The 139037-nt window shown below is 47.3% G+C and overlaps 1 protein-coding gene and 1 non-coding gene across 2 annotated transcripts; both read right to left on the bottom strand.

The window, feature by feature from the left end:
• Nucleotides 1-18779: 18779 nt before the first annotated feature.
• On the bottom strand, nucleotides 18780-77287 carry LOC119390535 (filaggrin-like). Its single transcript, XM_037658144.2, has 12 exons — nucleotides 77059-77287; nucleotides 76012-76152; nucleotides 71717-71869; nucleotides 41491-41693; nucleotides 39079-39273; nucleotides 36634-36682; nucleotides 30084-32244; nucleotides 27037-27153; nucleotides 22806-22983; nucleotides 20850-21053; nucleotides 19748-19980; nucleotides 18780-19033 (listed from the first exon to the last, which is right to left on the bottom strand). The coding sequence occupies exons 1-12, from the start codon at nucleotides 77131-77133 to the stop codon at nucleotides 18864-18866; spliced, it is 3879 nt and encodes a 1292-aa protein (XP_037514072.1). The 5' UTR covers nucleotides 77134-77287; the 3' UTR covers nucleotides 18780-18863.
• On the bottom strand, nucleotides 51666-51789 carry LOC119392061 (U5 spliceosomal RNA). Its single transcript, XR_005183653.1, has one exon. It is a non-coding gene; the product is annotated as a U5 spliceosomal RNA (small nuclear RNA).
• Nucleotides 77288-139037: the final 61750 nt, after the last annotated feature.

Raw genomic sequence — 139037 nt, 5'->3', positions numbered from 1 at the left:
GCCATTAGATCATTACTTGGAAAAGTGGTTCATGACCCCTTTAATGTACCGTCGGAATAAACCCTGTGATAAGCACTGAGGCCGCGCGTTTCAGCTTCGCTTTTTAACTATATGCATGTAGTGTGTATTGTATCCCTTCTTTTTCGTCCGTCTCTTCTTTCAGCCTTTGAAATTTGTTTACGTGCGTTATCAACAAGGCCAAACGCCTGCTTTTGGGCGAGTAGTGAAGATGATGAGGAACAATTTTTCATGACATATACCAACTAAGAGAGATAGGGCGGCATGCCGGGTATACATGAAAGGAGTATCAAGTTATCCGGGACAAGAATTAACCCGCTAATTTGGAGTGCAAGTCTTGAGTATATGAATGTATGCCTCTTTCAGAATGCTCTGTGTTTACGCATTCGTTCTCCGGTACACTGCATTTGTATAGTGGCATGTATTACATTATCAGTTTACAAGAATCACAATTTTCCATGCGTATGCTCGCATTAAGGTTCGCGCTTTCCCGGTTACCCTATACGTGTGCGATGAGAACGGAAATATATCTGCATGAATGCACAGTTGCACATATCGAGGGCAATTCCCATTAAAGATGGGCTATCATCATCATCACCAAGACAATCCCAGTGCTCTCGTTCTCTCGTGCACGAGCGAAGAAGAAGAGCAAAATCGAGAGGCAGGTTGATTTCTTAGCTGGACGTCTTCTATAGCAAACAACGCGATGTACTCCGCGCCTTTCGGCTATTGGCAACTTCCAGAAGGAGCTGAAACTTATCCTGATTCAACTCATGCAGCCATTCCTTCAACAGTTCCAGCACTGGAACAGCCGAGCCCCTGGACGAGTGTTCTTTCGGCTTGGAGTTCGATTGCGGGTCTCGCCGCTCGCTATCTGGGCAAGCCCACCGGAAGCGACGACGACCTGGCAACCGACATCTTCTTCGCCGAGCTGGCGTCGCGCGTCGGCGGTCTCGCCGGTTTCCTCGACCTCATGTATCAGCAGCACCCGAGACTTCGCGCCTTCCTCATCGGCCTGCTTCTGGGCGTCGTCGCTTTGCTGGGAGCTGCGGTTCCCCTCGCTCTCGTCGCCTGCGCCACGGGAGGCCGCGTACCGCTACCGTGGAGACCGACCGCCCCGCGCTGTTGCCTCGTCTGCTGCGTGCTGCTCGGTGTGATCGCCTTCTTCACGTTGGCCGACCTGACCACTATGATGATTTCGCAGGCAGCCCTGGCAGATGCGCTGCGACTGCTGCCGGCAGCGTTCCAAAGAGTGACGGATGAGTTGCGCCGATACGCGAATCAAACTGTCGGCGACTTGCTGACAGAACTCACTGATACCGACGCCGCTGTCTCGGAGAGCGTGAAGAACTTCCTTTACCAAGTACTACCGAACGAGACCATGGCCAGAATATCTAGCTTCAACTGCCTCACTGCCTCCTCCGCCGTCGATTCGATAGCGACCAAGCTTCGCCGCTGCAAGAACGTCCCCGCCAGAATGCTTTTGCCAGGAGCAGTAATCCCCGAAGTAGTCGACCTGATTCGCGACGACTTGCAACTGCAGCTCAATCGCACGCTGGCAAGCATCGATCGGTTGGAGGTCAGCATTGGAACGTTTGAGCAGCGCGCGAAGCTTTGGTCCAAGGCAACGATCGTCGATGTGGTCGCGACTCCAGTCGTCATGGTTTTGCTCTGCATCACTGTAGCCTTGCTCGGAATCGGCATTGCCTCAGGTATTCGCAGCTGCGTCACTCGGCGAGGAGAGCGTATAAGAGCGAGTAGACGCATCACCGTGATAATGTTGGCGAACGGTGTGCTGATCATGCACTTTCTGACTCTCGCCACGCCTGTCCTGATGGTCGTTTCTTCGACGGGCACCCTGGGGGAGTGCTACGTATGCGCGCCTTACAGGCAGTCGGCATTCTCGCGTCCCAACGCGCTGGCTAGAATGTCATGGCCCGATGCGGATCGCGGTGCCCTGTTTTCACCACTCACGCCAGAACTCATCCTGACAAAGTGCGCGGGTGATGGAGCTTCCATCGCGGAACTGCGCATTTCGGGAACTTCCGTTGCCTCGCAGCCAACGCTGTCGTTTGACCTTGGGCTAAAGATAACTTCGGCACCTAGTCTGAACAGGTGGAGCGCAGGGCGCCAGCCAACGGCCGGTAATTGCAGACCTCTTTTCGACGCCTTGACGAAAGCACTGAACAACTTCTGCGACGAATTCTTGCGAAATCACCTGGGCACTGCCCTGGCGCTGGCTGTGGCGATTACCCTTGTAGTGGCAGCTCTCCCTCTTGTTCTCTTGGTGTCACAGTTCTTTCACGCTGCACGGGAAAACGGCATCGGGATGGGCGAAGGCGGGAGGACGCGCCCCAGTGCTTCGAAACAGCTTGAGACATCTCGCGAAGAGCTCTTCGCCGAAGAGGGCAGCACCTGGTTCTCGTCCAGGCGACACGGTTCCTCGGCCGACATAGAGCCGAAGAATCGGGGTCACAGTTCACGGAGACCACGAAGCCGCTGCTTTCCCATAGTCGGCAAGCCCCGTAGACCTAGGCACGACAAGGGCGGTCGAGAGGAAAGCGTCGAATTCATCTGTGGTGGTAAAAGCTCAAGAGTGGACGACAGCTCTTCGTTGATTTCCACCGAGCAGGCGACCGCGACCGAAGTGTGCGGTTTGCCTCGCGCCAACACGTCGACGCCGAAGATCGTCCCCACGATCTCCCGGGAGTCGTTGGTTTCGTACGGATCGCCGACTCAGCTTGACGCCGCGGTGCTTCCGCGGAGATGCCCCAGTTCTGATCTGATCAACGAATACTACCCGAGATTCTCCCCTACCGGACACCAGATCAGAAGGTTCAGGAGTCGGTTCGCACTGATGGGCAAAGCCAGCCGCAAGACTTCGTTGGGAACGATACAAGAAGAACCGGAGCCGATATCGGAGAGCGAGCTCTCTATGCTTACGGCGCTTTCGGCGATCAGCGATGAGTGGTGCTTCACCAGGAACACGACGCCCAGCGACAGAGGCGGCGAGGATGAGCAGTTCGTCTCCGCGGACGCTTTTCAGCTCCCTTCACCGAACTAGTTGCTTAGTGTGCGGTGCAGGTGGCGTCATCGTTCAGTGGGGGCTACTGTATACAGGCACTCCTCGCAGAGGACCACTGTACTGTTGCCATAGCTCCAAACTATTTTAGAGGCCAATTAAAAGTATAATCGCAATGCGCGAATTTGATGAATATCCGCGTTCAATGTCTCACACATTAATGATTTCATCTAGAAAAGTCGTAACTAGATTGCAAACTAATCACATGCGCTGTAATTCCGGGCACTCGTCAGCTTCGCGATTGTCGGGAAGTACGCTTCTAGGAACTTATGAAATAAATAATTTGCGAGTAGTACGTGTGTGGACTCATATGCGCAACGTTGGCTGACCCTCGCATCGTGTATTGTGACGTGAGGTTAATTACATCGTGTGCGCACATGAGTAGTAAAAATGATGTTATCGCCATACCTTCAGTGCCCAATTGACGTTAGATTTTGTACATGGTTACAACAGATTCATAAGAAATGGCAGTTTCTCTCTAAATGTTAGTTCTCTGAACGCGAAGTGAGCGTTGAGAACACAGCAAGTTTAAAAGCCGCCTCCTCACGTCTGTCGAGGTGGCGTACCTTCACGCTCCTTACAAAAGACGGGCGGGGCGTTCCTTCTCTTCTTGAGGAGCAATCGACGGCAGGCTTCGCGCACGGCGTGATGCCCGCGTTGCGACGGAGATGGCCCGCTTGTTTTTCTCTGCTTCAGCCGCGTTCGACGCCAGCGCTCGCGAGCTTTTACTCGCGAGTAGAACATACGACGGGCGGGGTGACGTTATAAATTTAGACATTATGCATAAAATGACGGCGACGGCGACGCCAACGGCAAAAACCCGTCGAAAGTGTACAAATAATTTGTATCGCAATAAAAATTCGGCAGATCCCACGTGGCGTGGGAGTCGATGTTATGCGAAGCATGCGGCGGGAAGGTGACTGTGGCGTAATTTTTTTACTGAGTGAAACGTTACGAAATGACGCTAAAGATTTGTATTAATTTTATACGCACACATATATGTTGAAGAGCCGCATATGTACTACAAACCAGTTGGTTAGAGTTGGGTAACGCTGCCAACGGCAACGTGGGTATTGCCAACACCAGAAGCGGTAAGCTGATATGTAGTGCTTATACTTGTACGTTATGATGGAGAACGCACGCACGTTTCACGAACCCGCGTGCATGTGTGGAAGAGGTTCTTGACAGTTCTTGAACAAGGTCATCATCACCGCGATCAGTGAGCACCAGCAGCTGGTCATGACTTTTTATCGGATCCGGTCGTAATCGCGGTGACGAGGGGTCCATGTGTAGTGAAGTATGAATTATAGCACAGCTGTTACAAATCGTGGATGCCTCGGTCATTTCGTCGACAAATTGTCTGTCTATAGAGCTGGCGACATGTCGGAACTTGAAGTCACCCTTCGCGTTGGTGAGGCTTAGGACGTTAAGGCTGGTAGGCCTGGATAGTGCTACGTAGACCAACATCAGTGTATGGCGCTTGTCGCATTAGTAGACTACCAGGGCGTATGTGACCTACGTAGCCTAGTCTAGAAAGCGGCTGTCAATCAATCTGTCATCATCCTCGGTCAACATGAGGCCATCGCCCAGCCTCGTAAGAAATGAAGAGGACACTGCGTCGTTCTGGCGGACTAAGTGCACTTTACAGTGCGATGATGTGAATATCATGCGTCACATTGGTTAATGTAATCCTCCGGGATCAAGCAATGCTTCAATATAGCAGCTAGCTGAATCGTAGCTGGGAGTACAAATGTAATGTTTATTACACTACTATAAAAGTGGAGCCATCACTGGAACCATAGACGTTAATCTGATATAAGGCCTCTATCGTAGGAGTACATATGTAATGTTTGTTTCTTTCTTGTAAAATAAGATAGCCAGCGCCACAACCCCAATTGACGTTGCACCGACATTGCACCTGCATATGCAGTTTTTTTTCCAAACCTGTTTATAGCCCTGGCGTGGCTCTGTGGTAGAATACCTGATTGCTACGCAGAATCCCTGTGCTCGATTCCTGCTGGGATCTTAATTTTTATTCTTTCCATTCGTGGGGTCAACCCTGCCGATGTCGGTTTTTCTTAACGCTCTCGCATTTAAACTAGCAATGTCTGTTCTCGCCGTTCCTGGGTAGGTATGATCTGTCAATCACCTGTGGCGCATACCCGTACACCGCGGCCCGTGGTAAATGTGCCACACGTGTCTGGAGGAAAGGGTTTGACGACGTACGCGACAGGATTTTCACGTTATTCGTGTCGTCACCTGTCAGTCATATTTGTCAAATCCTCTGACCCGCCCATGCCAATTTCGGTCTGCACCAAGTTAAGGAGGCGATCATGAGAGCACCCATACGTAGGCGGATAGATAGATAGATAGATAGATAGATAGATAGATAGATAGATAGATAGATAGATAGATAGATAGATAGATAGATAGATAGATAGATAGATAGATAGATAGACAGATAGATAGATAGAAACGCTAAGCTGAAAGGAGCGACCCCTGTGTTTATCACATCACGAGGTTTATCACGGAGCCACTCTACTCCGTGAAGGTGGATAACCAGCGAAGTTGTGGCACAGAGGCACAGATGTGACACTGACTTTACGTGAAAGATAAAGAAAGTGCCTTTTGAATGTAGCGTACACTCTTTTAAACTTTTTCCATGTGAGCAGCATGCGTCTTTTTGCAGCGACATGCGTTGTGCTGTCTAACTTGCCGCATGCTCTTGGCGCTTCGTGCACGATCTTGAGGAGCCGTTTGAGCAGCATTCGTATTTTTTGACGCATTTTCCGTTTCGGGACACTTCAGAGGACCAGTGGTGAGTTGTGCGGTTTGCCTAATTTCTGTGGCACATGCGCTTTTACCCGCGGATACTTCATTTTTGGTGAAGCAGTCGTGGGTAGTGGTGCTTGTCTCTGGCGTAGCCAGGGGATGGCAGACGGGGTCCGTGCCCCTCCCGAAATTTCTTTCTGCCGTGGGACATATAACGCAAAATGACACTCGACCGCACATGCCTGCGCGGTATCTCATTGCCTGACGTAACGCCAGCACTCACGTTATAACACAGGCACAGCTTTTAGGGGCGTAGCTCCTCTTAGTCTAACCTTGTCACGTCTCCGTTGTCCGGCGTATCTCCCGGCAGCCGGCAGTGATCACTCTTACTGCGCATGCGCATACCCTCTCCACACACCTCCTCTCCACTCCCCCTCACCATTCCCCATGTCCTCTACCGCTTTCCCTCTCCCCTTCCCCTCTCCACTTCCCCTCCCCTCTCCCATAACCAGTCTTAAAAACGGAGGGGCCGTGCACACATGAAGGCTCCCTAAAGACAATGCGCTGCGACAGTACGTGATATGTATCGCCCTCTCCTCTCCTACGCGCCGACGCAGGCAGCGTCGCGAGGCTGCGTCTTGACTGAAAAAACCGACCGCTCGCGCTGCACAACCGTTCACTGACCACCCCGTATATATAGGCACTGGATTTTGACCTCCAAGGTAGTGCGTGTGTGCGATTTCTCCTGTGCGTGATTAAACAATGAAAATTCACAGCGTACACGTAAAATTAATGTGAGCTGCAAGTCGTCATAACTCTCATCGAACCTTTAGTATAAACGCGCCCGATCTCACGTCGGTGATGATGTACTGGGCAGAATTCACGGAAGATTCACGGTTTACCGATGAACCTCCGCAGCTTCGCCCACTCATCATCATTCACTCCGTGGATATGCTGTGATTTTTTAATGTCTTATCGAAACAAATAGCGCGTCCAATGGCGTATTACTACTGGGACGAGCAGCGCTAGACTGTAGCTTGTTGAGTCATAGGACTACATACGTAAGCGTTTGTGTACTACATTTCGCTAACTATAGCAAACGCAATGGCTTAGCCGGGGGGTGGAACACCGGGCACGTCCCACAGCGGGCAGTGGTCGCAGGATGCACGTGCCACGTGACTGCGTTCGAGACACTGACGAGTGCTTGAGAAAAAATGCAAGATTTCACGCCGATGCCGCCGGAAGATGGCGTTCCGGGGACAACCGCTACCTACATTAAAACGCAACGCTTACGCAACTCCCAACAGTGATTCTGAACGAATTTTTATTTTATCTTTCTCTCTGCCCTCTTTCCGTCCCCTATTTCCCCACCCATGCGCAGGGTAGCAAACCGGTTACTAGCGCCAGGCTGACCTCTTTGGGTTTTCATTTCGCCCCCCTCTCTCTCCCTCTTTCTCGGCGCAAAGACAGAACGCGGTCATTTTAACGTGATAGCGTTAAAGAGCTCGTTCCGCAGAAATTCCGGTGTCGCCGTCGGTGTCAGCGTCGTTGTTTGTGAGCGAAAAATCATCATCTTGTCCGTGACTTAAAAATCGAGAAAGATGCAAATAAAATAAATAATAATAAATCGTAGGTTCGAGTGAGAATCGAACCCAGGCCGTCTGCGTGGCGAGCAGGTGTTCTACTACAGAGCCACTCCATTGTTTTTCATAGTATTTATTGCACTGAGTATTAGAATGCACAATAAGAGCACAAATATAGCAAACAAAAGTACAATCACATAGCTACAATAAGCGCTCAAGCGTTACTAAGGACACACTCGATGGCTAACACAACGTGCAGTAGAACAGTGAGAGTTCTTCACATCGTGTTAAACAGGAAAGGTGGTGAGGCCGAGCACTTCAGCAAGAGGGGGTACCAGTCCGGTCTAAAGTCCATTTGCTTGGAACTGCACTGAAATAAACTTTAGTGCTTCACAAACATACGCATCCTGTGTATAGGAGTCACATTATGAGATGTAATATTGCAGTAAAACGGGGTACAAGCGTATACGTATTGCCATCGGGCGTCACACCATGTGTATTGCATAACGAGTTGGTGGTTTAAAGCCGGCCGCCCATTACAAAAGGCACACACACTACTGCGCGTATTCCGTACGAACACGTAGTGGGTGCATCACAACTTCGAAAAAGTATCACACGTGTAATTGCTGCTGGTTTAAAGCATGGTACCCGTCACAAAGGGTACATACACATTAGTGCGCGTATTCCCTTACGAACACGTAGTGGCTGCATATCACACGCCTAATTGCTGCTGGTTTAAAGCATGCCACCCATTACAAACGGCATACACATTAGTGCGCGCATTCTCTTACACACACGTAGTGGGTACACTGTTATAAAAGTGCTGTTGAAGAGGGTGGAAACCTTTACTATAGGTATGTCGTGTGTATGTTTGTGTATGTGACTGGGTGACTGAACACAATGACAAGCGAAAGCGCGATGAGGATGGGGCCGGATATCGCTATCGAGTTCAACTCTTAAAGGCGAAGCTTAAGCTTCCTCCAATTTTTTTATCTCATACCGTCCACTTCGTGGTACACGAAATTGTCTCCTGTTTAGTGTTGCACGGCCGGTACTACAGCGACGTGCTTTCGGACTCCTCTGTCACAGGTGGCAGGGCATCGGAGATCGAGACAGGCACGTCACAGTCCTGAACAGCTCCTTCCTCTGTTGAATCTCTTTTCGACGACAAGCGACCGTTGATTCAGAGTCCGATGTTGAGGATCAATGAGAGGACGAGCATTCCTGCCATCAACAGGAAGAGTCCGTCGTACGAGCCGACCTTGTCGCGGAAAGCACCTGAAAAAAAAACAAACAAAAAAAAAAACCACCGAGATCATGATATCACAAGGTAAAGGCACCGCTATGCAAGAAGTGACTAGTCAACTGTTCAGGTTAAGCCACGGCAGCCGTGTTTCGATGGAGGTGAAGTGGAAAAGCACCCGTTTATTTAGACTGGTGCAGCACGTAGAAATTCAGGTGGTCCGAATTATTCAAGGGTCCCGGCACGCCTCATAGTCATATTATGGTTATGATACGTAACAGCACATTTTTTTTGCATGTTTTGCAGATAGAATAACACGACTCCCGCATTCAATTTTTCTTTTTTTTTTTAGAATCGGTTGTTGTTTGGCGTCACCCAGTCGCTTAATTATGCTTCCTGGGGGCACCACCACTGACTGAGACGTATTAATTATCAGTCAATCAGCTGTGGATTTGTTTGAGGAGGGGTGGAATAGAGGTATGATTTTATTGAAACGAACTACTGGCAGTAGTGCACAGTGTAGCTCGCACCAAAAATACAGTTTTCTTGCAGATAACTCATAATTAAGTAGCCTTAAGTGCTATACATTGCATAAAAAGTGACAGAGGAGGTTAATTATTCTTGCAGCAGGGTTCATTTTCGCTATTGTAGGGAGCAAATTATGTCATCGTCTCACAGGGTATTTCGTGCTGCTTCGAGCTGAGCCATTGGGGCCCTGGACTAAGGGCGCCACCCTACGAGGAAGACCTCTTATTCTAGCACAAATAAAAGTTTTTCTCTCTATCTCTACGCTTTGCTATCTGTCACTTTTATGAAAGATGGAGGCGAAGATGCTTGAGACCCGTCCCCGTGTACTTAGATTTAGGTACACGTTAAAGAACCCCAGGAGGTCGAAATTTCCGGTCCCTCATAATCATGTCGTGGTTTTGGGACGTTAAACCCCAACAATTATTATTATTATTATTATTATTATTATTATTATTATTATTATTATTATTATTATTATTATTATTATTATTATTATTATTATTATTATTATTATTATTATTTTATGAAATCGCCGCCAATAGACCTTCGAAAACATAAAAATCTGATGGATTCGTGCACGATTTTCGCTTCCGTTTTTCTCTTTTCGTAAGGGAACTGGTTGAAACGGAGCGAAGATGCTGCGCTTATTGATACGAAGGTGGCCAGTAAGTAAGATTTATATCGATGCAAGGAGTGGTTCAGGGGTGGTATTAGCTTTCCATTTTGAGAAACGTAGGTAATCTGTAATTTTTGTTTTCAGGGCATTGTAAGCATGCAAAATCAATAAGCATATATGTAGTTAAGAATTACGCGTTGGGAATTATAAGAAATTATAGATAGGGTACGTTAATTAACGTCGGAGTATCTTCGCTAGCCTTCTGCGAGCAGTCGCATATCAAAAGGTGATTACGAACACGGACGCAGAGACATCACTTTTCATCAGGTTCAAAGCCGCCAGGCAGTATTTGTCTTATGGTTTGGTCATCTTACCATAAAATATTTGCACTTACCTATAACAGGCGGCCGAACAAAGCTTCCTACGGCCGTAACGAGTGCCAGAACTCCATGCTATTCTATAAACAATATCTATCAGAATTCCACAAATGACTATGAAATGGTGTCTGCTTAGAAAGTTGTCTTTATGTTGTATGCTATCGCCCTCCAAATGGTTGTATTGAAGTATTTTGATATGTTCGAGTCGTTGGTACATTTTGCTCAAGACCATCAGCTAAACATTATTTTTGGCGGGGATGTAAATATAAACATGCTTAATACTGATCTCACTGTAAAAAAGTTTGACTTCCTACTGAAAGCAAATGGATTGTGTAGCGTTATACAAAGACCAACACGTATTACTGCTGGTACATCGACACTGCTAGACATCTTCATAACAAATACTAACAGGAGCCTTAAAGCAGGAATTTTTCTTTCGTTTTCAGCGACCATCTACCAATTTTTCTTTGTTTAACGAAAATGCATAGTAAACGGAAAAGTTCGCTTCATATCGTGCAGTCGATAACTGAACAAAATATACTTGAATTCAAAAACGCACTTCAAAAAATCAATTGGAGTGAAGTACTTAATGAAAAGGACCCAAACAGAGCTTATGACTGCTTTTTGGAAGCATTTATTTCAATTTACAACACATACTTTCCTGCAAAACTAATAAAACATAAACGACGTGCTCGGAAACTATACATTACTCATGACCTCTTAATTAAAGTAAATGAGAAAAACAAGCGATATCATCACTTCATTAAAACAAAAGACCTAAATGACCTTAAGGTTTTAAAACGTTTCGAAACCGTTTGAACAAAGACCTTCAAAAAGCGAGACGGGATTACTATAACAAGCAGTTTGTTTTACTAAAGGACGTGCGGATATCATGTGGAAAAAGCTAAACCGTCTCATTGCACTTAAAAAATGTCCTGAGCTTAACTCTATAAAAATAGATGGTGTAGAATTATCGGATCAAGCTTTAGCTAATACATTTAATGAGCACTTTGTGAACCTTTCTAGCATTTTAAGTACGTGTAACGACCTTAGTGGTATCAGACCAGTAGAAGAGACCATTTTTCTTGATCCAGTAAATGATAATGAGGTTATGCATATCTTCAAACAACTCAATAAAACGAACTCGCGAGATATTGATGCTCTCCAAATGCGACCTATAAAATCCGTTTTCGACATTATTCTGCCCTGTTTAACGTACATTTTCAATTTGTGCATTGCTAAAGCTGTCTTCCCCTCTAGAATGCAAATTGTTCGAGTATCTGTGATTTTCAAGAAAGGCGATAAGAACGACCTTAAGAACTACAGGCCCATATCTGTACTTCCAGTTTTTTCTAAAATGTTTGAAAAGATTATTTATGCCCGGTTAAGTAAATTTGAGAGAAAACATCACATCTTGACAAGTGCTCAATACGGTTTCCGTAAACGTCTTTCAACAGAATCTGCGCTTTTAGGACAAAAAGAATATATTTTGAAAAAAAAAGCTTGAAGAAAATAAAATAAGAATTGGTATTTTCGTTGATTTTACAAAAGCATTCGACCTCCTTGATCACACTCTATTAATTAAAAAAACTCCCCTGTTATGGTTTCCGTGGGCACGCGGAAGATTTACTGAAATCCTACTTAAAGAATCGAAGGCAGGCAGTCAATATCATTGGCTTCACATCAAAGATGCAGAAAGTTAAATGCGGAGTCTCTCAAGGAAGTATATTGGGCCCTTTTCTTTTTTACATTTTTATTAATGATATAGTACAGACTTCATGTGCGAAATTCATAATACATGCCGACGATACGAGCATGTTCTCCGGCCATGATTTAGATGCGATAATGGACACCGCAAATCACGCATTAGAAAAACTACATGAATGGAGCGAAAGAAATGGATTACGTGTGAATGTTGCGAAAACAAAGGTTGTTATATTTAGAGCAAGGAATAAAAATGTTCAACCAAATAAACAAATTACCTTTACCTCCACCCCATTAGAAATTGTTCCAACGTTTAGAAGTTTGGGTGTCTTGTTTAACGAATCGATGTCCTGGAATGACCACGTCAGTCACGTCATCTCCAAGTTATCTCAAGTAATTGGTGTCCTTTTCCGAAATCAGTATGTTCTTCCCTCAAGCACCGTGAAGTTGTTATATCTTTCGCTTTTTCAGTCGCGAATTAATTACTGCCACCTTATTTGGGGTAAGACATCAAAACAAAACTTAAAAAAGTTATAGACTCTCCGAAAAAATTATTACGAATATTGCTAATAGTCTAGTACAGCATACTGAAGAGCTTCTTCACAAATATAAAATACTTCCGGTTGAAAAATTATATGAACATCGTTTATCTGTAGCCTTCAAACGCGAAATAAACCAAAACACATTGTTTTTGCGACAGGTTTCTAATTTGTCAAAACGCGTACGCACCCACAAAACTCGGCAAACTGATGAAGGGATTGTTCAAACGTATAAAAAACAGTATGGTTGGCAGTTACCAGAAAATGAATTGCCACGACTTCTAAATAATTTATGCAGAAGGAACATTATTCTAGAAAACATTACAAAAAAAGCAATTTTTGAACATTTCCTTTACGCAGATGCTTAGTATTCCTAAATAAATGCATTGTTTCTAGTTTGATTAAAATATTTACCTAATGTAGATACGTCACTTTTTTTATAACATGATGACTATGTATTCTGAATACATTGTGCCTGGTGTTTCATTTTGCTGCCTCTCATTTTTTATCCGCGACATAAATCAAGGAGTTGTATTATAATGTTCTTTTTGTTCTGTTTTTGGTGCTTATTGTTGCAGTTGCTTGTATTGTTTAAGATTATATTGTATTACGGCTTTGCACTGCGTGAAATGTTTTTTTTTTACTTTATGCCTTCTTTTCATGCTGCTGCGATACCGCCAGGGTGTTTGTTTGTTGTAGGTGTCCACGGCATTGTCAAACTATCGAAAGATAGTTTTTACCGCGGGCTCCTCGGCTATCACGTTTTGTTTTGATGGCGAAAATAAATTGAATTGAATTGAATATATGTGTATTTAAACCTAGGGGTACATATGTGCATTTAAACCCAACACTCCTAGGCTTAAGTGCAGATATATACCCCATAAAGTGCAGGGTTGGATGACCTCCACCGTAGCTCAGTGGTAGAGCATCGGACGCGTTATTCGAAGGTCGCAGGTTCGGTCCCCTGCCAGTGACAATTTATATTTTCGTCCACTTTACTTTCTTCACATTTATATCCTAATTACTACAAATAATATCCCCTATACTTTCCTTGGCATTATTGTGTGTTAGTTCTCATTAATATTGTGTCTGACAAAGAAAAACGAGCCCTTAAAAGTAATCTTCTTTCCTTCATTTATATGCGATTTTGAGGTGTACGTATCAGCTTTCATCACGCCGACACAGCCTTTCTTAATTGCTTTTCCATACGCAAAATGGCGTAAGGGACCAAGTCAGCCACCATCACTATTGATTGGGAGGTACAGGAAGTGGGGTAAGGGACCCCAATAGTGCCAAGCGCCAGCCTTCCGGGAATGCGCTCGTGGTTGTTGCGCATTGAGAAGTAGGAAATACGACGCGGGTTACGTCACCACACGGCTCACCTTGTTCCGCTTGACACAGCACAGGCAATCTTGCATGACCATGACACCAGCTCAATTTTAGAAAGGAGAGTTCGCAACAGCCACCTATAGTTGGCCTCACGTTTCAGTGCGCGGGAAAGTGCGCGTTATCGCTTCACTTTTTCCACTGATCACACCGTGCTTCCTCAGCATATCTTTAATATAACGTTCATTCTCCAATATTGCAATTGCCGCAGCTCAGCGGGATATCGTACACTAATTATGGTAAAAGAAGGTAGGCGTATGAACGCGGACAAAACAGATCGAGACGACACAAGAGATGAGACAACCGTGTTTGCACGCCTAACTTTTTTTTTAAAACTGCGGGGCTGTTTAAGCCGGGCGTAATGTGTGATCCATGGACTGGAAAAACCCCGCCGAGTGATAAAGTGACTGCGCATCGCGATGGCAACCCGTAACTACTCGTGTCGCCGCGCCAAAAGCGCGGGAAACGCATTGCTGTGCTCGCTTGAGCTTGGAAGCACGGGTAATACCGATCAAGAGCCAATCGATAGCCAACCAGTATTGTTCGATAACCAATCAATACCCAATAATTCATAAAAAATGCGGCGGCACGCATGGCTATGCCCGTTCGAGCTTGGATAAACGTGTAATACGGATCGATAATCAGTCGATAACTTAGCGATGCCGATTATGCCCTCCACGAAACCGGATGAGAATTACATGACCAATTTGGACTTCCTCGTGCCAATCCATACAGATCGATAACCATTCTATACCGATCGATAGGCTAAACTAATGGAACACGATACGGACATAGCATAGCCATATATAGTATAGTATAGCAAGGGGTGGGAAAGGGAAGTGAGGTTGAGAAGGAGGGAAACGCCACCAGCTGCGCTCTTTCCTCAATCTTCGCACCACAGTGGTGGCGTATGCAGAAATTGGTTTCTGGGGGGGGGGGGTGCACGCGCTTGATTCGACGTGGGGTCCGGGCAGGTAAGTGTGGTCGAGTGTCATTTTGTGCTCTCAATCCCATGGCAGAAACAAATTTCGGGGGGTGCATGAATCCGGTGTGTCACCCCCTGGCTACTTCCCTGTCGCATCACTAGTGCATTAGTAAAATAAAATGGGGCATAAATGCCCCATTTTGTTTTATCGTGAATCCGTACCAACTAGCTCAACCTAATGTTCTAATCGTACACAAAATTGCTTCAGTGACGCCCCTTCCTGCGTTCCACACAGCGCCTGAGAGGTTTTGTTGGTTTATTCCGGCAGCCCCACGGCCCACCACGAGTGGTAAGAAGTGCCCTATCAAACCAACTTTTTAGGAGATGACAAAAAACACCACGAGGATCAATTTCTGATTACGAAGATTGTGAAAGAAAAAGCTATGCACAGCAAACTTGGGCAGCCAAAGAAAAAAAAAAATCTCTTTTGCCGTTCCGATCGTTCCGCAGAGCGCGTGCTGATCGCCCACAGGGCGTCAGTACGTCGTAGATTTGTTAGATTTAAACATTTTCTTTTAACCTAAACGGACACCATTAATGTCGCCGCAGCACTTTCCTGGTAAATCTATTTTACCGTTCCTCTAAATCAGCAGTATGAGAGTTCCCCCGAGATATCGTAACAAACGTTTTCGAACAAATTCTATGGTGAAAATATAAAACAGCGCTTTCTTAAACACAAGTTTAAGAAAGCGCTATTTTACATATTTACCATGGAACCTCACCAACTCGCCCAATTTGCGTGTCTTCTCGAACAAATTGCCTCGCAGTTTCGAGCACAGTACTTTGACAGCACATTGGCCAGCGCACGCACGGCGAATGTGTCTGCTACGCTATATTTATTAATGGGTACATCAGAACATGTCAGCCTGCTCACTTAACTCGTATTAATTGCTGTTGTATTAGTGTGAGCAACATAGCCAGTGGGGTAGACGCGAGTACGAACATAGATGAGGTCCATAGAGCGTGAGTGAACGTATGAATTTCAGTGCGAGGTCCGGTTTGCGTGAATGGATGCAAGATGAACGTGCTTGGGCGCCTACACGACAGAACAGGCGTGAGCTTATGAACGTAAGTGGAAGCCACGGGCCTATCCAGAATCTTATTTTAACCGACCATCCTTTGTGTATGTTTGCGCGTGTTTGTACGTGCGTGCGTACATCTACACAAACGAAGTGGAAAATGAATTGCACTAGAGTGCTTATTTGGGCCGACTGGTACACGTCTATAGAAAACGAAAATATAGCGCGGGCCACAGGACAGAAACGGGCTAAGCGCTTAACGGCGCTTAGTCCGTCTCTGTCCTGTTGTCTGTTGATCGCGCTGTTTCTCATTTTCTATGGAAAGGGAAAATATTTCGGGACGTGTGTGTGTGGAGGGGAGGGGGGTAGTTCGAACCCCCTCTTGGCTACGGCACTGGTGAGAGCCGATGAGCGGTCGTCCGAAAACACGGCTGGGCTCCAATAAAGCTACAAGCCGCCTAAAGCACATTTCTCAACTCCCAAGACATTTCTCGGCCGAGCAAATGCGAGTAAGCAGCTCTCGCGACACTTTCAGCTGACTCGGTGCGTGTCACGTTTATTTATTCAGATACCTACAGCGCCCAATGGGCATTATTGTAGGGGGGAAAACAAAAAAGAATACATTACAGGTGGTATACAACAACACGTTCACGAAAACTCCTACGAGTTTTCGTCATATATATGTGACTGATCTGTTGCTAATGATTTATCGAATACATGAGGCAGCTCAACTCAATTCGTTATGTCATCCATCCCAAGGTGTGCTTTTTATTTTCAGATACCGGTCGATGCTGCTGGACGAACCAGGTGGCTTTTCTTCCGTTCGTGTCTATACGGCGAGCTGACGGCTGCACCCTCTTAGGGTTCTTACCTTTGCACATTGCCTCGCACGTACGCCGTCCAGGGTTTCCCAGTTTTCTTGCAAATAAATATACTGCCGTGGTGCAGAGACTATTCCTGTGGTGCAGCTTGTATCCCGGCCGTAAACTGTTCATTGCGTCACTCGGCTGTATATACCAGTGGAATGTTGCGTGTGCTACCAACTAAATTACCGGTGAATGCTTCGCGATCTAGGACGCTCACGTACGTCTTGGTGGTGACAGGTAAGACATGCTTACAATGTAAAAGCTGTTCAGCGGCTGCTTTCCGATACTCCCAAGCACAAGTCTTGCTGTGAACATCCAATGCATACTGCAAAGCAAATGCTCTCTGGATGGATGGATGGATCGATGGATGGATGGATGGATGGGTGGATGGATGGATGAAAAATTTAAGTGGTACTGTAGGGCACTGTAGGGTTTGGGAGCGGTCCGTTGGGCAGCCCATAACTGTTCGCTCTCTGGATGCCCGTATGGAACTAGACGCCGGTGTGATCAGGATTTTGGGACATGTGCACGCTGCGCCATCTGCCGGTGGTGGAAACTGCGCCCTGCCGTAAATGAATGCGAAATATGCGAAAAATAAAAATTCCGGTTGATTTCACGCATTTTGGGAATCGGTTTCGTGCGAAGCAGACAGCCAGTAGCATGCCTAAGTTGCATCTTTTGACCTTGAGCCAAACGTTAAGACGGACATCGACATGTTTGTGTAAATGTAGCAGTTGTGTGCATATTGCCACGTGCGTTGCTTTATTTTCATGCATTCGTGTTTCACCCTTAAAAACTGTTCGCAACGCTCGGCGCAGGCCGCGCCGCAATGTTTGGGAAGCTTCGCGATTGCTTGACATCGTTCTGTTAAGACTGCGCGTAGGACGCGAATAGCCAAGTTTATTAGAGAGCTTACGCGAGCACCAGCGATAACGCTGGAATATTCAATGACATGTATAAAAGTCGACGCGTTCCACCGATGATCAGATCACAGACAGCCGACGCTAAGATCGCCGCTATAAGCGTACAGCGTGTATTGCTTGTGATTTCACTTTTCGTTTCCTGGATACAAGTTCGCCATGGGCACAAGTTCGGCAGAGTTCGCCCAAAAAGAAACAGAGGCAGAAAGAAAAATAAAAATAAAAATAAAGAAAAACAAAGAAGGCCGCCCATCTCCGCACTTCGTTCAGGCTTGGCATCCCTAATAAGAAGCTGCCTTAATTTTTTAACGCGACAGGATTGTCACGTCATTCATGTCATGACCAGTCAGTTAATTCGTCATACACTGATCCTCCTATACAAATTTTGGTAATACCAAAGTTTGGCTGAAGAGGCACGCAGGAGAGCACCCACACGTAGGCAGCCAGATAGATAGATAGATAGATAGATAGATAGATAGATAGATAGATAGATAGATAGATAGATAGATAGATAGATAGATAGATAGATAGATAGATAGATAGATAGATAGATAGATAGATAGATAGATAGATAGATAGATAGATAGATAGATAGATAGATAGATAGAGTCAAAGTGCCTTGGTTCGCTAAGAAATGCTTCGCATGTATGTGAAAAAAAATGTTATCAGAATCGACCCCCGGTCCTCACAACCCGGACCCATTGGAACACTTGGAAGAAACGAACAAACCACTGCAAAGAACTAGAGATGGCGCCGTGTACATATGTCCCTAAATCCTGCGAATGCATTATTAACCTGTTTTTTTACACTTCTCACCGCCGAGGTTTTTTAAATCTCGTACGAGGAGGTTAGCAAAGTCTCCCTAAGTCACAGACGTTGCAACTGATTTTGGCGGTTTATGGAACTCTTCAAAACCATCTTTGTTGCGCTACATGACCTGAAAATGACACGGTCTTCGTAGGTATCGGCTCAGCATCTTGTCCAGTGACCAAGTGGTTAATTAAGTATCTATGCTGCATGGCCAAAGAGCCCATTGGTTTTTGTTACTGGAGTACCCAACTAGATTGCAGTTGAGTATTCTGTACTGCGGCGTCAGATTCAAAGCAGTCACACTGTAACAAAACGGAAACGGCGATCAGCTCTTACAGTATTCTTTTACTTGCGCGAATTTATGATATTTTGGGTGGGAAGCGATTACGCAACGCGTACGCTTTTTACGCTCGCGTCATTTGAACGCCTGTTTCCTAACGGTGATGGCACACGCCTGGCTCAGGCGCATCGGCAGCGGTGGCAGCGTCACCCAGTGGTCGGTCACTGGGTTGTAGCGGTAGGCGTTTTTCGTGGCCGCTCCGGCGTCGTCGGCCAGCTGACCGCCGAGAATGTAGATGTCCTCGCCTGCGCACGAAATACCATGGAAAGTTGCATGCTGCAAACTGCTCTTTCACACTCGGGTACCGTCATTTCTAACTCTCCTAGGGCGCGAACTGTAGCTAGAGTTCCGTAGTACCCACTACGCGTCTCCTAGCCAATACGCGCACCTAGGGAGCTGCACACTTTGTTGGTACTGTGCCTGATGGTGATGATGCTGCTAATGATGGTGAATTATAGCTCAGCCCTTCGTAATGGGCGGACAGCTTTCAACCACCCATGGTTTACGCACTTCACAAGGTGCGACGCCTGGTGCGATTCAACGCTTCTGCAACGCTATATTACATTTATTAAGACGACTCTTTGCCAGACATGAGACTCTGTGGGGTCTCTTTAAGAAGCATTTTCATGCACAGGCCCGGCTATGTGATAGAAAATTTGACTGGCACGCCGGATGCTTGGGTTAGATTCCGTCTCGGTCCCCGATTTTGATTCTTTGCATCCATCGGGATTTCTCGTCCATGGACAACGAAGCTTTTTCGTTCACAAACAACGCCGCCGACACCGCATTTCCTGCGACATGAGTTCCTTAATGCCGTCGCGTTAATACCAGACACCAAGGATGATGTACCAACTCGCTCAACAAGCAGCCCTTATGAACTTACCAAACCTTCAGCGCTTTCAAAATCGTTCCTCTTCACCGTTCTCCTGTATGTACAAAGTGTTACATATTGTGCTCACCAAGTGACGCGAGTCCCACGCTGTGTGCTTTTACTGGCATGATGCTTATGCGTGACCACGAGTCGTCGGCCGGTGAATACTCGAGCACATCAGCGATGGGCACCATGGGTTGTTGATTCGGCGACCCCTCGGTCAGCGCGCGCACCAAGCCACCCACGGCCAGGAGGCGCCCGCGGTGGGCTACCAGCGAACAGTTGCACACCGGCAGGGGGAGGCACGCCTTGTGGTGCCACCTAGTGCGCAATCAAGGCGTTAGGAAAATGCGCTTACATTCTCTAATGTAGTAAATATGCTGCAAGCTTACCGTTTGATCTACGTGAACCCTAACGCTGCGTTATCTCCCAGAGAGTTGTTTGGGGAGTGGAAGGCCACTAACGACACTAAAACGACATGATGTAGCATGATGTAAAAAAAAGGTCGCGTCATGCTCCCTTCATAAAATTCAAGCCTAGGCCTTGAAAGAACAATTAGGCAAGGATAATGGAACCTCAGTGCAGAAATAAATGAAACCGTGGCTAAAACTTAGGTAAGAATTTCACTATGTACAATGTCAAAATCTGATTAGATTAAAAGACGGTATAGCTGAAATGAGCCTAAAGAACAGACCCTGTAATCATTAAAGCATATTTTGCTAAAATTATTTTTAAATGTCAATTCAAGTGAATCGGCACGGTACGCATACTAGCGAAGGTGGCCAAAAACGCGCGTGTTGACCGGAATCCTATGTGATTGTTGCGCCAGGACTGCGATAGTCGTGACATATGTTCGAATGGGACCAATGTCATGAATGCATGGAATCGTATAGCCCTTATAAAGATCACAGCTACGGTTTGGAGCCCGCGGCCTCTTCGAAGAACGTGGCTTTGTCACTACTTTCCTAGCAAAGAAAACAGAATTTGCCTGGGATCTTATCACCCGCAGATATGAATGCCACCACTTTCACTTGTGCAATAAATGTCGAAGTTGGCACAGAACGGGCATGAAGTCTCACTGACGGGCGCGTTAAAAAAAGTTAAAGATGTGCGCATTAAAAACGAGCCGGGTATTTTACTGATTATGATTAATGAGGTCGCCAAAGACACTGACGGAGTACGGTACATACGTGTCGTCCATGGGGTTGAAGCACATGGTGTCAGGCACGATGCACACCTTTCGCTTGTGCCCGGCAACCATCATCAGGCCGCCGACGACGTACATCTGTCCGCGGAACTCGACAGCATTGGCCGCCATGCGGGCGCAACAGAGGGGCGTCACCTCCGACCATCGGTCCAGGTCTGGGTCGTACACTTCTACCGAATCCATGAACCTGCGGGACATGTGCTAGCATATGTCGCTTGCGGAATAGACCAGACAAGCGAGGGACACATACACACACTGGGAAGACTAGAAAAATCGGAGTAGCGTAACGACCACACAACGAGCAGTTTTCCTTCGCGGAAGAGCAGCGCCTTCTCATTAAAAGAGATGGAATGCAAACTGAAAGTATGTCAAGTGTAGAGTGAGAGACTTTCGCCGTCGTGTTCTAGAACATCTCTCCACTTAACGTTCACCCAGACTCGGAAATGTCGACGGCAGCGCCGCCCCTAGAAAGAAATGGTCACTCCATATGCGGCAGTATTCGATAATCGGCAGTAGTGCTTGGTAATCCCGACGTCGATTCTAGTGGGGCGGTGACTCTTATCAACTCGGCTGAAGGAAGAACTTTAAGTCGACATTTTTCCACGAAACTGACGGCACTGGTCGCCATGCGGGTGCAACACAGGGACGTCACCTCCGACCATCGACCCAGATCTGCGTCGTACACTTCCACTTAACCAATGTCGTTCACTGGGTAGAGCTACGGCTGGTCGTGAGGGCTTAGGGCGCAGCCTCAGGTTAAGGCCTCCTGGAATAAGGACGCCTCTCCGAAGCTGATATAGGCATTAGGGTAGGAAAGACTGCTATTTCTGGAACCCATAAAGGAGCATGACACCACCTCGTGGGAATGGTGAGTAGGAAGCGGGGTGAAAGATAGAAGAGTGCGGAAAGTGCAGGCCACTTTCTGGAGATGAATACCCACGCCACCGAGCGCCAGGTCAGGGTACTTCACTCCCGATTATGAAAACCGGATTTGGTGCCCTCCCGGCGGCAGTGGGAATCGATACCAGCATCCCTTACATTAGAGGCGAACGCCCTATCACTTCACTACAGCTGCGGCTCTCTCAAAATAAGTATTCTCTCTCTTCCCCACCGACATGAGAACACCTGGTAATCGCTGCACCACAAGAACATCAATGTAGCGCCGGGACCACTGTGTAGACTACGCAAGACTGCTGTCGTATGAGCTACGCGGGCGCACGAAATAACCCTACACTAACCGCAGTGAGGCAAAGAAAATGTAGAAAAAGGAATTAAAAAGTAAAACGTGAAGGGCCGTGGTTTATAAAATGCACGCGGTTTTCGCGAATTTGTGGACGTTTGAACACTGCTACGAACGTTGCGAAGTATTGCGACTGTTGCAGATGCTAAAAGCTCACAGGATCCCTTATACATCCGCCTCCGTCGATCCGAAGACGAAAGCCATCTTCTTCGTTTTCTTCCAAGTCGATGTATTGAACCTCCCGCGGCCCCCTCCGAAAGTTTCTGCAACTAACGTAGTTTTGCGATGCCTCCAGGATCCGAGGCGTTGTAAGCTTTCTGCACCTTACCATGCTTTGCACTGCCTCCGGGATCGGCCCACCTAGAACAAGCAATGATGTCATGGGATGGCATCACCAAGTGAATTCCCGTTATGTGACGTCATAGTCACGTCATGATGATGTCACGCAATTTGGCGATCTGTTACGTCATGACGACGCCCTATGGTGACGTCGTAAAGTGATGCTTTTTTGCACCACTCGTGTTGACGCCGCCGACGCGGGACGCCGGTCAATTTTTGCGTTTGATGAGGCATTTGATGAGGCATCTAAGGCTTCCGCCTTAACACGCCTTATAGCTATCGCTGCTTCTAGAATAACAGTATTGCATGTTTTCTTCTCTCCTGAGACTGGGCCAAAGCCTCTCCTGAACCCATACGCACCCATCGTTTACGGACTGTCCGCCAACAGCGTATACTTTTCCGAGAACCACAGCCACTCCGTGGTGGCAGCGTGCGCGTCGCAAGCTGCCCATGGTCTCCCAGCAGCTTCTGGACAGGTTGAATCTGTGGCACCCTGCTGTCGCAAGTTGACGGGCATCGTTGCCAACCTCGTAGCCGCCTGCGAAAACGCGGGAAATAGGTGACATAAAAGCTGCCTCGCCCATGAGCTATTCTGCTCCTGTGAGCCAGTCAATACGTATGGTGCAATGTCTCCAGGTGGTAGCAAAGAAATGTCGGCGCGGATCTGTTATGAAGCGTGCACGGTAGGCTGGTTATAGTTGAACGAGAAATGCAGGGATAATCTACCTGTCTGTATACTTTCATTTGACGCAATACTTAAGCATTCGGAACCTGAAGAATGGTTCAGCAGGTAAGCGGGGCTCCATTGAAATAGTATAACTGGCCACGGGAAACGATTAAAAACGCAGTTGGTGACTGCAGACTACAAGGTGGCGGGATTACGTTATGAAGGTTTCGAGCGCACTTCAACGAGTAGGCTGACGTGAGACAGTGGTATACGGAGACCATCGAGCGTAAGAGGGCTATGAAGTTGCAATAAATGGGATTATTTTACGATTGTCGCTTTAACTTGGGCTCAGGCGAGTTCTACGGCACTAATTTCAGAGGCCTTACATTCATTTCGCCACGCGATACCTGCGTACATCGCGCAGATAGGAGGTACTGGTCCATCAAAGGCATGGGATATCTAGAGCATTTGCAGTAACACCTTGTTGACCATATCTGCATGGGCAATGGCAAAGCATGGCAATGCATGGCGATGCATGGCAATGCATGGGCAATGGGAATGGCAATGAGTGGGAAACGGGTTGCAGGGGCACATCATCTGTAGTCCCGTGCAACCACTGGTCTTTTCCGATTAAACCTTCACTGCCTTGGCGGAAACGTGTGTCGCGGGCGAGTCGATTTATCGTTGCATAATGTGGTTATAACAGCGCATCAGGCAGTAACAAGAAAAAAAGTCGCAGTTTCGCCGCAAGGGCGAAGCAAAGAATGCGAGAGCAAGAAATTAATGCTATACGAAGTGAGGCTCGCCAATGGATACTCTCAGTTTGAACAGCGCTCCTGTTGCAAAGGCGACCGAAGCAGCGAAGGAAATTAGCGTGCTTCAAGTGTCGAGCTGTGACACTTGATAGTTCGCGCTCATCTTCTGTTTGTTCGTTTAGCGGCGTCCCTGAGCTCGAGTGACACTCGTACGCGCCGTAACATGAGCGCGGACATCACGGTGAAAGCTTGAAACATTCCTCTTCCCCTCACCACGAGAAAACCGCGCGAGCAGACAGCGGAAGGGCAAGGTTCTCCCATGCGCAAATATAAGAAGCGAGCGAGCTCGCCGACGACTTTTAAATGCGCCCGTCGGGCTCCTAGCGCCATCTCGCTGGTAATGAAGAAACGCTTATTATCGCCGGCCGTCTCTGAGTGCGTCCAGCGGTAAAGCGTGTGTATATAACGCTCGCCGTTAGCTACGTGGAGGATCTGCGTTTCGTAGCGTAGTGAATAGCGCCACTCGCTGCGGAGCAGGAGGTCCCTGGTTCGATTCCGCGCTTCGGAAGCATTTTTCTGAATAATTTTTCTTTGGGGCTTTTATATATACATACATACTTATACATATACGGTGCATGACGGCGGCGACGGCGACGGCAAAATCCAGCCGAGACTGTCCATATATTTGCTATCGCAATAAAATGTAAGTGACGAAGCACAGCATGGCATGATGAATGCACGGCATTTTGTGGCGTATGTCCTATTTAAAAATATTCTTCGTCGCCAATATCAGCGCACTGCTGACGAACCTTTCCGACACCACTCTCGACTCATCATTTTACTGTGAGCAGTCTGTTAAGTGATCATTGTTAACCTGTCTTCAGTTAAACCTCAATAAAATGAAGCCGATAAAATCGGCAATTTACTTCGTCACATTGAAACTTTCTTATATTGAAAACCAATCTTCTTAAGTAAAATGTAGTCGCAAAAGGCTTCTTTTTTTGCACTGGAAGGGCCGGGAGAATGTTTGAATAATACGGCAGTATAAACAAGCTAATTTCAATAACGTGAAAAAGAAAATGATTTCCTTTGAACTTGATATCTTGTGACCGCGGCTTGATGCTGGGACCTGTAGGACAAACGCACTGTGGTAATATAGAATAAACGAAGCTATCGCACTTATCTTTGGTCGCCGCGACCTATCATTAAAACGTCGCGTGTTACCCGGAGTGGTCGTCACGCTGATGCTACCATATTCATGGAGCCGAACCTCTTGCTTTCGACTCGCTTCGATAAACGCGGAACGTCGGTAACCGTCACACGCCACAGAGCTGCCGTCTAAAACCGCAAACAAGCAAGGTGGCAACCTTAATTACTCAAACATATTACCACTTGCCCCAGCTGAAGCTTTTATTTATCTCCTCGGTATTCTTCTGTGGCAGCAATGAAACTTCGTTACATTGAAATTACGGATAAACACGTTTCATTATATTGAGGCTATAAATACATGGTGTTGTATGAGCGTAAATTTTTGAAAAGTGAAATACATCGTTGTGTCCATATTTTAGTTATAGTGAAGTTCGTTATATCGAGGTTGAACTGTATTTCATTTTCTATGGCTGGCTTTTCAGAAGGTATGAATTGGACCCATCACATTGAACAAGTTGCGAAATCGTTATCATCTGCCGCTGGTGGGCTATCTCGCTGTCGGCATTTTTTTTTCCCTGAGAGGGTGAAATTGCAGATATATGATGACTTGTTTGAATCGCGTCTTAACTACTCTGCGCTTCTGTGGTCCACCACCACAAAAGGTAATACTCGAGCACTTCTTTAACTACAAAAACGCGCGTTTCGACAAATAGCAGACGTATCGTATTTTTTTTATTCCGCTGCGCAACTTTTTCAAAAACGTAATTTAATACGTGCAACGAGTCTACGAATAGCGACTTCTATATTCATTTTGTTCTGCTCCGGCAATTTTAAAACGTTCTTTAAAAATACGTCATGTCTTGAATGCAAGAAATGGGACTCGCGCACTCGCAGCAAATATAGGTGGTCAATACCCTGCAGACGCACAAAATCTCATGCAGTCGCTAAGACATAGCCTACCTTCGTTGTTAAATAAATTGGAGAGGAAAAGTATTGTCCCGTGTACTTTGACTCGCAAACAAATTATAGAGTACTTTCGTAAATCTCAATGAACACATTATATAAACGAAATCGTCCTTACATTTTGCATAGTTTTTTGTAATATTTATTTCGCGCTCAGTCTTTCATTACATAGTGTAGTATCATGCTGTGCATCATAGCGACTTTTATTGTTGTGCTTTTCTAGAGTGTCGTAAATACTGCCATTCTCATGTATGAAAATGTTCTTCGACATTTCCTTTAACAGAATGTAATAGATTTGTATTTTGCTTGTAAATACTATGTGTTTACGTGATAAATGTTTCTTTACATACTGCACTTTTTTAGTTGCATTGAAATAGTGAATTGTAATGGATATATGTTTAATATATGTATGTATGCTGATTGTAAATTTCATTCTGCCATGTGAGGGCCTACATGCACTTTCAAGCTGTGATGCACAGCTGTATAGCTGGAACACTTTTTTCATCGAGCGCGTGGCTTACTTTCAGTATGATCGTGCGAGAGCGCGCGGGCACGTTGCGGCATCTCGCGGCGGCAGCAGTAACTCAACAGCTCACGAAGGATGACGCAGCTGATGGCGCGCACATTTGGGTTTATGGCACCATTTGTCGAGAGAAGAGCGAGCAATTTCTAGCCGACTTGCAGAATAATTGTAAATTCGAGACTGCGTGCTGCGCGATAATGTTTGGCTCGCACGTTCTCAGGAGCTTCGACTACCGATCGGCAACGTTTTCTGACCGCTCTGAAAAAGCGTCGCAGGGCCCTTTTAAGTGGCTGACTGGGCTAGTTGGTTGTGCATACTTAAGGTTAACAGCGCGAAAACAACACACGGAGGACATGATTTAAGATTCCTGTCGGACAGGATTTAGGATTCCCTTTTAAGATTCCTGACGCGCCAATCACGTATGATCACAGATCAATATGTTAGGTAACTTCGAAACGTTCACATGTAGGTCACGGCGAATATTTTTGTCAAATTCTGATGTGCAGACTTTGTTTGTGCTGCTGTTTAACTCACCTACGACGTAAATATAATCCTGGTATATGACGGCTTGGTGACCGTAGCGGGGCCTTGGCATCCTGCCTACGCACTTCCACTTATCCTCTTCAGGCCCCAATGAGAAAATGGCAGCACCTGAGCCAAAAAGGAAAAAAAAAAGTAAAACGCGTGCGAATCGCACAGACTACACAACGTGTCTTAAGTCATGACATCATGAGCAGCCTTCTCTCTAACAAGATGGCTTAGTTTTGCCAATATAATAAATCCGCCTTATCGCAGATTTCTGCCGAACCAATCACTGCAGAGAGCCCGCTAGAACAAAAGTCTGTGACCAAGCATCGCAGAACAGGACGCCGAAGAGCAATAAAGCCATTTACATCATAGCTTCACCATTGAGCAGTAGACACAACCCGCTGCCTTCTGGTTTGACCTTCCATTCACGCTATTCGTTACCAGCTTGCAGACCGCAGAGCGAAATACATGAATTAATTACTAATTGTCACGGTGCCATACGATTTGATCCTTTGCTCAACAAAACAAAACGCTGCTTATATATGTGCGACTGCAACGGAAACCATACTTGGCGTTTTTTTTTTTCTAAAAGAGCCAAGTCTGCTTTAAGTGAAACTAAAAAAAAACACACAGGTTTTCGCTACCGGCAATGTGGTCGGGCCTGCTCAAAGAAAGTTTCGCCAGTGTTCTCATGTCACCGAAATTTATATTGCGGCTAAAATCTATATAGCCCACTTTCGTGGCTATTAAGGAGTGAACGTTGGATTTGGCTCTTATATAGATTGGAACATTTCACTTGGGCTTGAATGAGCTCCTAAAAAAGTCTAAATCGCAGCGAATCAACGATATAGCTATATTTTGGGTCAAATATAACTACATCCTTGTGTTTCCGTCGGTGCTGTCCTTTGTTGCGCGGACGTAATGACGATGACTAGACTTGTAGAGCGAGTGGTCCTTCCATGCAAAAGGCGCACCATGCTGGACTGTCAAAAGCGTTTTCTTGTTCTTTGGCATCTATTGAAGGCCTTCAAAAATGTTTCAGCTCTTCTTCTTCTACTTAGCTCGTTTTGTGTTACGCCGTTTCGGGTCACTACTTCTTCAAGGAATAGATCGGTGGCCAATATCTTCCTTTCAGTTGTGTTCTATTTAAAAAGTAACGTCTTGAAGCAAAAGATGGACATGATACTTTAGGGCAAAAATCGAAAAATAACACTAAGCGGCAGAACGAAGTAGGAAAGTCGGCCTCTTAATCTTTCTAATCGAGTTTTGCCCTACAAAGATATGTCCTTCAGTAAGTACTAACTTGCCCAAGAAAAAGTAATTGTGTAACGAAAGCACGATAGTGAAGCAGCTACGACACAAATGAAGCAGATTGGATGCGGGCATGTTGGTTTCTTTGGTCACGACTGTTGACGAAGTACTGGTTTAATGGTTCTGGCTCAGTTTGAGTCAAGCAGCTGCAGCATTTCGCTCATTTTTGATTGAAAACTGCCTTTTTGAGTTCGCGTCACAATCAGGAATTGGCACATTATAACTGCTTGAGAAATTCAAGATCCTTAGGCGCGCTTTACGCTGTCTTAAAATTTATCCCAGTCTCGGTTTCTGGACTTGGCTCTTCTGGAAAAAAGAAAGCCACATATATGTCAATGCGATTAGGAAACAAAAATCTTCGATTTGTTTGTTTGTTTGTTTGAAACTTCAATTTCAGACAAAACAAGAAATGTCACCGCAGAGGGGTACGTTAAAAAGTACAATCAATTGTTTACCGGCGTACCGAAAAGCTTACTAATGCCAATTTGTGAATTAATTTATCAGTGCACTTTTCGTTTTTTCAGAGAGACTGATGTTCGGTCTGAAATTTCTGCCTTCTCATCACTGAAAGTATCCCTGAACAACCATTTTTCGAGGTGACAAAAGCTATATGGCTCGGGTAATGTGCCTTCAAGAAGCATATTAAGTTTTTTTATAGAAGGACCTAGTGCAAGCGGAAGTATTACGAGCACTATGTACACTTCTCTACCCCCCGCCCTTCCACTTCGTTTATAACGGGCTCCGCACCAGAAAAGGGGTTGCGCTTCAATCCCATTATGAGGGACGTTTGTCACGTTCGGCTTGTCGAAATTGAGCGCTACTAATGCGTTCGGCTGGTTCTTTCAGAGCATCATGTTCCAACTTAGAGTGCTCTGAGGCGCTCTCACTTTGACCTCGGAGCATAGGCGTGCGCACAGGGGGGGGGGGGGGGGGGCAAGAGGTGCGGCCGCCCCCCCTAATCCCCTAAGAGGGGGGGGCGCAAATTCTGCCCTATACACTGACCCTTCTAGTCACATAAGAGGGGGGGGGGCGCAAAATCTGCCCCATACATTGACTTAGTTGGAGGGGGGGCGCTGCGACGAACCTTCGCCCCCCCCCCCTGATGGAGAACCCTGCGCACGCCTATGCCTTGGAGTGAGACCGACATCTTATCACGTGACTCCCGCGCCTCGCCTGTTTGCAACAGAAGACGCGGTTACGAGTTTCCTCTTCCGGCATCCGATTACTCTGGCGAATAGCTCCACGTTCGGATCGGACACGCGTCATCTGGGTCAGATCAACAGCAAGCTCCGCATTGTTGCAATTTGAGTGAGAGCGCGGTGGCGCCCAGCTGAATGTACCATCAATTTCTCTCGGAAATTAGCCGTTTTTATCAAAGTAGATTTTCTTATACTCTACAGCCTCCTTAGTTATCTGCGTCATATAATGTACGTACACACCACAGCACTAAGAAGGGGCGGAGTGAACTCTATCGGCCAATGAAAGCTATACATGCGAGTATTCTCGACAACGTCCAGAAGGAACCGTCGAAGGCTGGTTAATTAAAAGAGGGTGTTTCAAATTTGCACCTGTTCTTAAACTGAACGCGCCGCTCATGAAAACAACATTTTGAGATGTTCAGAGCGTCTTCGCTTCGCGGAATGCATTTTCTCATCAAGCCAGAAGTATGATGTATAGCTCTGTTTTACGTTAATGATGGAACGCATGAGAACAATGAGAGACCATGAGAACATGCTACGTACTTTCGAGATTAGCGCCTTTGGAATCGGCGGCCAAGCCACCTATCAAAGCAACCACCAGCTGCTGGTCACCGGTGGCGGCACAGTCGAGTCCCTTGTAACCAAGGTCGGAGGTGTGCCGCGTCTCGGAAAGCGCCCGATGAGGTACCCTAGACAGGCGCTGGCGGCGCTTATCGCGAACGTTACGGGACGTCGTCTTGCCCACGACGAACGACAGGTCTGAGCCACCCGAAGAGAGCCTGTTCGCGCTACGCGCCTTCCGGCGAACGGCGTGGCCTCCTCCGGAGCTGGACTTCTTGCCCGCCACTCCTAGGTCGGACTTCCCCCTGTCCTTGTCGGGTTTGCGCTTGGGAACGGTGGATGACCTCGAGCTCTTGCCTGAAGACTTAGCAGGACCACTCGACTCGGACGGAGATTTACGGGACGCGCGCTCCTTCGACTTTGACGCGCCATGCTTCAAGTCGCTCTTCCCGCCGCCTCCTCCAGGCCCTTCGGCCGAAGGCTTTTTCGCCTTCGACGCGTTCACGTGGGGCTCGCGCTTACGTCCACCTCCACCGCCACCCGATTCGGACTTAGATTCCCCAGGCTTTTTCTCCTTGCTGTGCTTCTTCTTGATTTTGTCCTTGCTGCCTCCCTTCTTGCTTTCCTTGCTGGTAGACTTGCTCAGCTTCTCTTTGCTACGCTTGGTATGCTTCTCCTTGCTTCCGTGCTTGTCTTTGCTTCCGTGCTTATCCTTGCTTCCATGCTTATCCTTGCTTCCATGCTTCTCTTTACTTGCGTGTTTGGTCTTGTGGTGCTTCTCCTTGCTTTGTAGCTTCTCTTTACTGTGTTTATGCTTGCTGTGTTTTTCCTTGGAGACCCGCTCCTTACTCGACTTCTCCTTGATCCCTTTGTCTGCCTTTTCTTTGCTTCCTTTGACAGCCTTCTCCTTACTAGTCTTTTCCTTGCCATGTGTCTCCTTGCTCTTGGATCTGGAGCTTCTCTCCTTGGAAGAAACCCTCTTGGCCTTCTTAGACTTGTGCTTGCTCGATTCCGTGGTCTTGGCCTCAGTGCGGGTGACCGCTTCCTTGGAGGCGGATTCTTTGGCCTTGCCACCATGTTTTCTTTTCCCTTTGGTGCTCTTGCTGCTCTTGCTGCTTTTACTGCTGAGCCAGGGACAGAAGCCCCTCTTTTTCTTCTTATCTTTACCACCTTTTCCTTTGCTTTTCTTGTCGCTGCTCCTACTCTTCTTGTCCTTGGACTTATGACCCTTGCTATCCTTCTTTTTCTCTTTGCTCTGCACGGAGCCGGCCGTGGATGGCGGGATAGTTGTGGCCGATGTCGGCTGACTCATGGTCGGAGGCACGGCGGTTGATGGCGTCACCGCGACGTCGGACGTCGCCGTCTTCGAAGCGGCGTCCCCTTCGTGCTTGCCTTCGTGGTGCTTGCCTTCGTGGTGCTTGCCTTCGTGCTTGCCTTCGTGCTTGCTTCCGTGCTTGCCTCCGTGTTTGCCATGGTGCTTTTCCTTTCCTTTGGTGTCGCCCTTGGCGTCCGCTTTCTCGAGCAAATCGATCTTTTTTTCGTGAGACCTACGTGGCTTGATATCCTTGGTCTTCGACAGTTCCTTGGAGAGAAGCGATGGTTCTAAGACCGGGGACACCTTTTGCTGTTCCTTGGAAGGGGAGTCCTTCTTTCCTTCCGCCGCCTTGGCGTCATCCTTGTGGGGTTTCTCATGCTTTTTCTCAGCCGCTGCGACCTTTTCCTTGGATTCTTCCTTCTTAATCGGCGCAGATTCGGTCTTCTTGACTTCTGGCTTAAGTTGAGGCTTCTCGTCCTGCGCTGCTGACAGCACTGCCGCCTGCTGTTCGAGGCTGAGCACTAGCGGCGCCGCCGCAGCAGGTATCGGTTGCTGCTGCTTCTGAGGTGGTTGCTGTTGTGGTGGCGGCGCAGAATGAACAGCAGTCGCACTTTGCTGTCTCGGTACAGGAGCTTCAGCGGGCGGCACGAGACGTGGGGCACTAGTTTCTTGGCTTGGTAGTGGTGCAATGCTTGGCTGTGGCGCAATGCTTGGCAGTGGCGCAATGCTTGGCAGCGGCGCAACTGAAGGCTTAGGCGGAGCCGCTGCTGCTGTTGTGCTTTGCCTTGGCGGCGCGGGCAAGGGCTCGGCGCCTTCTCCTGCTGCCACCTGCGCAGTAACGTACATGTTTTTAGTGTTGAAGTGGGTAAAGAAGGCAGCATTATTTTTTGACGATTATGCATCACAAAAACTGCTTTCTCAATATTGTCATTTTTTTGTAAGAGGGTGTTATTAGTTTTAAGGAAAGCATAATGGCGGATAAATAATTATTCTTGGCGTTTAGTGTAACAAATTAGAGCTAACGTAATGACATGCAGCATAGCTGAGGGATCTGAATTAAGATCATATGCTGAACATTGATGACCTAGGTAATATAGCATGTTTATCAATAATTGTGCTTATGTCCCTTCTTCGTTTGGTCCGAAGTGTTCAACTTGTAATAAAATGCGCAGTCTTTCTGGTTGGCACCGTCAGTGTCCGTATAAATGTGCTGGCATATGTTAGCTCATTGATTATTCATTGCTTAATTAAGCACATTCTTTTTTCATATCCGAAATCCTGAACGTGTAGCTTGACTTAATTGGCTCCTCCAACGCGCACTGATAAAGAAGTCGTGTGAGTGAGGTCCCCCATCACTGTAGAGGTGCCACGGCCAAGTAACGTCTCCAAAGCATGGTGAACATTGTATAATTGCCGTCCAATTAAATTTACGCAAGGGAAGTGAGCACAGTAGGAATTGAAATTGGTGATTGCGCCGCTGCCTCTACACTTTATAACACATCGAGTCAGCGCTATGTCGGAATCTGAATGAGGTGCCTTTTCTTTTCGTTTGTGAGAGAACGAAACTACGGTGCCTGTGCAAATACGAGCTTTAACACTGAGGGCAGCGTCCAGTTTTGGCAAAGTACTGACTTCAAGCCACTGTGACACCCTGCTTGGAAGGTGAAGGACATTTTGTTCACTCTGTGGCCAAAGATTCTTCAGTCAACAGTGCAGCAGCAGCGTTGAAAGCGACATACTCAGGGCTTCAACAAGCGTTGCTGTTGGTTGTATGCACCAAGACGTTGACGGGGATTGGCGATTGATGTGCTGTGGCGCGATATGGGGCGGAGCACAGTGAATCCTCGATATAACGAAGTCAGTAAAATAATTTAATCCCTTATCTCCAAACTTATTGTCGGATAGAACATAAGAAGTCCGCAGAGGTCCCGCCCCGATGAGCAAAGCGCGGCAGCCGATTGCATCCGCGACTAAAGAAATAGTCCCGCTCATGCACTCGGCAATGTTCTCAAGAAGGTGGGGTCACCGGCCGTACGGCTCATGACGTCACCCTGGAGGGCGCGCCCATTGGTCCAGGTGCTGTGTGCATGCGCCTTTGAGGAGGAGATGCCGCGGACTTCTAAAAGTTGTATCCGACTATAGTTAAATTGAAATTAACCTTCTAAAATATAGTCGCCAAAGGCTTTTTTTTTTTTTGCACGAGCAGTCATGGAAGAATACTCGAGTAATACGGCAGTACAAAAAAACTAACTTCATTAACGCGAGAAAAGTTTTGTTGAACCTGAGATCCGGCGAACGCTGCTGGATGCTTCGCCGGCGAAGAAGTAAAGTCGAGCGCGATTTGAAAATTACCGTGCGAGCGTAGACCGGCTCATTGACTGTTCCATGCTACGACAATCGCCCCTACGACGAACTCCACAACCTTTTTCTCTGTTTTGAGCTTTCAATTAGTTGCGATCAAGCGTATTCTTCGTTGGCTCTTATCTTCGCGGATGATAACGAAATTGGCAGGAAAGATCTGCAAAGCTGGTGCTTGGCACTGCTTCGTTTGAGCGGCTTGCTAAATTGAACAAAATATATCGCGTTGTCATGCCAAAAAAAGAAAAAAAACGATACGAAAACGCGCCTTCCGACGACGGGAGTAATCGCAGCTTAAGGAACAGCATGAAGAGTGAGTGAGGTTTGCCTGATACATAGTAATAAACAGCGCGAAAAACTAGAGACAAAAGGGAAAAACAACACGGGACGCTCGTCCCGTGTTGTTCTTCCCTTTTGTCTATAGCTTTTCGCGCTGTTTATTACTATGAATACATACCAACTAGCCCAGCTTACCACTCTTTTGCCTGACACCTCCCTCTTCTCGAATGAGTATTCTGGGACGTGTCGCTGTTGTAGTTCTTGGTCGACGCTCGCGCGATAACCTTCAAATCGCGCTCGACCGTACTCTTCACAGCGGCCGAACGCCACGCGTGAGCCGCCAAGAAATTCATGTCCAAGACACTGTGTTAATAGACCAACGTTCGCAAAACCCACGTGCGACTCAACCGCATGAACACTGGCCCCAGCAGTAGTTTCAATTTATAGACTCGATGTCTGTGTGTGGCAGACTGAAACTTGATCGTATCGAAATTACGGATAAACCAGATTCGTTATATTGAGGCTGAAAATACATGGTGTTTTAAGGATATGAAGTCGTGAAAAGTGAAATGCTTCGTTATATCGAGATAACTGTTACATTGAAGTTCGTTATATAGGGGTTTAACCGTAATACTATTAGTAAGAACATGCACAGAGTAGAGGAAATGAAAGCGCTTTCGTATTGTGTTCGCGCCTCCCCACGATCGCCCTGGGATACATGCGCGTAACTCTCTTTAGAGCCGGGCATGAGGCGGGGGAAAAGGATGACTGCTTCTTCGGTGTGCGGCGTGCCGCGGGCACGCTGGATCCTTGTTCAAAAAGCGCGCTCTCCACGCACGTGACGTCACGGCGCGCAAGCGTGGTGCGTCGCCAGTTTCTTATGATTTCGGGCGGGAATTTCGAAGTTACGCCCAAGACTGATCGTTATTAAGGATGCTAGCATCACTTACGTCCGCCGCGGTGGCGTGGCGGTAACGGTGCTCGGCTGCTGACCCGAAAGTCGCGGGTTTAATCCCGGCCGCGGCGGTCGCACCTCGATGTAGGCCAAATGCTAGAGGCCCGTGTACTGTGCGATATCAGTGCACGTGAAAGAACACCAGATGGTCGAAATTTCCGGAGCCCTCCACTACGGCGTGCCTCATAGTCATATCGTGGTTTTGGCACGCAAAACCCCTGGATGTTATTATTAATAGTAGAAGTAGTATTCGCTAGCATTACTTGCCCGTCAAGTTAGAGCATTTTACGATTAAATGCCGTGATTATCAAAGCAAACCCCTTGCTCATGAAGCCATAAAAGTCGTGAACAAAAAATTTCGCTGAGACCTTTAGTGGCCGACTGGTTTACAGCCAGAGTTAAACGAATGCGTGAAACGACGTTTCTTGCCGTTTCCTGCAGCTACAGGTGATTAGAAAAGGAGATGAGCGTGGAACCCAGGGCAACTGTCACTTAATCAAATGCTTTGTGTGGCACGTTGGTTCATTCGGAATAGATTTGAGCATAAACGGACGAGACACAGGAAGAGAAGGTGACTACACGAGCGCTCAACTAACATTGCGTAATGAAGTCAAGGAAAGTGTGCTTATTCAGGAACGCGAACTGTGAAAATATATATTAAGGGCAAACAGTTCCCGTTTTTGCAGCTTGTTTGTGCAAACTAAAGATTCATCCTCCATGTTGATGACGTCAGTAATATTCATTTATGCTCTCTGTCTGATGGATAAGACTATTTTTACTTTTTAGAACACCAGCCACATGACACGTGCGCAAATGAAGACAGAAAGCGGCTCAACTTGCAACAAACTTCAAAAAACACAGCCGTCGGTCGTAATGCGCGTTCGTTGCACCGCCAGAAAAATGACGTTCCTTAGGCTTGACGGACAAACGAGATGATTTCTTGTTATCTGTTAATTTTCTTTCGCTGTTGCAGAGAATAGTTCGTAGAAAATTTTAAGAGGGCACAGGTGCGGAAAGTGTGGCGCGACGCTTGCCGACACAGAAAGACATTGGTTGAAACAGTCGAGGGAATACTGCCGACCGCACCAAAACAATACAGCGCGTGTATGACACCTGTCGAGCAGTTATATATGAATCTCTAATGCATTGCTCGACAATTTACGCGAGGATTTTTTTAGCGATAACTATTTCCTTTCCTTTTAAGAAAACAACAAAGAAAAGAAACGGAAATGAAACTTGAGAATTTCATATCAGCGCTACAAATCCGATCTTGGACAACAAGGTATAAGCGGATTTTGCTCATATAGAAGTTGTGCAGATGGCTTTCGTCTTGCTCATGCCCACAGGCATGACACCAACTTTACACCCTAGATCACGAAACAGCTGGCAACACAGCCTCCTTGCAATATACCAAGCCTGACCATGCAACGAAGATTGGCACAGTTCGAATAAATATCACGAGGAACAGGTACACCGCTTCTTTGAGGTCCTCGTGCGTTGTGTGTTTTGTTCATTATTTAAAGTGTCGACTGTAGTGTGCTCCGCGCGCCTTCTTTGTAATTACTGTATGTCAATCTAAAATATTCCGTAGCGGTTAGTGATACGAACCTCTATGCAACCCTTACCTTGTTTACTTGGGCGTATTCCCTTCCTTTCTCCAGCTTCTTTTGTCCCCTGCAACAGACACGTGACGAAACTGCCATACATCTGTATGAAGCCTGTACGCTGTCGAAAGAGTTTTTGCGGAATGCGCGTGATATTTTGTTAGATCAGTGTCTGCAGCGACAAAAATGGGGGGTGCTGTAGCGACGCGTGCAGGACGATCCACTGGTCGCCTCTAAATCCAACAGCCACATATAACATAACGCATGTAACGCGCAAGGATGAACCTACGACGCCCACTGAGCCGTGCACCGGCTTCAGGATGAAGCGCGCATTGCAACCGGTCAGTCACGGACAGGGTTGCCACTCACTTTCGAGTAAATGTCGCCAAATGATGAGCAAAAAGTCGCCAAAAGTCGCCATTTTTTTTACAAACCTCGCCAAAGAAGTCGCCATTCTAGATATGTGCGTCATACCTAGTAATAAAAATTTCCTCTCACGTATAGCCCCATAGAATACAGTACCATCCAATGGACGTTTCTCAATGCCAGTCGTATCGCCCGCTTCACCATGGGAGTGCATGGTGCTGCTTCTCCGACTAGCCGCAAGATGTGCGTGGTGGCGCAAGGGTGAATGAATGAAACGCTCATGATATCCTTCCATCCCTGTCCGCTCGTTTCAAAGGTAAAAGTGTCGTAAACCTTGGGCGAAAACTTTGAAAGCGTTGTTTGTAGACAACTTTACGTACCCTTATATGAATTAAAAGGATTATAAAAGGTTTACTGAAGGTAACACGACAGAAGTCTTACAGGAACCGATCATTAGTGAGTCTTACACCTTTTCAGTGTAAACTAATATGATACCGGACGCTACCGACCCTTTCTTACAGTCACTTATATCTACACGCGTCAATCCGATGCGTTATTAATGAACAGGTAGGCAATGTAAAATGTTGTATAGCAATTGTTGTCATTGCACACGCTCACCGAGAACAGTGGAAAATGCCTCAATAAATATTTTTTTATTGCACAAATAGCCGCGTATCCTCCTCTCTTCGCTATTCCGAAACAGTCTTTACCAGCTGAATGGGGGGTACTGCAACAGTGAATAAGTCGCCAAGCTATTCAGAACAGTTGGAGCATTGGCGGTACAAATGGTCGGAACACGCGGCCAACCCGTCGCCTAGCCCCTTCAGAAGCTAAACTTTAGAGAAGCTTAAAGCGCCGAAAGCTATTAACTTACAGTCAAACACTGCCCCCTCGCGGTTTACATTTTGCTAGAATGTCTCTGGGAGACGTTCCCGTGCCTCCTGCTTCTAGATGAATTGAGGCCTGATAGGAGTGTAAATTATTCTAGCCTTTCTGAATGCGGGCGCCAAAAATTTCAACTAATCGATTATTCGACGTAAACACTATCATGAATAGGGATTCGCCCATAGGTATCCACAAATTCCGACTTGCGAGTGCCACTACCAAGCACCCAAGTAAAGGATTAGGGTCACCTCCAAGTTTTTGTCAGCACTCGTTTAGGTGCGAATAAGCCACAATGGAGGACACTCCGCTGACACTAAAACGAATTATCGAATTAGTTTAGCTTGACAAATTATTTCCTGGGAAGTATTTTGTAAGTATTCTCAACTTAATATCAATATTAATAGAGAGAACGAAAGTCCTAACTTTGTATATAGATATCGCGCCAGAAGCTCGAAAGCTCAATACCTGAGTGTGTTTTTGTGAGGTCACATAGTTCATGGCATACCGGACGACGTCGCATTTATTTTCCGTTTGGCTACCATGCCTCTATAACGTTTGCTGAAACTTGCCATGTTTATCTCCGGCATTATTAGAACGTAGTGCGGTTAATTTTTATCGAAAAATTACGTAGGCTCTAGCAGGCACTATCAAAATCTATGAAGCCATGGTGGGCTTCATAGATTTTTATAGGGGTCGACGTCAACAAGACGTCGACCCCTACAGGTTAATAATAATAATAATAATAATAATAATAATAATAATAATAATAATAATAATAATAATAATAATAATAATAATAATAATAATAATAATAATAATAACTAGCATCTATACATAAGGAAATGGACATAACTGCTTCTGGACTACAGGCCTACATCCCGGTTCGTCAAAAAATAAGGACACGTACGTTTCTGTACGTTTTATAGTTGAACAAGCGTCTTCTCGCGGCTAGAGCGGTCATTTTGAAACAGCGGAAGGAGAATTAATATAAGAGAAATAATTTCTTCTTTAGCGTTCGTTTAATTACAGAGCGTCTTTTTCAAGTTCAAGAACGTTCTAAAAAAAAAAGAGTCTGGAAAATCTGACGTAGGCTACAAAAATGTTTACGATTACCTGGCTTTCTCGCAGTTATTTGCACATCTTCCGAGCACTTACAACCAAAATGTAGCAGTAGAGGCAGTGTTACACGAAATATATCTAAAGTCGGACACTCACGGCTGAGGTATGCGCTGGCTGACGTCAAAGTGCTTCTGAACCTCGGGGCACACCTTGACCGCCTTGAAGGCTTCGACTTGGGCGGGTGTCATGTCCTGGAAACGGATGGCCTCCACAAGGCTGCTCACGTACTTGCTGCGTGCCTTGCAGTCGTAGTGGACCCAGTTGATGGCCGCTTTGTACAGCGCCACCTCACTACAAAAAGCGGTAACAGCGGAGGACATAACAATCGAGTACGAAAGCGCATAAATCTCGAAGCGTCTGGCCTTCTGTCGAGCACAGATTCTGCAACCGTTGCAGTGGCGTTCTCAATACGTTAATCTACATATGGTACACTCGGCGTAGGCTAGTATACTGCGGCGCCACCCAGATCTCAACGTTGTGAAACCTGCGGCAGATTTATTAAAAGAGCAGAGAACTGGGCTAGCTTGTTCAGAATAAACGTGAACTGACACTGCGTGATTGAAAGGAAGGCATGAACGAAGCCGTGCATGTCTTTCTAGTTCATTCTAGTGTTCCGTTAAATCCTACTACCTAAGGTCACGTCACTCCATGACCGAGCCAGAAAAATCTTGTTAAACACGAACCTTGTACCGCTCGCGACAACTGCTGAAGGCAGGAGCGGAAACCTGCCGGTTCTGCTTATGTTGTAAACAAGCATTCGCACTACAGTTACGCAATCTGTCGAACGTACCACATATCTTTAAACGTTTGTGCACATGCAACAAAACGATTATTCATGCTCTCTTTGAAATCAATCAGATGTCCCGAAAGCGTCCGCAGTTGAAGATAACAACAGCTAACAGGACACCGTCAGAAAGCTTCTTTAGCTATACTTTGTGCTATGTCAACTGAATATGTTTCTAATGTGGACAGGCTGTCAGAAGCGATCACAGTACAATCCGATAACAATGTGCCAGTACATTCGAATACCTGTTATATTGAAAACATTGCTACAGAGATAGCGCATTTTACTGCTCACAATACTACACCTGGCAACAACTTTCTGTGGCAGCACAGCCAAGGCTACGGAACCGAAGCACACACTTTTATACTACGCTGCTGCATGTAGTCCGGGAACGCAAACTTTTGTGGACTATGTAGCATAAAACAAAACATAAAAAGAGAAGAAATAGGTATTTTATTCAAGCCTTTCTGCATCGTAATTAAGAAAACTTATCCCGTGAAGGATTTACTTTTTTTTTGCTGTTTCGAGTTTTGCGGCTTTTTGGTGTCGACTTCATGTTTTCCTGCGCATGTAAACAATCTCCTGCAAAGGGACTACGTGGCGTGGTAACAGAGGTGCAGAAGCTCCGCCCACGTAGCCTTGGCTCTGCTGCCTAAGAAAGTTGTCGCCAGGTATAGAGCAGGCTAAGCGTTTTCAGCAAACGAGATCTTCTTGATAAAAGTGTAAGCATCGTAGAGTAATGACATATTTGCTCGGACTCCAACTGGACAGCTACAAGATAGCGAATTGCGCTTGTTGGTTAATGTTCATTTTGTCTTTCATTTGCAGAGCACGCCGGAGACACCGACTAGGAACGTAGACAGGACAGCGTTTACCCTGACATTCGATCCATTATGTCATTATGCCGCATTCGATCAGTGGAACAATATCAATGAGCGTGGAACTGAGAATCTCTCTTTCTGAGGTGGGCGTATAAATTTCTATTACATTTCATTCGTACTGTAAGTATGTAACATTGATAGTTATTTCAGCTTGACTACCACGCACCTAAAAACACATAGCTATCGAGTATTTTCAGAGAAATATTTTCATTTTCTGCAATAAGTAGCGCTTAATAAAAATGAAGAAAGAAAACGATACCAGAGGACGCGCTGCCTGGTTTCGTTGCTTGGTTCAACCTCTAGCGGTGCTTGAATACGAACAGTGAACCACTAGCTCGCAAAGTCTCGTTATTGCCTATCTGTATTTCACCATTAATTAGAATGTGAACTTTGGTTATATATATGTAAAATTTAGGGTACTTTTGCTTACAACAAAAAAAGAATCACTATCACATGCGCTCGCACTTGATAGAAAAATCCCGCCTGCCCTTTTGTCGGAACTGTTTTCTTGCTCTGCAACGAAGCAAAGTGCGTGTTATTCATTTATGAAATTTAACCCAGATCTGAAATTTTTAAGCATCATTAACGTCACGCAAAGCTCGTGGTAGACTTGCGGTGCGTGGTCCGAAGTGGGGATTCCTCGTATTTTGTGATTATTGCGATTGTTCTCACGTCTTCTCTGGCTTATGAAGACGTGGCTTATGACGCGGTTAGGCAAACCATAATTGAAACCCAAGTAATTTACTTAAAAACGACATGATTGACAAATTTCTCTTTCTGTGCACTTCGCGCAGTAGCAGGTTCGTAAATCAAAGGGCGCAATGTGTGCGCCGCCATACGCACTCGTCAGCCTTGATGACGTCGGCACGCAGTATCTCCTTCAGCTGCGTGGCGTCCAGCTCGTAGAAGCTTTCCGTCTTGGCGATTTCGTCGAAGTTGTGGGTGATGTAGCGGAACAGCAGCTTCTCTTCCTCCGGCATGTTGAGGCGCTTGGCAGCGATCCAGGCAGGCAAGCTTCGTTCCAAGGGCTCCTTCTCGAACACTTTCTGCGCATTACAAGACCCACTCTGATAGTAACAGCCACTTCTTACTATTCTTCGGAACCAAATATCTATCTTCAGTTCTTCAGTGCTTCAGTTCTTAGTAAAAAGAAAGGAGGCCCGGTCACGCCAAAATTATGACATTTCGGTTTTATTGAATGATCACAATAACGCAGTTCCATAACACTGTGCACAATGAGAATCAAGTGTAGTAATTAGCACTTAAAGTGCCTGGGCATTACGCGTACTGTGCTTTGCCTTATACTGTGATAACTTAACCTTACGCGTAAGTTGTACAGGCATGCGAATTGTAGCACAAAAGATAACTTAGCGATCTGCTCACCGATAACGGCAAATATAGTAGACATTGCGTGTTCGCGAAGGAAATCGGGCCGCAGGAATACTGATCCATGAAAATCCAGCGAGCATACTACTCCGAACCATTGCCCCGGTGTCTTATCTAGTACACATGGGTCGCCAGGCGCACATGTGTTACTATAGCATCCTTGCACAGCACACGGCTAGTGAGGAAAGCGTTCGGCATGAAATGTTAGCCGCATCCTTCCGTAAAACACCGCGCCCGTCGGGCACCGTACTCAACACATTCACCCACGATGGAACGCACCTTGTAATTCCGCGCACAGCAAAAATTGAATTATGACCACAATAATTCAGAGACCGCATACAAGTGCGAAAGACGAAAACACGTGATGGGGGGCGTGTCGCTGAAGACGAACTTTACGAGCGCGCCATTCTATACAACGAAAGCGCTGCACGGAATAATAATGGTGTGCGCCTTTCTTAAAAGGGCGATAAGAAAAATGTTTTTTTTTTTGTAATAATTAAGCACTGTCATGAATTCTTCGCCCATTGCACCTAAATAAATATGTTCGGAAAATAAATATGTCAATTGTAAGACATAAAGACTCTTTAGCTCTTGTATAAAACTTGGTTTTTAGTTGTTAATGTTTGTTGCCTCCACACCTGGTCGCGCTTATATCGCAGAGCTATAACTCTCCTTGGTGATGTCGCTGGTAATAGGTGCTGAACCGCGTTTCGCCTGAAGCTTCGCGACCTATTTCGATCGCCCTTCGCTTTCACTCGACCGTTAAAAAAAATTGGCCGCGTATCTGCGTGCTTCGCTGCAAATGTCGTCTAAGGACGATAGAAGAGGCGCTGCGTGAGATATGGACGCCATCTGGCAATACGTCAGGAAACATAGTGCTGTGTTGCGGGCTGGTAGTCCCGGCGCACCAGCAGGCGAAGACCGGCGGTGACCAACGCGACCGGCGGGGACGCCAGCCAGCCCGAACACGCGGTTTGGCACAAAGCGCTGAAGCAGAACAAACGTCCGCACTCAACGAGTACTCTCCACACACTCTTTTATAAAACAGGAATGCCAGAGCGGCGCCCCATGGCATTCGTACAGTGCAATACTGAACCGAAACCGAAACACAACAATGAGCTCGTGCAGAGGGCACGGAGGAAGGCAAGTTTCAGCGCAGTCGCATTTTCAGCGCAGCTTAAGAAACTAGGCTCTCTAGAATTAGGTATCTATGCATTTTCTATTAAAGGAACACACAACATAATAATTGCCTAGCGATATTAAGCCTCAGATATGCGCAATGTTTGCTTTTTGATCAACAATGTACACAAGTATGAACCTAGTCAGCCGTTCAAGATGGCTGGCCCTTGGGCAAGTGGTTCAACTTTGGCCGGGTGGCAGAATCGAGTGACGTGCTGACAAACAGAAAGACAGACAGACAGACAGACAGAAAGACAGACCAAAATTTCTGCGTTTAAGTTCCCCTGGAAAGACTATCGTCATTAAAATGCTGCTTTGTGTCAGCACGACGCAACTGGCCGTATCTTTCCTTTTTCCGTGTTTTTTTTTCTTCTCTCAAGCGGTAGTGCCTGAGGTAAGCATCCACGCTTGCTCGACACTTTAGACAAAGCACAAAGGAGATTTTGCGTAGGCGGTTTTTAGATGCGAAGTATCTACACTGCAAACGCAAACTAGCCGAATTGGGCGTTATAAGGGGTACAATCCTTCTTAATACTACCTTCATCTGGACAGTACTCCCTTAGGGTGTAATGAGGTGGGTGTAATAAAGTTCTGCGTCCTCAATTTCACTTCGTTAAGAAATTATGTGGAAGAAAGGAGGTAAATTCACTATATGACGCCATTCGTCGAATGGAGTTCCAAGAACAAAAAACTCCCATCTCATTTCCTCTGGCATGTTTTCTCTATTTTTTCCGAAGCTTTCCATAACGCCTTCAGTGCTGGCGGGCATGTATGCAGCTGTGCGGGGGAAAGAAGTAAAAGAAAGAGGCGGCATGCTTCAGCGCACTAAAAATCCCTTGCACAGATAGCCCAGAGAAAGAGATACCCGAGACCCCCCGAACGGCTGGAGAGGAAGCGAGGAAGCCCTTTGGCCTTGGCGGCTGCAGCCTACTGCGGCCCGCCCCCGCCAGGTTAAAAGAAAGCCAGACGAGGCGCTACCGAAGTGAAATGGGATAAAGCTTCGCGCCGCATGCACGCGCGAAGAAAAAAAAAACATAGAAAAAAAGAAAGAAAAGCGAGGAGGGAGTCGTTCCCGCGGCGGCGCGATCGTCGTAGCTAGGCCGGCTACGCCAGCTAGGCCTTGCGAACGCCACTTCTCAAGCGATCAGCTGTGTCGGTCGTGTGTGCGCGTTTTGTGCCTGCAGCCTCACTGTGTTCTCGCCGCTGGATGTGATATGCGTGGTTTGACGACAGTGCGACATGCTGCGCTGCGAGTGCGATAATCGCGACGGCCTGTCGACTCAAGCAAGCGTGCCGCTGTGCATTACCAAGCAGATGATGGGCACTCTGCGTGCTCGGCACAGTCAGGAACAAAAATGGTAAGTAATACTGATGTTCTCTCTCTTTGCGAGCCCTTATCGTCCCTTATGCACCTGTAGATGACCTTCTGCACATTGCGTCGCTTGAAAAGTGCAATGAAAAGCAAAAAAAGGAAAAGTAAAATCGGCATGTCAAGCTTGCGAAATGCCCGCCAGCGCACCATGAGCGTGGCATGTAACCCATGCCGTACATTACACGCTTGTCATTCATTGTTTCCATGTTACCAGCTGTCATTTATGTACGTCATACAGTCACGTCACGCTATACCAATCTTGGTATGATATCAAGTTAGAGAACCGGACGCGAGTGCACCAGGCTCCATGCCGTAAATGACATACATGTCGTTATTTTCATGTTACTATATGTCATTTATGTTCGTCGCACAATCACGTCACGCTATACCAATTTAGGTGTATGTCAAGCTAGCGAACCGGCCGCGAGCGCACCATGAGCGTGGCGTGTGTACATGACATGCATGTCATTATTTTCATGTCGCCAGCTGTCATTTATGTTGGACGTACAGTCACACTGCACAATACCAATTTTGGTGTATATGAAGCAGGCGAAACGGTCACTAGCGCCCCCGAGACCATGTTGTCAAAATAACGCCATACATGAGAAGCGTGTCATGATTTGCACGTTAGAAACTGTCGTTTATGTGCGTCATACACTCTTGTGACGCCATACCTATTTTGGTAAATATCAAGTTAACGAAACAGTCGCAAGAGAACCAAGGGAGTGACGTGTAAATCATGTGGTTAATGAAATGCATAGCATGATTTTCAAGTTAAGACCCATCATTCATGTTCTTCATGCAGTCGTGTCATGCCACACGAATTTTGGCATACATCCCATTAACGAAACACTCACACGAGCTATGAGTCGTAGGCGGCTAGATAGATAGGTAGATAGATCCGTTCAAAGTCGTAGGAGTGTTTAACAAATGCTTCGCATTTAAGTCGTTAAACTCAGATAGCAATGATGTGTGATGCATGTTTTGGAACTTCTGTGAATATCACTCATGCTTCATACGACCAGTCACTCGACCCAGGAGTGCGCCCTGATAAAGTTGTTTGCGCGATATAATTTTCTTGCCTGCGATAAAGCACGAATGAGGCATGATGCTTTCAGGGAATATACATTAGAGCAAAAGGCCAAGGTTATCACATTGTCACATGAAGGAATGTGCATAAAGGACAACTTTGTTTTCGATTTATTCTTTTCTCCAACTTCATTTGTTTGTTTTAATCCTTCATCATCGTGTCAATTTGCGCACATTGACATGTGACAAGACCGTGCGCTCTCATTTTGCAGCATCTACCTTGGATGCAGTCAACTACCCTGGACATCTTTCTCCCGCCATGCAACTGTGAGAACCCACCGAAGCACAGATTGTCAGGAAGTGAAAAGACTTTTCGGCAACAATTGTGCATTGCGCACTCTGCCCGTCTCCTGAAATAGCATATTAAGGTACGTAAGCACTGTACCTTCATACATATGCATCAAGGAACAGTGAAATAGCATATCAAGGTACATTAACATCATTAGCTTGGATTCATTTAGCTAGAACGAATAAATCATGTTAAATCTATACAATGACGGCCATATCATGTGACGGACATCTGCTAAGTGCAGTGTGTATTGTAAAGCACATGCGTTTTATGGTATTGAATGAATGGATAAATGTTTATTCCAGCAAAATACAGAAAAAGGGCCTCAAGTGAAAAGCGACAATGGTAGCTTGAGAAGTGCACAAGGCCCAGTGGAGCAAAAAGAGAGACAGAGCAGCAGAAACGTGTGCACGTTCAAAGGCAAAACATATACGCATACAAAAAGAAGCAGGAAAGACAAAGCAGAAGAAACGTGCACATTCAAAGGCAAACACCTACGCCATCTGCAAAGTGACAAAATCAAAAAGGGTGAACATTTACGCTAGTGAAAACAATGAAAATCAGAAAACAGTGAAAACAGAAAAGAAGGAAGGGCCATTCAATGGCATGGAAGGAATGCAACTTCATTGGTCACGTATCAACAGTGGAATTTGCCAAGGTTACATGTGCATATTCTTAGCCATTAGGAGATGTGCAAGGCTAATTTAATCGCATTGACATAAGTCAGCTGTTGAGTCTGTTGAACCAGATTGTTGAATCATTTTGTTTATTCCCTCTCGTTAATTTGCTGTTTTGCATTATGTTGCCATAGTTTTCAAGGTAAATACATAGTATCATGACTGTTGACACAATTTGACAAGGTGAAAGCGCTGTTATTGTGCCCAGGCCTTAGTTTATCCTCATTAGAAGTGCGCTGTTTATTTTTGCCATGGTTCAGTGCCAAGTTGCCCAATATTCACTCCTAAACAGAGTAGGTGCGGTTAATCAAGACCTTGCTAACATTCACAACCCTTTTAAAGTGTACTTATAATGATAACTTTACTGACATCAAAAACTACCCACATAATGGTAAACATGGCAAGAGTACACTTCTGGTGGTGTTTCGCATTTTTTTTTACATCCGTTTGTTTTTCGCCCTGTGCACACGAAGTGAAACGCTCACAGGAAATACTTAGCAGCATCTCAATTTTGTATTTATTTCGTGTTTTGACAAAATGTCTGCAATAAGGATAGTCAAGTGCGAATCTTCGGTAAGACATTCATTTTTATGTGTACAGAAATCTTAGTGGACTTCTTTTTTGTGTAATTTTCAGGAATACACTTCTGGCAAAGCAGCAAGTGTTGCTTGCCCACCAGTCTGTGTTCAATACAAGTGTATTGTGGGCATGAGTGTCGGCAGGATTTTGTCTTGGGGGTGCAAGGCGGCGTAACGTGTCGGCCTGGTGAGCAGGAGAGCATTGGTGTAGCTTGGGTGGGGTCAAGTTCTGGTGTGTCTTGATGGCGGCAGGTGCCCTTTGTGCAAACCCCTGTCGACACCCATGATTGTGGGAACACCCTGATGTGCCTCACTTTACACTATGTCGAACAGCTCGTACATCTTACCACATTTAGGCCAACACTGGTATTAATGCAAAGTGTTATGCGCAATACTGCGTGCAACCTTTCTGATATCGTGTGCATTTGAAAATTTCGCATTGTTTAAAAAGACGCTGAGTGGACCCAGTGTTATTCAGCAAACATAAGTCTTAACAGGGGCAGTTGGGCGAGTTGGTGTATATTCATAGTTAAAGAGGGTGCAAAAAAAAATCACAGCACAGAGAAATGAAGGGGACAGGATGACGTGCTACTAGCAATTGAAGTTTAATCGAAACCACAGAAAGATGTAAACACACAGTACGAAAAAATTACAAGACTAAACAATCACACATCCATAGAGGAATGAAGGGGGCAGACAGGACAATGCGCTACCAGTAACTGAAGTGTAATCAAAACCACAGAAAGATATACGCACATGACTAAAAAAGCCAAGCACATGTTCAACTTCACTTGTTAGTAGTGCGTCGTTCCGTCCCCTTTGTTGCTATGTGTTCTGATTTCGTTTTCACGTTTTCCTTACCTATGAACTGAACTCCTGACTGTTTCACAGTCTATATATGTGTGGTCAATTTTTATTCATCCTCATGGCATATCAAGTCCTAGGATCCAATGTGCAAAGCGACCAGTCACTATTTACAAAAATTTTTTAATTTAGTGCCTGTGATTGCCTAATTGCAAGTTGACGTTGCAGCCATGGTGCTTGGATTATTTTCAATGTGGTAATTATGCGTAAGCCATCAAGTGAGGAATTAAGGATGAACTTTTGAGTTACAGATGGCACTAGCTGGCATACAAACATTGAAGCATGGCTGTACTTGTTATGCATATGAGAAGTATTGGTACGTTGCAGTCATGTGATTACGCCGACAAGTTCTCAAGCACACTTCCAGAAATTTACGATGGCTTCAAGGTATCTGTGAGTAAATATGTACAGCAACATATGAAGGCAACCTTGTAATTTTGTGGGCATTGCTGAATGCTTTTATGCACCTTGGTAAGTGGACCTACAGTCAACACCACAGGTCTATTTCGGGCTTTTTTGTAGGAAACTCAAATCCAAAATCATGTGCGACATGTTTTGATGCCATAGGGCAAACTAATGCAATAAAAAACTGTACAACTGCCTGTCTACACGGTTTCATATTTCCCAAAAGTGATGCTAGCCTTATTGTACTAATTAGTTGCCTTCGTGTGTAGGCTGACACCAAGTTCCTTGGGTAGCTTATTTTTTTGGATTATACTTACATACTGGCATGGTGAAGTGCACACGTTAGTGCGCATCATGATGAGATTTTACACCCTACTTTCGTATTGCTTTACTGCTGTGAATTATGTATAGTGCTTAGGCTGTACTGTATATGTTGTTCCACGTGTTCAGTTTTGGGAGTAGGTTCTGTGCACGACGATGGAAATATATACCTATATCCTTACATTGACACGAGAACTGCTGCTGTTTTGATTCCAATAAAATGTTGCAACCACTGGTTCTTGTATCAATTGAAGTATGACTACTTGTCGTGCATGCAAATTGAAGAAATGAATTTGTGCTTGCAAAACAAATTGCTGAAACACTGCCTGCTCAATGTAACTGCTTGTGTTTTATTACCAAACACATTGAACAGATGATTCACAGATTATGACACATTGTAGAAGATAGGCAACAGAAAGACAGAAAGTCATCGCTATGTTCTAACGTAGATTGGGTGATCTTTTATCAATAGTAGTATAATTGAAGGTTGCTGTTGTATAAATAAAGTTTAACGTAGTGTGCAGGTGGACGAGGGAGTGCACATATGATAGTTTTTCCAGTTTTCTGCCTATTTGCTACAGTCCTCGTGTTTCTGTGTTACGATTGTGAAATTCTGAATTGCAAACAAGCCAACCTCTCTGCTGCTGTGGTGAAGTCATTCAACAGAACCATATTTTCTCAAGAACAGCTGTTCCATTGAGGAAGAGGGTATATGCTTTTTTTAATGGGTACTGCATCATCTGTCTGAGGGGAGTGCCAAGTACACATGGACGTTCACAAGAGAGAAGTGCAAGTACATTAACTTTTTTGTTTTGTGGGAGACCCGTCACTGGTAAACTGGGGAGGTTGTCCTTGACATTGGGGCACGCGTTAGGCATTCGCTTTAACGCGGTGGCGTGATGCTTAACAATAAAAGCTAATTAGTAAGAAATGTAGGTAGTGTCCGAGTATGAAAGCAAATAAATACTGAATATGCGTTATAGAGAATCACTGAATGCCGTGCTAAAGCGTACTGCGAATAAGCGCTAATTGCGGAAATAGATAAGCGTTCAGCTGCTCAGAAGGCGCTGCTGCCCCTAGCTGCGTGCAGCTCGCGGCTGTACGCGCGCATTCAACGCACTTTATGTAGGTGCGTTACAATGTCCTTGTAACTCTGGAATTTTCTGCGTGTGTAATTTTCATATGCGAACGCAGGCGGTCCGCGCTAAAGAGTGCATTGCGAATAAGCGCTAATTGCGGAAACAGATTTTTGTTCAGCTGCTCAGAGCGCGCTGCTACCCCTGCGTGCAGCTCGCGGCAGTACGTGCGCATTAAATGCACTTAAAATGTAGGCGCGTTACAATGTTCTTCTAAGTCGGGCATCTGCGTGTGTAACTTTCATATGAGAACGCAGGCGGTCTTCGAACCGCTCATAACACGCTGCCGCATCTGGACGCGCGCAGTTCGCGGCTGCAGAAATAACGAAAATTGCTCCACAGCATACGCTCATGGAATACACATACGTTCGCTCATCTGAAGATACCTTTGTCACGCTGGTATTCACGAATTTAGCGCGAGCGAAGAGGGCACACGTTTATAATTTTTATAGCGGCACGACACGGTGAACCGGAGAATTCGGAGCCGAGGGTGTTTACGTCGATCGGCTCGGCCTGCATGACGCCCCACAAATTATGTATTGACCTTCCGCAAGAGCAAACACGCGCCGATGGTACAAGAACAGAAGTTCGAAGTTGTGCCGACGGGTTAGCAGCCGCTTTGTACGTACATTGGTACATATATAAGCCCACGAAAAAAGCCAGCTTGCAAGTGGTGGCGCTGTGGTGTAATCGTTATAGTGCTTGCTTTAAGTGCGTGTGGTCGCGAGTTCGATTCCTGTGTCGTGCGTACTTGTATGCAAATGTCATGGTTGTGCATAAATACTTTGATGTCCATTTTCTATTATGTCCTAGTGATGAATAGTAGCGGAAATTGGCCGGTAAACGTAATATAGTGCCTAAAATATACTTTATTTTTCATTTCGCGACCGCTCTAGGGCCTCGTATAAAAGGAGGCTTTAACAGCTCTCAACAGAAGCAGAAAAACTCTCAATGCGCTCTGTTCAAGCCCCCAAAATGGGTTACATAAAAACACCAACTTTACCTCCAAAAGGAGGCTTTAAAAGCTCTCAAAAGAACAAGAAAAACTTCCAATGCGCTCCGTTCAAGCCCTCAAAATGAGTTCAATAAAAACACAAATTTACCTCCTTAGTTCTTTCTGTCTAATCACTCCCTCCTTTTGAACCTCCTTTCGAAGGGGGTTTTGCGTAGTACCTTTAGGATGCACGCTGCGCAACGAGCCCAAAACTCCCTAAAAGGCTCAAACCAGTTTGCAGTGTATGGCGGAGTTCAATCCGGTGGTGGTGGTGTGCGGCGTGACCACCCTTACTGCGCATGCGCATACCCTCTCCACTCACTCTCTCCCCTCCGCTCTCAACTTCCCCCTCTCCACTTTCTCTCTCCCCTCCCCCTTTCCACTCTTCCTCTGAAACGCGGGCTAGACATGCCGAAATTCTGCGCAACGCCGCGATGAGCACCAGCGCATGCGCGTCCCCTCCCCCTCTCTCTCCTCTCCTACGCTGCCCCCCTCTCGCACGCCTGCCCACTGCGTTCCCCGCTCGCCCTGTGAGAATTAACGGCCAGGCTAGAGGGAAGACAAGACGCGCGCAGTGTTCCTCTTCGCGTTCCACGACGCGAGGTCGGTAGCATGCCCAAAGATCGCCAACGGAACGCGATCGTGCAAGTGCTCCGGCTTCGCATCGCCTCATGGTCCCCTTTAGCGGGAAATGGTGTAATTTTCTTCCTTTGGATTAGTGTTCTAGGCCTCACCCGAAAAGGCAAGGCCTTCCAAAAATTGGCCTGAAGGCTCATTACGGTCCCTCCCCACGGTAACCTTTAGTAAAAGGCGAAAGATTAGCTCGCAACGACTGAGGAGAGACTTGAGCGTCGTGCCATAGCATGCGCTGTTGGCATCAAGGGATCTATGCTGACCGTATTGCTGAAACAAGGGGTGGCACGCGGTTTTGAGAAAGGCGCTGCTTAGAATAATTCTAGTAACAGCTCATGGCTTACTCCAAAGAAACAATGGTATTCTTGGGATAATTTCTTTTATTTGAAAGTAGTGCCGCCATTCTTCGTGATTGCATATGTGTGAATCTTCTAATTCGTAAACCGAGCTACAAATTTCATCGTTGCGCAGGTCAGCGCCTCCTGCGCAGGTGATCACGTGCAACGAACTTGAAGTAGTGTGCGCATGCTCGCCAAATTAGTTTGCTGCTTCCTGTCGGAGCCATTTCTTGGCAGTGGAATCTTTCTGTTATTGTAATAAATATTTCAAAATAACAGCGAGTGCAATTTTTGATATGCGAGAACACGCCTTGGCGTACCCTACAGCCCAGCCTAAAACCATGCGATTTGTACACAAATAGTCGGTCGCCGGTGTTCTGGCAAACCGTGTTTACTTGCATGCTAGAAGCACAGCTTAGCAATGCATACAGCCGGCTAAACGATGCCTGATGCTGGCTCAGTGGTGGCTACTGCCGGCTTATTATAGGCAAATGTCGCATGCAGATACGATGGTAAGAGTTGGACAGTGATGGCTATGTGCCGTTATAAATCAACGTTGTCTTCATACGATCTTAATCTAATAATACTAATTGAGTTGTCTATAATTTTGTACGCAGTTGCGGTCATCCCGATACATTTCATACATCAGCGTTCATTACAGTACAGTGCTCACGGTGCTCGGCTGCTGAACCGAAGGTCGCGGGTGCGATCCCGGGCAAGGCGGTCGCATTTCGATGGAGGTGAAATGTTAGAAGCCCCGGCACTGTGCGATGTCAATGCACGTGACCGAACACCAGATGGTTGAAGTTTCCGGAGCCCTCAACTACGGCGCGTCATAGTCACATCGTGGTTTGCTGTCTGCTTTGACGGCAGTCCTCCCGAGCGGGGTGATGTTATCGCATGCACCCGCCGAGCGACGGAAATGGGCCAGCTCGTTTGATATCTGCTTCGGCCGCGTTCGTCGCCCCCGCTCGCGCGCTTTTACCCGCGGTAGAAAATACGATGCGCGGGGGATTTTATCAATTTGGACTTCATACGGGAGGGACGTGACGGCGACAGCAAAAACACGTCGGGACTGTTCATAGAATTGCTATGAAAACATGGCTGATCCCCCTTTCATAGGAATCGGTATAACAAGAAACTGAAACATGTCTTTACAGGGGTAGTTGAGTGTTCATTGTGTTGCTATAGCAATGAATGCTATACAGTCGAAACCCGCGATAACGAAATCCCGAGGGAATGAAATTCTCACCGCAACGAAATATTTTTGGAGCCCGGCGAACGCCCATAGGAGTCAGTGCATTTGGTAACTCGCGACTACGAAAGATATTCATACCGCAGTCTCTCAATAACGAAATTTTTGAAACACGAGTGCACAAATTATCTACTCTCGCAACATTAACTACATTCGAAAACCGTTGAAATGCATTCATGCTACACTTATATTGTGCAAAACTATCGCTACAGCGCACTTGAGAAGCAGCCGCCATCATTGTTTACAAAAAAACAAAGCTGGCGACAATGATGATGATGATGGCTTGCCGAAACACCTGCTCGTTATCGCGGACTACGTAGCCAAATCCACATTCAGCATGGAGTTTCGTTCGTTGGCTTGGCTCTGTGCTTGGAAGGGTAGCGGCTTGGGGTGCTATTCTGGACATTGTCAAATTCCGCCATGTTGTCAAATTCCGCCATGTTGATGATTTGATTGGTCACGCGAAGTCGTTCGCATTGTGGCGCTGCAATGGCGTTACGACACAGGAATCCGCGATGACGTAACGTGCCAAAAAATAGTAAATTTTTTCCGAAGCAACGCTTCGCCGTACTCTGTCATGTAGAAATAAAGGTTTGGGTGAAACAACGAAACCGAAATATGGTACTGAGCTGTGCCTACGGTCAACTTGCGGTTTATCGAAACTACTGCTCGCTTGACGAAGAGCCGCCATGTCTGCAACACGATTGGACATCGCACTGATGGCGCCCATTGCGTCACAGGATCTCACTTTTTGTAGCGTCAAATTGACGTTGCGTGACGTTGCATCCTGCCAAATTTGCAGCTTAAAATGTGAGAACGATGAAGTGCCCAAAATTGGCCGCCATATTGTTGTAAATTGAGTTGCTTGTTCGATATGCAGCCTCACATACGTATGTGTAGATGTCATTCCGTGAGTTACTTTACAAGCACGTTTTCGGTTAGTAATATTATAAAGTGTTGTACATCAAGCCTGCTTGTTAAAATAAAAGGTTATTGTTTAATTTGGCTTGTTCGAATTTGCGGTTCTCGCCGCAAGAGAACGCTAGATAAGCGAAGAAAAATGGCGCTGCCCTTTGTTGTGTAGTGGCTGGAGCTGCAGGAAGCATCGCGAGTACCGCGATGCTTTTGTGATGACCGATCAATTATTTCAACTGTGGTGCCGGCTGACGAAGGACACTGCGATGGCTGTGCGGGGAGCTTCGCCAGGACCTGGAGAGGCAGCGTACGGACACGAGAACAGCCCCGACCGTTGTTGTTGTTTTTGTTGAGCTACAAGTGCTTTGCGCCCTTTGCTTGTTCGCCACCGGCAGTTACCACGACGCGATCGCGAACAACGAGGACGTGGCGACGAGCTAGTCCAGTGTGGGTCTCACGATTCATGCTGTCATGGAAGCGATCGTCGAGCGCCTCGGCAATGAGTGGATCGCCCTCCCTGCCAAAAGGGAGGCTTTGTCCACATAGATGCAAGATTTGAAGGCTGCGTTGAGGTGGTCGACGACACGTTCGTGTGCATAAGTGGGCCGTATGAAAAGGACCATGGCAACAAGGATGCTTACTTTTGCCGCAAGAACTTTTACGCCCTCAGCGTCATGGTGGTGAGAACAAATTTCATCTTATTCAATCTCGCGCATGCTGTTAGTACAATGCAAATGAGGAACGTGAAAGACAGCTTTTCGCCACTCTCCAGTATTTTAACGACATTTGCCGTGGCTCCAACTGCAGTGATAGAAAAGAACGCAGTAGTAGCGGTAAACGGAATTTCCGTCACTATTTAGTTTTGGCAGGGGTGACGTGACACCATAAAAAGTTCATCGAGCTTCATACTTGATCGTGGTAGCTTTTAAGAAAAATAATGCATGAAAGGAAATCAAACGTGCTGATTGCGCTCTAATTTCATAAACAGTGATATGCAGACATGCAGTAACTGCCACATATGAAATGAAAGATACAGCTGTCGAAGCTGCGCTCCGAAAGCAACTCGAGAGAAATAAGTGCGTTGGACCACACAGTTACAGTTGTTCTGCATGTAGCTGGTTGTATTGCTGTTACCGACTTCCTTCCAATGCAAACAACACTCTGCAGTTATGTGACCAACCCTGCCGATGACCGCCCTCGCACTCGGGGCCCGTGCACGAAGCCTTTATGTGGAAGACATCCACCGCGAGCCAGGACTGGGCAGTGGACGCCGTGGCCAGGTTGGCGAATAGCTGCTTGGTATGCAAGCGTGAGAATGCTTGTGTGGTGTCTTAGTGTAGCAAAAACATTATTCATTGTAATTTTATTACACGCTGCATGGTTCTTAACTACTCAAGTCTCTTTGTCCAAATTTCTGCCCTGTATGTTATTACTGGCAGCTACCTTGGTCGAACACTATCTACTTTAGTGGCACTCGTGTTCCCTTGAATGAAAATTCTCTCATTCACACATTTGAGAAAACAAGTCATACTGAGACCCGAGGCGGCACAGAATAATTCGACTTGCTCTCATTGTATAATTGCAACTTGTCTTTCTATGGTCATGGGAAAGACTACTAGTGCAATAGAAAGGTCAAGCATGAAATAAACTTTCATGAAGAGATTGTATGATCCTTTGTTATAAAGTGGTGAAATAATAAATAGTAAGCATGCGATGATACAGAAAATGCTACAATCTGAGGCTATGTTAAAAAAAAGAATACATCAAATACAACTGCCATAGATGTTGTACATTCATAAATACAATTATGTGTAGAAAGGACAACTTGTATAAAAAATACAAATAAGCAAGCACAGCCATGTGCTATATAGCAATAAAATAAGTCAACTGACAACTCAAAGGTATTTCAGTCATGGTTCATAAAAAGCACTAAAAACAACTCAAACGGTTGCAAAAGAAACCTGCTGTCACGTCTCATTGACGGCCTAAGCACAAAAAAAAATCTAAGGGAAACCAAGCCTTGAATGCGCTGACCGTCTGCAGCCGCACATCAGTCCCAAAAGAAAGAACAACACCCTTACCACCAAAGAAGATGCGCCTTCTGTCACTCGCTCTTCTTTTCTATGAAAGAAGTTAAGGGCTGCAGTTCAGTAGCTTCGTTGTCATTCCTCCTGACGAAGGAATTGAGTTGATAAAGCCATTTTTTCGTTGGAGCATTTCAAAAGCCGTAATTATGTAACCTAACCAGACAAGCAATTCTGTGAATATGTCTAGCTGTAAAAAAAGGAAAGCAGTGCATATCAGTGACACGATGTCTTCGAATAAGTTAAAAGAAGTGAGAAAGGAATAGTACATATTAATGTATACATTCATATTATGCTAATTGGAACACTGTCCTCCACAGGTGATAGTGCATACTCGCTTCAACCTTGGCTGCTTAACCCCATCCCTGGAGCACATCCTGCAGAATCCTCTGCTGCCCGATTCCACCGCACCCACTCTTCACTGCGGTGCGTCGTATAACTGTGCACTGGAGTCCTCAAGGCCCACTTTCGGTGCTTGCAGAGGTACAGAACACTGTACTATGGCCCACTCTTCACGTCGAAGATCATCGCAGTTTGTGTCGTGCTTCACAACCTCGGTGTTTGGCAGCAGCTGCCTGAGCCAGACGACATCCCTTGCACTGAAGAACTCGATGGAGAATATGCGGACCTTTACAACAACAATAGCGACGATACGGCTGCAGTAGACATGAACCAGGCGGGTAGGCAAAGGCAGGATCACGCTCTGTAGTGGTTGACAGCTGGGGACGACTCGATGTAATGGGGTTTACATTCCTGCGAGATGTGCACAGAAACGTGAAACACATAAGCTCTTGCTGTTTCTCATGACAAAGTAGCCACTTGCATTGTATTCGATCCTATACCTATCCCCTGTACTTGTGTTCTTGCAGGAATTGTATTCTGACAAAACCTTCATTGTGTTCGTTCATTGAGAGCATGCTAATTGTACCAAGCATTTAGGCAAAAGCATGCTCAGTTTCTGCCGCAAATCATAGCAGGACTAGTTTGTTGAGACCATAGTGACTCTGTAAACAGCCTGTGTTATTTTGCAGCAGTGCATGCAACATTGAATACCATTCCAGAGCATTGTTTTCGGCACTTTATTCACAATGCGAACACCTGTGATGACTGTACGAGTCTGGCAGGTGTGTACAAAAGCTCTATTCATGTAGTAGCCACTCGTACATGCAAGAGGACAAGCTTGCTGTGGTTGGTAATCTATGTACACGCTTATAGGCACAAAACGAACCAGTACCGAAAGGGGCAACGTGGGCACAGCACTGTGTACCTACTTTCTGTCCTGGTTTCTCTGGTGGACTATAAAAGTTTACATGCAAGAGTAATACATGATATTTCATAATGTATTGTGAGTCAATTGATCTTCTTCTGTTAATTCATCATTGTGAGTCAATTCATCATCCTTGCAATAATAAAAAGCAGTCAAGTTGTCTCATTGCTTACATCATTGTCTTATCATTCAGTGCTGCCAACAACAACAAAGGATGCCTCTAATATTGTACCAGCCAGTTTTGAAACCAGCACATCTGCATAAAAGACATCTCTTTGAATGCAGTTTGTGCACTTCTTAGTGTTTCCAGCCCAATGTAACATCAACTGCATGAAATACTACAATTCCTCTTCTTTATTGTGGCCATTATGCACTTCTTCTCCGTATGTTGTAAGCAACGTGGAAGTACCTTCCACAGTTAACACCTTCGGAGGTGCATCACTTCTGTGGATTGCGATTCGCCTACACTTTATCTTTCAGATTCAACTGATCGCGCGTAACGCGAGGTCCTGAAACTTAACTCTTACTGCTTCTGCTTATGTATATTTACATGATTGTAACTTTTACTTACAGTAGTCATTACGCATCCTCAGCAAAACATATAGCACCATCTTAATGATCACGACAGTTCAGGAAGATACTTCGGCATCGGAGACGTTATAAATAACTCAGCTGGCTGTTGGGCTAGTTGGCACATTACTTAAGATAACCAAGACGCGGAACAGTCACCGCAACAAAAAAGACAGAAGGAACAGAGTGGGCATTATTAATACTTACAATGCTGTGCAGCTCCTTATAGCGCTTCTGGACGCCGCGGGCCCTGGGAACGAAGGGCCACCGCAGCCCAAGACGGGGTCGACGCGCATACTTGTAACGATGCGGGCGTCGTCCACCGAAACGTGCGTCACCAAATCGAACGGCCATCCGCCTGTTCTCCTGCAATAAGCATGTGCATAGCTGAAACTTCAACACCACCCGAGTGAAACGCAAGCTTACCTGACTGCACCGTCATTCCGCGCCTCGAGCTCGAGCTGCCGCCACTCCGGCGGCGGCCTGCTGCTAGGGCCCAGGCGGTAAAGGCGCTCTGTCATCGTCTGTCACGGCTCCCATCGTACCTCCGGTAGTAAGTTGCAAACCACCCTCCCCATACAGGGACGATCGGTGAAAAAATGCAACATCGCGGCCCACTGTTCGCGATCTGCCGACATAACCACAGAACACCTACACAAAACAACCAGCGAAATAACGATGTCTGCAATGTCGACGCTGGCTTGGCTCGCTCACTTATTGGCTAAAAAAGTTACTATGGCTTTGTCACTCATCTCCAAATATGGCGCTGAATTGCAGACGATATCGTCCGCTTCACGACTTTAAAACTAAATGCTTCAGTTTCCGTTTATTTTTTGTTGTTGCATTTACAATTACAGAAACAAAATGTTACTTAATTGCGCGTTTCTTTGTATTTTATGTCCACTTCACGTCACGTTTCGCAAGCATTTCATGCGTTTGCGTCATCATTGTGTACACGTCACGCCTACGTCAAATTCGACAGAAAATGGCGCAAGTCCAGGATAGCACCCCTGGGCTAGTTGGTATGACATGACGAATTGTATAGCGCGAAGGGTACTTGGACAGACAGAAAAAACGAGGACGGGCGCTAACTTCCAACTGATTTTATTAAGCAGAATCAAACATGTATGGCACAAAATGCAAAAGATGAACATGTGACAGAGGATGCGCTAAGCGAAAAAACGTTAAGGCAGACGCTGCGCAATCAAAACCAAACAAAACAAAACATGAAAAAACAAACCGGTCAGTGCGTGCGTGCGCCAGTGCCTCCTAGGAAACTTAATTCCTTGTCAGAGAGGGCTACGGATGGCTTACTAACACACATGTCATGCTCGCTTGCCATCTGCGCAGCCTCAACAATCATTCGGGTGCGATCATTCCTGTGTTTATACACAGTGACTGTGCGCTCAAAAAGGGGTGAACATTTACAAGACGTACAGTGTTGTGCCAGAAACCCGTCTTTGCCATTTTTTACGTTGTTAGCGTGTTCCCTTATCCGGTCATTAATACACCTACCCGTCTGAGCGATGTAGCATGCACCACAGGAGAGAGGAACCTTGTACACAACTTCACGTGCGCATTGCACGTACCTGGTCCTGTGCCTCACGCCACATGCGGCAGACGACTGTTGCCTCAGGGGGCTGGTGAATTTCGCAAGACTGATTAGCTTAAAGGGGGCAGGAAAAACTACACGAATGCCAGCGCGTTTTCCAATATTTTTAAGTATGTGGGATATTTGATGCTTATACGGAACAACAGCTATCTTTTCCCGCTGTTGAGTTGTGCTACCCGCGGCCAGAGCTTGCTCCCTCTCCCGTCCTGCCTTACTGGTCCGGTAGATGGATTCTGCTACCGACGCGATGAAAGCCTCTGGAAAGCCTGAAGCCTTGAGCCGGGCTACCTGCGCATTGAAGCTCGCAGAAATGTTATGTTTGCAAGATTTGTGCGAAGCGTTTAGGAGGCAAGTGCTTGCTATGCCTCTCTTCACTATCTTGCTGTGCGCAGAAGAAAAAGGAAGTAGTGGTTTCTGCGCACGTGGTTCGTAGGACCAGCAAATTTGATGCTCTCCAAAAAACAGCCTCAAATCTAAAAATCCTAATGTGTCATTCTCGGGCATCTCATGTGTCAGCAGTAGAGGCTTGAGACACACTTCGAACAAACCTAGTGTCTGTGCCGATAGCCGGGGGCTATCGGCACAGACAGCTAGAAGAACCAGAAAATCATCAACGTATCTGAATACATTGATTACAGGAGTACCGACTAACTTTTCTTTCAATGACCTGCCCATTTTAGCCAACAACAAATCGCTCAGTAATGGAGCTATGCATGAACCAATTGACACTCCATTTTTCTGTAGATAAGCCCGATCATCCCAATCCACGTACGTAGACGTGAGATACATCGAAACCAAGTCTAGGAAGTTTTGTGCTCTAATGCCCGTTTTTAACTGAAAATTCAACTGGCCAAATGTGTCTATGTTATCCGTTATGCATTCTAATAACTCTTCGTGCGGCAGGGAGTAATATAGATCCTTTATGTGTGTTAGTAAGCCATCCGTAGCCCTCTCTGACAAGGAATTAAGTTTCCTAGGAAGCACTGGCGCACGCACGCACTGACCGGTTTGTTTTTTCATGTTTTGTTTTGTTTGGTTTTGATTGCGCAGCGTCTGCCTTAACGTTTTGTCGCTTACCGCATCCTCTGTCACATGTTCATCTTTTGCATTTTGTGCCATATATAAATGTTCGATTCTGCTTAATAAAATCAGTTGGAAGTTAGCGCCCGTCCTCGTTTTTTCTGTCTGTCCAAGTACCCTGTTCGCGCTTTACAATTCGTCTGTACTTGGCTTTGTCGGCTTTGCGCGCACATGGTCGCGTGTGTGGTGCCATTTGAGGAGCGTTTGCTTGGTTGCTTGGTGCAACGTGAACTGTGTTGCGATTGCTTCGACTGATTTCGCTGCCTGCGAAGATGCCGCCTACAACGAAAAAGCGGAAGTTCATCACGCTGGAAGATAAGGCTGCAATAATCAGTGAGGTGTAAAAGGGCAAAAAAAAAATGGACATCGCCGAAGAATTCGGCGTTGCGTGCAGCTCGCTGTCCACGATTCTGCGCTGATCCGCGCTGATCCAGTGGAGCCGGAAGAAGGTTCGCCTGTAGGCGCACTTGATGACGGTACTGGTGACAGCGCAGTGCCGCCGTCACTGACCAGTGCATGGGGCGAACTTTGTGCCGTGGCAAACGAGATTCCCGATCGAGAGGCATGAAATTGCTGCATGGTAAGGCCCGCCAAAGCGAACTTTCTGACTTTTGGAAATAAAATGTTTTTTGTAAATTCCATGTCTTTTCTGCCGCATTCTCGCGCCAACGAAATTCCCGCAAGAGCGAAATTTTGTGCTTTCCTCGCCGATTGCGTTATTGCGGGTTTCAACTGTAGCAACAAATTTTGATGTCACGCGAAGGCAAACAGCTCGAAACTTGCAGCGCGTCGAAAGCACAAAGGACGCGCGAAAAGAACATACACAGGACGAGCGCGAACTAACAACCATCACAATTGTTGCTTCTTTTTGTGTGAGCAGCGCGCTCCTTTCGGAAACACGGCCGCTGCAGCAAGCGAAGTGACCTTCGTGCTCTCTGTAAACGGAAACTTGCGTGGAAGCACAGGACATACAAACCGCCCACATCACGAGATAAGCGCGCGCACGAGAGACGCCCCCTGTGGAGGTGCACTCGCATAGCAATGCACGGGGCGACGACCTTTAAAGCGCGCCCTGCGCGCCCTTCGCGCCATCTCGCTAGTGATAAAGACACGCTGAAGCCACCGAGCTCTCAGTATCGCTAACGGTAAATGGTGTATATAAATAGCTCGCTGTTAGTAACCTGGACAACTTACGCCCTGTGGCCGAGGGGTTTCGCGCCGCGCGCTGCGGTGCGAGGGGTCGTAGGTTCGACTCCCAATAACGGAAGCTTTTTTTTAGCCATGTGTTAGTGTATACTTTATAACGTCACATCTGGGACTGAAATACGTCAGTGGAGCCGTGGTGGACCCCGCGATAAAACACTTTCGTCTTAAAGGGCACCTCACCAGTTCTGACCACTTTGAGCTGACGAGCGCAATGCATACAATGGGCGTTCACGATCACGTCTGCCAAAATTTGCAATACGCGCCGCGGAAATAGGTCAAATTTCAAGCTGAACGCCGCTTGCCCTTCGTCTCGCGGGCGCGCGTCCCAAGAAGGAGGGCACGTCGTACAACAAGGAAAGGCCCTACGTAGTTGTCAGTGCTTTGACGTCGCTTCTCTACGTAGAAATATGTGCTCTGACGTCGCCCACAGTAGCACGTGACACCGCGATAACAATTTTACGCGACGTGTGTATCTTGTGCAATATTTTTGCTTGATTAGATTAATGAAATTTGAGAGAAATTATAAGACACAGGGAATGTGTGCGTGTCTTTTTTGTAGCGTTAGCTACACTTGCCTAGCCAGAGCAGGTTTCGCGGGGGTCATCATGAGCCGTGCTGCGCATGCGCGCGCGACTCGCCGCTGCTGCTCTGCGCATTCGAGAGGGGTGACGTCGTAGCCATGGCGCGCGCAGCTATTTGATGCGAAGTATCTTAAGGCGGAGCTCAACCCGGTGGTGGTGTGCGGCGTGACCACCCTTACTGCGCATGCGCATACCCTCTCCACACACCTCTGCTCCACTACCCCTCACCATTCCCCCTGTCATCTACCCTGTCCCATTTGCCCTCTCCACTTACCCTCTCCCATCACCCTCTCCCCTCCCCCTTTCCACTCTTCCTCTGAAACGCGGGCTAGACATGCCGAAATTCTCTCCTGCACAACGCCGCGATGAGCTCGAGCTCGACCGCGTTCCCCGCTCGCCCTGTGAGAATTAACGGCCAGGCTAGATGGAAGATACGACGCGCGTAGCGTCGCTCTTCGCGTTCCACGACGCGAGCTCGGTAGCATGCCCAACGAACGCCAACGGAACGCGATCGTGCAAGTGCTCCGGCTTCGCGTCTACTCATGGTCCCCTTTAGCGGGAGATGGTGTATTCGCCTTCGCTGTGCAGTCGCCGTCTGACAGTGCGCTGGTGCCGCTTGATAGCGCCTCTGACTGGCGTTTGCAGGTGGGTAACGCCATGGAGAAGGAGAGCGCAAATGCTGCTCAACGGCGCAGAAGAGCCGAGAAGCTTATGTCATCGGATCCCGAAGTAGTTGCCTGGCAATTAGCGCTTCAGCGTAAGAAGAATTAACAGAGGAACAAACGTGCTGCGGAAATCTGGAAAGCTCCGAATAATCATCTGAACCTTTGCTAACGCTACGTATATCCTGGCATAGCCGAGCTAAGCCACTGCAAATTTTTCTTTCCTTACTGTGAATCGCAGCGAGATGCGGGACTAATCTGCCTCCGTTTCGCATGCGTTCGTATTCTCGCGGTTCGCCCGTCGAGCAGACGCCAGCCCTGACAACGAAACTAATTTTCTACCCCGTTCCAGCGCTCATCAGGCTCACTTATCCTCCTGCGTCTACCTGAGTGGTCGTGCGGCACTGGCTCTTAATACCGCTAGTCTCGTGCCCGTATAAGTGTCACAGCTTTCATGCCCATCCCGCAGAAACAGGCAGGACACCACAGAGGACGCCGACATAACGCCGGTCGCGTGCTCTGGCTGCCTCGGGCACGTCGTGCACACCCTTGCATGCGTATTCGTCATGTGATCCTCCTGCTCCGATGCCGAAGAGGGCAGGGAAGAGATTTGGCTTGCGAAGGCTACACGGGGCGAGTGGCAAGGGTTTCAAGCTCGCCTCCTCACATGATGCTTTCGCGCAGCTACAAATTTTAGGGGCGAAGCTCCTTATAGCATCACCTGGTCGGTCGTCGCTCCATGCGGCGTGTCCCCGCCGTCGCGTCTCCCGTATCATTCAATAGATGGCGCTGTCCCATAGAGATGCATGCAGACTGCAGTTGGGTGACGATATACTAGATGGCGCTGTCTCAGAGATGTGTGCAATATGTGTGCAAAAAAAGAAAAAGAAGAAAAAAAAGAAAAGAAAAGAAAAGCAGTCACCGATGCTTCAGGAGCTTCGCCCAAGCTCTTCATCATTCACCCGTCGATATGCTGTAATTTTTGTTTCCGAGCTCGTAATGAACCGATCTGAAAAATTCTTGCGGCATAATGCACTTCATTCGGCACACAACAACTTCCAGCGTCTAACTAAAACTTGTTATGTGGCCTGGTGCGTTAGTAGACCGGTGGCGAGTAAAGCAGTAAGGAGTAAAGATTTCCTGCGGGAAACACCGGCGCACACTGCATACTTAGCTCCTCCGCAGGTTTCACGTCAGTGGAGCTGAAACACCTTTGCCTACATGCTTCGCCCCTCTCCAGTTTTCTCTCTTTCCTTCTCTCTCTCGGTACTAGTTCTCTCCTCTCACCCATCAGGGTTTCCGTTTTGCTAATCACAGTTAAGTCCTAGTTGAAGGCTAGTATCGAAGGCACTGCAAACATACGCCATACTGAAAACGCGCCGTGGTTTCCCTGATGTGCTAGCACAATTTTTTCTGCATATCTAACAAACTTTGTGTGCGATCAGATCAAGTACTTCTCAGAACGATTATCTTCAAAATTCCTTAACATCATTTAACCTAATATGTTAGAAGGCAAATATATGTCTAAAACCGTCGCGCCGCAGAAAGGCAACGATGTCGACCGGCGCATGTCGTGCCTTCGGGGAGCGAGACAGAGGCTAGCGGGACGTGGAATGCCCTCCCGCGCTCGGGCCTCAAGCTATGAATCTCTGCCTCCCGTGTTGCTGAAGCGCAGTGTGGTAGTGTACGCACGAGGACAGGCGCTCTCTGTTAGTCGGGAGCGCACCCCGTGCCGTGTCTCTCTCAAGCAACGACATTTTGAAGAAGCGCATATCGAGTACCTACAGTGTGTATTATGTGCTTGTTGATGCCATCTTTGCGTGGGATTCACGATATGCTGTGTCCAGGTATATGTGAACAACTTTAGCTACCACAACGGTTGAACCACGATCATGGACGTTAGTCGTCGCAATGGCTATGCGCCACTAGACGTCAACGTGGGTGCATCCACGTCAGACGGTGCTATAGCTGACAAACACCAATAAACATTGTACAAGCTCTAATAGACCAATGCATAATAAACAGTCAACTATTTCTGTGAAGACACGTTTCGCCTTCGTGTTATACTGATTCCTATGAAGGAGGGATCAGCCATATATATATTTATTTATTATTTTTTTATCTTCGAACACGTGGCTTGCTTCATGATCGCGAGAGAGCGCGTGGGCACGTGGCGGCATCCCGCGGCGGCCGCGGTCAGTATGCAGCTCAGGATGGACGATTCAGCTCATGCCGTGATCACTTGGATCGATGGCATCATTTGTCGAGAAGAGAGCGAGCGATTTCTAGCTGACTTGAAAAATTAATTGTAAATTCCAGGCTCCGTGCTGCGCTATAATGTTTGGATCACACGTTCTCAGGAGCTTTGACTACCAATCGGCACCGTTTATGACCATGCTGAAAAAGCGTTGCAGGTCCCCTTTAAGATGTCTGACGCGGCGCTTACGTATGATAATGGATCAATATTTTATTGTAGTTCAGGGCGAATATCTTTGTCAAATTCTGATGCGCAGGCTTTACTTTGTGCTGTCGTTTCACCGACATACGACGTAAATAAAATCCTGGTATATGAATCGGCATAGAAACGGTTACGCACTTAAAATAGAGAGCATAGAGAGGACTAATAAAGATTTTGGTGAACTAGCTGTGCCCCCGATTCAAGGGGGATGCTCCTAAGATCCCTCCATTTAGAAGAACAGAGCTTTCGGCGAGCTGGTAATCCATTGTGAAGGGCATTTTGCGCAAAAGCCAGGGACGAGAAATAAAGAAAAAAGTCACGGTTTCGCCGCAAGGGCGAAGCAATGAATCCGATAGCAAGAAACTGTAATGCTCTACGAAGTGAGGCTCGCCGATGGATACTCTCAGTTTGAACAGCGCTCCTGTTGCAAAGGCGGCCGAAGCAGCGAAGGAAACTAGCGTGCTTCAAGTGTCGAGCTGTGACACTTGATAGTTTGCGCTCGAAAAATGCACCTGGCGGGAAGTCGCGGCATAAGTCCGCCGCTCGATCTGACGACATTTGTTGCAGCTCGCATATGTTTCGGCTGTGCGCGTCGTTTCGCTTCGGTTCAAGCTTCTGAGAGAGAGAAAATAAAACATTAACAAGGTTCTGCGAATGCTCATTCAGCTAGCGCCATCAAGCGCAAGAATACTGAAGAAAATTTGCAAAGCTTTATATATTTTTCGCAGTGTGCCGCGGCGAGCGCGCCTGCGTAAACCCGCTAGCGTGGTTCCCGGGTTCGCGGACCCGTGCTTGTTTAAGTCGTCGACAGCTATGGCGCCAGTTGTGCTCCGCTATGGTTTTAGTAAAATAACATGGCCTGAGGACCACTTCCGCAGAAAGGCACTTGAAAACGGGGCGAAGCTGTGCAAGGTGAAATACGTGTACGATGTGGAAGAGACGGTGTCGTGCCGTGACAGCGATTCTCAAGTTGCAGCGAAGTGCCACTCGCAAGTACACCAAGCCAGCTACGATGTCACACTTCAGGTAAGCGAGCATTTGATGCTAGATCGGTTATTACCGCGTGTTCCTGTCCTGTTTCTTTACGGCGCGTGTAGTTGTGTAAAATAAGCGCGAAGCTGTACGCAGTAAATCGCACAGTTGGTTTAATCGTACAGCGAGTTGACTTCCGTGCGTGATCGCAACGCTGGCGCTACATGTTTTCATTTCGAACGAAAACTTGTGCACGTTTACTTAATGCAGTTTTTATGTGTTCGCCTCTCGTCTCAGCGCCTGATAAGTGGGGCCACCTGTTCCTGCAAGGCCGGCAGCGACGGCGCCTGCAAGCACGTCGCAGCGGTAGCACTCGAGCTCAATAACTTAGCCGATGCAACGTCGTCAACTGACGTGCCTCAAGTGCTCCCATAGCTGGCCGTCTTCACTTTTGTATAGAGCAATGAAACACGCGAAATTCGCTTTAGATCCCAGCTCGACGCGGCCAGAGAGGACCGAACTTACCCCGCTCGCCTGACAGCTTGTATCCAACGTTGCCTCCGTTCTTGCTCGTATGGTTTCGCAGGAAAGACGTAGAAAGATATATCACCTCTCATTCCTACGTAGTTATGACACTTATATACGCTGCAGTAACCGTCGGCCTCCTTTTTTTTTTTGTTCGGCGTTCAGTGCCCGCACCGCCTTCGCTAGTAGCCATCCTTGTGCGTGTCGTCCGCGGGAGCGGCTGAGAAGTGCGCGCTTTGACCGCCAGGGCGGCACGGAAACTCCAGCGCTGGTTCCCTATCGCCATGGAGGAAGGAATATACTGAGGAGAGGCCCTGACGTCACTCGTTGTGAAGCCGTGGTGAAGCCGGAAGTCGGCCATATTGACTGGGCAAATTCTCCTCTCTTGTTTACATCCGAATGTGAAGCGAAAGGCGCGACTCTCTCTCCGGCTCGAAAAGCACGTGGGCTGCGCGGCGCGCGCGCCGGTGCTATCCGAAACCAACTGAACGGATTTTAACGCGCTGTTCTGCCGCGATACGGCTGACGAAATCTCTCCGTCTGGGTATTGTACTCTTGCACTGCCGCCGTTTACAATAAACTCCGCTAGTTGCACGTTAAGTTTTTTTTTTTATTTGAACAGTTTCTTGTGAAAATAAAGATGTTATGTCGGACCAGCCAATTCATTGCCGCGCAACGAACCAGGCGCCGAAATTTGTACGGCTTCTTTCAGATCGCTTTTCTTTTACGCTTCTCTTTGGGCTTTATGGAACTTTCGGCCAGGCTGTGAGCTAGGCACGGCGATACAAAAACATGTCTTCTCTGCAATATACCCGGAGGCCCGTAGTTATGCCACTAAAATCGGCGTCGGTGGAGCATGTATACGTGACAGCCCGTTGAGGTTGCGGCGGCCTCCTTGTTTTCGCTTCCCTTATGTCCGAAGCGTACTGTTTTCAACGGATATCCCAAAGGCCAGGATTTCATTAGGACGAAGCAGCGAACACCAACTGAAGGTGCGTGAGAAGATGTCTCTGGTGTGGATCACGCGCACTGGTACCTACGGAGAACTTAAAGGCGAGGATCGCGTTAGGACGAAAGCTGGGAAAGCCAGCCGAAGGAATGCGTGGGAAAAGGTCTCCCGGATGGATCACGCGCGGACACAGCCGCCAAGGACGGCGGGGAAAGCCAGCCGAATGCGAGGGAAGATGTCTCCGGGATAAGTGGCTAGTTATTTGAGAACAGGAGAGAGAAGGCGCTTGTTTCTGTCTCCCTTATCGGGAACATAGCTAAGCGCCTTGCTTGGTGGTGAAGTGGTGGTTCACGCGCGGACACAGCCGCCAAGGATGGCAGAGAAAGCCAGCCGACGGAAGGCGAGGGAAAAAGGTCTCCGGGATAATTGCCTGTTTATTAGAGAAAAGAGAAGGCGCTTGTTTCTGTTTCCCTTATCGGGGACCCGGCTAAGCGCCTTGCGTGGTGGGGAAGGGGTGGTTCACGCGCGGACACAGCCTTCAAGGATGCCCGCCCGGTTCAAACAGCGCCCGTAAACAAACGCAGCATTCCTCCTTTCTTAACGAAAGCAGGATATGATTGTGTACACCTGAGGATTTCGAATAGTACGAGCGGCACGTCTTACTGCGTTGGCACTATCCCTCGAAGCTCCACTGCGAGCACGTCGCTGTGTGCGCGGTCACAGCCGCAATGCCCAGCTGTTGTGTGCCAGGATGCAAGTCGCGCGGCTCACAAGGAGTACCAGCCACCTCCTACCATTTGTAAGTAAATTTACTTATTCGGTGGACGCGTTAGAGTAGAGGCCAAGCGAATTCGCATAGTGGCAATCGTTCTGTAGATTATAATATAACATGTTATGCTGCGTGTATACATTACTGTGCAATACATATGTTGTGTAACCATCCTTTATCAGGTTTCCCAAAGATGCCGTTCGTCGGACAAAGTGGATAGAAGACTAACAACGTTTTTAAAGACTAACAACGTGACAGATTTTTCGTATTGCTATAGTCACAAATATTTGTGGTGAAATATTTTTGCACGTCACTGAATTGTAGATGTACTGCTCGATGTGTACTTCACAATTTTCCTCCGTACTTGTACTTGTCATAAGTGTCATTAAAATGTGTTTTGCTCCTTCTGTCTTGAGTTCTAAAATAATTTGGTCACCATCGTTCGAACGGCTTTGTCCGACGCGCATTCAACGAGGTGCACCTGGTGACCTTGTGCAGGTGTGAGTAGACATTTTAACGAGTTTTGCTCTAATATAGACAATACTGCGAAAAGCGAGCATCTTAAGCGAAGCAGAACAGGTAATTTAATACGCACAAGCATGCTGTAACTGTAAAGGAACATGAAAAACAAGATTCAATTACAGTCTTGAATAAGGACCTGCGGGCCGCAAATGCATCGCCCGCTGTCATAATTACCAACACCGCATAACTGTCACTGACCTGCAAGGCATTCATTGAACAGATTCTGGAGCACAGTTGCTATCTTCTATGATGGCTCTTCAGCATGATTTTGCTGGACACTGCAAATCCAAAGTAAGTACGTATACGCGCGCTCGTTCCACGCTTTCTAGTTCAGAATTCTGGTTACAGCCACCACCGGGAGAACACCGCGTAGCTAACAATGCGGCACAAAGAATGGATGCTGCCGTACAACTGCAGCACGCCACGGTTAGGTGCGAGGCCCACGAAAACGCGCACACCGCCGCTGAACCGCCGGACCGATGCCGCACCGCACCACATCAATAACAAAACGCCGCCATTGTGCCCAGTGAATATGGCCGCCATGACGTCATTTCCTCCACACTTTTCCCGCAGCGCGCCGGCTGGGCATGCCCTCTCCTCTCTTTCCTTCCTCCGTGCCTATCGCAATAACTAACATGCATCCATTCAAAAGACACTCGTTCGAAGGGAGCGCTCGCTACGTTTCTCATCAATCAGACGCACGAAACCAGAAAGCTGGGAAAATTAGTAGTTACTAAAATATACGTGCTCTTGATGAAGCATGTTTTTGCCTGCGGATATATTAAATTACCGTTGCTATTACTGCGTAGTTCTCAGTTGGAGAATCAATAACAAACTCAAATGGTGACGTAGATTTTTGTGGTGCGAACCAATGCGTTTCTTGCTGTGAAAAATCGCCGAAGAGGTTTATGTGGCTGTAGTCGTAATGCATCTATTGCATTAATATGCATTAAGCTGCATCTGAGTCCGAATTCACCAAACCACTCTTTCGTAAGTGCGTTATCCAATTTGTCAGCCAGATTAACTAATGATATGTACCGCATCATGATTGGCTGAAATATTCTCACGTAAAATTTTAGCGTATGGCGTTTTTGTGTGTTTTTGCCTTGTAGTTTTTTTTAGTCTTCATGCACAGGAAAGTTGGTATTGTGAATTCCTGTGGAGGCGAAACAGCGGCCACAAAGTGCGTTATGTGTGTTTTTGTGTGCGATATCTTGCGTCTGTGTGAGAGGTTCCCACCACGTAGTTTTCAAAGTGTCGGCACAGGGACCCTTCCTTGTAATACGGCGCAGTTGCTACCAAAGCCATAGCGAAATCGAGCACCGACGGTAACGCGGCGAGTGCCACGTGTGCGCGAAAGACAGAGAAAAAATTGGCCGCGTATCTGCGTGCTTCGCTGCAAATGTCGTGTAAAGACGATAGAAGAGGCGCTGTGTGAGATATGGACGCCATCTGGCAATACGTCGGGAAACATGAGTGCTGTGTTGCGTGCTGGTAGTCCCGGCGCAGCAGCAGGCGAAGACCGGCGGTGACCAACGCGACCGGCGGGGACGCCAGCCAGCCCGAAAACGCGGTTTGGCGCGAAGCGCTGAAGCAGAGAAACGTCCGCACTCAACGAGTACTCTCCACACACTCTTTTATTTACACGTCGCCTGGGTAAAACAGGAACGCCAGAGCGGCGCCCACAACCGGCAGACTGAAGGCCGCCCGCAACGCTGCTTTTTCATTTTTTAAATATTTTTTTTCACCTTCTTGGCCTTCTCAAAACTAAAGTTTTTCAACACCAACCCACGGCATTCGTACAGTGCAATACAGAACCGAAACCGAAACACAACCATGAGCTCGTGCGAAGGGCACGGAGGAAGGCAAATTTCAGCGCAGTCGCATTTTCAGCTTTGTTGAAACAGCGCTCACTAGACGACGACGAAGTAAAAGAAGGCACAGGACAGGCAGCGCCTGTCCTGTGCCTTCTTTTACTTCGTCGTCGTCTAGTGAGCGCTGTTTCAACAAAGATGAACGCATACCAACTCGCTCAAGCTTCCATTCTTATGCATTTTCAGCGCAGCTTAAGAAACTAGGGTCCTTAAAATTACGTATGTATGCATTTTCTATTAAAGGAACACGCCACCTAATATTTACCTAGTGATGTTGCACCTCAGATGTGCATGATATTTACTTTTTGATCGACAACGTTCACAAGTGTGAACAGCCGTACCAGTTCAAGACGGCTGGCCCTTGGGCAAGTGGTTCAACTTTGGCCGAGTGGCTGAATCGAGGGACGTGCCGACAAACAGAAAGACAGACAGACAGAAAGACAGACCAAAATTTCTGCGTTTAAGTTCCCCAAGAAAGACTATCGTCTTTAAAAAAAGCGCTCTCACGTTCCAGCAGATTGTCTCGAGAGCTGCCATCTGCAGGCTGTTGGCGGCGTGGTAGACGTCGATGACGTTCTGCACGTTGACGTCGGCGTGACCGGTGCGCATGTATTCCATGAGCACTTGGAAGGTCTTGTCATCGATGCCCTTGATGTAGACCTGCGGACAATGTTTAAACTTGGTTCTCACGGTACCGTAAATCCGCGGTATCGGCGATGTACTGTGCGCCCAGTGACGCTCAAGGATTTTTGGCAACGTGCGACGTGCACCACACGAGAGGGCCTTCAGTACGGTGTAGTGGCGCCTGCTCACGAACAGCACATGAAGTCATAACATTGACTGAAGACTGTACACAATGTTTCAAGCAACGGTTTACGAGATAGAAGTGTGGTTTCTTTCAGTGTCCTGAACTCTTAGAAAAAAGGTTGTTGCAATTAATGTCCGTTGCTTACTGGTTCTCGCCCATATTACAGACGTGTTATCAATTGAAGTTAGCCATGATAGCCTTAGCGACAGGCATGGAAGAAGGAAGGCATGTAGGCGGAAGGAAACGACAGGCATGGAGGAAGGAAACAGGAGAGAGCCTTGCGCTAAGCGATAGAAAGAAAGAAATAAAAAGAAAGAAAGAAAGAAAGAAAGAAAGAAAGAAAGAAAGAAAGAAAGAAAGAAAGAAAGAAAGAAAGAAAGAAAGAAAGAAAGAAAGAAAGAAAGAAAGAAAGAAAGAAAGAAAGAAAGAGAAATAGCAGGTCAGGCACACACGCCATGCTTCTCTTGGCCCCATTTTGCCGATAGGGCAAGGCCTCCTCAATATTTGCCTATCGCGCAATGACAACTAAAGCATTTGCCATGCAATCTGTCGACACGCTATTTCAGTTGACTGCGCCCTTGCTACGCGTTCAGCTGTTCAACAACGGAAAGTACTGCATTTCCCATTTTCTAGGTTGACAAGGAGGACACAGCTAATACGGCGCATGGATTGAAGTGAAGAGGGAGCCACTCCTGCTATTCATCCCTATTCTGAATAAAGATCTCTCTTTTTCTCTCTCCCCCATTCTCTGACTCGAGTATTGGAGTTCTGTGTCACAAAGCTGAGCGTGGAGAAAACACGCGAGAGCGCTGCGGATACCCTCGCTTCGGGACCATCAAGATGCATTTTAATTTTTTCTTTTGTCGAATTCAAAAACAGAGCAACAGCGGCTACATCTTAATTATATCATACGTTCAACCCGCAGCGCCACTATCAGCCCTGCTTTTGCTGAGCGAGCGAATCGACAACTCATTTTGCTTGCAAGTGTAGCTTGCCAATGGCAAGTTACCTTCGCAAGTGTTTCCGAAATCTGCATGAATCGCCTGGCGTTTGGTTTTGCCAAAGCGTTGTCAACAGTCGCCGATTTGAGTCCGATTTCTTTTGATACATTTCCTTGGGCCGTAGTTTATACGGCTCAGATATTTCACACAAACACACACACCCACCCATATACATATATATATATATATATATATATATATATATATATATATATATATATATATATATATATATATATATATATATATATACAATATTCCGCCTGATAACAACCATGTATAAATGAACCGGTGCTGCCATTTACCTAAATCATGCAAGAAACGTCGGCGCGGAATACTTTGCATAGATGAAGGCCGTGCTTTGGAAGACGTCATCGTGGCTTACAAGTTTAAGCACTATAGTAATGCCAGCAGCTGCCTCGATGACGTCACGTGCGACCTATCTGTTGGCAATAGTTCTAGGCTGCGTTGCTCAGCAGAAATTCGTACTGATGTGTGCTAAGTTGCTAACATATTAGAACGCGTTGTTCCCCATTCTCCGCTAAATTTTCCCAGAGTTAATATAGCAACAAAGAGACGATATTTTATTGCTTCATTCTACAGATTTTAGATTCATGTCACATACATTTCGCCACCTTCATGATTTTACTAATCTATGTGTACTTTACGCACTTGAGTGCGCAATATTTTAGGCTTCTGTACAGCCATGTTGCATTTGCGCTTAGTCATTGAGAACACCCTTGCTCACACAATACATCATGTATTGGCGCTCTTTCGCCATAACTGGCCCGTGCGCCACTTAACACAACGTATCATCATCCCCATCATCATGATCAACAACAAAGAGACAAGCACAAATCTTTCTCTGCTGTTGTAAGTTTCAACGCAGTTGCACGGAACAGTGCAGCATGGGGTGCTATGCAGGATGGCCCGAGTTTGACGAAACTCGGGATCTATCCGAGCTCTGGCGACACCCCCTTTTGAACGATCTAACGGTACGAGAAGGTGAAATCTATCCCTCAGCGCGCGCTCCGTTCCATTGGTTACGATGGAACGCTGCGTCACGTCAAGGGCAGTCGAGAAGGTTGGGTGGTGTCTTCAAACTAGAGGCACCTTCTTTCATTTGTTTGTCGTTCCACTGAGTGCAGAAGTGCACCTATGCAAGAAAAGTGGCAGAAAGTTCTACTAACCATATTTTTTTATGTGTGCGCGGGCCGTTTGAATTCATTTCCAAGCGTTTAAAGTCTGCACTAAGTATCCTTTAGATAATCAGCACCGTGGCCTCTGACAGTTCCGACCGAGCGCCTTACAACAACGTGGCTCGAGCTAATCGCCAAGGCCACGTGTATAATCACCATGGTCGGCCTGTACATTCTAGCGCGTTGCTCGGCCGGCGCGCGCCCTCTTCGTCCTCTTGTTCATCGCCTGTTCGCTCCCCAAGCCCGTGCGCCCGGCTGGTTAGCTACCTGGCTGGGCGGTATGCTATGCTGACGACGCCGATTAAGCCACATCATGCTAAGGTCGAGCTGATTAAGCCACGTCTTACTAAGACCATGCTAATGAAGCTGTGTAAAACTATGAACAAGCTAATTAACATCATACTAATTAGCACGGCACTGATTAGGAGCGTGTAATTAAAACCAAGATAATCAAGACTTTACTCACCGATATGGTAATTAGATTGTGCTAATTAGGATTACGCTAATTACATCCGTAATATTCAGGACCTTGTTAATTAAATCTGAGTAATTAATGCCGTGGTAATTAAATCATTAACAATTAAGACAGGACTATATTCAATATCATGTTAGTTAAGACCTACCTTATCAATAGCACCAATATTGAGACCGAACTGACGCGGTCATTACTCCGAAGCAGACCAAGCATACCGAGTAGACGAGCCACGTAAAAAGCTGGAAGAAGTTTGGTGATCACAAGCTCCTCCGATGGCCCCAGCCTTGCACAAGTAGTGCAAGCTGACCAAATTAGTTTATATGCAAAGAAGCTGCTGAGTAGCGTCCACCGCAAGAAACACTTGACAGGCATACCGACACTATGACAGTCACGAGTTGAACTGGGGCCTTTTCAGAATCGACGAGTTTGTGCCCGAGTTCGCGCGTCAATTTGATTGACAGACGCCCGCGGCGAAGATCAGGTCTGCCCACCACGTTTGCTCTTGCCGAGGAGCAGTGCTCACGCCGCAACGCCAGCTAGCGGCGCGATTTATCAATGAGCTTAATCGCACAGACTATGCACACACGCACGAAGAACTAAAGGTTATATCATCACGTGGCTACGATGTCTCGCATTCAGTTTCAGCACTCACAGCTATGAAGCAAGCGCCCCTGGTGGGATCTGCGGCGAGAAACGTTATTATTTACTTGTTTGTGGAGAAATTGTTTTTACCGATTCGTTACTACAGAAAATCTTCAGACGTGTAATGTAAGTATAGCAGTAACCTGTCTATTTATTTATCTGTAATATTCCAGGGAAGCGAAACGAGCTCCACCAGAGCGCTGCGTATGCGCCCTTGTTGCCTTCGAGAGCGGAAATTTCCATGCTGCAGGTGGAACGAAAGAACTTTCCGAAAGAGCACAAACGCCCACAAACACGCCCGTGGGAGGCGCGATGATCAGTTGGCAAAAAGATAGCGGGACAATTACGCTGACGTCGCTGCACTGTCAAAATGTTGGCTGAGTGGCGGCGCTCGCGCGTTCGCACGCGGTGTTTCTTTAAAAACCGCCTCAAATGCCGCGCATGCGTTTGTGACGCCATGCTCGTTCTTGTAGCCGTTTTTACCAACGCTGCTATAGAGTGCTCCGCACTGTCTTCCTGTCATGACCGCCGTAGTGCAAGCTCGGAGCAAACTCGTGTGCCCGAGAAGCTCGGGCCATTCTGCATAGCACCCATGCTATGCGCTTTTAATGGTAATAAGCACACCGTATTTCATCAAGCCATAACATTTCGCGAAACGCTCCGCGTCGGTTGCTCACCCTGGGAATGGTGTCCCCCCTCGTGACGCACATGGTGTCTCTGATAAGAGGACTGTAATCGCACAGCACTGCTGTCGGCAGCAGGTAGTCGTTCTCCTTCAGCTGGACCACGCACACAGAGTTCAGCAAGCCGTCGGCTGCCTGCATGAGACCATGAAAAAATGGAGCTCGCCAGTTCAGGTGAGATGCCAAAAGGACCCAGTTACACATTGTGGTCGCGCTTTCACTCAGCGTTTCTCCCTGAGTGACAGTGCGCCTGCACAGCTTGTGGATTTTTAAACCTGTGGATATGTCTTCTATAAACAGTTTGCACGTGTGTTCGTCTTCCGTTCTCTTGTGCGGTTTCGCTGCGCTACTTACGATTACATTGATACCAACTCGCCCGACATTTAACTCTTTTACGGCGCTGAACAGAAGTCGCTCAATGGCGTTGTCAGTCATGTGATCAAGTGTGCCCACGCCCACGGGTACGGTATAGCAAAAGGTCTATGCTAACGCGGCGTGAAAGTCATCGTAGTCGCAATGTTAATATATATCACTGTTACGTTAAAGACCCACACCTCATTCCGGTATATTTTCTGTGTGCATTAATGGTACGTCAGGACTTCGGCAGCTTCTAGGGCTAGTCTTGCAACCCCTGGTTAGGATGCATTACTTTCTGTAACGGGTACATATGAAAATTACATGTCGCAAGTGCGACGAGATTGCAGAGTCTATGGCACCGGTGGTCGTTGAAGTCTGGGAAACTACCACAGGGACACTTACACTGCATGGAAGAGCTCAAGTCAACATTGCTCATCTCCTGGGGTTTTAATTGCGGTACTCGTAAACATTTCACGCCAGCTTATTACTGGGGCTTGTATGGCATTGTCGCGTGGCTTGCTAGCATGGAGCTTGCAGACACAAACGCAACGTTGGATTGATTGGAAGACAACCAACGACCACGTTTTCCAGAGGACTGCTGCGGCATGTACCGCTGGCGAACTCGCGCGCACGGTGCTTGAATTGATAGGTATTCAAGATTAGAGGTTTGGTCGAGAGACTCACGAGGTTGCTGATCTCCTTGGCGAATCCTCCGCTGCCGTTTTGTGCCATGCTGTTGCCGTTCTCGGCCTCCGCCATGGCGGCGACGGGGACTTGAAGCGGCCGACGGGCCCGCCGACCGCGCTGCCGCTACTCAGAGCCCGGGTACACCCGACCGCCGCCGGCCCATCGGTGGTGAGGCCCCGCCAACCGATCCCTTTTGCATTCCTCTTCTTCTTCTCCCGCGCAAGAAGTAGACAATTGTTAAGTGCTCTTGATGGCGATAGCTCCTCCGGGAAGTGATACATGCGTGGATGTGGAGCCCACTTGTGCGCAGGGACGGCAGAAAGCAAATATCCTGTAGATTGCGTGTGTGCCACTGCATCGAACTACGAGCATGCACTTTTACAGAGTGGACGCAGCTCAACGCGACATGATGAAGAAGGAGAGCAAGCACAATACAAGGAAGGAAAGCAGGAGAGAAGAAAGGCAGGGATGTTAACCAGTTCAGCGTAAGCGCTTGTGGTGTTCACTTTCTTGTCTTCGTCTTTTTTTGCGCTACTATTACACCATTATGAATCAGCGTAAGCGGTATGCTATCCTGCACGTGGGAGAGGGAGGGATAGGGGAGATTGAACAAAGAGCAAAGAGAAAGGGAGCGATAAAAAGAGGACGGAGCGAGCACAAGACAACAACTAAAGGATATGTGGTATGAAGGAGGGGAAGTCGACATCGTGTGCTGTAGGTAAATATTGCTGCGGACAGCCATCAAAAGACGATTAGGCTGAAGACGACGACGACGATTTGGAGGCTGTTGTGTGCCGCTGCCTTGCCCGAGCACTCTCCTGTAAATACATTTGTTTGCAGCCTCTAGTCTACGTCTCTTCACGTAACATTTTGGTGGAGGTGCGGGGTACCTCCCTTCGTCACGAAGCTTCGCAGTGGACGCCACCTTGAGCCTTCGAACATGGCTCTGGAAAATGCGCCGACCACTCCGGCTCCAACACCTGCCACCAACGCGACGTACATCAACGTCACCGCTCCTCGTGACCCTGGTGTTTTCTCTGGCGCTAGTGGGCAAGACGTCGACAAGTGGCTCAGCCTTTACGAACGCGTCAGCACAGGTAACCGGTGGGACCCTACTCTCATGCTTGCCAATGTGCTATTCTACCTCGACGGCACCCCGCGAGTGTGGTATGAGACGCATGATACGGAGCTGACAAGTTGGGATCTATTCAAGGAGAAGATACGAGAGTTGTTCGGCAACCCTGACGGTCACCAGCTCGCTGCGAAGAAGGCGTTGTCGACACGCGCGCAGACGTCAACAGAGCCGTACGTTATGTACATCCAAGACGTCTTGGCTCTCTGCCGTGCAGTTGACTCGCACATGACGAAACAGGACAAGGTTGCTCACATTCTCAAGGGTATCGCTGATGATGCGTTCAACCTGCTCGTCTTCAATAACGTGTGCACTGTTGATGCGGTCATCAAAGAATGCCGGCGCCTGGAACTTGCTAAAAGCAAGCGCATTCTTCCGCAGTTTGCTCGCTTGCCTAACACCGCGCCGACGTCGTCCTGTGCCGATGTTCCCCGTTCTACAAGCAACGAGGCCAACGTTACCCGAATTGTGCGACGAGAAATTGAAGCTGCTTATCCGGCTACCTGCGAGCCCAGCACCTGCTCTCCCCCTGCAGTTCCGGTTTCGATGATCCAGGCAGTTGTCCGTCAGGAGATTGCAAGCATGGGACTCCACTCTGTCTGCTCGGTAAATCACGTGGACTCTCGGCCGTATCCTCCGACTGCACCCCCTTCACCGACCCAGTTCCAACCACGTTTCCGCAACGCTGAATGGCGCACTGCTGACGACAGGCCCATCTGTTTCATCTGCCACCGGATTGGACACATCTCTCGGCATTGTCGCAATCGCTGGAACTCTCCTGCACAACACACGTACACTGGCTACAACCGCGCCTATGGCTCTTACCGTCCCTCTACAGCACGTACAGATCACGCTGCCACTGAATCTATTGCTCCTAGCCGCCCGTACTCACGCTCACCTTCGCCCCTACGCCGGCAGTCTCGCTCACCCCAGCCCCGTCGCTCCAATTCGCCAAGCTTCAACGCACGCTCCCAACCGGAAAACTAGATAATGCAGCGCCCGGAGGTGCCGCTGCATTGCTCCCTACGCTGCCAAATCCTCTACTGACCCTTTCGACCAATATGAACCTCATTGAAGTACACATCGACGGTGTTGCTGTTCGTGCTCTAATCGACACGGGAGCCTCTAGTCTACGTCTCTTCACGTAACAATATTTCTATAAAATATTAGATTCTTCAAGAAACTTCTTGAAAGCGACAAGCGCTCTTTTCTGAAGACTTGCCGTTGGCCAAGGACCTAGTATTTTCTTTACTGTGAAAGGCCTTCTATCTAAAAGTAGTAGACTTGCTCTTAATACTTTTCGTTGTGATTCATATTTTTTTCACTCGATAAGTAGATGATGTACATCTTCTTCAGGGTGGCCGCAGGAACATTCTAAAGGAAATGTGTAATGTTTGTGATAGTGCGTTTGATTTTATGTGTAATCATTTCTGTCAGTATGTTTTCCTGAATATGTCAAGCAATACAGAATATTTGAGCTTGAACGTCTACATGTGAACTGACTTTTCCCATTTGAACTTGTGATACAACACTTGTGTACATATGAACCTATTAGACGTATATGAACTGCCATGTGATGTTTGGCTGTGCGTATTTTCATATCATGTGTTCTACTGTATTGCATTTTGTGCCCTTGTTATTTTTCTTACTACATATTTTGTCTTCTAAGCGAGAAGGAGTAGCCGGTGCCACTATAATGGCACCAACCTCTCCTATTTCATCATTTCAATAAAAAAAAAGATATGTGGTGGAGCGCTGATTCATGTCTACGTTAGATGTTGCACCGTGTGCACAGTTTTGTTTATTGTAATGCACGCACTACATTTGCCGCAATCTCGGCACAGTAAGGAAAAAGCATTTTCGCCTTCCATATAAACAAAGAATAGCGCTACAGCCAGCGTCACCTCTCGGCTGAGACCATTTATTCAGCACAGGCTATGTTATAAGTTTTTTTTTAACGAACGTCAAACACTACATGTTATTGTCCAAATTGAACCGTAGAACAGCCTCTCGGGAGAGGCTGCTGCTGCGGCAGCTTTATGAGGCACATGTCTCCACGCCCTTGCGCTCAAGGGCTCTGTTGAGACATTAGTGCCGTGTTCACGAAACGCCATTGTAACTTTACTTACCTGTGATATACTTTTAATCTCTGATCTCTACCAAATGTAGCTCATAGCTCATAAACACCTCGTCACTCATTGTTCATCGCCATTGCAGCATAAATTGACACTGACCTCTTTTACCATACTTGGCCCTTGCGCCACAAAACACCAATAGATTACCATCATCAGCATTGTTATTTTGTTTCATTTCTTACTTGGGTGTGATAGACGTTAGGAAAATGCGCTATTTCTGCCTATGTGGGAAGGAGAATGGTGGAGGAAGTCATTAAAGAAAGCAGAGAAGAGGAAAGAGGGGAGAGCAGTGCCCCTATCCCAGGTCACAGAGTAGGGGCACTGCTCCTACTTCAGGTTAGGTGGGCCCTACAGCCGGCTATTTACCCGATGCCCTCAAAACAGTGCATGACTGACTTGAAGACTACACTGTGTTGGCGGGCAGAAAAACCACACAATTTCTTAGTCGAATTCGCTATTTTAACACTAAATTTGCGTTTTGGTTATACTTAAAACACCTATTTATTTTCCATTAGCCTTACTCCCGTTATTTCTTAAAATACGAGCGGGCTTGCCTCCAAATTCTTTCCATTTTTTACGTCTTAAGGAAGGAAAGAGTTCGAAGTGGGACAGAAAACCGTAGCTGCTAGATTGCCGATGGTTGGCCCATGTGACAATCTGTGGCAACCATGGTTGTTCGTTGTCGGTTTAGTGTGAAACTGCGACACACCAGAAACTGTCAAGTGTTTCTTATGCCTTATCGCTGTGTGCGAGCTGGGTAAGGGCTCCTACAATGTCGGTAGCTCAGGGGTGGCTGTGCACATGCAGCCGATCGATAGATGCGAAGGCGGGGTTGCAGAGTCACGGAAATTTCACTGCCCGACAGTTGCTTTGGGGGTTCCCTACTGGACACACGAAGGTCAGGGCACATCATTACCAGCACTCACAACAGAGTGCGCCTCGGGCGCTTTGAAGCGACGATTGCATGAATGAGCACTGTCCCAGTGTTGTCATTTTTCTCTACATTCGTGCTCCTTCTAATACCGAGCACATATACAATCGCAGGGTTCTGTCGGGACGACTACGGCAGCTACAATGGCCCGTTCCGCCTCATCGGTGGCATGATGGCTGTATCCTTCTTGTGCACATTGGGCCATTTGATCACCGGCCGCTCCAAGCAGCGAGAAGTTGCCGACGTCAACTCACCCGTAATCAGCGCCGATCCGATTACAAAGAGGAGAGCACTTATATGTGAGCAGTAACGAAGAGAGTAGTGGTAATAGCGAGAGTGGCTAATGAGGCAGCAAGATGCGAGGGTGGGGCGACTGATTGTTCGGTCCTGTGCCTACTCAACAGTTAATGTCGCTTTACTATACATCCAAAGTAACCTTTAAGGCTGAAACATGCATACATGAGTTTATCCAAGAGCGATTCATTCTAACTGCATGCGTATGTATATCATATTTCGAGAAATAACTTTCGTTTTGGTGGTTATTTGGGTACACAAAAAAGCACAGTGACACAGAGGAAATAGGGAGGGAACAGGTTGACAACTGCCACCTAAAGGGGCGCGACCAGTCTTGTGTATTTAACGCAGCACCATGTCCACGCCACTGCTCGGCAGTAAGCAAGCCCAATTAGCTAACGCGCATGCGCGTTTTGTTATATACGCCTCTGAGTAGAGCGCCTTTACGCGCCAATGTAAAGTTAGAACAGCTGTGCTATTGCGCCATGAAGGCACGATGATTGCGCTCTTACGCCCGCTAAAGGCGAACCATAGCATGGAATTAAGCAAATAAAGTAAATAAGTAATAAAGCGCATCTGTCTCTGTATGTCCTTCACGCTACAACCGTAGAAGACTCGCTAAGCTAAACGAAGCAACAAAGTAGCCGTTGAGAGCTGTCCAGTATCATAACTGACCGTGGATTTCATTACAAACTCCTTTTAGAGACGGCTGAATATAGCACGTAAAAGACGAAACAAATCTTGTCGGTTATTTAAAAAAAGAGATATAGACCTAGTTACTTTATCACTAAATATTTGTAACGCTGTGTATTTGTGCTGTAATTATTGTTCATTTTCACACTCACTGAAGTGTTTTGCGGTCAACTGAATGAGGGTGAAATTACTTTGAGGATTTCTGGCGTGTGTGGCTATAGAATGCGTCGCAGTAAAAAAAATGTTAGCGGAGCGTAGCAGCAGAAGTCCACGTACAGCGTTCAGCGTTCATTGGCAGGTGTGCGGTTGGCCGGTATTTAGTGCGTAAGTAATAATTAAGTACTAAAGAGCTCTTAAAAGTTTAACTTGAGTGGTGTATCCAAGATTGTATACGGTGACAATTTGTATGTTCATATGTCGGAATCGTTCATGCTATAAGTTATTAGTTTATGTGGACATTAACTATGCTATGTGTACACATCACCGTACATCTCCAAGCGCGATATCCCCCTTGTGCAGTGTGTGACACACGCCTGAGTGTCACATCTTGCACGCCTTGCTTTTAATAAAGAGATATTGTCAGTCACATCACCAACACTGTCGTCGACATTATGTCTACTACAGGACGAGGCCCCTCGCAACCATCTTCAATTTGCTCAGTCGTGCGTGAGCCAATCCTCTTTTATGCCTATAAATTTCTTTTCCCTATCGCCCCATATAACCGACTGCTATCCTCGCCTAGTCCTCCTATCTATTGGTATGCATTCCATCACTCTGACTATCGGTTATGTGTCCGCACAACATGACCTGCCAGCTGCAATGCTTCCCTCTTAATATCAACTACTGTATAGTGGCTACGACGGCCTCTTTTCTGATGCCCTGTGTTGTCTTCCCTATCTCGTAATGTTACGCCTATAATTTTTCCTACCATCACCACTGCGTTGTTCTCAACTTCTCGAATTTATGTGTTATCCTCGCAGTTTCTTCCCTAGTATGTTAGTATCGGTAAAATTTAAGGATGAAGGCTCCCCGCTTTAGAGATAGCGTTAGGTTGAGGGTCATGAGTTGGCAATCCCTGCCATATGCACATTATCCCATCCTTATTCAGCGCATTTCTTAATGAAGTAGGATCCCCTATCAGTTTTTGACCTAGATACACATACTCAATCGCGTAATCTCGTTTTTTCGCCGGGCATCAAAACACCATCTGTCTTCTGCATATTCATCTCCAACCCCACTGTAACACTTTCACGGTTTATTATTTAAAAAGGCTTTTGAAATTTGTCGCAGTTATTGCTGACAACAACGATGTCGTCTGCAAGTCTAATGTTACTAAGATGTTCTCCGTTAACCTTTATACCCCTTTCTTAGCAATCTAGTCGTTTAAGTGCTTCTTAAGATGCATTGAACCACCTTAGCGAAATTTTACTTGCTAGCCTGACCCTTTTCTCGATCGTCATTTTCCTGCTTTTCTTGTGGAGAAGCAGGCTAGCAGTTGAAATTTTGCATACGTTGGCTAGCATGTGCTAGCTTTTCAGCGCATAAGTGCGGCATTTCCTCAGAGGCATAGTAGCATGAGTCATCCTCTGAGCGACGACTTCGCGCCGGATCCGAGTTGGCTAAAGTTCCACGTTCATGGACCCGGTAAGCGATGACCTCGCCGTGGCGCAGCATGATGCAAGGATGCACTGCCATCTCCAGGTGCACGTTTTCACAACAGTGGATCAACACCGCAAAAGGTACAGTCCCCTGCAACAAGGTCCTGGATCTCCCCTTGGCCGAAAGTGACGACACCTGTTTGGGCCTGCCGATTGGACGAACATGACATCACTCGCTACAGCTGTCACCAAGCAAGTCTGAACTCCTCCTCCACAAGCGTTTCCCGACACGGGGCTGGAGATTGACGGGGCGTCTATGTGCCTGCGGTCCAAAAGCGGAAAAACAATCCCCATCTGTGACTGAATCAAGATTTTTTGGCATGACAATTGGGAAATTACAGCAATAACAACACTCAGACATATCGGAAAGAGTACTCACAACTTCACCAGGGTCATCTCCAGAGTTGCCAACAAGAGGAGAGGGCTTAAAGAGGACAATCTCATGAAAGCCTTCCATGCGTTCCTCATCAGCCACATTATCTACGCTGCCCCTTTCTTGAAAGTGAAAAAGATGGAGCTCAATAAAATTGATGCCCTTATCAGGACATGGGTTAAACGGGTTCTTAATCTTCCAAAAAGCACCAGCACGGAGCGGCTATTGCAGCTCGGACTGCACAACACAGCAACGGAGCTCTTTGAAGCTCAACGAACAGCTCGAATTTGCCGATTGTCACTCACAACAGCAGGCACCAGGATCTTCCTGGAGGTAGGGCTGCAATCCCTGTCCATACCCCCCGAGAAAGACACGATCTCCTCGGCGATAAGAGGGGCCATATGCGTCGACCCGATCCTCAGGAACATCCATCCCGTGCACAATGAAGGGCGAATAAAAGCAAGAGCCGAGGCCATCCTAGGAAAGATCGAGCGTTCCAGCTCAACCGCCCTCTTTGTTGATGCAGCCAAATACTGGAAGAAGGAAGCGTATGTCGTCACAGCCGTCAGTGCCAAGGGATCACTAGTTAACGTGGCCACGGTGGTCACCGGCTTCACTCACGAAGCCGAGGAACTGGCTACCGCGGTCAGGGGCGTAGCCAAGGGGGGGGGTCGGGGGGGTTCAACCCCCCCCCCCGAAATTTTACAGTTTTGCATGGGTATATAGGCACGCACTCATACAAACGCACGCACGAACATACATAAAGTATGGTTGAACCCCCCCCCGAAAAAAAATTTCTGGCTACGCCCCTGACTGCGGTAGCTCTGCAAGAACGAAGAAGGGACGTCACCATCTTTTAAGACTCGCGAACTGCCATCAGGTCATGTTCATCCGGCTTCGTCTCCACCGCAGCCGCAAGCATTGTGAATAAGACCACTGCTGAGGCTAACGAAGGGAAGGTTCCCAAACACACATCATATGGTTCCCGGCCCCATGGGTAACGTCTCATCCTCCCCATCTGGCAACCCTAACAAGAGGCCTCACCAGCTAGCGCGCGAACTAGCTACCCGCGGCGGTGACCGGCCATCTCAGACGGGACGTGAACGGGGATGGGAAGCATGCACTTCAGGATCCATTAATATCATTCCACGAGATCACCTCAGCTCACAAACAAGGGCCCAGGCTCTTCCCTCCTCCACACCCTAAAATGAATAAAGCGCAAGCGGCCACACTACGACAACTACAGATAAAAACGTACATCAATCCAGCCATGCTAAGCAGAATCGATGCAGACTTTTCACCTCATTGTCAGCACTGTAATCACGTGCACTGCAATTTCGAACATATGCTGTGGCTGTGCCCCTTTATTTCTGGGTCAGGATTACCAGACAAACCCTCCTGGAGGCTGCCATGGGCAGCATGGAGCTCAGCAACCAACTCCTGGCAGTCCAGAGGGCCCGGGACATCGCCGAGAGGCTCCAGCTTCCGGAACCTTCCTGCGAGGAGCCACCTGGCTGATCTAGCGGGGCCTCCAGTCGCGTGAAGCTTCTGCCAGTTTTGGACCACAATAATGTTCTCACTCACTCACTCACTCACTCACTCACTCACTCACTCACTCACTCACTCACTCACTCACTCACTCACTCACTCACTCGCCCGCTCACTCACTCACTCACTCACTCTCACTCACTCACTCACTCACTCACTCACTCACTCACCCCGCAGGGGCGTCTGCGCAAGCAGGCGTTTGGTGTGTAGCGACACCACGGACCCGAGCTAAGGGGGGGTGTTGACCCCCTCCCACTTCTAGCCATGCGTGGCTTTGCCGTGTCCGGGGAAAAGGGGATCCTGGGGGTTGAGCCGACGACGGGTGCTTGGACCTTTAAGGCCCCCCGGCAGAGGCAACACACCCCTTTGTCCCCGGCTTCACGCAGACGGCACCCCTGGGCTACCCACCTAGGGGAAATCGGCAGTCGCCTTTTCTTATCTCTCTACCCACATCTTCGTCTTTATCTCTTCCTTTTAGCCTTTCCTGCCTGTCCTCTCCTATCTTCTACTTACTTCCAACCTTCTTGGCGGCAAGGGTTAACCTTGTGTGGCTATCCAACCTAGGGTAAACCATATTGGGTTATAGTAACCGCGTACTGCTGGCGTTGTGCAGACTTGTTCACATGCTCTGCCACGTCCCCTTGTTGGGCTCCGTGGTGGGTGGTAGGCGCCGTTACCGAAAAATCCACTTATTTCCATGGGATCTTCGACCCCATCTGTAACCGATCGTGCCCCGAAACGGGTACGCACCGATGCAAGTTCACTCCTTTGGCCCAAAAACAGAGAAACTTTCCCAAAACATCACGTCGTCCACTGCGAACAATCGCCTACAAAAGCTAGAGCAATCTCACCCTTCTTGTGGCCAAGTGCCTGAAAGAGACCATTGGAACCGGCTATAAGGCCACAAAGATGGCAAACGGAGATTTTCTTCTCGAACTAAAAGACAAGGAACAGTACAGCAAACTCTCACACCTCGTAGCCTTTGGTAACATACCCGTCTCTGTGAGCGCACACCGTACCATGAATACTGTGAAGGGAGTGGTATCGGACGAAGACTTTATGACATTGAATAGAGGAGCTCCTTGATGGATGGAAGGACCAAGGTGTAACACATGTCCAGCGCATCACAATCAGACGCAACAACAACGAAATAGAAACAAAGCACTTCATACTCACCTTCAGCTCAACCACCTTACCCGAGACTCTTGAAAATGGCTATGTAAAACTCCATGTCCGACCATTCATTCTAAACCCGAGGCGTTGTTTCAAATGTCAGCGATTTGGCCATGCATCCCAGAGCTGCCGAAGGCAGCTGACGTGTGCTAAGTGTGGCACAACCGGCCACAGTGCTGATGACTGCAGTCATGACGAGGTCCTTTGTGCAATCTGCGAAGGTAGTCACCCCGCATACTCCGGAGCGTACCGAGCCTGGAAAAAAGAAAAAGAAATAATAACTATAAAAGTTAAGGAAAATATTACATTCAGGGAAGCAAGACAACGGATCTCCTCAACATTCGCACTAAAAACATCTTTCGTCGAAGTGGTGCAACGAGGGGCGGCACCACGAAGGCCCTAGCGTGCCGAGGCTAACGCCACTAGCCCCTACGGTGGGAGCAGCCAGCGCTGCCCTGCCCACATCCAACCTGTCCACACCAGTGGCCTCCACAAGCTCTGGCAGCATCCAGGGCAATCACGAGGCCAAGGGGGTCCCATCGACCTCCAGCTCGGTGGGGACAAAGACTTCGTCGACCGAGGCGAAGTCTCAGCGACGCACAACTCGCTCTGTGGAGCAGGCGTCCAGTGCCTCGCAAGAGGCTATGGATACCACTTCAAGCCAAACGGCGCAGGAAGCGCCGAAGGAGCGTCGAGCTTCCCTCGACCGCTCCAAAAAGGGGAAAACACCAATTACAGGGCCTCACAAAGGCCCCGTAAAATGAGCCCATCTCAGACTTCTTTACACACTGCACGTTTTTCTTTTCCACATCTTGGACAAAATCATACAATGGAACGTAAGAGGACTGCTTAGAAATCTAGATGACGTCCAAGAACTTCTGATTAAGTTCAACCCGAAAGTGCTGTGTGTGCAAGAAACGCACCTAACCCCCAAACACACCAACTTCCTTCGCCAATACATCACTTTCCGAAAAGACCGCGACGATACAGTCGTATCATCTGGCGGTGTGGCCATTATAGCTGATAGAAGTTTAGCATGCCAGCATTTGAAGCTCCAAACGGTCCTTGAGGCAGTGGCTATTCGAGCTGTACTTTTTATTAAGCTCATCACCATATGCTTCCTGTATATACCACCACATCATCAGCTTCACAGACGCGATTTAGATACATTAATAGATGAACTTCCAGAGCCCTTTTTGATTCTAGGTGATTTTAATGCACACAATGTCCTCTGGGGCGATTCTCGCTGCGATGTTCGAGGACGTCTCATTGAACGGCTGTTTTGTTCGTCTAGTCTATGTCTTTTAAATATGAAGGAGCCTACGTATTTTTTAGCCTCGGAAACAACTCATACTCCCCCAAAGATCTTAGCATTACATCACCGTCTCTATTACCCGTTTTTAAATGGAACGTTCTTAAGAACCCTTATGGAAGTGACCACTTCCCAATCATCCTGAGTACTCCGAACAAAGACCAACTACCCCCGCAGGTTCCTCGATGGAAGGTCGACTCAGCTGATTGGGAACAGTATCGAACCCTTACACACATGACATGGACTGAGCTGTCCGCTCTGACCATAAACGACGCTGTCACGTATTTTACAGCTTTTATACTTGAGATGGCAAACGCGTGAGGGGGAGACAGAAAATTAGGTGGGTAGATGAGATTAAGAAGTTTGCAGGTATTACGTGGCAGCAGAAAGCACAGCACCGGGTTGATTGGCGGAACATGGGAGAGGCCTTTGCCCTGCAGTGGGCGTAGACAGGCTGATGATGATGATGATGATGATACTTGACGCCGCATCTAAATGTATTGCGAAAAGAAGCGGCCGGGGTTCTAAGCGGCGAGTTCCATGGTGGAACGATGCATGTAGTAAAGCACGGATGAATCAGAACAAAGCGTGGGCGTGGCTTCGCGATTCTCCAACAGTAGAAAACCTAGAACATTTCAAGCAGGTCAAATCGCAGGCAAGGAGAACGCGCCGACAAGCTAGACGAGAAAGCTGGACGAAGTTCATATCGAGTATCAACTCGTACACAGATGAGGGAAAAGTGTGGAATAAGGTGAGGAAAATTAAGGGTCAACAAACCTATTCCCTGCCATTAGTGAATAGCCTCGGGGAAACCCTGGAGGATCAAGCTAATTTTCTCGGCACACATTTCGAACACATATCGAGCTCCTCACACTACTCCGAAACCTACCAGAAGTACAAAGCACGAATAGAACAACAAAAGTTAGAAAGAAAATCTGCAAAAAATGAGGCGTACAACGAACCATTCTTCTTAGCAGAACTGCAAACAGCACTGAACTGTTGTAATACATCTACCCCAGGTTCTGACTGCATAATCTACGAGATGCTGAAGCAGCTACCCTCTGAAACACAGAAGACCCTCCTTACGCTCTACAATTATACATGGTTTTCGGGTGTGGTCCCATCATCTTGGAAGGAGGCTGTTATAATTCCAATTTTGAAGCAAGGAAAGGATCCCTCTGCTGCATCAAGTTACAGACCTATACCGTTAACAAGTTGCCTCTGCAAAGTATTTGAAAAAAAAAAGATTAATTGCCGCTTACTACACTTCCTTGTATCAAACAAATTCTTCTACCCATACCAGTGCGGGTATAGAGAAGGCCGATGCACCACCGATCATCTCATACGTATCGAGGCATACATACGTGAAGCTTTTCTTCATAATCAGTTTTTCCTATCTGTATTCCTCGACATGGAGAAGGCCTACGATACGACGTGGAGGTTTGGTATACTGAGAGACCTCTCACACATAGGATACGTGGTGATATGTTCAATGTCATTGAAACCTATCTGTCTGATCGCACATTCCGTGTTCGAGTGGGCAGTGTTTTGTCCCGAACATTTATACAGGAAACCGGAGTGCCACAGGGTGGGTTGCTCAGCTGTACGCTTTTTATTATAAAAATGAATTCTCTCCGTTTGTACATCCCACGTAATATGTTTTATTCAACATACGTTGACGATGTTCAGATAGGTTTTCAATCGTGTTGTCTTGGGATCTGTGAGCGACAGGTTCAGCTTGCTCTTAACAAGGTGTCCAAATGGGCTGATGAAAACGGGTTCAAACTGAACCCACAGAAAAGCACCTGTGTCCTTCTTTCACGAAAAAGAGGCTTGCACCCTGCTCCTGAAATCGTCATGAAGGGTGAGCGTTTGCCCGTAAACACAGAACATAAGTTCCTAGGTATAATTTTGGATGCGAAGTTAACCTTTGTACCGCACATAAAACATCTTAAAAATAAATGCACGAAAACAATGAATATCCTAAAGGTGCTGTCACGCACAACGTGGGAAAGCGACAGAAAGTGCCTCATGAATCTGTATAAAAGCCTTGTACGCTCACGCCTCGACTATGGGGCGATAGTCTATCACTCTGCCACGCCAAGCGCCCTGAAAATGCTGGACCCAGTTCATCATCTAGGCATCCGCCTGTCCACAGGCGCATTTAGAACAAGCCCAGTTGAGAGCATTTATGTAGAGTCGGACGAGTGGTCACTCCATCTGCAGAGAACGTATTCTTCTTTTATGTATTTTCTTAAAGTGAACGCGAACAGTGAGCAGCCTGCATATTCTACCATCAACGATCTATCCAGCTCTCAACTTTTTCGCAATCGACCCACAAAGGCACGCCCTTTCTCACTGCGTGTTAGAGAGCTAGCTGAAGAAACAAATGTCCCACTGCTTGAATACCACCCTATTCCCCCCGCAATGCAGCTCCCGCCATGGCAGTGGCAGCTTATAGACTGTGACACATCCTTCGTAGCTGTCACAAAGCATGCCCCCCTTATACACATTCGGATGTATTTCCTAGGGCTGCAACATAAATATGACTGCCCGGAATGTTATACTGATGCAGCCAAGTCCCATGCTGGCGTGTCATATGCAGCGCTTGGCCCATCTTTCTCGGATGCCGGCGTTCTACCCACTAGCACAAGCATTTTCACAGCCGAGGCTTACGCGTTATTCGTAGCCGTTAAACACATTAAAGAATTGAATACGCCAAGGGTAGTTATATACACTGACTCCTTGAGTGTCGTGAAAGCTTTGAAAAATCTGAAAAAAAAACATAGAAACCCTGTAATTATGTCCCTCTACTCAATACTCTGCGCGGCGTACACGTCCAAGCAACATATCGTCGTGTGCTAGGTGCCAGGGCACCGCGACATCGAAGGAAATGTGTTGGCTGACCAGCTGGCCACGTCAACCAACCTAAGCGCTGCCAACTCTTCAGTTGCTGTCCCCGTAATGGACCTAAAACCGAACATACGGAAAAAGCTCAGGGCTTACTGGCAGAAGTTATGGGATCTACAAACGCATAACAAGTTACACCTGATCAAACCATACCTCCGTAACTGGCCACCTGCATCAAAAACACGCCGTACAGAGGTCACTCTCTGTCGGCTTAGAATAGGACACACACACAGCACACACACACGCCTTTTGTCCGGTGGTGACCCACCCAGCTGTGACAGATGTGGTCATTCACTTACTGTACATCACATACTCCTTGAATGCTCTGAGCTAGAGGCCTACAGAAAAAAAAAACACTTTCCACTGGCGTTCAAGCAACACATACTCCTTCATCCAGCGATGTTCATAGGTAGAGAACCTCTTTTTAAATATGATACATTGAATGCATTTTTAAAGGACATACATACTTTTCATGTCATCTACGCAGGTGATCGGTAGCACGGTCTCATAAGGGAGGCTGCTGCTGCGGATGCTACATCAAAGAGAGCACTTGCCTCCAGGCCCTTGGGACCAAGGGCGCTGACGAGGCATCCGTGCTAATACAAAACTTCTATATTTTAGCGTCATGATCACCTAGAACTCATCTTCACCATGCACGCTTCACTCCACTTTCATGATTTTAATACATATATGTTTTACGCATCTTTAGTGCGCAGAACTTTAGGCCCTTATACAGCCACTAAAGATCATCATTGTTCCCATCCGACACCATTTCCTGGCTCTCTTTGGCCATCAATGGCCCTAGCGCCATTAAACAACATATATCATCATCATCATCATCATCATCACTCACTCACTCACTCACTCACTCACTCACTCACTCACTCACTCACTCACTCACTCACTCACTCACTCACTCACTCACTCACTCACTCACTCACTCAGTCACACACCCAGTTTGTGATTCACTGAAAGTGACGTGATGTAAGGCTTTACTTTATAAGCCGAACAGCCATCGAGAGACGGGTCGTCTTATCCTGGCCATAGGCCGCAGCGTACGATTCGCTGCCGGCCGAAACGATGGGCCTCTGCAGTCATCCCACCAAATTATCTTACTCTACCAATTGTAAATAAACTCAAGTTTTTCCCGTACGTCCGCGTCATTCTCGACCGGCTCCCGCACCTCAACGAAGAGATACAATAGTGCTAAAGTATTCACATAAGTTTCAAGTACTCTTCGACGTTACAATGCCTCCGAGACTGCTAGAATTTCTGCAAAGTCGAGTATGTTTTCGTAGTATATGAAGGGGTTTGTAGTATACGAAACGGCCTTCTAAAGGGGTTTGTTGTATTCGTATTTAAACCGTAACCGTCGGCAAATTGTTGCTGCACTCTGCAAATTTCTATATGGCCCATTGCCCCCTTCCTTTTGAGCATGGACAAATAAAGTTGTCCACTAATCTGCTCACAGGTATGCGCCGCACGTAATTCACAGTAAACATGAACTCAGGAACCGCGAGTACAGACTTTGGGAAGCTTCACGCGATAGCGCTAAGACGCCCGTGTCGCAGAAGACGTGTCCTCCGTCGGGAGCCTTGTAGGTGAGTGAAAAAATCAGATGGAGACAAAGATTTAAAGATTAGGGTTGCAGCTGGAATCGAACCCAGACATTACGCGTGGCAGTCGAGTATTCTACCGCAGAGCCACGCGAGTGCTTGTAACTGCGTCGACGAAAGAACCTGTACAGGCAACATGACGGGGCAACGTCAGTCGTGGTTGCAGTGTTGGCTGTGCTTTTCTATTACAATCTAATAAACACTACATATGTACTTCTATGACTGGGCAATCTATAGTCAACCGTTTCTGGGCCCCGGAGGTATACGCTGACAACCGCTACTTATGATACGCACATCATAGCACCGTAGCGTGCACTACGTTTCGATTAAACTGACGTCGATGCTCTAACGTGAGTGCCGACGTTACGTCGGACTATAAGCTACCCTTTAGACGTCAACGTAGCCGATGGGCTTGGTAAGCCCACGATACGCGCACAACTAATCAAAGTGCAGAGATACGTCGTTCCACCTCGCAACACTGGGCTAAAGCAAAAAAGAAAAAAAAGAAAAAAAAAACAGCGACACATGCTGCGACTCGCTTCCTGCTTCGCATAACATCGAAACGCACAATCCGTGGGATCTGCCGTAATTTTTCTTCTCAAGGACAGTCATAAATTCTTCAATTTTTATCCTGACTGCATCTCGGTTGGCGTGTTGTTTTACTGATTAATTATATTCTGGTTCTTTCCGGGTTGAATGCGATCCTCGCCCTTCACTAACCTACGATCGCTACGCTCTACCTAGTGACTACTTGTATGTGCTCTATTTTATGAAATCTATTTCGTTTTTTTTTTCTTTCTCCGTTAGACCTTTTCGCTGCCTACGTCCTATCCTCTGGTTTCTGGAGAAGGTGTTCGTTATGCGCAGCCGATTTCCTAGTACAAATTGAATTAACGTCTCTCCTCTGCCATCGTAGATTCGATGCCATAGGTTGCCGATTTCATATTCTCCTTCCTGCTTTTTTTCCTACGTGTGCCTTGAACTGCGTTTTTGAGTAAGTGAGCAGTGAACCCTTGTGCACGCTTGCGCGTACTTGATGCAGATGATTTCACTGCGCGATGCTTATACAAGCATCTTCCTGTTTTATTACCATTTACATAATAGCTGCTATGATACTGAATCCTGAACAAGAGCGAAGAGTAGGTATTGACTGCAAAAAGCGCAAGGTTGTGCTGCTGGTCTGGTCAATCTGGCCCTTCACCCAGCTTGCGGATTCCATAGAATTCATTTGCCGCATTCATTCATTTGCCGACTGTTAACCGCCTGGTTAGCTCATTTTGTAGAACGACCGCTCCGGAAAGATGCTGATCCTGCAGGATCGAACCCTGCACCAGGACGCAACTTTTGCCGACATAGGCTTTTTTTTTTTAAATTCGTGTAGATTTCCTTGTAGCTTTGTGCTACAAACGGGTGTATAGCATTTCTTTCCTTCTCAACGCTTCCTCAAGCTCGTGCCAAGAAACTGTTTGCCATTCTAAGAGCTTGTGCGCAAGAATTACCTGGAGATGGTGTGGCCAACAACACTGATTCTCTTAAAATGCAACCACCTAACGAAAGGACACTTGGTAGAAGCATCCCCTGGGGAGAGGTACAGGTGTGCACTTAATAGTGCCATAATTCAGCTTCATTCACATGCGATTGTAGAATGTTATAGTGCGAATCCTTTGACGCCTGAACATAGGATATCAGTGCACATGTACAGGTGCGCGCAATGGTGTCACGTAGTAGTACTTAATAAAAATTAAGCACCATGCTGAAGGGAATGCCGCTATAGGAACGCCTCTCGTTTGTTTTTCCTTTAGAGAAGATAAGCAATTCTGAAAAGCCAATAAAATTTCATCGTTAATGGGCTGTATCGAAGCGCTAGATAGGCGATATTTTCTGATTATATAGACGGTCTTCAACTTATTCCACCAGTACAGCAACAGACGCAAATTCTGCATGCGCAGTTGCTTTATTCGCATTCCGGAACATTTTCGCGAGCAAATTATGTCGTCAACGGCGAAGAGATGAAAGCTTCTCAGTTGCTAGTTCATGTTTCTACGGTCCTGGTGTATGTTTACAGTTATGCGTAAAATGCGAATGGCCGGTCGTATGTGGGGAAAATTTCACTTTATTTGGTTCTTCTGCAGCTCTCTTCTCCTTATATACTTATTCAAATTGATAGTCACTCAGCTTCTCTGCATTTATGGGCGCGGATCTTGACAATACGCATAACTGTGAGGGAACCTCCGCGTCAGACGAAAGAACAAAAGTCAGACGGACCAGGTTGAAGCCAGCCGGTAGCAGCAATACAGCTGTTGTCACAATCGGCCAGCTTCTTATCGGCATGTCACCGGCAGTAAACTACGCAAAACTGAGGCCTTGGCGTTGTTTGGAGGTCCACAACCCTGTATGGATAATTACGTGAGCTTCTTTGATATTTGACTCTAAATACCCGTGAGCAGTCGCGCTGCAGCAGAATCAAACAAAGTGAAGTTCTCTTAAAGTGCGGCTGTTCACCATTTCAAGCACATTGATACGCCATAACAGCCATAACAGCCTTTGCGAGGCACTTTATTGGGAAGACTTGGTAATATTATTTGTTTGATTACTCTAGCTGAAATTTCTGTCACACCAAGCACAGACAACCACCACCGCAGTGGCCCAATAGTTATGGTGGTCGGCCGCTGACCCGAAAAACGCAGATTTGATCTCTGACCCGGTGGTGCATTTCGATGGAGGCGATATGCTAGGAGGGGCCCGTGTACTGTATGATTTCAGTATATATATATATATATATATATATATATATATATATATATATATATATATATATATATATATATATATATATATATATATATATATATATATATATATATATATATATATACAGTTGGGGCAGGGTGCATGGCCGGCCGGCTTTTAAGCGGCGAGCATCCGTTCGAGGCCCACCACTGGAAAGCCGGCGCCACCGTCGGCGTGACGTGCTTGGCAGGATCACGTGGTCTCAGCGTCCGGGTCGGCTGCTTGTGGCGCACTGCCGCGTGCTTTGAAAACGAGTTTAAAGTCCCACATGCGCTGCGGTCTGTTCAAATTCGGAAGTTTTCTCTCATTTTCTACTCAATTGAATCCATTGTAATAGAGTGGCTGCCTCCGAAGGCGACGAACATGGGGCTCTACCGCTCGGTGCCGCAGTGCCGCGCTTACGCAAAGGAGCCCAGTGTCAGCCTGCACTGGTAACCGCGGGACAAGAAACAGCGTGAAGCATGGGTTGCAAAGCTAAGAACCGGCAAGTAGCCATCCGCTAATAGTCTTGCGTGCAACAAGCACTTCCGCGACGACGACTTTAGTTACTGCGTCGGGCCTGCGATGTTCGGTGAGTAGCAGACAGCGCGCACTGAGACGATGGCTCGCGCGCGCTTCCCGCCGGTAAATGATGCTTATCTGCCACAGGATGGTAAAAGCGCTACCTTTTGCCACGTGCGATGCCATCTCAGAACCCTCCAATGCGACCTCTTGATCGTCGACCCCGTGCTCAGCGTCCACAAAATCGGCTGCAGATGCGCAAGTCAATGTTTAGATACGTTGAATTAAAAAACGCACAGGGTCCCTTATGCATTCGTTAAAGATGACTAGAAGGCGAAAGCCATCTTATTCTTGTCAGTCGATGTACTGATTCTCCCGCGCCCCCCTCCAAAAGCGTTCTGCACCTAACGCGGTTTTGCACGGCCTCCGTGACCGATCACGGAGGCATTGCAAAGCGACCATGACGCGTGAATACGTCATCATGTGACGTCACATTATGTGACGTCATGATGACGTCATATGGTGACACCATCACGTGACGATTATTTTTCGCATCACTCGTGTTGACGCCGCCGACGCGGGACGCCGACGGGCAACCTTCCCATTTGATGAGGCATGCATTACTTCATAAGCTACATAAATTTTGCATTGCCTCCGTGATCGGCCCACCGGCCAACCCCATGTATTTTCTTGGAACCTCATTCATTTACGTGGGAACCTCATTTATTTACGCCAAATAATTACTATCCTGTTCTGCGGCTGCTGGTTGCTGCAATACCTTCTATTTTATTCACCGCTATTTCAAGTTCATGTGGGTCCTAGTTCACAGCCGACGTTTGCAGAACAAGTCCGGCAAACGTTACTGTATTTTCTTTCTTTTCCTAGGCGTCACATGCTACTACATGCTCGGTCTCGTAGACTATGTTTCTCCTTCCACCAGCAATCTCAAAGTGGTGAAGCTTTGGTCTATGAATATGTTGGTTACAGAGAGCGGCAAGTTCGTTGGAATGGAAACGAAACGATAAATAAGGAGCATTAAAAAAAGGCGTCGCATTTGCTCACGTTTTGTGTGAGCACCAAACGAAACGAATGCGCTGAATAAAGAAACAGAAACAGCGGCATTTGCCCGCTGAGAAGACCGATCAATACGCAGTGCGAGACAACCAACTTGTCAAATGACATTGAAACGTACCCGAATTTAGACCGAAAAAGAAAATAAAAAAACACTGAATCGTCGGGACGGCAGATCATAAAGTTGCCATGCGCACCGAAGCCGCAGTTGTAAGGAAATTATTTTTGAACCGCTCTGATAGCGTCCGCGCAACAGTAGTTGTTTGTTTACTCACAAATTCTCATATTTTGCGGCCTAAAGTTCACAGCGCGGTGCCAAAACGTGCTCGTAGCAAAAGCGAAACCATCAGTGCGAACGTACAGTGCAGACGCTCATACATGCAGAGGCATCGTCAGTCGTCGCGAACCCGTGCGGTCGCTGGCTTGAGGCTTCTTTCTGTTATTCTCCGTTTGGTTATACAGGCAGTCTACTCTAACGAGATATTTCATATAGTTTGCACTCAGCGAGTGACTACCTTTCACGCAAGAAGCCGGTTCAGGGGTCTCCAACGCGGTGACAGCATAAAGCGGGTGCTCTGTTTTCTGCAAAGAGACAGCGACAGTAGAATATCTTGTGCTTTCAGTTCGTCAAAAATGATTATTTTGACAGTAAAGAACACAGTTCATTTCGAAAGTACTTACAAAAATGCCCTGGAGCGCTTCCGCGAGGTGTTTTTGTAGAGCGCCGACAGCAAAACCTATGGGGAGCGCGACGGCGGTATCCTGCCTAGCACGCAATCGAGGCGCGTCCGATAGAGGGCGACTCCGTAACTCCTCGAGGCCAATATAAATCTTCTAGCATGTATCATGCTTCATGGAGCAATAAGAAGAGTTTGAAGCAAAGAATGCAGAAGCCGCAAATGCGATAGTTCTACTATCATCCTTCGCTTTACGATGTCTTGATTACTCAGCCTCATGACTTAACGCGCCGTGTGGACCACCGCAACAATTTTGGAATTCAAAGAGGACATACCACCACTTTCATCAGTCACTGATTTTCCCCAGAACACCACGGCAACGGAACCACCTTGCCAACGGCATTGTCGCCATCAATGATAACTAGAGACCGGATTTTAGGCAAATGCCTATTTTGTTCCTTGCGCTCCTATCACGCCAGTGTGGTATACGATCATGAATTAAAGGTTAAGAAGGGCTTTTATAGTGTTTTTATAGTGCCTATAAATGCCCATTTTCGGCGTTCGTGCCTAAATGCTTATACATGCCTATAAATGCCTATTTTAAAAATTGGCGATTATATGGACGCTATTTAGCCTCAAGTTTCGCTCCCGGTGCTGTTTGAGACCGTTATTCATGTTACCACGTAACATTGGCTGTTGGGAACTATGGGGCTCAACCTAGTCCTCTAGTTCAAGCAACTCCCGGAAACAACCGGTAGCAGCAGTGAAGCGGGACACGCCGGCGAGCATTCGTCGCCACGCTGACAAGGCCCGAACGGTAGGCGAATGCGAAACCGCGGAGAGCCGTCAGCGGAAGGCAGAGTGAAGAGCAAAACAAGAAAGAAAAATGTGATGTGCACGCAGCTTTTGTTTTGTTTGCAATTTACTTTTTAAAGTGTTCACTGCAATAGCGTAGCCAGAAATCTTTTTCAGGGGAGGGGCGGGGGGACAACCATACTTTATATATGTTCGTGCACGCGTTTGTATGTCTGCGTGTGTACACACACGCAAAACTGAAAAGTTTCGGGGGAGGGGAAAGTTGATACCCCCCCGCCTGGCTACGCCAGTGGTTCATTTCCAGGGGAGAAATTTGCTCTACGCAATTCGACCCGGCCATTAGGAGGAATCCCTCCCTTCTGGTTTTTTAGCAATTCGGTTGTCTGCTCCTGCTCTGCACTTCTCAGTCATGCCCAAAAGACACTCAGGAGTGTGTTAATTCGACAGTGGACACTTGACTCACTCTGCAGAACACGGGAGTGCGAACCGTGCGGGACAAAGCACGCTATGTTCAAATGTTGGCTCCTTTGTGCCATGTTAAGCAATAACATTTTTGTTTTCCTGTAATAGATAAAGGTCGCGCACGTGTTCGTTTGAAATTATTTGCATTTACGTGAATGTGTATTGTGCCTATATTTATGATATTGGCGGCCTAACATGTTTTGCCTGCCTATTTTTGGCGCCTAAAACCAGCTTTTTTAGTGCCTAAAAGTCCGGCCTCTAATGATAACCAATTGTTTCGCAAGGCTTTGGCTAACATTGTATGACTAAAAAATTTACGCGTTATATTTAGCGTTTTGCTTTGGTAAACATGGTATGTATATGCGTTAAGTAGTATTCGCGCATGCATATAGTCATACAAAGTTTCAGTGTCAGTAACAAGCGCGCATTGAGAAACTTAAAATAACATATCAAAACGATCGGACAACTAGGAAAAACAAAAACTTTCGAGAAATAAACAGAAAATTTCGTTGTAATTCTAGTGGTCACGTCTCACTACATCTTCGTGTGGAATGTAGTGCGGATATGGAAATGCCCACCTGTACTGTCCATAGTGACCTTCTCAGCGATGTCGTTGTAGTGGCTCCTTATGGCAGTGTCATATTTCTTGCGAAACTGTGGTTCTCTGATGGCCTTCTCTGCAGAAACTACAGCATCTTTAAGCAGTATCCCTGTTGTCATTAAGCTGGGAACAATTACTGCGCCCAGGCAGTTCAACTTGACAGTGTTGATCTAAGAGTTGATGCAATGGAGTTCCTCCGGACGTCTTTGTAAGCTTTCAAAAGTCTGCCTTCGTTGGCGAGTCCTAGATGTTCTACTTCCCAGAAAGTCCTCACTTGTTTGGAAATGTCGGCTTCCGTTAAGCATATATTGAAATTCCTTACAGATTCTAGCTTGCTGAGCTTATGTAGACTTCCGGTATCCTGTCCATCCCATGATAGTTTCGATGGCGGTCAAGGAGTCGTCCAGTCGCTAAATTGTTTCGCTTGACAACTTGCTAGTAATAGTCTGATCCTGTAATCATGAACATTCGAGGCTCAGGTGAGACGTCAAATATGGTGGCGTCAGCCAAACGCAAGTCCTTCTCTTTTACCTTTTCAAGCACATGTGACTCTGTCAACGCTGGCAAGTCGTTGCGTATTTCTGGAACTTCTCTAGCGTATATCTGTAGCGAGTTTCAGTCCTACTGACCATGCAGCCTGACCCGTACTGACCGATAATATTTCCGAGGTGCTGAAATTTCCAAATCCAGAGATGGTCAGCTCCTCTTCGGCTAACACGGTGGCATTCAGCTTCCTAGACAACTCTTCTGCGATGAAGCTATGTTGACTGCTCCCATAAATAAGCATTTTTACGAGGCGTTTGCTTGCAGTGCCCAGCGCCCGAACTTGTGTGGTCTGCAGAAGAACTGTGCTCTTCATCGAGTCTGCTGACGAGCTGGGAACTCCTGCGTTTCCGCGTCCGCGTTTCTCTACTTCACAGTTTCCATCTTGGGTCGCACATCGATGCAATATGTAGTGCCTCGAATTTCCCACAGTTTAACAATCTCTTACAGCTGCTACATTCGCTCGCGCTATGAAAGTGTCTAGCGCACCGGCAGCAATATCCTAACTTGCGCAGTTTTTCCTTTCTTCTCATCTTATGTTAGCTCAGCTGGGCAGCCATCCACCGGATGATCTTTGTTGCCGCATGGCATGCAACTCTCCCGATGAGTTTCACGGTTAACATAGATGCAGATTCTTGGAAATTTTCGTTAGATTATCGCTTTATGGTTAAGGCTCCTTCTCTCTGGTCATCAATCATCAGTATACAGTAAAACTTAACTTGAACGAACTTGAAGGGACCTCAGGAAAAGGTTTGTTAAAGTAAAAGTTCGGTGAACTGGAACAGCTATGTTGTAGCTCGAACATTATACCGTATGGTGAAGCAGCGCACTTTTGACGAGGGCAAAGGGGACGAGAAAGACACGACAGCGCCATCGTCAAAAGTGCGCTACTTCACCAAACGGTATAATGATCCTTCACCAACTAGCCCAGCTCTCAACGCTATTGTAGCTTGAAGCCGAAGCAAAAATAAGATTGGTTGGTTGGTTGCAAAACTTTATTGAGGTCCTGCAAGGCGCGCGTTAGCGCGCAGCGAGCGACTCCCACGTCAAGACCGTCAGGCGAAGCCTGCCGGTCGCTCCGCGGGCGTACTGGACGGCCCAGACTGGTCAGCCAGGAGGGAGGTGGGAAGCGGCCCTCCGCAAACAACAGGTGCTAATATGAAATTCCAACCCATTTATTTATCATGCTGCTCACTTGCATCTGAATTTATGCCTACTGAATATCTTGTGAAGAATGTAGTAATATTTAGCTGCACTTGTGCTCTTCAGACTGCAGTCGTCACGAATTGAGTTACTGCGTCCTAGCTCTCATCAACCTTCCCCGGCGCAACAATTTTTGGGGCAGAAAATGACTTCAATTTCTCTAAGAGCACCATTGCTTCTACTCGAAAGTTCTAGCTTTCCATGCAGAGACACGCGGTGTCGTTTGACACTGTGATAACCAGCAAGCGGTCGTAGCTCTACGGCTGCAGCTGTCGCTGCGACTATGAATCCGGCTGGCTTCGAAAATATGTAGGCAGCCAATCGAGCTCAAGGACATTTGCGGCCCACTTTTTGTCACGTGATAATGAGGCGCCCTTTCTTGTCAACATAAAATGGTGGCCTCTGCTAGCTCCGGTGGCACGCCGTTGGCGGGGCTGACCGCGCAGGCGACGGTAAACCTACGGTACAAAAAGTGCGGTTGTACTTGTTGAAGTAGTCAACATGACCGGGGAGGCATTGAATGGTGTCAATATGTTCTTAGAACTGAAATGCTCTGTTTACTGATATTCGTTAAATTGAAGTGGGATAACATCATCATCATCGTCAGCCTGACTACACCCACGCCCACTGCAGGGCATAGGCCTCTCCCATGTTCCGCCAATCAACCCGGTGCTGTGCTTGCTGCTGCCACGTTATACCCGCAAACTTCTTAATCTCCTCTGCCAACCTAACTTTCTGTCTCCCCCTCGCGCGTTTGCCTTCTCTTGAAATCAAGTCAGTTACTCCTAATGACCAGCGGTTATCTTACCTACGCGCTACATGCCCTGTCCATGCCCATTTCTTCTTCCTGAATTCGACTAAGATATCCTTAACACCCGTTTGTTCCCTGACCCACATCTTGTCCCTTAAGGTTATACCTATCATTTTTCTTTCCATTGTTCGCTGCGTGGTCTTCAGTTTAAGTTGAACCCTCTTTGTAACATTGGATAACATGGGACAACATTGGGATCAATGACGCTTCAGTGGGGGATTAGAAAAGTTTGTACAACTGAATAGTTCGTTTAACCCACGTTCGTTCAAGTGGTATTTTACTGTCGACTGTTCTCGACTTCTTTATTCAATTCCCAAGAAGTCTACGACAGTAGGAAATTCATCTAGTCTGTCCCTAGTGCCGCTTGTATTTGTCGAAGACAAGATGCGTTGAGTGGAAGGGAGTACCATTTCTTGCGGAACTGTATTAAAGCAGTTTTCAGAAGCACTCGATACTCGTTTTCTTAGGCGCCAAGGTTATGAAGGGATCTACCGCGGGTTTGTGCCTCTTCAAAAAGCCTTTGAAGTCCTTCGAAACCTTCGCAGGAACGGACTTTGCGTAGGTTTAGTATATGGCGCTTGTGGTCGTTACCAATCAGCGACCTATGGCCGAGTCCACCTTTGCGGAGTTCTATAGCTGTGTTATAACTTTCGGTAGTTGCCGACAGGCAGCTCATGAGACCTTCAACTTTACCCGTCTGGTAGCTCCGGAGATATTTCAATTTTCTACATCTGTGAGACAACGATTCTAATAAATGGTAGACTCAAATTTATCCAAGAACTCTGGCCACTTAGTAAGGTCACCATAAATCTTCGGCACATCGAGCTTGGATAGCTTAACATATGCGCGTGCTTTGTCATAGTCATCGTGAGATGCGTGCGTAGATGTTCCTTGGGGCGCAGATAAAATGCGCTCAGCGTGAGACTTCATGAGGAAGATAGATCCTTGATATTGTCCAACACTTTGCAGCTCATCCTCAAGTTCATCATCAGCAACCTGCTCTTCTATTTTGTTATCGAGGTCATTAAGCATAGTTTCCTTCATTTTCGGTTACCTCACAGGTTGGGGTTGGTTCCGTCTGCATATGAGTCGTCATGTCGTTGATCAGCCTGGTGACCACTGCTCGAACAGCAGCATGCTTTCGTCGTAGTCCTTCCATGTCACGTTGGGAATAGAAGGACTCGTGATGACGTAGATCGCTCTTCGTTTCCGTCCCATCGTTGTCGGGTTGATCGCGTTGATCAGTTGTCCTCTTCAGGGAGCTCGCTTCATCTTCAGGGGCGTTCAACTGTTTTCTTTATCCTGGTCACGGCACCATATAGTTGAAAACCCGGGAGCGGAGCCGAAGCAGATAGCGTCTTGTTTATCTGACGCCTGCAAAAAAAAAAAAAAAAAAGGAATGCCTGTGCACGCTGGCGTCCACGCTGTTGCTGTTGTTGTTGTGCCACTACACATAATGATGATGATGACCTTTATAAATGGCGCACACCCACTCTGGGGGATTGGCCAAGAAACGAATAATTTATAGGTAAAAGTGGACACACGTGAAAATGAATTATAGAAGGTTAGAGTATATTATTAATGCTAATTTAAAAATGCCGAATCAAAATCGTCCTGATTCAATTAAGAATTTTTGGACAGCGGAACAGACATCCCGGTGACAAGACCTAATGAGGAGGCTCCCAAGGATAGAATATTCGAAGTAATAAAATCCAATCTAATACGATTAAACTCTGCTTTGAAAATGTTTTTCCTCGGTAAATTGAAGCGGTTACATGATAATGGCTCATACCCACACTTTTGCTTGATACTTCTGCCTCTTCCCCGCTGTTCATGATGATGATGATGCTCTTGGGATGATTCGCACCTACCAACTCAGGAGGATCGGCCAAGAGTCGGGCGGATCATATAGTCTGAAAATTTTTAGGTGTTAATACAGGTTACAGAGTCAGTTGGGATGAAGAGTTATTTTTAATAAATGCCAGTTTTAGCCTAGACCATGTTGAGTAACCTCGCAAATGACCAAAAATTATTATGTTAGTATGACATAATTTGAAAATTATTAGCGGGTTGATGTGTCGAATAAGGCGACTTGATTCGCATATGAATTTCTCTATAGCACTCCATATATTACCGTCCGAGTGCCCTAGGACTAAAGCCCCAAATCCCGCATTACAATTTTAACAGTTCGTTTTTTGAGAGAGGAAAAACGTCGGCAGTCCAGCAAGAAATGTTGGAGTGTTTCTACCTCATTGCCCCCTCCCAAAAGGAGCATGTAGGAGAGATCCCCAGACCAGCTCTTTGCATGTATAAATTAAGAGTTGGGATTCTCTGCGCTACGCAGGTTACTCCACCAGTCCTCTTTTCCAGCAAGTGTTCGCTTTTTCGCTCGCAAGAAGAATAAGGTCTATCAATAAGGTATACGCAAATTCTACTTACACACCGTATTCATTAGCTAAATGGCGACAACCAGACATTGCGACAGCGACGTGCAATCACTGCCGCGCAGACCTTCACCACTTACTGTGGCAGTGTTCCGCATTCGATAAAGGGCAAATGGCTATACAGGCTTTGCAGTACACAAATTATCGGGAAGCGGTGCTTTTGGACCCGGACACGCATTTTATATTTCCGCAATGTGGAAGTCAGCGCGGCCTGATCAGAGTGGTTTAGGGGGTCCGACAAACCACAGTACTGGCCACACACCGCCTCAGTACAAGTCATGGTGACTTGAATAAGTGCAAACCCTACGACGGTGTGAAATATTAGCATAGTTTCAAAGACCCGCTTATCCCCACAGAGGCCATGCGCCCGCCTCTTTTTCAATAAAGGACTGTCCATCGCAATCTTGTCATTGCTACTCTGTCAGCCTTCTTTTACACCATTTTCTGCTCCAAGGAAACTGAATGTGCTGAAAATCCGGTGATGAAGCGAGGCTTGGAGTAAGCAATGATCAAGCGTGCTTTCTAAATCTGGCCGCAGTGACGAACGCCTTAACTGGAAGGAGATCAAGGACTGAGCCTGCAAGGGAAGCATCTGCCAAAGTGTCCGCAACTTCATTCAATACTATTTCTTTATGCCTCGCTACCCAGATTGACCGCAGGTTTCGCAATTGCTATGGAACCAGTAAACGCAATAATCTCAGAGTATGCGATTCAGCTGGAGTTGCTAAAGCAGCTCACAGCGATAATGAATCTGCTACTATAGAAACTGAAGTTGTGGAGAAGGGAAGTTTACGCAGGGCCAAAATGACAGCTGAGAATTCAGCCAGAAATACTGGTGTATAATAAGGGAGCCTTACAGCAGGGCTGGGCAAAGATACTTTGAAATTGTATCGCGATACGATACAAGATACCCAGACAAGAAGTATTGGAGATACAGATACAAGATACTACAGCAATAATTGTATCCGATACGATACTTGCCAAATGTATCTTAAGATACTTCGATACATTCGCAAATTTGTTATTATAGACCACCATAATGTAGTAGCGAACGCCTATGCACAAAAAGATTTGCTTGAACATTTCTTTAATGTGACCAATTTTGTTTCACTTTAATGAAATGTCTGTTAGTATCTCAAAAGTTTTGTCCTTCTTGCTCAAAGTGCATTAGTTTACTCCGACAGAACTTATTGGGATTTGTTTCGGCTGCTTAACAGGACAGCTGTTCACTGACAGCGGCTCTTGCTTGTCATTTTTGTAATGGATGAGCGTCGCTGCTCAGCTTGCCGACCAGGTAGCCGGTCGCTATCTAATCACAAGAACTTCAATAAGAAGCCTTCGCACGATGGCGCAAATACATGTGTGGAGTTTTACATTGGCTGTAAAAGACCATTTACGCAATACCGAATCACCGGTGTACATCAGCGACAGCACTGCTCGCGACATTTTTCGTCACGCATTGTGGGAACGCAGAGCTCATAAAACTGCAATGACTTTTCATGTTCTACTTATCTGCTGGCGTAAAACGTTCGTTATCAATATACTCACTAATGTGCAATCTTTTAACAATTTTTCTGCAACGAGAGCACACGTGGACCCCAGAAATACCTAATACCTATTGTATTATATGACGTGGTGGTGACGATGAAGAAGGCGGCAGTCACTCTGGTAGAAAACGAAACTGCTCATTGGGCAAACTTTGCCCCGAAAAATAAGTAACTCAATGTATGTACAAGCAAAAGAACGCTGTACACTTATAGCGGCAATGAATGTCGTTGGCCTTCGGTATTCTGATCATCGGCGGAACGCGTGGTCACATCAGTGATCGAACCTTCCAGCGTTACCGCTGGTGCTCGCGTAAGCTCCCGAATGAACAAGTGCTCGCGTCCTGCGCATAATTTTAATAATAATTGTTGAGGTTTTGCATCACAAAACCACGATATGATTGCGATGGACGCCGTAGTGGAGGGCCACCCGGGGTTCTAAACGACCACCTAGGGGTTTTAAACCACCTGGGGTTTTCGACCACTTGGGGTTCTTTAACGTGCACCTAAATCTAAGTACACGGGCCTAGAGCATTTAGCCTCCATCGAAATGTGGCCGCCGCGGCTGGGATTTGCGCGTAATCTTAACGGAACAATCTGAAACAACCGCGAAGATTCCGAAACATCGCGGTGCGGCTTGAGCCGAGCACTGCTAATAATTTTTTTGCGGTTTAAATTCAATCACACCAAAATAAAGAAATAAGAGCACATGGCAGTATAGTTGCACAAATCGTCGCAGCACACCGCTGCTATTCACACTATTGCCCGATTACCTGGCGAATAGTAATAGTAAAAAGAAAAAAACTAGGGAGGCCTAAGAAAGGAAAACAAATTTATGTAAATAAAATAGAAAACCCGTTCTGTATCAAACATTCATCGTGAACAAGTATTGAAACACAATACAGGCGGCACCCCTAATAGCTATGTCAAGGAAGCATGAGGTATATATCGTCAACTTACTTGTTAATGTAAGACAATAAAATATTTAGTGCCTATGAAAAATTGACTGAACCGGCTTGTTGGGACGCCCATAAGAAAAACAGATCATTTAGTATAGCAATGTTTCTCGAATCCCTTTCCTATCTACTTTAAGGTGGCTCCTAATTATTTTCATAATTACAATGCAAGCTCAATTTCGCTGTTTTACTAAGCAATAAGCAGGATGTTTGGTACTGTATACTCACTTCGCGCCCACATAATTACATATTTGCTTTCAAAGTCGCCTTGACAGAACAGTAAACTCAAGTGAAATATAAATGCGTAAACAGTAGCAGAAATAAAGTAGACAGTTCAAAGTAAGAATAATCTAGAGAGCTTATTTTGGCAGCGCGTTACAAGAGACATATTGCTGTGACCAGACCGGAAAAAAACAGTTCAGAGCCCTAGGTATAATGTACGGGACGCACAAGATGGACCAAGAAAGCATTAACAATCAAATTATGATTGCAAAAACTCTGAATAAAGATAGCAGGAACATAATAATAATAATCGTTAGGGTTTACGTCCCGAAACCACAGTACGGTTATGAGGGACGCCGCAGTGGAGAGCTCCGGAAATTTCGACCACCTGGAGTTCTTTAACCTGCTCCTAAATCGAAGTACACGGGTCTCAAGTATTTTCGCCTCCACCGAAAATGCGACCGCCGCGGCCGGGAGTACATCGACAGCAGGAAGATAGGGTACATTAACATATCTTCTGCTAAGTAAACGCTTCATGTATTAGATCTAGCATCGGCACAAGTGGTGCTATAGTTAGGATCTTATCTGCACATAAGTCAATCGCATGTAAGTCGAACTTACATCCACAAGATCCTTCATATCGGTGATGTGAAAGCCACGACACGCAAAGGAACAATATGCTTCAGACTTCGTAACGAAGCACTTCGCAGGGTAGCGGCATCAGAATTTGCGTGATAATCGCCGCACGCATTGTGGTATACGCGGCGCTGGTCAGTGGATAAGGGTAAGTATCATGGCACTGGCGCACAAAAAAAGAAAAAAAATTGAGAAAAGAAAGGCACGTGAGCTAAGCATAGACGTACGCGAGCTTGTTCTGTCGTGACTACGCGAGCGCTGTCATGTTGCTCTGCTCCACCAAAAGGGACGCGCACACCTCATCGCCTGCCCTCACTGGTGGACTCTGGCGGAAAAATAAAATTATGTCACTGCGCTTAGTTTTATTCAGGCAGTTTGTAGGCACCAGCACCAGCTTGAGAAGCGGAGTTGAGCCAGCGATTACTGTTTCGTACGGTGGTATTCCTATAGCAGTATCTTGTATTTTAAGATACACGATACATTATTAAATGAATCGAAAATACAGATACAGATACTCGTCTTGCGAGACCTATCGCGATACAGATACAAGATACCCATAGAGTATCTAAGATAGTATCTAAGATACATGTATCTTCGATACTGCCCAGCACTGCCTTACAGAAATGTACCAGTCTAGTTCTGTGGAAAAAATTCCAACACCGGCCTTTGCCTCACACTACGAAGCATCAGTTGCTATCACAACAGTCGTGCTAATGCGCTAATGTCGAGAATGTAATTGAACAATAAAGTACCAAAGTACCTACTACGCTTATGTACGGCAATACGCGCATCCATGTAGCTGCACACTCTTGATACTGTGGCTGATGATGACGGTGATGAATTATGGCTGAGACCTCCGTAATAAGTGGGCAGCTTTAAATCATTCAGTCGTGCAGGTATTCACATGGTGTGACGCCTAATGCGATTCTACGATTCTGCCATGAAAATTACGTCCGTTCGCTCTTCGCCCAACATGACGCCTGTATAAGGTACTCTTCCAAAACTGTTTCAAGCACTACAGTGCTGCGAGGTAGAATTCTTGACTGCCGCGCAGATTTCCTGGGTTAGATTCAGGCTCGAACCCTGATTTTTAAGTCTTTGCATCCACCGGGATTTTTAGCTCACAGAGAACGCAGCCAACGCCGACACTGCACCTAGAGCGACGCGGGCTTTTAACGCTATCGCGTTAGAACCTTTACCATTGTGGTTAGACGAAGCGTCTCAAAATGTCGCCCCTGTCGTCCGATAGGCTGGTGTTCCGCAAATCCATCTGCACATACGGAAATTTTACGTCAAGCTTTTTTACGTCACGCTGTAGCCGTCTGTTTATGACGCCTGTCTAGGTGGTAGAAGCGCTTTTGCCTCTCCCAGTTGCAGTACTTCCAACGCACGTGAAGACTTTCCGGAAAATGTCCCCTCAAGTAACATTTTTGAGGTCACACTTTTCGCGTTAACTATGACGTATTGCATGACGGCTAACCCGAAGATTCCGGAGAAGGCAGCTACCGTGAATTCTTGGAGTTTGAAATGGAAGCGAGCGATCTTTTAGCTCTCTGCTATCGCTAATATTTCGTGAAATCCTTTCCTCTGTGCAAGCAAAGTCTAGGCTACAGTCAATAAAGCCCCCTAAATTATTGCCTGAAGTATTCTTAAGTTTAATTTCCACAAATATCTTTGATTCGACGTTCATTTCGATGGTTCTTTGAGATCCTAATGGGAAGTAAAGGGCTAGCGATGAAGGAGGGTTCGTTTTCTTATAACTCCGATATTTATTGCCTTGCAGATACTTGCAAGTCTCAAATAGTAATAGCAGCAAAAAAAAGGGAGATGAACTGATCGATGCACCCTAAGGCACTCTAGAGTCACTAGAAAATTTCAGAGTATCGCAAAGGTAGGCTGCACGCGGGCAACATTGAGCGGCGGCGGCCATTTCCCTTCCGTACCGTTCGGCGCGTTCGTAGCGTGTGTTGAGAAGTGACCGATCTTTTCGCCTCGATGCCGTGTTACGCTCGGCGTAACTGCAATATGTGTGTGTGTGTGTTTCTTCAAAAGGATATCAGAAGTGATTTCGAGCCATCGACAGTCTGAAGTGACTGTGCGGTAAGTGGTGTAGCTAATGAAACGTGCGGCTAATGTTGCCATGTGCTTGCGAACTCTCTTCGTGGCTTCATCGGTCTCTTTTCCTTTCACGGCCGGGTGTGCTCGCAAGGTCCGGAGCTGTAGACATAGTTGCATTAGCGTAATGACCGTGCGAGATGCCATTTACTTCGACACTTGGTGAATGTTGACTGTTTGCGCTAGCTTTGAAGTCGGTGTTCAGGTTCACTTCATAGCGCATTCGAGAACATTATCGAACATCGAGGACATTCAGCATTGTGTCCTTCGACTGATCGCTGACGGATACTTTACTTGCGCACCATGCTTGCTGTTCAGCTGGGTGTTATCTGTAATAGAAGTGGTGTGTGTACAGTAAGTGGAAGTTGTGCGTGAAGTATTTGTTTCGGTTCGGAACGCCAGCAGCCGAACGCATGGGCGAATCGGCGTGCGGTAGGTAAGGTGCATCTTATTTTGCGAACACGTTGTCATTTCCTAACAGATACGTAGAAAATAGGCCATCAAAAATGATTGACGTCACTACTCAGTTGTTTCATTTCCTATTTTTTGTCTCCTTAATATTCCCAACGTTGCAGTGCATTGCATATATTTTGCTGTGTTCCGACAGAGTTTTTTTTTTTTTTTTTGGCGTTGCCGGCGCGTAAACGGCTGGGGTTCGGTTTCTGCACCGCTTTTAATTTCAACTTTTTTTTTCGTAATGCGCTCTTGTTAAAACTTCCTCGGCGCAGTGCTTCATGTTATTTTGATCAGAAATAACACATCCCGGAAACCTTTAACGCGCATACTACTGCGACACAGTATGTATATAGATCTAGGAATCGCATGAAATCTATTCCCTCAATGCGTGAGAGGATAAGCCAATTTTTTTTTTTGTGTGTGACCATTTCTTACCCACTAAACAGTATTGTAAGGGTACGCTCGGCGCAACGCAGCATTAGCAACATTTTGAAAAATTAGCAACATTTTTGAAAAAAATAAAATAGGCTTAATAACATTGCCTTATACCAAGTTTATCAACAGAGTTCCACACTTCAGTTTTGCGCAGTGGCAAATGATCATGCGACAATTGCCTTGAAGGTATACAGTAAACAGTTATTATTTTAATAAGTCTTCCATTTCGCTCACGTGCGTGACACGCTTATAACTCGAAATGCATGCACAATCTGTTCAACAGATCGAGACATAAACTGCCCAGCAAATAGAAAGGTATGTAGTATGTAGTTATCCTGTTGCATGAGAGCTTTTCCAGCAAAGTTGGTGTAGTTCACTGCAGGACGGAGTGTTCTTCGAGGGGGGCGAATTCATTCCGCGGTCAACTATGCAGCCACGTGCAACGACGCTCTTTGACGTTAATGTTTCCCCCACGGAATGCAAAAATATACGAAATTCCCGGAGTAGCTCACCAGCAACGTTCGGTTACTGGTGAGCTACTCTCTGGCATCTGCATGACGCGTTTAAAAAAGCGACGAAGTACTTCTAGGGACCGTGGTACTGCTAAATGTCCGGCCGCGCTCTGCATTCAACGCGCTTGCACCCAGAGCGCTTGGAAGAGATATGGCGGCGAGAGGTCACGTGATGCGAGTAATCCAATCGCGTCGGCGGCGGCGCGCGGAAAACAGATGCGATACTCTGAAATTTTGCTAGTGACTCTAAGGATGGATGGATGGATGGATGGATGCTATGAGCGTCCCCTTTATAACGGGGCGGTGACATGTCTGCCACTAGGCTCGAAAAAAAAAAAGCTTCCTTGTTTCATGTTGGCCTAATACCTTATCTACATTGATTAAATCTATGTTATTATACCAAAAAAATATAAATTCACGGTCTATCTCTCTGCCTCTTAAGGCAGAATGACCTTATTTTCCCCCCATTATTTATTTTTGTTCTTTATCTCTACTTTTTTGCCACCAATACTCTAACCACCTCTCACTTATTTCTATCGCGGACATGTTCAGCTTTCCACTGTCGTCCCTAAAACCCAAGGCTTCATGTAGACTCGTGCCCACACGTATACCTGGGTGAATATCGCCACATTCAATCAGTACATGTCCCATCGTTTCCTTAGTTCCCCCGCAGCATGTACATTGTTCTTCTTCGTTACTGAATCTCGCTTTATAACTACGCGTTCTAAGGCAGCCCGACCTTGCTTCAAACAGTAAAGCGCTTCCCCTTGAATTATCATAAATCATTTCCCTCCTTATTTCGTTTTTTCCCTTTCGGTAGTTACTCAGAGCCGGCTTCTTTTCCATCGCTGCCATCCAATAAGTCCTCTCCGCCTCTCTGACCTTCCGCTTAATGCTCCTTGTTGCCATATCGCCCGCACTGCTAGCCGTATATTTACTGGTGAGCCTCCTAGTTCTTTTTCTCCACTGCGTGTCAACGCTTTTTCTATACAAATACCTGAAAACCTTCTCTGCCCATCTACCCTTCTTCATTTTCCTCAGCCTCTCTTCGATTCTCATTTTGCTCTGAGCTTCCCGCACTTCAAAGCCTGTCCATCCCATATCACCCTTTACAGCCTCATTTGTTGTCTTCCCGTGAGCGCCCAGCGCGAGGCGGCCCACCGTCCTAATTTACATCCATTCCTGATTGTACCTCTGACTTCATGCACACCACTGAGTTCCCAAATGTAAGCCCCGGGACCATCACACCCTTCCACAGCCCTCGAAGCACCTCGTACCTATTGTACCCCCATAAAGCTCTGTGCTTCATAATTGCAGCATTCCTCTTTCCCTTTGCTACCGATGCTTTCTCTTGTATCTCCATACATCTATACCCCTCATTTACCCATACTCCGAGGTACTTGTACTCGCTTACCCTCGGTATTTATTGGCCCTGTATAAAGACCGCACGGTCTTCGTGATCATTGAATACCATCAATCCACATTTTGTTGCACTAAATCCTAGTCCTAGAGCCTCACATTCCCTTCCGCATATATCTGCCAGTCGCTGTATATCATCTTGAGTGTCCGCAAATAAGACAATATCATCAGCATAAAATAGACCTGGAAGCTTCTGCTCAACCATCGTGCCGACCTGTTTGTGTTACAAATTAAATCCAATGTTGCTACCTTCTAGCGCTTTTTCCATCCTCACCATGTACAGCATGAATAACAGCGGGGACAAAGGGCATCCCTGTCTCAGCCCCTTGCTAATTTCAATGCTGTCCTTGCTACTTATTCCTTCCCATTCTATACAAACTGTATTTTCTCGGTATATTTCCCTCAAAAGCTGTATACAGTCGTCACCTATGCCCACTTCTTTCAGTATTGGCCTCGAGGAGTTACGGAGTCGCCCTCTATCGGACGCGCCTCGATTGCGTGCTAGGCAGGATACCGCCGGCGCGCTCCCCATAGGCTTTGCTGTCGGCGCTCTACAAAAACACCTCACGGAAGCCCTCCAGGGCATTTCTGTAAGTACTTTCGAAATGAACTGTGCTCTTTACTGTCAAAATAATCATTTTCGACGAACTGAAAGCACAAGATAGTTTACAGTCGCTGTCTCTTTGCAGAAGACCGAGCACCCGCTTCACGCTGTCACCGCGTTGGAGACTCCTGAACCGGCTTCTTGCGTGAAAGGTAGTCACTCGCTGAGTGCAAACTATGTGAAATATCTTGTTAGAGTAGACTGTCTGTATAACCAAACGGAGCATAACAGAAAGAAGCCTCAAGCCAGCGATCGCACGGGTTCGCGACGACTGACGGTGCCTCTGCATGTATGAGCGTCTGCATGTATGTTCGTGCTGATGGTTTCGCTTTTGCTACGAGCGCGTTTTGGCACCGCGCTGTGAACTTTAGGCCGGAAAATATGAGAATTTGTGAGTAAACAAAAAACTACTGTTGCGCGGACGCTATCAGAACAGTTCAAAAACAATTTCCTTACAACTGCGGCTTCGGAGCGCATGGCAACTTTGTGATCTGCCGTCCCGACGATGCAGTGTTTTTTTTTTTCTTTTTCGGTCTAAATTCGGTACGTTTCAATGTCATTTGACAAGTTGTCTCGCACTGCGTATTGATCGGTCTTCTCAGCGGGCAAATGCCGCTGCTTATGTTTCTTTATTCAGCGCATTTGTTTCGTTTGGTGCTGAGACAAAACGTGAGCAAATGCAACGCCTTTTTTTAATGCTCCTTAAGGCCAACTCCGGCGATTTTTTGGCCATGTCAAAGTAATGGTGCTTTTATGTTCCTGAGACGCTCCTGTTACGGGCCCGATAGCAGAAATACTCGGAAAATTGGAGAATAATTTTAAATAAGCAAAAAAGCACAACACCGAAACCGAAACCCAACCGAGTGTACTGTCTACGTATGACGTAGACGTTGTTACGAACGAACCGGAAGTCGTGCAAGGCATTCCGGTCACGCCGGCGCGGAGTATGAAAACTGTGACAGCCGGGACGACCAGCGAAGCGACGGTCAAACCAACGCTGTCTGTCGCCTTGTGCACAGCAGGCGCTCGCTGTAGCGGCCTAAGCGCCGAAGTTGGCGGTGCCCTCGGCTGCGTCACTTCCGCCGCCTTGCCAATACTGACGTCACAGACGCAATGTTGCCAATAACTAAAGCCAGGAGGGCGTTTGCAGACAATCTTTAAAATTCATTTGCAAACAATCTGCGCATGTCTCAAGCCTGTAATTTGGCATAAATGACGGAAACGTACAAAAGAACGCACCCAGCGAATTTCACTGAGATCCATCGACCTCAAAAAATCGCCGGAGTTGGCCTTTAACAGTGAACTTGCCGCTCTCTGTCATCAACAAATTCATAGACCAAAGCTTCACCACTTCGAGACTGCTGGTGGAAGGAGAACCAGTCTACGAGATTGAGCATGTAGTAGCATGCGATGCCTAGGAAAAGAAAGAAAATACAGTAACGTTTGCCGGACTTGTTCTGCAAACGTCGGCTGTGAACTAGGACCCACATGAACTTGAAATAGCGGTGAATAAAATAGAAGTTATTGCAGCAACCAGCAGCCGCAAAACAGGACAGTAATTATTTGGCGTGTACCCCAGCAATTTTGGCAGCAGTGTCGTGTCTAACGCCAACAGGGTGGCATCTTTTCCACATAAATAAATAAGGCTCCAAGAAAATACATGGGGTTGGCCGGTGGGCCGATCACGTAGGCAATGCAAAATTTATGTAGCTCATGAAGCAATGCATGCCTCATCAAATGGGAAGGTTGCCCGTCGGCATCCCGCGTCGGCGGCGTCAACACGAGTGATGCAAAAAATAATCGTCACGTGATGGTGTCACCATATGACGTCATAATGACGTCACAGATCGCCAAAATATGTAGCGTCATTATGACGTCCCATAATGCGACGTCACATGATGACGTATTCACACGTCATGGTCGCTTCGCATTGCCTCCGTGATCGGTCACGGAGGCCGTGCAAAACCGCGTTAGGCGCAGAACGCTTTTGGAGGGGGGCGCGGGAGAATCAGTACATCGACTGACAAGAATAAGATGGCTTTCGCCTTCTAGTCATCTTTAACGAATGCATAAGGGACCCTGTGCGTTTTTTAATTCAACGTATCTAAACAATGACTTGCGCATGTGCAGCCGATTTCGTGGACTCTGAGCATGGGGCCGACGATCAAGAGGTCGCATTGGAGGGTTCTGAGATGGCATCGCACGTGGTAAAAGGTAGCGCTTTTACCATCCTGTGGCAGATAAGCATCATTTGCCGGCGGGAAGCGTGCGCCAGCCATCGTCTCAGTGCGCGCTGTCTGCTACTCACCGAACATCGCAGGCCCCGACGCAGTAACAAAAGTCTTCTTCGCGGAAGTGCTTCTTGCACACAAGACTCGTAGTGGATGGCTACTTGCCGGTTCTTAGCTTTGCAACCCATGCTTCACGCTGTTTCTTGTCCCGCGGTTACCAGTGCAGGCTAACACTAGGCTCCTTTGCGTAAGCGCGGCACTGCGGCACCGAGCGGTAGAACCCCATGTTCATCGCCTTCGGAGGCAGCCACTCTATTACAATGGTTTCAGTTGAGTAGAAAATGAGAGAAAACTTCCGAATTCGAACAGACCGCAGCGCATGTGGAACTTGAAACTCGTTTTCAAAGCACGCGGCAGTGCGCCACAAGCAGCCGACGCGGCCGCTGAGACCACGTGATCCTGCCAAGCACGTCACGCCGACGGTGGCGCCGGCGTTTCCAGTGGTGGGCCTCGAGGCCAATATCCCAGAAAATTTCCTGATTAACGTTGTCATACGCCCCGTTAATATCTAGATAAGCTACGTATAAGGGCCTGTTTTCTATTTTCGATATTTCTATACACTGGGTAAGAACAAACAGATTATCGTCTAACCGCCTGCCGATTCGAAATGCATTCTGAAGTTCTCCCAAAATATCATTTTGTTCTACCCACGCTTCTATTTTTAATTTTACTGCCTGCATCGCCAACCTGTATAGCACCGATGTAATGGTTAGCGGTCTATAAGAGCGAATGTTATCCTTTTCTCCCCTGCCATTATAGATTAATTAAGTTCATTCTACCTTTTCGCCAACTGTCTGGTATTTCCCTCTCCTGTAAGCACTTTTCTACGGCTTTCAGCAGTGCTTCTTTAGTGTTATGTCCGAGTTCGTTAATGAGGCTGACGGGAACCCCATCTAAGCCCGGTGTAGTGCGCTTAGGAATTTTTCCTTCGGCTTTCTTCCAATTGAAATTCTCTAGTACTACATCTTCGTCGGTTGCACTCCTTTGCGCACTTTTACTCGTCGGGGGAATCCCCTGGGCGACCTTTTTAAACGAATCGGCTGTTATCTTTCGGATGTAACCTAGCGCTTCATACCCTTCCAATTGATTTCCTCCTTCATCTACCATATGTTGTTGCATTGTGACATACTTCCTACCCAGCGCTTTTAGGTGGCTCCAAAATATCCTAGGCGCGGCCTTCTTCTTTTCGCGAATCTCTGTCATCCAGCGTTCACTTTCACCTTTAATTTTTGCCTCGACTAATTTCTGCACAATGGATTTTTGCTCTAAATATATTTCCCGTATTTGGTTGACTTCGTCCTGTGGCCGCTTCTGCTTTTTTGCTTGTCTGTGCTCCCGTGATGCCTCACGTCGCTTCTCGATCGCCTCCCAGATTTCTTTGTTCCACCAACTTTTTGGCTTTCTCTTTCCTTTCCAACAAATAGTTTTCTTCTCTTTTTCCATTTCTTTTGTGATTATATGTAGCAGCCCACTATACTTCCAGTCTTTACCTGGTAGTTCGTCTACTTTTTCCTCGACTCTTGCGGCTATATTTGTTATTTGTTTGTCATTTAGATACAAGCTGCCAAACTTTGATTCTATGTTCTTATTATCAGTTTTATATCCCATTTGTAATATTATGCGTTTTATGATCACTACCCAAGCTGTTAATGCCTTCCTCGTCTATTCTCATCTCTCTAAGTTTGTCATATATTCCTTCTGTCATGAGACAATAATCAATGCTCGATTGCCGGTTTCCGACTTCCCACGTGATCTGCCTCTCACACTTAGGCCCCACGTTAACTATCTCAAGACTATGTTGCTCGCAGAGATCTAGCAATAACTTGCCATTGGTGTCTGAATATCCGTCAAGGTCATGAATGTGAGCGTTCATGTCCCCTAGAAGGATTATTTCGGCATCATGACCAAATTCTTTAATATCGGTGCTTATGCATTTCACTATCTCCAGATTCTTTTCTCTGCTGTTATTCCTCGTCCACAAGTAGGCTACACCTAGCCACGTTTTCTTTCCACCTACTGTGCCCGAAACCCGCATATGCTCTGAACACGTTTGTTTCACTCTATCCAATTTTGTTCTGCTATGGATTAGCATTCCAACACCCCCACCTCACCTTTCTGATGTGATCCTGTTACATCCTTCCCAAATATAATTGGCAATATGTGGTGGCTCTTCCAAGTCTCTAAGGTGTGTTTCTGTAGCCGCATAAACACCTATCTGTTCCTTGTTTAACTGTTCCTCAATCTCTAACCATTTTGCCTTTTTTCTGCCACCCTGCATGTTTATGTAACTAATTGCAACACGCGCCTTCTCCCTTCTTTTACCTTTTCTCTGGTTTTTCGCTATACTGCCTGTCAAAGAGTCCCGCTGGTTGTTTTCTCATTACAAGCTACCCTGGGCACCGAAGGGTCCGCGTGCCCCCCAAAGAAGCTACTGTGCGTCCTGCCAGTCGCCAGCCCACCTCATGACCAAGCCTCTTATCGAAGTGAATTCTGTCTCTTTGGAAACCGCCCCACCTGTGCACCTCCCTGTTTATATCCACTACCTCGAATCTCTTCTCTCGACTAATTCGCCATATCTCTTTGTTTGCGTCGACAACCGCTCTTTGCAAGTTGATATTCCTCACTGGTACTTCCGGTATTGTACATACCACTATCTGCACCTGAGGGGAAATGGCGCGCATGTCATCGACCCCTTTCGCCAATGTGGTCGCTAGTTCGGCTGATTCTTCATTCAAGACGTCGTTTAGACCTCCCGCGATTATCACGAGGTTACGTCCATTAGCCTTAGTTGCGAGCTTTGCGCTAGCTTGTCTCATCACTGATCCCAGCCTATGTCCCGGGAACTTCCCTATTAAAACTCGTTTGTCGCCTCTCACCCTTTCCTTGACTGCTTCTTCGCATCTAACTAAATTCGAGCCCCGGCGATTATCACGTGCTCCGACTCTTCTGCTGGACCGTCCCGCACCTGGCCACTGCCTCGGTTATTAGCGCGTGCCACTGCTGCTTTGTCCCCTCCCCTTCCCAAAACTACTTCGCGGAAGCTGGATCCTGTGACCCTTGCACCTGTCTTTTCCAAACCTGTTTTTCCCTTCGCGTCTACCACTGTGGGGGTCGATGCCCCCCTCTTCCCGCTGTCGCTTGCTTCCTTGTTCACCACGACTACCTTTGCTAACCCCTCCTCGGCTGACTTAAGCCTTTCCCCCATAGCCATCGTTTTTTCCCGCTCTGTCGCCAACGCAATCTCCAGCTCGGCGATTCTTACCATGAGCTCATTCTGGGCAGCCATCATTATTTCCATTTTCGCCTCTAACTCGCATTGCTTACACTTGGCGTCAGCTCCCTCTGTCTTCTCATCCGTACCAACCTCTATTTTCCATCCCATTCCGCACCCTGAACACTTTACGGTCTTTTTGACCATGGCTAGATCGTTCACACGGCGGATTAGATACACTTAGAGTCAAATGGTATCACAAAACTCCGCAAGTATGCTATGGGCCTAGTGCGCTGCAGTTTTGACTGAACAAGTGGCGCCGCCCGCGGCGCGGCGCGTTTCTAGTCAGTCGCGGCTGAGAGCGGGTGCCTACGGGCGGAACCATCAACTCGAAAGGACGAAGCTAATTCGCGGTGAAACAGGTGTGTAACTATGTATTGTGGCGTGTATCGCTGTCGCAACAGCTACAGAAACACTGTCGTTAAGCTGCCAGAAATAAAATTATATGGATTTCTATGGAAGGCTCACGAGAACGAGCGATGCCAGCGTCGGATAAGGGCGGTGCGACGTGCGAGATAAACAGACGCTCTTAATTTTTTAATGCTTTCCTTGCTATTACTGCGCATATTTGCTCGTTGTGGTCATAAAGTCTGCCTTCTTTTTAGCCCCGATGGAGGTCTTAGGCAGCTCGTGAAGCACCGAAACCGCATATGCATTGCCCACTTCTTGCGCAATGATGAGAGATGCTCGAAAGCCCTGCATTCTGCCTGTGTGTTCCGACACGTTTTCCTGCGTGCTATGGGAAAGGTGACAGCGTGACCCTGCGACGAAGCGTTAAACATCCTCGTATCTAGAAGGGGAAGCGGCGATGGCCAGAGCCACGCGCATGACAGGTCTGTGCAGAATGTGTGCTCGCACTTGTTGACAAACATATACAAGGCGGCGACGAGCTTGCTTACACCATCTTCAGCGTCCACCCTTGCATCTGCACCTTGCTCCCACAATGTGCAATTGGGTCTATAGACGGCTGGGAAAATGTGCAGAAATCATCGAAAAGTCCGAAGGGAACGAGCCAGCGTAAAAAAAAAATGTGAGAGGAACGAACGTTTTTTCTCTTGCTTAGCCCAAACATCAACTAACACATGCAGACTGATTAATAGCGAGAAGCCCTGCTGAATAGCGAGAATGGATGGAAAAGTCAAATGTAGCTCTTCGCGTAATGGATGAGGGAAGAAAAAGCACGAGCCGAGCGTGCCGAGCGTTGGCGATGGTGCCGGATGGAGGCGCATCTCCGTCACAATGCCTTTAATTTAATGTAAATATTAGAAGACTTTGATAAAACTTTGATAACCTGAAGGCGGACGTCCTAGTCGACGCTCTTCACACACTTGCAACTGACTTCGAAGGGCCCCTTTGCTGACACAGTTTGCTCCCTGACGCCGCAAACATGGTTAGCGGCGTAAAGATCACTGCCGTGAAGAAGACTGCTTTTATTTTAAATAACTTTCTACGTATTCAGTTCCGCGGAATCGACACAATCACGAGCGCTGCTCGTTCCGCAATACCATTGCTCTGCTCCCACAGAGCGGCGTTCGCAGCATGCCACGACGGGACCACGCGCGCGGCCGCTACTCGCGGCGCTGACTGTCCTAGCGCCGCAGCGCCATCATACCAGCTGTCGAGGCCTATACTTCAAAGCACATGTGTGCCTTTCAGCCACGTGGTGACCGAAAAAAAAAAAAAGACCCAGGCGACTATCACACAGGAAACAGTACAAAATTGCAAGCCCTATTAAGCTTCAATCTAGTGGCTTATGTACTCATATAACTAAAAAAATAATTCATCGTAGAGCATGTAGCGCGAAACTTACGGGGACACAAGGTTGCTTCCTTGTGTTTATGTTGCTTCCTTGTGTCCCCGTAAGTTTCGCGCTACATGCTCTACGATGAATTCTTACAAACTCGCCCAGATTTCCGTTCTTGTAAAAAAATAAGCTCGAATCATGCAAAAAAAAGAAAAAACTTATCTGACGCTGTCATTCCGGAGCCCAGGAAAAACACGTCCGTCCTCTAGCAGCTCTAACACGCTCTCCAAGGCACCCTAAAGTCCCTGAAACTTCTGGCATCTTCGGCTGAGGCGCACTGGCACCGTGGCGGTGGAAGGGAAGTTACGTCAAACACCGCCCGAGTTTCAGGCCCCGCTACGGCCCAGACGAACGTGTGAGCCAGGGAACTCGAATCTGCGACAGCAGCGTCGTCTGCGAGACGCGCACAGCAGTCGAAATTCAGCAGACGACATTTTGCAACGGCGGATTTGCACTGGAATTGAGAGCGTGAACGACGGAAAACCAGACGATTAGAGACGCTTGCGAGACGCTGTGCGTCCAGCGTGAACTCGCCTGCTCTACACGCGATTTCGCTGCGTCAGTTTTGCACAAACTCGACGAAGGTTGGTAGTTTCTGCATCGTCTTTGCTCTCCGGTGAAATCCCGACAGCAAAAGTAGCCTTGTGTGAGCACGGCCGGACGATTTACAGCGCACGCATGTTTTACCTCCAGTCAGGCCGTGTTCTGCTGCAGCGCCAGCTGTAAATTGCGCCTGCATTGATGGAACGTCGCAGCGTCAGGCAGCGTCGTCTGCCAGCGCGCGCTGAACGACGGGATTGCACCACGCTCCACCGTCGATCTGCGCGGTGGCGCGGTGGCGTGCACTCGTGTCGTGGCCGGCCCAGCCGAACATGCGGCACCGCACGCGTGGTGCCCAGACGAACGTACGGCACCGCACGAGTGCGCAGAATACGCCACGAGTGCCGCCAGCCGAAGATGCCATTCGTAAAGTAGCGACATACGTGCATGAAAGCGCGCCTCCTCTCTTTTCTCCCTCCTCTGCCCTCTCCGAGGCTGACGCCGCGTCGGCATTGGCCAACTGCAGTCACGTGGGACCGCTCGGAGCGTTCGTTTGTTTACAGTCGCTCGCGACTGCCATCTTTGCTCTCGAAGCGCGGGTTCGCTGGTTCTCAGCGCATGTGTTTTATGGATACGCGCTTTCCATTCCGCGTGCGTTGTGCTCCGAGATACCTTGCACACAAGACCGACGTCACGGTTGGTTGCCATGGGCTTCTGCTGCGCTTTCGGATGCCGAAACAAATCAAGTGAAGGCAAAAAGCTGTTTATGATACCGTCCGGGAAGCGCAACGAGTTGCGAAGGAAGGCTTGGTTACACCGAATCGGAAGATAGAACTTTCGGCCGACGTTTTCGACGCGACTATGCGATGTAAGTTGCTATCCTCTCACTATAAGTACTCGTCGAGGTTCGCGCAAATCGCTGCGTGCTATAACGCCGCAGACACGTCTCAGTTTTTTGGGCGGTACGTCGCTTTTCCTCACACGTTTTATTGCTGCTTCTGCGGGGTCTGTACTAAGTGTTTTTTTTTTTTCGAAAATGTGATTGCGAAACTTCAGAGATTCGGCGCAGTTCTTTTGAAGAAACACAGTTACCGTGTGAAAGCTCACATTAGGTGTGGTACTCTCTGTTTTTGTTGCGTGCTCGTTTTTTTCTGTTTTTTTCCCCGAAGCAAATAGCTTTCTCTGGCTCTTTGACGCCGACAGATCCGCCGGTGGACTTGCGATAAAAGGTAGGTAGGCAAAGCGTGCGTGTCCAACCGAGTCGCAGGGTCCATTCATCGTTTAGGAACCTCACGTACACGTGTTATTTAGCGCGAAGGTTTACGTGCCATTTCGTGCGGAGGTTTATATCCGCGAGTGGCTTTCCGCCGCGGTGGAGCAGAGGTTGCGGTGCTCGGCTACTGACCCGAAGGTCGCGGTCGACCTCGGCGGTCACATTTCGACAGAGGCGAATAGCTTGAAGCCAGTGTGCCGTGCGATTTCAGTGTTCGTTAAAGAACATCAGATGGTCAAAATTTCCAGAGCCCTCCACTACGGCGTCTCTCATAATCATATCGTGGTAGTGGGACGTAAAGCCCCAAATGATATTAATATCCGCGAGTGGAGCTCTCGCGAAGGAAACGTTTACGGTGGCAGGCTAGTTTATTCGTTCGCTTGCTCGTTCATTGAGCAGCGAGTATAGTTCGTATGTCAAGTACGTCTACGAGGCACACTTGCGCACTATGGTTGGTGCGTCTAATCTCTTAACGAATCAACCAACGCTGTCTAAATGTATCGACTGGAAATGATGTACGCCTTCTGGCGCATTCTTCTTTCAATGAAGCTCCGAGCTGCTGCTTGCACTGAGAGTCATTTTCTAAATAAATAATAGTCGCCACTCTTAATACAGCCAACACCCATTGCCCATGTGTTTCTTCCACTCTAAAAACTGTCCGCACCTTTTGTGAAGTCTTCTTGCCCTTCACAATAACCGTCCTCTGGCTAGTTTGCGCTTCCTTTCTTGAAAACTCGGCGCTCGGCACTTTCCTATCAAGGATGCTTTTTATTAACACGCACGTCATTCGTGACCTGAAAGTAGGGCGCGCCCGGCGATAATGCAAGGAAAGGCGCGCGAGATTGATAGTTATTGTTTCGGGACAGAAATACGCCCCATAGCACGCCCTTTTTGTGAGGTTGCTAAACGGTTAACAGAAAATAGCGAGCGCAGAGATTTGGTGAAAAAGAAACAAACAAGTGAGCCAGATGCTGGATATTATTTTGTAGGAAAGAGACGCCTCAAATACGCCCTTTTGTATTGCAATGTACAGTGCTACATGATACAGGCACGTATAGCGGCGTTAACTATATTTACCCAACCGATACTTCGGAACGGCTACCTCTAGTGCGTACTGGCAGCCTCTGCGTCATTGGTATGCGCGGCGAATTCGCCTCGCGAGGACGACGTGTACAACGCATAGGTTTCAGAAGACTTCATGTAGAGCGGGACATTAACGTTCAACATCACACATGTCCTTTACGAACGTGTCCTAACATCTCCTAAACGACATAAAATGTAAAAAAAAAGATACAAAGTTCTAGACGGCTAGTGCGAATGCTTAAAGCGCGCCGCCTGGCAAGCGCGCGCTCCCTTTGCGAAGCGTTGTCTGCTACGCAAGAGCAAGGTAGGTGGCGCCATGCTCGAAAAGAGAGTGCGAAGGAGAGGAGAACGAGGAGGAACGCGAGCGGAGGAGGAAAGTGTCGCTACTTTACGAAGTTTCAGGGACTTTAAGGCACCCTTACAAGTCGCGCCATCTCGTGGCGTTGTGTGTAACGCCGGCTTGGCGGCGTTTTCAAACTTAGGATTATAAGAAGCGTGCATTACACCGCGCTTTTCGGAAAACCTTAGGTTTTGCTTATTCATTACATGACCTAGCCCACACTGGCAGCCACATGAGCGCGTCCGCGCTAGTGCGCGCGCGGCGATTGGCGTAGCCGTGTTCAATAAGACGTCATAGACTTTGTCCAATACGCTTCGTCAACGGTCGCGTTTGTCCGTTGTATTGTGACGTAAAAGATCGCGCTAGCGACGTGTCCAGTTGCTTTTTGGACTCGCCATTGGTCGGACGCCTGTCGTACGTCCCAATGAGGAGCAGTGCCAACACGAGGAACGTCGGTCCGCCCAGAAGCGCGAGTGCGCGCGTCGCCGTCGAGCCAATGCCATCGACGACGATCGGGGAAGTGAAGCCAAACGTAGCTGCGACGCCTCGCCGTCGGAACTATTCCCCAGCCTCGCTGGTCTTCCCTTTGGCAATGAGCTGGAAGGCGGTAACCTTTAACAGCTGAGCTGTTTAAACTCAGTCAGCGCCTCCTCTATCTTTCTGTGCCTGGGCGAAGGAGAGAATAGCAAAGGGACCCGGGCGTCGGCGGTATTACAGCTTAGCTGCCATGCGCCGCCTCCGTAGAATCGCCGTCACGCCGTAGCTCATAAAAACGCAGGCTGTGGCTGCATTCGCAGCTGTTATATGTTCAGTTTTCATCTGTATTCGCGCTGTTTGAAGTATAATGAACATCTTGTAAACGGAAGTCCTGAAGAAATTGTCGCTCTTGGCGACCAGCCTATTTTAAAGACGTGTCGTTCGCAGGTATTTCATCGAGGCGCTCGCGCGTCGTCTGCTAGGCTGATATGAAAGCGCATGTGAGTGATGCGCGAAATATTGTTCTGTCGCCGTTATGTTCGCTTGAGTGAGAGTCGGTTTCTGAAAGCAGTGTTTGCAAGTAGCAAATACTGAAATCTTGGGCGCTTAAAGTTCCCCGATGCGTGCTGCCGTCTACTGGTATTGCACACTATACGCAAGCGTGGAGTTCATGCGTTAAATATCATGCAATCCTTGATGCTGTCGACTCGGGCGCTTTTATCGCAAGAGGCAGCCTGTTCAGCCTTGTGCATGCATTCATTGTGACAGTGTACGGGATGATTGTCGGTTGTTTCGCCGGTACCGCATGTGGTGTCCACCGGCTCCGATTCTTCAACTTCGGGCACTTTTATCGCATGGGGCAGCCTGTTCAGCCTTGTGCATGCATTCATTGTGACAGTGTACAGGATGATTGTCGGTTGTTTCGCCGGTACCGCAAGTGGTGTCCACCGGCTCCGATTCTTCAACTTCGGGCACTTTTATCGCATGGGGCAGCCTGTTCAGCCTTGTGTATGCATTCATTGTGACAGTGTACAGGATGATTGTCGGTTGTTTCGCCGGTACCGCATGTGGTGTCCACCGGCTCCGATTCTTCAACTTCGGGCACTTTTATCGCATGGGGCAGCCTGTTCAGCCTTGTGTATGCATTCATTGTGACAGTGTACAGGATGATTGTCGGTTGTTTCGCCGGTACCGCATGTGGTGTCCACCGGCTCCGATTCTTCAACTTCGGGCACTTTTATCGCATGGGGCAGCCTGTTCAGCCTTGTGTATGCATTCATTGTGACAGTGTACAGGATGATTGTCGGTTGTTTCGCCGGTACCGCATGTGGTGTCCACCGGCTCCGATTCTTCAACTTCGGGCACTTTTATCGCATGGGGCAGCCTGTTCAGCCTTGTGCATGCATTCATTGTGACAGTGTACAGGATGATTGTCGGTTGTTTCGCCGGTACCGCATGTGGTGTCCACCGGCTCCGATTCTTCAACTTCGGGCACTTTTATCGCATGGGGCAGCCTGTTCAGCCTTGTGCATGCATTCATTGTGACAGTGTACAGGATGATTGTCGGTTGTTTCGCCGGTACCGCATGTGGTGTCCACCGGCTCCGATTCTTCAACTTCGGGCACTTTTATCGCATGGGGCAGCCTGTTCAGCCTTGTGCATGCATTCATTGTGACAGTGTACAGGATGATTGTCGGTTGTTTCGCCGGTACCGCATGTGGTGTCCACCGGCTCCGATTCTTCAACTTCGGGCACTTTTATCGCATGGGGCAGCCTGTTCAGCCTTGTGTATGCATTCATTGTGACAGTGTACAGGATGATTGTCGGTTGTTTCGCCGGTACCGCATGTGGTGTCCACCGGCTCCGATTCTTGTTGCACATGGCGGTGATCTTGAGGCAGGCCCGTAGCCAAGAATTTTTTTCGGGGGGGGGGGGGGGGGGGGGAGGAGGGCACTTGCTGGAAGGCTTGACTGAGAAAAACGCCTATTTTCATTATTTATTTTCAGTAAAACACCATGTATCATAAAAATTCCCCCCCCCCCCCTGGCTACGGGCCTGTCTTGAGGCAGCGTTGCTACTGGGACGTGTGTTCATTGACTGTTCGGTCGTAGCACGCTCACGTTTAGCGATACTTGTCATACTTCGTTGGGTTGTTACCTTGGGCTGCAAACGAGACGGGTAGTCTGCAAAGACTGATGGTACTGCATCTTTCTTGAGCCGCCGCTTCTTACATTCTATGAAATTTTCTAGTCGGAAATGGCGGCTACATATTGTAGTGCAGTTTGAAGAGGTATTAAGAGACCAATTATCCCGCCTAATTACTGCACTAGCCACCTCTCCTGTACAACAGCGGCACCTAGAATTTCATGGAACGAGAGCCCAACAATGTTTTCAAGCGAAAGCCTTAGATGCCTCATCAGACGTGAAAATTGACCGTCGGCGGTGTCCGGCGGCGTCATCACGAGTGATGCAAAAAATCTCACTGACGTGATGGCGTCACTATATGACGTCATCACAGATAACAAAAACGTGTGAAGTCATCGTAACTTCACATGAAGTGACGTCATACTATGATGTCATCATCACTCGCTTGGCCAAAGATGGGCCGATCACGGAGGCAGTTCATAACCAACTGAAGTGCAGAAAGCTTGAAGTGCCTCCGATCTTTGAGGCAGTAAGAAAACCACGTTAGGGGACGGAATATCCCGGAGGGGGGCAGGGTGTTTTCAATACATTGACTGGGAAGAAAAAGAAGATGGCTTTCGCCTTCCAATCGTCTTAAATGAATTCATAAGGGACCCTGTGAGTTTTTTCTTTATCTAGTAAAGGGAAATAAAAAGAGAGAATCGTTATTATGCTTCCGTTCGACTTGCACAGTGGTACACAACAGCAAGATCACGTGGTTGCAAAAGCCTGAAATAGAAAATAAAACGCGAATACTATCAAATCAGAATGGAAGTATCACACCGGAAGCCCGACCAGACAGACTCTATGCAGAATACGTACCTGGGAAAGCCTGCGAGAATCACGCATACAATTGAACTCGGATGTAAATACGGATTTGTAAGCTTCGTAGTACGCGCCGCCGTCCAGCGCCAGCTTCCCATATTCTTAGGGAGCCTACATGAGGAGCGCGCGCTCGACTGCCTCAGAAGGGCGTTCGCCCAGGCACTAAAAAAAAATAGATGAGGCACTGGCTCGGTATAAAACGAAAGTGAACTGCGTCTTCGTCGATTGTTTATTGTACATACAATGATGTATGAGAGCTTGCATGATGTCTACAAGTGTTTGGCAGCTATAGCACCATTTGAGGTGGACACACCCACGTTGACGACTAGTGCGACATCTCCATCCCGACGACTAACGCCAAAGGAACGTAAACTTTATTGTCAAATCAATAATATTTGAGTCCGGCGTCTTTTTAGTGGGCCTGGGCACCCACCGCGGACGCCAAAGATCACGTTCAACCTTTTGTGGTAGCTGAAGTAGTTAACATACACCTAGACACAGCTTATGCTGAATCCTACGCAAAAATTGCATCAGCAAGCACATAACAGTGGTGCTCAATGTGCACTAGTTCAAAGCGGCGTCATTTGAAGAGAGAAACACCAAGGCGTGCGCTCCCCAGTAATGGGGTAACCTACGCCTGTGCTCAAGCATACAGCAGACAGCGCTTCAGGAACGCGAAAGGCAGAGTTCGTAGCTTGAGCCGTGAACGCGGGGAGGTAGTCCGCGTCCCCCTGGCGTGTCGCAAGCTGAAACTACGGAATCCCTCCCTGTCGGCGCTCATTAGGGTCACGATGCAGTACGTCACTTCACCGATCCCAGAGGGCGACACCGCCAACCAAGGCCACTGTGAAATGAACAGTGTGAGAGAGATATCAGGCGCATTTGTGAAGCCTCGTGCGTGAGCGTCGGTAGCGCAGTGTGTAGAGCGCACCTATCGTTGCGGACAGAGAGGTGGTAGGTTCGACTCCCAGTTCATCTAAATCAACGGAACTTTTGCTTCTGCTTTTTTGCCATCTGTATTTTACTGACATATTTGCGTGGCGGAAATATGTCAGTCAAGTACTGGTGAACCCTGTATAAAACACTTTCGTTTTAAAAACAAGGCAGTGCCACATTCGGGTGTGACAGAGGTCAAGCTATTTGCCCAGACAGAGTTGCAGGCCCGGCGACGATCTCTTTCTTGATAGCGTCGTCCCCTGCAGGGCCAGCAAGTCGCTAATAGTGATACCACAACGTTTACGGCAAGATGGTAGAAAGGCCACAATCCTACCTAGCACACGGCAATAATTAGAGCGTTGCGACCTACGGTATTCCGAAGTTGTAAGAGGCCCGTTACTGGCGTCAAAGCGCCAAGTGTGAAATTGTAATGTCGTCAGCGCAACCAGTCTTTGACAGATCGCGTCGCCTCTCCGCATCACGTGGGCTTCACGTGCATTCTAGGTCGCATACATCTTGATTGTGTCGCTTCGTCACTGGAGCGCACCTGCGTCACTCTGTTCTTGGCCGCCGACGTCACACTTCGCGCGGCTTGCATTCCAACGCCCGTCGAGCCGGTGCCTCGTTATAGTTCCCGTTATTAATAGCTTGCTACTGGTCGAGCTACTTTCCAAATCGCACGACTGAATTGTCATGTTTGTGCAGTTTTGAAAACTTACTTCCGATTCTGTCAGTGCTGGCATTTGGTGGATCATTGCATTAAAATTCAGAATGTCGCGTTTGAAAGCAGCGCTGCCGTCAGCCGGAGCGGTGCTTCAAGCTAAGTAGGGCTCATAACGACTCGCTTTGTCAATGTAACACGTAGCTCCTTCAGAGCCAGCTACAATAAATATCTGGATAGAAAAGCCTAGAGGCACTTGTACACAGTAGTGGTTGATGTTCGCCTAGTTTCCGCGGCTCATACCCCTTGTGGGAGACTGGCAAAAAATTGCGCGGCTTTGTAAACTTATATAGAACTTAATAATAGGTTAAGTTATAGAATAGATAAATTACGAAATAAAGATGAAGTTAAGGCGTTCGATGACATCAAGAAAATTTTATTCCCATTATTAATTATACAAATGAAGTTTACACTAGCCTTGTGAAGCTTAAGAGGCCCCCAAACCCCCTCCGATATTCTCTTAAGCATTTCAAGTAAACACGCGCATCGTGTGCAGAGCCGCCACGATCAACGATGCCACACGTGGCAGCGCTACAAGCCGCGGGCGAGGCACAAATTTCAAGAAACAATTTTTTCTCTTCTCCGGGCCCTTCCGGTCTGCCTAGTGACGTGTGTGACGCCAGCGTGTTGAATCTGTGATGCGGTATGCAGGCGATGCTGCGATTGGTAGAACCAGAACCTACGACTTCCGGTTAGTCTGAAAGCAGCTGCCCGCACTCCTTGCTGTTCTTCGTCGTGTTGCCCGCTTGTGCGCGCTTGCGAATCGGCATCTGCGGCCCGTAACGCAACTGCCAAATTATTAGCCCACCAGCACAGTCACGCTAGAGTTTACTAGAAGAGGGGAGTGCTCTGAACGGCCGCAGCACCAATGTACAGAAAGTGAAGCCCAAACAGGGTCACTCCGCTTGTGGCGCAGCGATCGGTACAGTGAAACCTCGGTGATACGAATCTCACGGGACCACCAAAAATATTCGTATCATCCGAAATTCGTATCACCAGAAAGCATGGAAAATTAGCATGCGACAAAAGAAAGCTGTCGTACATTTTCATTTATTGTTTTTCAGGGCCGCAGGAACGTCAGCAAGAAGCCTGAATGATTGTCAGTTAAGTTTTCAGATGTCGGAAATCATACCAGCACTCGTAAATATACCGCCCGTACGCGCGTATTTAATTAATGAAGCAGGTGCGTTGTGACCCGCGACAGCAGTAGGCCCTTCCAAATTTTAGTATGCTTTTTTGCATGAAGCCGGAGTGCTGCATCGAAAGTAACAAAAGAATCGTTTTTACGCGATGGGTCAAGGCTACAAAATTACAGAACCACGGTCCTGTGTTATGATTTTCTTGTCGCGGAGATGTTGGGGATGTTTTTTTGGAGATTTACGGCCGTACAAGTTCGACCTCAACGGTCGCGCATGTTGACGTTGTGAGGCCTGACTCCTTCGCCAAGACCGTCCTCGCCTCCTTTCGGTCCTCGTCCACCTTTCATAGGATGTCTGATGCACGAGGCAGGCATGTGTAAACGCAGTACAACGACAGCAGCCCGCGTTGACGCGTTAGAAAAAAAAGCATGGCGCTAATGTCCTCTGTAATCTAAACACGAAAGCACACGGAGGCACATAAGAGCCTCAAAGATTCGCGCACACAATCTTGGAGGCCGTGAAGCGTCTCTGAAGGTTTATTCTGACCGTAAGAAAAGTGTTTTTCTTACATCGTGATTCTGACGATTTGGCGGTGCGGTGCGCATGCCCACGCGTGCGTTCCCGCGCTCGCACGTGTTTGGTGCGTGTCCGCGACAGCGCGGACAGCACCTCTTCGTACCTGGGCGGTAGCGTACGTTCGTATCAAACGTCGCTGAGTGAAAATAGTTTCGCAACAACCGCATTTCATTACATTGCAGACCAATGGGCCTTGGCCGGGACCAACGAAAAATTCGTATCACCCCGAAATTCGTATGAGCTGTGATCGTATCACCGAGGTTTCACTGTAGTCTGCAGTGTGTCGTCGTGTAAGAGTTGCGCGCAGCTCCGCCAAAGTGGTGCAGGGGTAGAACGCCCGCTTCCCACTCAAAAGGCCCGGCTTCGAATCGCAGCTGTAGATGGTGGGTTTTTATTCTTATTGTCACCTTTCATAGCTGTATTGGTTTTCCTTTGTTTCTTAAAACTAGCATGAGTTGCTACGGGTTGCTACAGAAAGTAACGTAAAATGTGAAATCTCGTCTCGACTTTCGTATTCGCAAAAATCTCGGAGGCCCTACTTTGTTGAATCCCCGGGCGGTGGCGCTGCAAATAACTACGCTCACTGTCAAATTTCTTCTCTTCACATTTCGCGTTACTTTTTGAAGCAACACGTAGCAACTGAAGCTAGTTTTAAGAAATAAAGGAAAAGCATTAAAGCTATAAGAGGTGACACTAAGAATAAAAACCCACCATCTACAGCTGCATTCGAGCCCGGGCCTTTTTAGTGGGAAACGGGCATTCTACCCCTGCACCACTTCGGTGGAGCCGCGCTCAACTCTTAAACGACGACACATAGCAGACTACCGATTGCAGCGCGACAAGTGCATTGACCCTGTTTGGGCTTCACTTTTCGAAGCTCGTTCCGAGCACATCCCCTGTTCTAGTACACTCTAGTCACGCCTAGCGGTCTGATAAGCTGCGCGGTCTGAATCGGACAGTGTTTTGCGATGGCTTTCAGGCATCAGTGCTTAGCTGCAAAAGCGCCGACTGGCAAGACGAAAAGACGCGACACGTGTCACCGTACGAGATCATGTTGGCGATCCTTTGAAGGCGTGGGCGCAACACAGGGTTCATACCGGCACAATTCGTATAGGAGCACGGCCGGCACGGCAACATTGGTTAGCCGAGAAGCACGAAGTTCACGGAGTCGCGGCGACCGGAAGTGCCGCTGTTTCGAAGAGTGCGTCAGATGATGACGGTATGTCACGTGACTCGGCGAGGAGGGCAAAGCGGCTTTGAGAGAGGAGACCAGCAGACGAGTGGAGGGCAGCGAAGGAAAGATTGAAACCAGCGATCGCAGCGTTTCGATCATCACACGCGTGTAACTCCGCTACTACGACACCATTTCGAAAAATTCTCACGGCTACGTGTTCGTTGTAGACTCGTGCACAACTGTCACACCACAACTAAATTTCGACCTCTGGGTGGTTTAAGGCCCTCTAAGAAACAGCGAAGGAGGTGGATCTTAGGGGCATAACGTGACCTTCATGGCTGATGCTAGGTCTTGGCGTAGACAGAGCCGAACCACAGTCTGTCACAGACCTTGCAAGAATTGCTAAACTCCAGCGCCAGAAACTAACGTACAAACCTGCAGCTGTGGCACCCCCGGTAGAAGCGCGGGCCTTTCGTCGCTCGTACTCGGCTCGCGCCACGCCGGGCAAACTTGGGCGCGGCGGCTGCGCGGACTGTCTCCGCCGGTGGGCGTGGCATGGCGATTGGCTGCTCCTCGCCTAGCCGGCGAGGAGCAGCGAACCCTCCTCGCCGGCAAGGCGAGGTGGGTCTTTTGCAGACGGCGGACGTTTCACCTCGAGCTTTATGAACTTCAGTCTTAAAAAGGGCCAATATGTTTATAAAGCTATGCGTTACGTGTACACACGATAAGAAAGAGTAACATGTTTAGCTATATAACCGATTGGTTTCATTAAGACATCTCCGCACAGCCAAGCAAACTTTCGCATTGCAATACCCAGAAGTGGAGGCTCCAAAAGACAAAATGACAGGTACAGGCAAATCAATTCCGATGGCTGGCTAAGAGGTTTTTAAAGGGGCTTTTCTTGCTGCAGTAAATAGCACAGAGGTCAAGGAGAAGTGATCAGTTGTTTGGAGCTCACTTCTGAAAGCTCACAGCGAAGGAGCCTGACCAGACTTGTCTCGATAGAAATTAAGCTTTGGTATACGGCAGCCCAGCTTCTTAATGGACGCTTCCAATTATCGTGCTTTACAAAATGATTCTGCTAAGGGATGTAAGAGATGGCAATATTCGGTCGAGTTAGTCAGTGCTGAGTCTGCAAATTCTTCCATGAGGACACGCCTACGAGCAGCCGTGACATAAGCGGATAGAGGAAAATACGGTAAATCTGTCCTCTTAGTGTCGACCTCGTTAAACAGTCAGCAGTTTCACTGAGCAATAATCTTTTATGGCCGGGCACCCAAACTAATAAACGGACTCCTCTCAATTGTACAAGTACTAGTGCGTGAATGTGAATTAGCATCAGAAGGAAGTGCGTAACAGAAATAGCCACTGTGTGATTTTAATGGCAGATGTTATTGAAGTGTGTAACTTACGTATGGCAAGCACCATTGGCCATGAATTCAGCCATTAAAAAGGGAATAAAATCGGTTTGTCCAGTAAACGGTTGGGCTAATTATTCTGACACGTACCCGTCCCGGTGGTCTGAAACGAAGGTCGCGGCGGCCGAAACGAAGGTCGCGGGATCGAATTACGGTCGCGGCGGCCGAATTTCGATGGAGGCAAAATGATAGAGGCCAGTGTACTTAGATTTAGGTGCACGTTAAGGAAGACCAGCTAAAATTTTTGGAACCCTCTACTACGGAGTCCCTCATGATCATATCGTGGCTGTGGGACGCATAAAACCCCAACAATTATTATTAAATTTCCGACACTTGGCCTTACAACACACTGTGATGCATCGGCGCCATTAACGACATTCGTTCCAAAACTCTAGAGGTGGTCTACCTCTAGATAACTTGCCGAACAAATATAAACTTGCCGGTCCCTGCCAGCGGCAAGTTATCGTTTCATCCACTTTACTTTCATCACATTTATATCCTTATTACTACAAATAACATCCGCTATACTTTCCTTGGCATTATTGTCTGTTAGTTGCCATTAATGTGAGCACAGTCACACACACTTCAGGCATGTACAATATAGTATATACATGCATGCACAATATATATAGCTCACAGACAGGGCAGACACCGCTTCTCTGTGCAACTAAAACCTATGCCCTTAACATAAATGTAAAAAAATGCTGTCTACATATAGTGGCATACCGTCAAGTGCGATAATTATAATTTCTTTTTCAGGATTTGCCTTTTGCAGAATGCGCTTTGGTAGTGCCTATTTCTATAGCCATTTATCGTGCTTCGGGGTCTTAAATATGCACAAAAATTTTATCTTCAATGTAAACGCCCTGAAAAATGCGGACGTGCCTGAGAGCATCATTTATGCAGCTCTCTCGGGGTAGCGCCGATGCCAATAAAGGGGCCTTAAAACTGGCATACAGCTGTTGTCAAGTAATTGCCACGAATTTATGTGATATAGCGACAGAGCACTACGTGTACATGATGGAAAATATTTATTGCATAATAAAGGAAGGAAAACAAAGTACTCCAATAGACTATTTTACGGATGGGTTTCGGTGTCGCCATATTGGACTGGCCCCTAAATCACCTCCGATAACATTTTTAACATTTCAAGTAAACGCGCGAATCGAGTTCAGAATGCCGTCACGATCAACAATGCCCAACGCTGCCGCGCTACGAGCCGCGGGCGCCCCACAAATTCTAAGAAACAATCACGTCTCCGGGCCTTCCGGCGTTCCTCATCCCCTGAACGGTTCACCGTGACGTCAACATGTCGTCTGCTTGTCGTCTACAACACCTGTTTGTCCACTCGCAGGTACGCGCGCTTGCTGCTCTTGCGCCTAGTGCTCTTGCTGCTCCTGCGCCGAACATAGCGAAAGAAAGAGGGAAACGAGGGAGGGCGTCTTTTGTACCATCAAACCCGTGTAACTTCACTGTGACGGCACCGGTTCAAAAAAATTCTCACGGCTACGTGTTCGTTGCAGATTCGCGCACAACTGCAACACCACAACTAAACTTCGACCTCTGGGTGGTTTGGAGTCCTTTAAAGGTCCCCTCACCACCCCGAGTTGAAAGACGATGGAGTGGTTTCTCTCTCGCCTTCACTACCCTTCCTACAGGTCACATCTCCTCCTCGCCACTTATTTCTTAAAAGCACGTGTACAATACAAGCACTAAGCATAGAGCCCATCAGGATTTCGCGCTTGTCGGCTACACGCTGTTATCTCCGCTTGCGCAGTCGAAAGCACACAACATGAAGTGAAATCAGATGAGTCATGCGAGACAAAGAAGAAAAGGTGGGCGGATGCATAGCGAAGCAGCGTAGGAGACAATTCACAACTGATATTCCTCGTATCTCGATCAATCGAGAGTATGCGCCCTAATGACGTCACATGAATAACTGTTCCTGCGCCACGAAGTATGCAAGAAAGACGAGAAACGGCAGGAGAGAATAACGCGCTCGTTTTTTTGTATTTTCAGAGGCTGGTGAAGGGTCAGTTGACAACTAAACGAACAGTTCTACGGTGGACATGAACACGGTTCGGTTGGTGCATTCACGTTTCCTGACACCATCGATTCACGTCGCGAGATGCAAAAACAAGAAAACATTCGCTGAACAGCCCAATGTGGCGGCGCCCATATGTCTTACGTAAACTCTCTATATATATACACCAAACCTGCGGAAACATGCAAGGAAAATATCGACCTCATCTACACATACACAGTACCCTAATCTAGCAAGTCCCTAGAGTTCAAGTAAGATAAACAAAGAAATAATTTTAAAAAAACAGGAACGTTCCGACCGCTCGAGTAGCGGCCGAAGTCAAGACGTCGGCCTCAGCAGTTTTGTCTTAGCGGAGGCGCCAGCTTTCGCTGCGATGACCGAGGCTCTGCGCTTCGGCTGGACTCCCGCGCCTGTGCACGCGCCTGTAATGCACCGGGCTAATGACGTAGCCATTGACTGGCTTCATGGCATAGGGCATGGTAACTGTGCCGGGTTCGCGTGCGGGACGATGCCAGAGCCGTGTAATCAAGCGTTGAAGTTGTCCTTGACCATCTACTGGCTCGGTGATGGTGATATCAGAGACAGCTGATAAAGAATGCGGCTTGTTATGAGCGCAGCGTTCAATTTAAGCATGGACATAGGATTGTTGCCCCAACGTACCCCTGCCATGCGACGAAGAGCGTTGATCCTGTGCACTGATGTAGTGCAACCATCAACAGCCATAGTAGCAGCCATAGTAGCTTGTTGTCGATGGTAACGCCCAGGAAACGGACACTTGTTGCACAACGAATTGGGTGGCCTCGAATATTCAGCTACAGACGTGTTGACTTCCGTCTCATTCCCGGGAAGAGCATGAAGGTCGATTTTTCCGCTGATAAAGACAGGCCAAGTGTTGACAAGTGGCGTTCAATGATGGAAATGGCGCCCTGTGCTATCCGAGCCAAACGTTTGTGCTGGTACCCTGAGATCCAAATGCAGATGTCATCGGCGTAGATTGATATTTTAACTGCTTTCAGAGCTAAGAGAGAGAGAGAGAGGTTTATTTATAGAAAGGCAGAGAGGTAGAAGCAAGGGAGATAGAACGCTTCCTTGTGGGACGCCGAGGGAAACGCGTCGCTCTTCGCTCGTTACATTTCCAAGCTTAACCCGGACAGAGCGGTCTCTGAGAAATTCATGTACGAACTGAAGAGCATTTCCCGACACACCCATGGACTGTAGCCCGTTGACGATGTCTGCCTGAAGCACACAATCATAAGCCTTGGCAATGTCCATGAAGACCGTGAGTGTCGAGAGGCCGCTGACATGGTGGTGCTCGATGTGGCTTAATAGGTCCAAAACACTGTCCTGGGCACTCAGTCGTGGGCGAAATCCCGTCATACACGATGGCCATCGTCTTCCTTGCTCAAAGTACCAAGTTAATCTTGTACATATCAATCTTTCCATCAACTTAGATACACATGTTGTAAGTGATACCGGTCGATATGATGCGAGGCTCGCAGGATCCTTTCCGCGCTTAAGGACTGGCACCACCCATGGTCTCCGCTTGGAGATGGGAGTTCCTCAGGCGGCTTCAAACAAGAAGGTAACCAATGAAGCCGAGTCTCTTCCGCTCCGCCTTTTGGCGTCCCAGGCCTTATTGACGCAGCTGTCAAGACTGGGAGAGTCCTTCGCAGGCACGGCGCTTCTCCGGCGGCTCAGTGCAAGAACTGGCTCACATTTCAACGCGGCGCTGAACACATTTCGATATTTAGGCTTGAAATTGCCTAAACGACGGCCTATGGACCCGCCATGGTCTTTTGTGGATGTTGCCCGTAACTACAGCGTACCCAAGCTACCAGCGAAACGCACCATTCCAGCCGCGGAAGCAAAGTTTCTTGTGCTGGACCACTTGAGTACCATGTACCACGGCCACCTACAAGTGTACACCGATGGATCAGTGTGCACACAAACGGATAGCTGCGCAGCGGCTTTCTGCATACCCTGCCTTGGCGTATCATGGTCGGGCCGCCTGGATCGTGTGGTTTCGTCCACAACGGTAGAAAGCGCTGCAATCACCGCGGCTTTGCGAAAATTGCGATCCTTTTCTGCACGAGATGTTGTAGTGCTGACGGTCTCCAAGTCGGCGCTACAAAGACTGCATCGTGGCCGACCTCAAGAAAAATTCACCAGGCAATCTCTGGCGCTCATTAAACACCTTATTGGCAAGAGCTTTAATATAAAGTTTCAATGGATACCATCCCACATTGGCATTGAAGGCAATGAAAAGGCTGATGCCCTTGCATGCGAAGCGCGAACATGTGTTCCAACAGTAAGAACTCCTAGAACTTACCAGAACAACAAAGATGCGATACGCAATCATTTTAAGGCGATCTACAAGTTTCCACACCAAGCATGTGTAATCACCGGACTTTCTCGTGAACAAGCGACGCTGTTGTACCGCATAAGAACCGGCTCCGCACACACCCCGGCGTGGTCATTCAAGACTGGGCGATACGCTTCCCCGTTTTGTGCCTTCTGCGGTGACATCGGGGACATTGAACATTCTATTTGGCTTTGCCCGCAGTTTGATGTGGAAAGAGCAGCGATGGTCCGCACCTTGCAAAAAGGTTGTCATAGGCACCGGACATTTGAAGACGTCATTTTTCCTAAAGGGCCCGCGGCAACGAGGAAGAGCGTGCAACGAATTTTGTTGGCTTTCCTGCGAGACACTGGGCTGTTCGGCACTTGGTGACATACCCCTACAGTTCAGGAGATGATCAGGCGGAACAATTGCCGGCCATGCAGGCCAGGCTAACCCCGCCTGCTGCAACATCATCACCACCACCACCTTGGCCATCTACCGGTTCGCCCCACACCACTCCAGATTCCCGCGGCCCTTGTTCACGTCTCCAGCATGCCACTAGAGATGTCTCTGTCCTGCATCAGGCCTACGCCAGCCATCCTGAAGCGGGCTCTCTGAGGTAGTTTAACTGTGGTAGTTAAATTGTATGTTCCCATGTACTTTCAACCGCGCAACTTCCGACATAGATTGGTGCCTTTGATCCATCTGTGTAAAGTTGTGTTTAGGTGTTGTGCGTGTCTTTCAATGTGCGAAATTCTTGTTTTACCGTGTATTTTCTTTTCTCAGGAGCTCTAAAATTTAAAAAAGGTAACTTCCTTTAGGTGCATTTTTACCCTTGGTCGGGCGCTAGGTAAGAGGCAGACTGTTTTAATTAGTTCGCGAACTAAATAGGTAATTAACTTTTCTCATTTTTATTTTTGGGGTGATGTTGTATTAGCGGAACTGG

Source organism: Rhipicephalus sanguineus, chromosome 4 (genome assembly GCF_013339695.2).
Source record: "Rhipicephalus sanguineus isolate Rsan-2018 chromosome 4, BIME_Rsan_1.4, whole genome shotgun sequence".
In the NCBI taxonomy this organism is placed as follows: Eukaryota; Metazoa; Arthropoda; class Arachnida; order Ixodida; family Ixodidae; genus Rhipicephalus; species Rhipicephalus sanguineus.
Note: the sequence above shows the minus strand (reverse complement) of the source record. Positions and strands in the feature narration are given on the sequence as shown.

Bases quoted from the DNA above. Each gene is read 5' to 3' on its own strand.
- LOC119390535 (XM_037658144.2), bottom strand. From the start codon at position 77,133: ATGGCGGAGGCCGAGAACGGCAACAGCATGGCACAAAACGGCAGCGGA. The intron at 21,054-22,805 runs GTGCGTATGGGT...CATGTCCCGCAG, and splicing joins GGACAGTCCGTAAACGATGG to GTTCATGGATTCGGTAGAAG. The intron at 19,981-20,849 runs GTATGTACCGTA...ATTGCGCACTAG, and splicing joins TTCAACCCCATGGACGACAC to GTGGCACCACAAGGCGTGCC.